We start from the raw sequence: 122513 nt of genomic DNA on the forward strand, positions 1-122513 counted from the left end.
AAATGTGTTAAAGTGTGTAAGTCCCTTGCTGGCTCTTAAGGTTTAACTGTTGTAACAAATCTCTTATTTTCCTTACTGTTTTACTTTGTTTGTTCTATGTTAAATGTTTGTTGTTAAATGTGTTCTACGTTTGTTAAGTTTGTGATATATCCTAGTTCCTTGTATTAAACCCAATTATACGCTTGATTGTCTGTGTTTGTTGGTCATAAAGCAAAGCCTCTTTAATGTGCGATCTAAAGCTATGAGCTGATATTATCAAAGTAAGTTAACGTGCTTTGATTAAGTAAGCTTATACTAAGAATAAACCTTCTGGAGAATTGATCAAGAGTATCGAGCAAAGTGGTTTGCTGGACGAACTGGTTGGTTGCTGATGCGGGTTAATTCCATTAAGGTGTTCTGAAAATTAATACAGCCTGTCTGCATGATGTATATTCCTAATTAATTATAATTTGTTGTGTTTAATTATCTATATATATCTGAAGCAGACTTTTGGGCTATATAACCCCTGTTTTGGGGCAATTTAGAATGTATTGGTATCTGGTTCAAACCGTATGATTAATCATTGATTCCAATCATTAATATTAATTGTACATTCCCCAAACCTGAACCAAGAAACCCTACATAATGGTGCAGAATAATGCGGGTACATTTTAAGCTTTGTTTTGTGAACTAATGAATTGTCAATTTTGTGTATTTTTGTTGTTAATAATGTACGCGAGCGCGCCGAACTGAAAGGCACAAAGCCGATTCTCAGTTCAGCATTTAACAGCGGCTAAATATATGTCAACATTTATTTTTGCCACTGTTGATTGCCACAATAAACTGCAGTCCATAATACTAAATTGTTCTGGTAAAGACGAAGAAATCTCTTTGCTGTGGGACATTTCATTTTAGTTTTATCGAAATCACCTGTCTAGAACGAGTCTCTTCTTTCAACGTGATCTAAAACTGTTATGGGCCAGTTTCCCCAAACAGGTAAAGGCCTTATTTGTGTCATTAAAATTGAACGTGGTTATTTCGGTAGCCTAATAATCGACTACAACGACCACTCCCTAAAAGTTAAAGTCAGCCTAGCTAACTGATGCAAACTTTTTGCAGACCTAATCAGAAAACGCGTCAAGCCAGTATCTGATTGGGAATCGTATACGGGAGTCTTTGAACCTTGATCAAGTGATAAAACAACAGCGAAGAAATCCTGTTGTGTATTTATTTATTGTGTGTTGGCAGCGAAGAAAAATACTGCCACACACACTTGTGTGCAGGAAACTGGCACAAACGAATCCACCGAAATTTAAAACTTCACCTGTGATGGTGCAGACAATCAGGGCATAACACGAGCCCAGATTTGAGTCACACTGAAGTATAGGGTGTAACACCGCTGACTAACACTAGAGGGCAACCTCAAGCGGAACCCTCAGAAACTGCGCACTCCTTTACTTCATCCTGCGTGAGCGCAACACCGCCATCGTGTGGACATTCTCGAAATAGGTCTACTCCCTTCCATTTATTTTCCTTTGGTAGTTATCTGAACAGCCCTTTTCATTGCTTTCTTTGGCTATGGTTTTTTTTGTTTTGTTTTGTTTACTGTTATAAACGTTTTCATTTGTTGAATTTGTTACTACAAGTATTTGGGTTTAGCAAAACTTCCCCGCCTCTCTGACTGAATACACTTGGTTGAATTTTGGTTGAAAAAAAAAATCATTTCTGAACTTAAAATTGAATTAAGTGTCTCAGTACAGCTGCTGATATCCCACTTCGAGGGAGCACGCCCTTTGTGGCATTCCCTGCTAAGTCGGCTTATCTCTCTTTTCCTCCTTTTATTTAATTTTGGAATTGTTTACCATCTATTCCTATTTGTTCTTTCCTTTTTAATTATCTTCCCTTTTTGGTGATTAATACTTGTTATTACTCCTTTGCTCTTACTACTATCAGTTATTAGTCTGTTACTTAACGTCCCTTTACACGCTTATTTAAATCGAGTTTAACAAGTTTAAATTTTATTTAACTTAAGAGTGTCTGTTCATCCTGCCTTGTTTAATTCTGTCTTTTCTTGTGGTTAGATTGTTTTGATAATTAACATCTTTGTCGAAATTCCTTTTTTGTTTATCATTATTTGGTAAAGCCTTTTGCCTGTTATTTCTACACACATAATTACTCAATTTGGTTCAAACAAGGAAGCCTTAATTCACTTTAAGTTTCACTTGCTAAATCCTGTTCTGTATTTGTACGTAGAATTCCCTAGTGCGCTGTGGTGATTTGACTGTCATCTCTGGTTGGTTCCCAGCGAGCTGGTTTATCCGACCGGCGTTACCGACGCTGGCCGTATGTAAGTCTCGGACTCTTCTGTCTCTTTTCATTGGTGCGGCATGCAATGACATCAGCAATTGGGCACTCCAAAGGAAAGTCAACCCCATCAGTCGACACACAGGGCAAGTTTGGAATAATTACCTAAACCAAGGCCTGAAGAGGGGCCACTCTTTTGAGGGTTCTAGGGAAAATCCAATCTTGTTGTGCCGTCTGGCAGTTGACACCTTGGTGTTGCCGGTTGTGTTTAAAATCAAGTTGTTTGAGAGGGCGCACCGTGATAGTAGCAGAGGGCCCGGGGACACTGCGGTCAAGTGTTTGGGACCGTTGGAAAGATTGACTGTGCGCTGGTCCCCAGCAGAGTGACCTCAATTCACCCCAGGCAAACTAAAATAAGGTAAAATCCATCCACAAGTATAGGCCACATAATATTAGATATTTACCCGGTCATTTAAGTGTTTGGCCCATTTCTTTTCTTTCTCTCCCCTAAGCCACACCATCTTCCTAGGGTTTATACCTCGATAGCGCCCCACCCTGTTGGTCCTATCATAGGCCCTAGCAGTGGTGGTAGACTTAGGCCCTTTTTCTACTGCCTATCTATTCCTAACATTATTTTGTTCAGTTTTATTCCATGCCGCCTCTTCTCGCGGTTCAATTGTGTTCTGCTCTTTTCTGCTGTTCTGTTCTGTCATGTTGTGTACTTCTAGTTCACATTAAGACAGAGCCTACAAGAGCCATCAAGGAAAACTGAATAAAGGGACAAACAAGCAGCCCGCATCTTTAATGACCCTTTTGGGCTGCCGCCTTGTCAAATTCTTTATTTAGACCTGCACTGACCCGCAAAATTCGGCCCGTCTAACTGTCTGCACCAGTTAGTCAAAATTACGGCTTATAATAAGCCACATCATTGTAGCTCGCTAACCCTACACATACTTGCATTGGCCTCTTTGTGTGTGCTGTTTTTCTCTCGCCTAGATCAGCTACGCCTCGAGACCAAGGAACAGCACGAGGAAGGGGATGAAACGGACCCAGAGCTACAAAAAGAAGTAGAGAGACTTCAAAATGCCCTGGAAAATCTTCTCCTAGACACAGACCAAAGAGAACAGTCGGAGAGAAAAGCCAGAGAGGAACTCGGCGAAAAGCTGCAACAAGGCGAGTCTCTCCTTGCAAGAGCAGAGATTGAACTAAAAGAAAGAGATGCTAAAGCAAAAGCCTGTGAAAAGCACCTGAACACGGCCCAAGCTGAAATCCATGAACTTATTCAGCACGGAGACCATCTCAAATACGAACTTGACACTGTTCACAGAGAACTGAAACATTCTTATAGACTGCAAAGTGAACAGAAAGGGGAAACGCACACCACAGAGTTTCCCGTGACCAGTCGGCCCAAGTTTTTCAGCCAAGAGCTCAGAGCTGAAAAGGGGGGTGAAAGCCCACTGTCCAAAATGTCACCAGCCAGCCTCCAAGAACCCCCGTCAGCAACAAAAGGGTGGGAGCCCGCCCACAAAATCCTGGTCACCAACCACGGCATGGCTCCCAAAGAACTTGACAAGCTGGCCAGAAACATCCCTACTTTCACCCCAAATCCTGCAGGAGGCCACGATGTGCACGCCTACCTGCAAGACATAGACTTTCACTTGCACACTGTTCCCAACGTGACCACTTGGGACAGATTGTACCTGCTAAGAGTTACGTCTGGTCGCGACGCGCGCAGCTTCCTGGATCGGCAATCAGAGGCTGTCAAATCAGACTACCTACAGCTACGGCAGGCCTTCATCAGAGAATTCTCTGATCCAGAGTCAGAACAAGGACTCATCACCGCTATGGACCTCAAACAGGCCTGACTGGAAACAAAATGGCTTTAAAACTTCGAACAGCAAGCCTATCATACACCAACACCTGTTCCAAGAATGTAATGACATCACAAGAAATCACAACATGATTGTCTACTGGAAGAAGGTGAAAGGACACTCAAGGCAACCAGGCCTTGACAAAGACTTGAATGACCAAACCGATGCCCTTGCCAAGGCTGGCGCACTACACGGTACTCTATGGTCACCTCCAACCCACCCACCCACCTTTAACGTTGCAGTGATAACCCGTAGTAAACGAACTGTCCCTGCAACAGTGCCACCCTCACAGCCTTTAACGCTGGCTCCGCAGATTTCAAACAACGACATAGCGGACATGCAAGCCTCTGACACATCCATACTGACTTTTCTGGAAACTCCTGGGGGTCCAAGTTCAACTACACATCAGTCATCATCCAATCTCATCTGGCCAAGTGGAACGATCGGATCGTACCATGGTCAGTATGTTGAAAAAGTATGTGTCTGCCAATCAGAAAGACTGGGATGTAAAACTCCCACTGGTGCTAATGGCCCTCAGAGCTACCCCGCAGGACTCAACTCGCGTGTCTCCCTTCGAACTAATGACTGCGTGGCAGATGACACTGCCACTGCATCTGCTGTATCAGCCAGGAGACTCCAGCCTCGTCACAGCCTGCACCACTCACCAGTACCTCGACTAGTTACACCCCGGCACCTGAAAGCAACAACAACTTTTGTTGCTTTCGCCCAACAACAACTAAAAGAGCAACTCACCACACAGAGTGCATCCCTGCAGACCATCGGCAAGACCTTGAGAGGAACGGTGGTAATTCTCAACACTCACAGCGTTCTACTGAACCAGACAGTGAACTCCATGAAACAGCTTTTACTGTCTTCCAGAACGACTTTGCTCAAATGCAGCTGGTCACAGCCCTAATAACCACCTGCTACAAAACCCTCATGATTCACCTGCCATCCGTCATTGTGATGATTGTCGTCCGATGATGTCTCCACAGGGACTTCATCCGACGAAAAGGGGGACTGTAGAGTATGAATGGAAAATCATGAACTCATTAATTCTGAATGCAATGCACACATTTTTACTAAGGGTTCTAAAACCCCCACACCCTGTGACTCCCCATCTAAATCACCAGGTAGTGCCAGCAAGTCTGGGAGTTAGAATGCTTCTTGACGTTTTTACAACCCAAAGAGCCTCTCCAGAGACACTCGTGATTAGGGCTGCAACTAACGATTATTTTGATAATCGATTAATCGGACGATTATTTTTTCGATTAATCGATTAATCGGATAAAGTTTTTTAAATTCAATTTGATTTTTTTTTGTAACAAAATAAAACCCTAAATCAGTGTATTTATGTGTAAAAGTGTACTTTAAAAAGTGCAAAAGCCACACATTGAGTTTTACTAATATAATCTTTAATTTGGACATTTTAAACCTTAAAACACAAAAGTTTGTCCAGTTTTTAAACAGTAAAACTTAAATATCCAAAATATAAATAAACAAAACAAAATATTGAGTTGTGCTCATATAAACTATTAAGGAGCAGATTTAGTTGAAATATCAAAATTATAAATAATAAACAAACAAACAAATGTTACTGTTTTATACAGAGGTAGAATGTAGAAGAAGAGGAAAACTGTCACTGTTCAGTGTTGTTCATACTGAACATGTTTCTTATTCACTATTCCAAAACTTTGAATTGGAATGCAAAAATGTCCGCATGTCCACATGCTCCGGGCTGAGGCTGGCTCTCTTTTTGCAAGCTATGTTACCTGCAGCAGAGAACAGACGCTCAGATGGTGTTGAGGTGCTTGGGATACACAAGTAGGATTTAGCTAATTTTGCCAAAGTGGGATATTTATCTTTATTATCTCTCCACCAATCCAAAGGATTTTCTTCCTTGGCTAGGGGCCTCTCAACAAAGTAAGCCATGACTTCATTTCTTATTTGAGTGTTGTGGTCCTCCTCAGCTTTCTCCTCTCTGCTCTCTTCCTCACTGCTGTCTCCAGACTCAAGGAGTGAGTCAATCAAAGATGTTGAAGGTTCAGCTGCGGTTCTTATGGTTGAGGTGGTAATTTGCTGCTGCTGCACCATCTCCCTTCTTGCTGCAAGTGCTTCAGTTTGCAGTTTAGCTTGAACTGTTATAATTTGCTCAGGTGACAGAAATTTCAGTTTTCTGAACCTTGGGTCCAGAGCAGAGGAGAGAATCACAGGATTATCTACCTGATCAAAGAGTGTTTCCTTCCATCTGTTTTGAAGCAGCTCAACTGCTGTGACTTGGAAGGACTTCACTGAAGCTGTATCGTAGGCAGCACCTTCAGTGGACTTCAAGAGCCCTTTCACAAGTGGAGGCAACGAAGAGACTGTTATATATTCCTGCCCACTCATAAAGACAGTGGCACATTCAAACGGCTTAAGAGCAGTGGAAAGCTCTTCAAGCAGACTCCACTGGTCTGGTTTCAAGTCAAGATAGCGTTTGCCTCTGTGAGTGAGGGATGGGTCAGATAGAGTTGCAGTTACAGGCCACCTCTGTTCAATCAGTCTGTTAACCATATAAAATGTACTGTTCCATCTTGTACTTACATCCTGAACAAGCTTATGGTCAGGTGTGCCCATTTGTTTCTGTTTTTCTTTCAGCTTGCTGCAGGCTAGCTCACTTTTTTTTAAATGCTCGACAAGACATCTTGCAGCTCCAAATGCTCTTTGAATGACTGTGTTCTTTAATGCAGCATTAATCACCAACTGCAAGGTGTGGCCAGTGCAGCGTATACTGGTCCACCCATGTTTCTCCTCCAGTAATTTTGCAGCAGCCACAATGTTCGCACCATTGTCATGTACAATGGCACAAATTTTCTCAAAAGGGATTTCAAACTTGACTGCTACTTCTTCCAACCACTCTGCAATGTTGGTTGAGGTATGTCTGTCTTCGAGTGGCATGGTGGTAAGGCAGACAGATGTCATCTTCCAGTCATTCCCAATGTAATGGCATGTAATGCCAAGGTAAGCTTCAGTGGCAACACTTGTCCATATATCAGTAGTTAAAGCCATTCTGCTGTTGGTGGTGTTTATAGCACTCTTAATTTTTTGGAATGCCTCCTGGTACTTCCTCTCCATTAATTTTGTGAAGTGGGTCCTTGAGGGAAGAATGTATCCTGGGTTGAGTATGCTGACCATTTTTTTGAATCCTTCATCTTCCACCATTGCCATTGGCCGCATGTCAGTTACCAACATACTAAGTATGGCATCTGTTACAATGGCTGCTTGTTGAGGAGTGCATGGGGGATTTCTCCTCTGAACAAATTCACTCATGGTGAGCTGTTTCTTTCTGGAAAAAAAAAACAGCATTTGAGTATGCAAGGAGAAACAACTTATGTTTAAATCAACATTTGCATTGTTTTTAATGATAATTGCTGATGGCAAGTTGACAACCATGATTAATGTAAAAAAAAATCAGAATTATATAAAAATTTACACAGACATGTTGTTCAGATGTGAAGATATAAACCAAAAACATCTCAAATATATAATTCATTTAATTTTTATGAATTATAAGAATATATTGATAAATTAAATATAGAAAGACTGAAAACAAGCTTGTGAACGTAGTAGAGCTACGCATTTTTTTCCCCGACAAAGCCTTTTTAATCGGTGATTGATGTAGAATAGAATGACTGCTGCACTTGACAGGGCTAAAACGAGCAGAGAGAGCGGCGGCGTGCTTGAGAGAGAGCCCGGCGCAGCGCCCTCTCACGTCTTCAAACAACACGAAGCTGTCTTGCTCTCTCTCCCTCGCGCATATTAATCAAAATCTATTGACACGATAGTAAAAGGTCGGAAGACCGCAGTTTCACGTGGAGCATTTGGAGATTTTTAGAGATTAGAGACTCTAGGAACAACATCTCAATGAACAAAATCTCAACTAAATTATAAAGGCCTGTCTCAAATACAAGCCGGTGCAGTTCGACGATTTGGGAAAATAAAAGCCCGGGCTATTATTTGAAGTTTTACGGGTATACCATTTTCACATCTTCATATAATGAGGATACAGTTTTTGCTTACCGTGCTGTTTCACCTTCATCCGTGACACCAACGTGTTTCCTCTTCATGTGTTCGTGCATCACTGTGGTACTTCCATGCCACACAAGCTCAGCTTTGCATAACTTGCAGGTAACGATCTTCTTTGCTGCATTTAATGTAAAATGCTCCCATGCCTTAGATGACTTGGGGCGCACACTTTTTTCTGCCGCCGATTGATTTGTACTCTCTGCCATTTCGCGTGTGACTGTTGTCATGAAAGTGACGTCATCAGTAAACGCTCCCTGTGACGTAAGCAGACCAACTAATCGATAATGACATTCGTTGACAATGATTTTCATAATCGATTATTATCGATTTTATCGATTAGTTGTTGCAGCCCTACTCGTGATATCGCCATCTACACACTGAAAATCTATACACTCATACCATTTAAAACCAAGAAATGGCTTAGTTTTAAGGAAATATGTTTTATTCCCATATGCTTGGGTATTTCTGCTATTATATCAAACTAGTTAAGATTGTTTAGTTGTGTAGTTAAACTCTGGGGGCTTATATAGAGGGTCTAAGAATATATATTCACTTTTAAGTGTACCAAATACAAGTTTCTTGGTATCAAATTAAAACTTACGACTCGCCCTAGCTGAATATATATATACGGTTACATTAAAATGTATTCTGCTATGTTTTACCATCTTTTGAGTGATTCAAACCACATCCAGGACCCTGTCATAAATTAGGCAAATGAGTAGCCTTGACAAGACAAAGGGAACCATCTCGCGCCAAAACTGAGGAGCCTCATTGGGTCGTTTCTCCCAAAGGAGGCGTGACCTTCCTACCTTAAAAGTCAGGATTTGGTGTGGAATCACTCTCTCTTTGTCCTCTCTTGTCCTCTTGCTTTCTTACTTACTGCAAGATCTTGTAGATTTACACTCTACAATATCAGGAAGATAAGACCCTTCCTCTCTGTACATGCCACACAACTGCTCGTTCAGTCCCTTGTCATAACTAGACTGGACTACTGTAACGCTCTCATTGCAGGCCTTCCTGCATGTGCTATTAGACCTCTCCAAATGATCCAGAATGCAGCAGCACGTCTGGTCTTTAATGAACCTAAGAGAGCACATGTTACACCACTCTTTGTCTCTCTCCACTGGCTGCCGGTTCATGCCCGTTTTAAATTCAAGGCCCTGATGCTGGCATATAAAACAGTCACTGGGTCTGCTCCAGCATACCTTAAAACATTTATGCAGAGCTACGTTCCCACCAGAAGCCTGCGGTCAGCTAAGGAACGTCGCCTTGTCGTACCAAAACAAAGAGGCACCAAAACACTTTCCCGGACTTTCAGTTTCATCATACCACGGTGGTGGAATGACCTTCCCAACTCAATCCGGGAAGCTAACTCACTCTCTATCTTCAAAAAACGGCTAAAAACACATCTTTTCCAAAGCACTTAACCGGTCAATAAAAAAAATAAAAATAAAATATATATATATATATATATATATATATATATATATATATATATATTTACATTTCTTGTTGCACTTAAATCTGTTTTGTATACTATTATGATGATAGTGAAACTTTGTAATATGGCACTTTTTTTGTACCACTGTCTCCCTAAGATGATTCGCTGATGTTCTTCCTCTTTTGTAAGTCGCTTTGGATAAAAGCGTCTGCCAAATGAATAAATGTAAATGTAAATGTACTTTCTCTTCTGAACCTCTTCAAGTTTTCTTCAACTTCTCTTCAAACTCTCGTCAGACATGTCTTTTGTTTTATTTGGAGTTTATCTCAGTCTTTTCCTTGTCTTCAGACAAAGCTCAACACTCCACGTTTTTGGAGCAGTGCGATATCCTCCGGGTGAAAGGACTCTCTCTCAGTTTCAACCATTACTCCTAAGATGCTTTGAACTTCCCGTGAGCGATCCACGCTCGAGAAGCTCCAAGAGAAATCCTCCATCTCACGGACGTAACGAGGACATTCACGCACACACGCAGTATTGTTCAGCGACACAAAGGTCCATTTTGCAAGTATTATCCCATCTAAATTCAAATGCGTTAAAGTGTGTAAGTCCCTTGCTGGCTCTTAAGGTTTAACTGTTGTAACAAATCTCTTATTTTCCTTACTGTTTTACTTTGTTTGTTCTATGTTAAATGTTTGTTGTTAAATGTGTTCTACGTTTGTTAAGTTTGTGATATATCCTAGTTCCTTGTATTAAACCCAATTATACGCTTGATTGTCTGTGTTTGTTGGTCATAAAGCAAAGCCTCTTTAATGTGCGATCTAAAGCTACGAGCTGATATTATCAAAGTAAGTTAACGTGCTTTGATTAAGTAAGCTTATACTAAGAATATACCTTCTGGAGAATTGATCAAGAGTATCGAGCAAAGTGGTTTGCTGGACGAACTGGTTGGTTGCGGTACGGGTTAATTCCATTAAGGTGTTCTGAAAATTAATACAGCCTGTCTGCATGATGTATATTCCTAATTAATTATAATTTGTTGTGTTTAATTATCTATATATATCTGAAGCAGACTTTTGGGCTATATAACCCCTGTTTTGGGGCAATTTAGAATGTATTGGTGTCTGGTTCAAACCGTATGATTAATCATTGATTACAATCATTAATATTAATTGTACATTCCCCAAACCTGAACCAAGAAACACTACACTGTGTATTGCTCTTTAAGAGAAAATCAGTCTTTTAAACAACTCTCTTAGAGTTTGGGTTTCTGCACTGTCGAAGCGCCCAGGGGCAATTGCACTGCCGTGCAAGAAGGAGAAATCGCCGCTACACTGCGCCATCAGTCCAACAGCATGTAGAGCGTCAGAGGAATACTGGAACTGGTGTGATCTCACGCGAACAGCATGCACAACCATCGGCTCCGAAGAACATTTCTGAATGAACTGTAATATTTGCCTCGCCTTTCTACCCGTATGTCCGGGGGCGGGGTATGCAAATACTGACTGCCAACTTCTCATTGGCCTTTTTTCATAGATCAGAGGTATATTTGGTGCTCAAGAGAGACCCCTAGTGTCGCTTCTCCGACACAACGTGGAGAGAGCGACAGAAGGGGAACTATGTTTTTTTTTTACAGGTTTTTAAGAGAGAGAGAGAGAAAGAGAGGGAGAGAGAGAGAGAGATATTCTGTTTTGTTTTGAGAAACACACAAGGGACCTCTTTCTGTCTGTTCCATCTGCCAACCCACTCCATTGGTGCCCAGGGGACACTGAGGGGAGCTTTGAATCTGGAAGACTTATAATGGGCCTCAATAAAGGGTTTGCCAAAAACGTAGCAAAGGCCTTAAGCTAAAATAAATAAATAAAAGCATCATCCTCCATATCCACAAAGGCATAACCAGTACCCCCATTAATTCCTTTTGTCCACAAATTTCAGTGGCCCAGCAGGTATAGCAATGGAACTTATTAAATACACCTACATTTCCTCAGAGTTTGCTGGCCGTGTCAGAGTAGTGACCACAGAACTAATTACTGAGATTAACATAACATATCCCTGGGGGAGAGGGCAGAAAATTGGGATGCATTCATTTAAATTGCCATTTTAAATCTAAGCATATGTACCGAATTAGCAAATGTACCAATGGGCAACAACAGGAGATACATTCTTCATCTAAAATAAATGTCATATTGTCTGTCTGTATAAGTATAAAATATAAATCAGATTTGTCTGATCAATAGAAAATGCCAAAACCATACACCTGCACACAAACACATTTAAGCGTTGTTGTAATAAAACAGTTGTTGTTAGTAATATGATTATTAAAATAGGGGGATTTAATTAACTGGTCCTATTTCCTTTGCTAATTGCAAAACCCTATAGGGAAGAGGGTGGGAAAGAAAGAGAGAAAACCTATAGCGTATCTACTGATAAAGAGTGATAAAGGCAACCATATAAACTGAGAAAGGCAGCAGCTATTTGCACTAAATGTAAATAGCACCTAAAAGTGCAAATAATGGCAGATGCTATTTAGGGACCCCCATGAGGAATAAAAACATAGATGCCAAATATTTTTATTTTAGTAAAGATAATAGTGACAACGATGATTTAATAATAATGTAAATGTGCCATGGCTTTGCCTACTGTCATTTTTGTATGTTGCATTCTGTGAATGAAAAACTTTTTAACAACTTGTATAACTACAGATTCAAGGAAAACATTATTAGAGGTAAAATGTAAATGTCTCTGTTGTTCCCCTTCTGTCGCTCTCTCCACGTTGCGTCAGAGAAGCGACACTAGGGGTCTCTCTTGAGCGCCGATATTCACCTCTGGACTATGAAAAAAGCCCAATGAGAGTTGGCAACCAGTATTTGCATGTCCCGCCCCCGGACATACGGGTAATTAAGCAGCGCAAATACGGGAGTTCATTCAGAAAATTTCTTCGGAGCCAATGGTCGTGCATGAACTCTGCTGCAAGTTACACACCAAGTTCCTGTTTTAATCCTCTGACGCTCTGCATGCTGTTGAATTTGACGGCGCACAACAGCAGCTTTCTCATTCGTGCACGGCTGTGCATTCTTGCCCCTGGGCGCTTCGACAGCGCAGACAACTCGAAAGAGTTATTCTAAAAGAGTAATTTTCACTCTAAAAGAGCAAAAACACAGCGGCATTGAACGTCCTTCTCAGGATGCGTCTTTTTAAGGACGATTTTCCGCCCCGGTGTAGTTTCTGGATGTGTTTATTCTCCCCACCTCTGACGGCCATAAAAACTGCCTTGCATTCCTGGGTTGCGATCACACGCAGGCAGCGTTTTTATGAATGGTCTATGTTTTCAGTGCGAGAACATAACCATGACAGCATTGCGGTCGTAGGCTTTTTCTGAAAAAAACGCTTCAGCCGCCCCCCGTGCCTTGCCTCCTTCCTACGGGATTGAGGCAGGTGCCGCGGGCAATGAAAACGATCTGGGGAGAATGACGGGCTCCGTTTTCGCCGGGTAAACCCCCTCGAAACCCCCCGCCTCCCCGCACGCTTGCTTGTTTCCATCCGAGCTCGGGATGAGCACTCTCTCCAATGGGTTATGTTTTCAGTTTGAGAACATAACCGCGGCAGCGTTGCGATCTCTGCTTTCTCTTGTAGTGAGAGTGAGCCATTTCAGCCACCCCCCGCGCCTCGCCTCCTTTCTATGGGATTGAGGCAGGCGCCGCGGGCGATGAAAAACGATCTGGGGAGAATAACGGGGTGCTTTTGCCAGGTAAATCCCCTCGAAACCTCCCGCCTCCCCGGCACGCTTGCCTGCTTCCCGCGAGCTCGGGATTAGTGCGGCCCGCTTAACGGCCTACTGTCCGGTCCCTCGAGCTCCCCGACATTGGATGATGACATCACCGCTGCATCGGAGAGCGTAACAGCGGCGTCGGATGCGGATAACTCGCCTGGGCCGCCACCTTTTGGGTCCCCGCCCAGTCTGAGCCTGACGCACGAAAGTCCGCTATGCTTCCCCGGGCTTACTTGATTCCGCGGGCATGTGCGCCGCTCACAGCCGCGCCCCCCCGGATCCCTTCCCGGACGTGCATGCCGAGCTGAGCAAGCCCAGCTTCCTCGCTCCTCCGCTCTTGCTACCCTCGGTGGTTGAACGGTCCCAGACCGCTCCCCCCTGCACGCCATGCCCCCCTCCTGCAAGTCCAGGGCACTCCAAAATCTGCACTTGGGTAGTCCTGTTCTTGATGTGCTGCAGGAACCGCACTCAAACAGGCGATGGCCACTCCGTGGTCCAGAAACGCAACGATGGACAGGCAGTACAGGAGGCAGACAAAGCATGCTTTCTCAAATGCCCCCGTCTCCCAGTTCCGTCCATTCGGCAACGCCACTTGACGACTTCGCCCAGCAGTCCTCAGTGGTGAAGAAACAGACAAAGGCTATTTTCACACATCTTGCCCTGATGCAAACCTGCCGCCAGGGGCCATGCCCTGTCTGCTCGCCGAGGGCGTCCTCCTGCGGCTTTCAAGGAAGAAAGAAAGTGGTGCTCCGCCTCAACTAACAAGTCAGTGGGCCCAGCTCTCAGCCCCAGCGTCGAGCTCCCCGCGGAAGTTGGACGCCCATCGTCTCACGGACCCCCTTGAGGACCCAGAAGGCTCCCAGGCGCCCCTGAGATGACCGACCCAGAGACCGAGACAGTAGCTCCAGAGCTGGCAAGACCGATCTTGGACTTGCGAGTTTTCAATCGGACCTTGTCCAAACTCCCATTCAAAATGCTCACCCAGAAACAAATTATATCTGGCATCCAGCATCTAGATTGGTTCGCAGCGATGGACCTGAAGGACGCGTACTTCCACGTCTCGATTCTCCCTCAACATCGACCCATTCTGCGGTTCGCGTTCGACGGCCAGGCGTATCAGTACAAAGTCCTCCCCTTCGGCCTGTCTCTGTCCCCTCGGGTCTTCACGAAGGTCGCAGAGGCGGCTCTTGCCCCGCTCCGAGGAGCTGGCATACTCATACTCAATTACCTCGACGATTGGCTCATTCTGGCCTCCTCGCGGGAATTACTATGCTCAAGCACCTCGGCCGTTTAGGGTTTCAGGTCAACTGGGAGAACAGCTAGCTCACCCCGGTCCAGAGCATCTCTTTTCTCGGTTTGGAGTTAGACTCAGTCTCAATGACAGCACGTCTCTCCAACAAGCGTGCTCAGTCAGTGCTGAAATGCCTCGCTTCCTTCAACCAGGCACCGTGGTCCCTTTAAAACATTTCCAACAGCTCCTGGGGCATATGGCATCCTCTGCGGCGGCCACGCCGCTGGGGTTGATGCATATGAGACCACTCAGCACTGGCTCCAGACTCAAGTTCCGAGACAAGCATGGCGCCATGGCACGCACAAGGTGCCAGTTACCACTACCTGCCGCCAAGCCTTCAAACCCTGGACAGACCTCTGCTTTCTAAGAGCAGGAGTGCCCTTGCAGCAGGTGTCCCGACGTGTTCTGGTTACGACCGACGTTTCCAAACTGGGTTGGGGCGCCGTTTGCAACGGGCGCGCAGCCGCAGGCCGGTGGAACCGAGGCCCGCTGCGCTGGCACATCAACTGCCTAGAGCTGCTGGCTGTTTTTCTTGCCCTGAAGAGGTTTCTTTCGTTAATTCGCGCCAAGCACGTCCTAGTCAGGACAGATAGCACCATGGTGGTGGCCTACATAAACCGCCAAGGCGGAGTACGCTCCCTCCACATGTCACAGCTTGCCCGTCGTCTCCTCCTTTGGAGCCAGCGGCGACCCATTCGGTTCAGCTGATTTGGGACAGGTTCGGCAAGGCCCGGGTAGACCTGTTTGCCTCCCAGGAAACCTCCCACTGCCCGCTCTGGTATGCCCTCACAGAGGCTCCCCTTGGGACAGATGCTCTGGCGCACAGCTGGCCCACGGGGCTGCGCAAGTACGCTTTTCCCCCAGTGAGCCTTCTTGCACAGGTGCTATGCAAAGTCAGGGAGGACGAGGAGCAAGTAACTCTGGTGGCCCCCTACTGGCCCAACCGGACATGGTTCTCGGATCTCACGCTCCTCACGACAGCCCCTCCCTGGCGAGTTCCCCTGAGGAAGGATCCTCTTTCTCAGGGATGGGGCACGCTCTGGCATCCGCACCCAGACCTCTGGAACCTCCACGTCTGGCCCCTGGACGGGATGCGGAAGATCTAGACGGCCTACCACCGGCCGTCATAGACACTATCAACCAAGCCAGAGCCCCTTCGACCAGGCATCTCTACGCCCTAAAGTGGCGTGTGTTCTCAGACTGGTGTTCTTCCCGAGCCGAAGACCCACAGAAGAGCGCAGTTAGGTCAGTGCTTGTGTTTCTACAGGAGAGGCTGGAGAGGAGGCTGTCCCCATCCACCCTCAAGGTGTATGCATTTACATTTACATTTATGCATTTGGCAGACGCTTTTATCCAAAGTGACTTACAGTGCAATTATTACAGGGACAATCCCCCTGGAACAACCTGGAGTTAAGTGCCTTGCTCAAGGACACAAAGGTGGTGGCCGTGGGGTTAGAACCAGCGACCATCTGATTAACAGCCCTGTGCTTTAGCCACTACGCCACCACCACTATTGCGGCCCACCACGACACGATAGACGGCAAGTCTCTTGGTAAGCACGACTTAGGTTCCAGCGATGGACCTGAAGGACGCGTACTTCCACGTCTCGATTCTCCCTCGACATCGACCCTAAAAGGTCAGGTTCCTAAAAGGTGCCCGGAGGTTGACTCCCTCCCGGCCTAACCTGTTCCCCTCCTGGGATCTCTCGGTTGTCCTCACAGGACTCCAGAGACCCCCTTCGAGCCGCTAGACTCAGTTGGACTCAGGGCCCTCTCTCTAAAGACCGCCCTGCTGATCGCGCTCGCCTCCATCAAGAGGGTCGGGGACCTGCAAGCGTTCTCTGTTAGCGACTCTTGCCTGGAGTTCGGTCCGGCAGTCACTTCGTGATCTTAAGGTCGCGACCGGGCTATGTGCCCAAGGTTCCTACCACATCCTTCAGGGATCGGGTAGTGAACCTGCAAGCGCTGCCTCGGGAGGAGGCAGACCTAGCCCTTTCAATGCGGTGGCCAGTACGTGCTTTACGTATCATCTGGACCACTAGACGCTCTGAGCAGCTCTTCGTCTGCTTTGGGGGACAGCAGAAAGGGAACGCTGTCTCCAAGCAGAGACTCGCCCACTGGGTTGTCGACACCATTTCCTTGGCTTATCACACCCAGGCCGTGCCCCCCCTTGCAGGTCCGAGCTCACTCAACCAGGAGTGTTGCGTCCTCGTGGGCACCGGCTAGGGGCACCGCCTTAGCAGACATCTGTAGAGCAGCGGGCTGGGCAACACCTAACACATTTGCGAGATTCTATAATCTCCAAGTTGAGTCAGTATCGTCACGTGTTTTCTCAGGTCCGAGCCCATAGAACTCGGTAGCACGCTGACGATCTGACCGGGTGAACCGCTTGCGCCTAGCGCCCTTTCCCCCTAACCAAGGGAAAACAGTGCGCCTCTGTTCCCAGGAGATCCCATTTTTTGGGCCCTGGTTGACTCCTCCCTAGCCCTCGCGGGTCCGCAGTTCAGCGGAGGAACTCGCCGTCCCAAACCACTGCGGGTACCGCAAGCTACCCTGTACTGGTATAGGTGCTCCACAGGTAAGGCCTCCTGTTCGGATTCCCCCTGTGTGTAATGGCACGGTACTGTCCCCTCACGAGCTGACTCCCGTGTCTCCCTTTGGCAGTTACAGCTGCCTCAGTCGCCGTGCTGTATGCTTCCCCCCTCTACGAGGCTGGATCTACCACCGCACCAACTTTTCCACATAGGTCCTAAGTATAGGCCATCTGATGTATTTGCCTGATGCAGTTGGTCGTTTTGCACGTAGGTATACCTGCTCGCTCCTTCATCAGCAGTTCACGTACACGGCTCAGCGCATGGCACTTTATAAGTGGACCCATAGTGTCACTTCTCTGACACAACGTGGAGAGAGCGACAGAAGGGGAACGTCTAGGTTACGTATGTAACCTAGACGTTCTAGGTTACGTATGTTACGTCCGATGGAGGGAACGAGACGTTGTGTCTCCCCTGCCACGTCGCTGAGCTGAGCCACTGTTGTAGCCGGACCATTTCAATCTCCTCAGAAACATCCTGAATGAACTCCCTTATTTGCGCCGCTTAAATACCCGTATGTCCGGGGGCGGGACATGCAAATACTGGTTGCCAACTCTCATTGGCCTTTTTTCATAGTCCAGAGGTGAATATCAGCGCTCAAGAGAGACCCCTAGTGTCGCTTCTCTGACACAAAGTCTCGTTCCCGCCATCGGGGAACGGAGGTTACATATGTAACCTAAACGTTTCCAAGTCTTCACTAAATTATTGCATTAATACAGATATGATGTTGCCAGGTTTTGACTGAGAAGCAGATCTGTAATTAAATTTAGGCAGATGCTATTTGCACCCAGGTGCAAACAATGGTTTATGCTATTTACACCCCAGTGCAAATAGTGGCAGATATTATTGCACCCCAACCCTGGTGCAAATAATGCTAGATACAAATTGCACCCTGGTGCAAATAGTGCCATATACATATTTAAATAATAACATACAGTATATGGGCAGCACAGCAGTGTGTTTATTGTTTTTATTTGGAGTCCCACAGACACACTATATTAACCCCTATACCTAACCTTAACCTTACCTTTGAAAAAAAATAACCATGGTTTTACCACAATAATCATGGTTTCACCATGGTACTTTTTGAAAATTTACAGTAATCACAAAATTAACAATGGTTACTATATTACCATCATAACACAATGGTTAATTGCATTAAAACTATGGTTCCCTTTACAAAAGCTTCACTATGATGCTGTGCTTTTGCTAAGCGCTATGGCGAACAATCCTAGTTGTGACCGAGCTGAAATAATGTGTGTAACACATCAATGAACATTGACCGGAATTTATAGCCTCGGCTGATGTAATCATTAGATGTGTTGTGTGTTGCAATTTTAATCAGTATATATGTGTGTGATTAATCTTAAACAAAGTATGCCTGTTAACAAATGATGAATGATGTGTGTAACTAACTAGAAATTATATGTAAAACCAAAAATGCTTAAAGGAAACTACAGCTGCATTTCTGACACAGGAGATGAGGGGAACCTAGAGACAGTAAATACATTGGAAATTCTTTAGGCAGGGGAACCTTGAAACAGTACCTACATTGTAAATTCTTTAGGCAAAAAACTGATAAGAATGAACCAATGGGAGGTAAAACCAGTAATCCCACTGCAGCAAAAACCAACCAACGGAATGAGTGGAACTTATCTCTTAGAATATTGGAGATGACCCGGTGGCAAAAATAAGCCAATGAAAAGAGTAAAAACCTGAGAACAAAGGAACACACCCTGGGTCAGAAATGTAGAAAAGAAGGGAAGACAGGAGAAACTGGGTCTTTTTGAGCGGAGCTTACGGGTGAAGCAGACTAGATCCCCATCTGGCTGAATGATTTTTGTACTTATTCTTTCTTGTTAATAAATACAATTTTTACTTTGAAAACTTGACTTCGTCTCCTCAAAAAAGAACACGACAGAATTTGGTAATGCCGACGTGATGCGGAGCGATTGAAAACGACACCAGGAGGCGGTGGCTGATTGATACCCATACGTGGGCCCATTTAAAAAGGTGACCAGAGCCTGTTAAATCAAAATCTGCATAGTTTAGATAGTATTTTATTTAGTTGTGGGTGTCAACCAATGCCGCCCCTGTAAGTAACTACATTTAAAAAAAATCATTGAGAATACAGTAAATTAATGATCATTACGTTATATCTATAAGAATGCAAATTGTTACATATGAAGGAATAAGTACATGAAATTATTTGTATGAATGCTATGTGTTGTGTGATATGTTTTTGAAGACCTCTGGGAGGCCCAGTTTTACTGGAATAAATTAATAGGGAAATAAGACCTCTGGGAGGCCTGCTCTAAGGAGCAGAATGGTTAGAACCAATTTGTATGAATACAAAGTGTTGTGTGATATGTCTTAGAAGACCTCTGGGAGGCCAGTTTTTACTGCAATAAATGAATAGTGTAAATATAAGACCTGGGAGGCCTGCCTTAAGGGCAGAGTGGTTCATGGAGACAAAGACCTGGGAGGCCTGTTTGGAACAGTGGAGCCAGGACCGGATTACGGGTGGAGTGTCTGACGAGTGCCACTTAGTCCCGGGAGTTTCCGTCTCCTTGAAAGCACTTAGCAATAAAATAGATTAAATTGGTAGGGACATCGTGTTTTGTTTTTGCGGTTGAAGAGTGAGTGAGTGGAACGCTCACTAAGCAGTGTGTTTTAAACTTGGGGTGTCTCTGTCACAATAAATCCCGAGAGCGGTAACCTACCGGTGTAAACAAACTCAAGGGTTGCGACAGATTGAGTCAGTTGCTCGGGTGTACTCCATACAAACTGACCGGCCACAAGTAGTGAAGGGAAATGTGGGAGATTCTAACAGAAGAGTGTGGTTGAGGTAAATAATCCCAATTTATGACTGTCCGCTCACTTGTGAGTAGAAGCTTGGCTGCTTAAAGAGGGATTTAAATTGAAACAAACACACGCTTGAAATCTACGGTTTGACGGGGAGGGAATATACAGGTCACTCAAATAGTGTGGATCTGGGGACACCAGATAGAAGTTACCTTCTGGCTCCCCCCATATTATCTGAGGAAGGGACCATAAATAGCGAGATTTTTCTCACAACTGATACAAAAATTTTTTTTTAAAACCTGCAAACTCACTTAGACTGAGTTCCCCGGCTGAATTATGATTGTATATAAGTTACTAATACCGCAGGAGGAAATCAGGAGACAAAGAAGACTGAAAATGATGTGGGCCATTATCTGATTGATCCTCCTGCGCTCATTATTGCTGGTAATCATTACTGATTTGCCATTTATAATATGGATTAAAATTTCTCTGGAAAAAATTGATTTCAGTCTTATATGATCACTTTATGATTTTCTAGAATGCCATCAATGGGGTTCAATACCCGTGTCTAAATTGTTCTGAGGGTCTACATTTAAATCCAGCAGCTAACCACTGATTTATTGATTTGAAGAGTAAATATTACAAACGTATGGCAAAGTTATAGAGTTACCTATTGGATTGGTTACTCCCCCAAATTTTCCAGAGAGTACCCTCATTAAAAAAATTAAAAAAAATAAAAAGATAGAATGGAAGTTCTTGCACCTGAGAAAGTGTAAGAAATGGAGCCAGACTCATACAATAGGACCAGAGAGAGAAAGAGATTTCCTGCAACCAGGGGGGGAAGAGATGGAGAGATGACCTCGAGAGAAAGAGAGAAGTGGAGGGATGGAGAAAGACGTCCAAATGGAAGGGCATCTTTGGCAGAACAGGGTGAATATGATGACAGAGAATGAAAGGAGGAAAGGGGACACTTTTCCCAGGATGACAAGACTAACCAAAGAGAGAGATGGAAAGGTGCCACTTCCAGATCATGACAGGGCGCGGCATATAGGAAAACTAGTGATCTATAAAGTATAAGAAATGGAGAAAGTAGTAATAATAAATTATTACTTAATAATAAAAAAGGGATTAAAATATATTAATAATAATATAGATTTTGTAAATGTAAAGCTCTGCTTTAACAGAAGGCTAAAATAAAGTTGTATTGATTATATAGAGAATGTCATAAAAGAAAGGTAAAGCTTCTGTTTTATTAAAGATTTGAAGGATCTGTTGTTTGAATGGACAAAAGAAAGTAAGTTTAGAGTAGAGAGTAGTTTTTTGTTTTTAAATGGTGTGGGGTGGGTTGTTTGAAAACTGTTAAGTTTGAAAGCAGTTAATATAATCAATTATTATAAATATCACTTTCTACTGTTGAAGAATAAATTAAATATATAATTGTGAGATTTTAAAATGAAAGAAGAGGAAATAGTGTGAGGGAGTGGAATGTCCCCTCCCCCCACCACATTCTCAGTCTAAGATTGATGAGGTCTAAGATTTTGAAGGAACATCTCCAAGTTGTTTTTTATTTTATTTTTGTTTTGTTTTATTGTATTTGTATATGTTCAATTATGTGCTTTGACAGTAATGTTATAGTGATATGAAGGAGTTCAAACAGCTCTCCTCATCAATGACTAAATATTTTATATATTCAGAGGGCAATCTAAAGTTAAGGGTTTATACTGAAGACAACAGATTAAGTTGAAAATTCATCTGAAAGAATAAATGTAGATTAAAAAACTAGAGACTATTATTGAATTAAGGTAATGTTTTTAAATTAAGCTCCCTAGCTTGACAGGGCTTTGTTCTGATTTTAGTTCCCTCCATGATGGTCTCTTGTGACGTTTGCTAAAGTAGCAGAAATACAACCTGAATGGAAATTAGTGATCTATAATTGAGTTCAATTTTAGCATGTTTTACTTTTAATTTGGAAAATTTTTATAGATTGATGAATTTTTAATAATGATTTTTAAATTTAACCATGTTTTGAATTGTCTCCATATTTAAGCATTTGTAGATGTTCCATCTACAAATCTATATAACGTGTCGGTTCTCTGGTGATACTCCCTGAAAAAGAAAATATCTGTTTACTGATACCAAATTATTACGGATTGAGGACTGAGCAGTATCAAGACCAGTGGAAAGGGCCTCACCACCCTAGAAACATGAGCAAGAAGGTTTGAAAGGGGTTTAAGGAAGTGGGTGAATGCTCTTAGCTTTACTAAAATAACTTATCACAGTGTTAAATACCAAGTATTCTGTCACTGTGTTATCAGGGGATCATTAGAGGATTATTAATAGATTGATTTTGGTGGTAGAGTTTTGAGAACCGTTGCAGACAAAGGAGTGCTTGACTTTTTATAGAAGTATTAAACAAACATGGGAATGTTTGTATGATAATTAATTTAGAATGGAAGATGATTTATTACTTTTACTTATGATTTTATTGAACTCATGTACATTTTAAAAGTAATGAAGAATAGAAAAGAAACATGGTGGTGACTAATGATTAAGATTGCTTGTCTTGTCCGTTTGTAACAATATAAATTGAATTGTTTAAGAAATTGGGTGCAGGGTTGACTAAAACTGGTATAATGATTGAAACAGCAATTTTTGTGAGGGGAATAATATTATATTGTGTGTTACCATTGATGAAATTATAGTTTTTATCAAAGCAATAACTAAGTAGATGACACTGATCAATGTGAATAGTCCAATGCAACAAAGACCAAACTGGAAGGAAATTGATTTCTTCAATGAAGATATGTATGAGGAATGTTATGTCATATATTAGATTTTTTTTTACTGACTTTTATTGATATAATACTCTGAATTACTCTGATGCAGTCTGAAACTATGGAAAACGTCTCGGGTTACATGTGTAACCCTTGTTCCCTGAAAAAAGCGGAACGAGATGCTGCGCTTTTGCTAAGCGCTACGGGGAACAACTCTAACTGTGAACCGAGCTGAATAATGTGTGAAACACGTCAATGAACATTGACCGGAATTTATAGCCTCGGCTGATGTAATCATTAGATGCACCTGCGGCCAGGCTATAAATGGATACGTCACCAGGTGTCGTCAGATACTTCTTTTTGAAGAGCAGTCCTGGGACGTCCCAGTGCGGCAAAGAAGCGCAGCATCTTGTTCCGCTTTTTTCAGGGAACAAGGGTTACACATGTAACCCGAGACGTTCCCTTTACAAAAAGCTTCACTTTGATGCTGCGCTTTTGCTAAGCGCTATGGGGAACGCAATACCCACGCTGCCACACTTGGGGCTGTCCGGACCCCTACGGATGTGCAGTGTACTCACAAAAACACGAGAGGTCTCAGACATGAGCTTGAGATGTCGACTCAAGGGCATAAGAGCCCGGAGTAGCATAAACATCTAAACCATTCAATTTTGATGAATGTGTGCGGAGAGGACCAGCCTGCCACATCACAAACTTGTTCAGGCATGAGCTGAGATGTCGACTCAAGGGCATAAGAGCCCGGAGTAGCAAAGCATCTAACCTATAAAGTTCGATGAATGTGTGCGAAGAGAACCCTATCGCAACACAAACTTGTCATAAAAACTGATGAATGTGAGCAGAGAGGACCAGCCTGCCGCATCACAAACTTGTTTAGGCATGGGCTGAGATGTCGACTCAAGGACATAAGAGTCCGGAGTAGCAAAGCATCTAAACCATAAAATTTGATTAATGTGTACGGAGAGTACCAACCTGCCGCACCACAAACTTGTTCGGTGTCAACTCAAGGGCGTAAGAGCCCAGAGTGGCAAGAACATCCAAACTATAAAAGTTTAATGAATGTGCGCAGAGAGGACCAACCTGCCGCACCACAAACTCGCTGCAGAGGGAGACCTCTAGCCAAGGCTTTAGAGGAGGAGAGCCCTCTGGTAGAGTGCGCCCTAAAACCTACTGGCGAAGCTTGACCGCGTGCCTCGTAGGCCCGGGCAGTAAGGTCCCTCACCCAAAGTGACAACCCGGTCACGGCTTCAAAGTGAAGAACTGCTGCCCTGACTTTACGCCACTAGCAAATGCGGTGGACATAATTCTGAAGGGCACAGACTGGACAAAGTCTGAGTAGTCTTTAGGTGCTTCGGCATTACAAACGGCAGGGAGCAGAAGGCTTAGAGAATGACTGGCCAAGGGTCGAGAAAGGCACCTTGGGCAGGTAGTCAGGGTGAGGGTGCAAAGAATGCTTTTGGTCCTACCTGGGGCAACTCAAAACAGGCCGGCAAAAGAGACAGAGCCTGTAGGTACCCAAGTCTCCTTAGAGACTTAATTGCCATATGAAGAACCATCTTGAGTCAGAAGTCTACCAAACGCTGACTCTAGAGGTTTTAAAAAGGGGGGTCTTACCCTATGAAGAGGTCCTAGAAAGAATGGCCACCCGCCCACCGAGGCATGGCAAACCGAAGTGGAGGCCACATAGAACCTGGCAGTGGTGAGGCAAGTGCCCACTGACAGTTCTTTCTACAGAGACTCCAAAACTGAAGCAAATTGGCTTAGCTTGTTCTGTAATATGAACTTATTAGAAGGAAACGCATGCAGGCACATTAGTGCCATGTATGCGCCACCACGATCAGCCCCCCCGGGGGGGGGGGGGGTTATTGACTCAGGGAGAAGTAGAGGAGACATTGCGCTATCAACATAGGCGAAGAGGTCCTCTTCTGCCCTGTAAAATCTACCCAGATCAGTTCCAAGTGGAGGGAGCCCTAGCACTTGAAATGGTCTCGATAACCTCAGGAGAAAGCCCTGCAGAACCTCAGTTGGTACCCTACAGGGGCCAAGCATGAAAGGTTTCACAGTCCGGGCGGGGATGAATATGTCCCCTGAGCCTGAGAAAGAAGGTCCTCCCTGTTCGGAATCGACCAAGGCGAACCGTAGAGGAGAGATATTAACTCCGAGAACCATATCCTGTTCGGCCAGCGCAGCGCCATAAGTAGGAGGCAAGACCCTTGCTGGTGAACATTGGCCAAGACTCCTGGGAGCAGAGAAACCGGGGAAAGAAACGCATACAGACGCATTCTGGGTCATGTCTGTGTCTTAACGTCCAGACCCAAGGGGGCTGGGTGATTTCAGGGAGAAGTAGAGGAGACATTGCGCTATTCATAGAGGCGAAGAGGTCCTCTTCTGCCCTAAGATCTCACCCAAACTTGTTCCAAGTGGAAAAAGCCCGGCATTTAAAAAGGTCTCGATAACCTCAGGAGAGAGCCCTGTGTCCCTCAGTTGGTACCCTTAGGGGCCAAACATGAAAGATTCCACAATTCGGGGCAGGGATGAAATATTGCCCTGTGCCTGAGATAGAAGATCCTTCTTGTTCGGAATCGCCCAAGGCGAGCTGTTGAGGGAAGAGATTAGCTCCGAGAACCAAGCCCTGTTCGGCCAGCGAACTTTGGGCAGCTACTACCTTAGGGTGGAGTTCTTAACTCCCCCGTTGGTATTTTCTGTCTGGACCGTAAATCTGCTCCCATATCGGGCATCCAGGAATATAACTGACCTGAGTGACAGGAGCTTGCCCTGGGCCCTAAGGAGAACCCAACATGTCAGAAATACAGCTGACAAGAACGTGGGTCTCCTTGATGATTTATGTAAGAGGCTACCGCTGTATTGTCCACCCGCACCAAGACATGGCAGCCTCAGGAGGTTGTATTTCAGGGCCAGAAATACATCCATCAACCCGAGACAGTGACTGTGACAACCGAGCTGACAACCCTCCTATCCCCTTAAGCTGGACGACCACTTAAGGCCGCTACCCGCCCATCAGGGAGGCGTCTGTCGATTAGCAGCCTGCGACAACAAGACGCACCTAGAGTGGGACCCAAGGCAGAAAACCGGGGTCTGAACCACATAGAAAGGAGCGAAGCCTGAGGCGCGTAACCCTATTTAGCCTAGGGGTTTTGGCCCTTGGAAGAATTCCCCTGGCTTTTGGCCACAACAAAAACGGTCTCATGAGCAGAAGGACCAGAGGGATCACCGTGGACGCGTTCGCCCTGAGACCTGGAAATCGTTGATACTGATAACAGTGCAACCTTGACCTAGCCTGACTTTGCTCAGGGTGATCTGAATGGACTCAATACTAGCGGGAGACAGTTGTGCCCGCATTGTGATTGAACTCCATACGATGCCCCGATTAACATTGTTCTGAGTGGGAGAGAGGACACTTTTCTTGGCGTTGAGCCTCAACCCCAGAGAAACAGATGAGCAAAGACGATGTCCCTGTGCTGAACTGCCAGTTCCTGGAACTGCACTAGGATCAGCAAGTCGTCTACATAATTCAGAATGCAGATGCCCCGGAGTCGCAAGGAGCCACCGCTACATCATGCATTGTGAATGTGTGGGTAAAAAGGGCTAGGCTGGGTGAAAGAACCTGACCCTGGAAGGCTTCGCCCCCGGAAGTGAACCTCAGGAACTTTCCATGTTGTGACAGAACTTCTAAATCAGGGGTGTCCAATATGTTGATCGCGATCTACCAGTCGATCGCAAAGGCAATGCTGGTAGATCGCACAAAATTTAAATGTGCTTTCGTTAAATTTTAATTAAAATATATATATATAATGTCTTTCCTTCTTTTAGTTTCTGTCTGACTTGCACTTGGCGAGTAAATTTTGACCAGGCGAGATTTTTGTTTATTCAGTTGCCATGGCAACTAGGTTCAAGACCTTCCAAGGGCTTCTGAGAACAGAGCACAAAATTGCGAAACTAGCAGTGTTTGAGACTAGCTACCAGCAGCTACTGCCCGGATTATAGAGACAGAGCGCAACACGTCATAATTTGAAGACCACGCCCACCGGTTTATAAATAAATATAAAAATGTATTTCTGGGTTATTTAGCTTGTTTGCTGTACACCTTGTCACACAGCAGCTTTTAGACATTGTTTTGTTTTTTGTTATAAATCATAAATGACAAGGAGGCAGCCTCTCGCAATGCAGTCAATGGAGATGGTTCGATTGTCCCCCCGGTGTGGGCGTGGCCTAAATACGCTCTGTCTCTATGCAAAACTGTCTGATTCTATTCAGTGCAAATCATCAGAATAAGGTAAATGCCCTGGCTATTGTAATCTATTGTGCTGTAGGTGTTTTGGGTTTAGTGTTAAAACTGAACGATATCAACATTGAACATTATTACATATATATTTTTTTATTAATTACAAGATTAATTCCATGTAGGGATACATGCAGTAGTCCCAACAAGCATTTAAAACACATGAAACTGTGATTTTTTTTTTTTAGTTGGTAGATCTTATTGAGTTGGCCATTTAAAAGTAGATCATCATGCAAAAAAGTGTGGGCACCCCTGTTCTAAATGAAGTATAGAAGTGCGTCATAAGATCGATGGTGACCAGCCAAACGAGTTGTAGGGCTTGAGACACGACCGTCTTGACAGGCATCATCTTGGACTTGAACACCCACGGGTAGTTCAAGCTTTAAGATCTAAGCCAGACGCCACCTCTCACCCTCCATGGGTAACGGGAAGTATTTAGTTTAATAACCTAACTCTCTCTCTGGAAGGGGAACACATACCATGGCCCCTTTAACCAGGAGATTGAGTTTCTTGTTTTTACAAAAAAAGAAATCCGGTTTACGGTAGTGAGAACATGCCGTTGAAACACGGAAAAGCGGCGAGTGAATTAAATCCTGATGCCCTTATAAGACCCACAGAAAAGAATATATCCGGCAGGAGTTACCACGCTGCCAGGATCTCTGAGATGGGTATTATATTTTAACACTTCCTGTTGAGGGGTTGTTGGGTGTTTCGCATCCTGAATAAAATGCAGGAACAGCGAAAACACCCAATTTTGATGGAAGCCTCTGCAACCTGAAACACCAAGAGGTGGCGGGAATGGAGGGGCTTCGAGGGGGTACCGGGAGGGGTGAAGTGAAGCATGCGCCCTGTCCCGAGGGGAGCTACCCCCTAATCTAGGTGCAAGACCGTCAGGGTTTTCTCTTGGGTCTTGCTTCGGAGGCTGGCGAGGGCGGCGAGACTGTCCCCAATCCCTGGGAGGAGGAACACGACTCGCCACGCTTTGCTTTTGAGCCTCCCTTCAGTCAGGACCGAGGCGGGTCTGCGGCTTGCTCATCAAGAGCAGAACCCACACTCAGGTCGCCCAGGGGGTCAGCCTGGTACGCCTGTAAAACAGCATAGTGTGCAGAGCAGCACCAGCCTGAACTGCTGCTTGATAAGCCCTTCCCACTAAAGTGGAGGGTGTCCTACAAGGCTTTGAGGGGAGAGAGGGCTTCTTAAGTGACGATGCCGAGCCCGGCGAGAGATAGCCCGCAAGCGTCTCTTTGACCGGCGGCATCACTGAATACTGCCATGCCTCAGCACCCACGTATAGTCGAATATAATGACATCGAGGGTATGCTGAACATGGGAAGAAAATATATATATATATATATATATATATATATATATATATATATATATATTATTATTATTTTTTTATTTATTTTTTTTAGGGGTTCTCCATGAGCGAAAAAGCTCTTCATGGAGGTTATCAAAGAAGGGAAGGGACCCATGAGGCATTCCCTTTCTTAGACTGGAAGATAAAATATATCCCCTAATTTGGAGCTTTTGGGGGTCTCTTTGTCGCGTGGCCAGTCCAATCTGGCAACCGCACGAGTAACAACATCGAGCAATTCCTCTGTAGATTTTTTATGGCAGACGGAAAGCTCGGAGGCGGGAAGAGAATCGCGATCCACCTCATGATCCGAAGAAGCGTTGAGATCATGTGTGAAGGACCAGCTGGGTTTGGGGAGAGAGTGAGAGAAAGGGATCAATCCGTCTCTTGCTCCTCAGCCAAATCCATGCAAGAGCCCCACGAACGATTTTTTTTTTTTTCCATGAGTGCTGACTCCCGGAAGCAAGCGAGGCGAGCACGACGCACTCTGCCTGTTCAAGCAAATCGCAGTGCTCGTACCCGCCCTGCTGCAACGCGAGAGCAGCGTGCTCTTACCCCCAAACAAACAGAGCAAAAACTGATGTGTGTCCTCTTCAGCTATAGAGCGAGAAGAGGGGAACACGCACCGTTTGCGGCTTTCAGTCATTCTCTCTTTTTCTAAACAGAAGAGAACAACGTTCACTGCACACTGCCTAACTGATTCTAACTTCTAACAGAGAAAAGAAAGTTTTGACGGGGTTTGTGAAACACACAGAAACAGAATCGCTCTGAAAAAAGAGTTTCTGACGACACCTGGTGACGTATCCATTTATAGCCTGGCCGCAGGTGCATCTAATGATTACATCAGCCGAGGCTATAAATTCCGGTCAATGTTCATTGACGTGTTTCACACATTATTCAGCTCAGTTCACAGCTAGAGTTGTTCCCCGTAGCGCTTAGCAAAAGCGCAGCATCAAAGTGAAGCTTTTTGTAAAGGGAACAGCATAGCTTGCATTTTGTAAGGACGTTCAGTGTTAAGGGAAAATTTATTATATAATGAGTGATGATTGTTAGTTAATATAAAACATGTAACCATAGGAGGAAATTACAGTGTGGTTTATGAATATAAAATGAAATAGTAATGATGTTGCCATCATTGAAGCAAGTTGGGTCAGAATGACCAGCTGAAAGAGAGAAGGTGGAAAACAATTATAGCCTAAAATAACAATGATGTAGAATGAAATATAGTATGAATTAATAAACTTTAAAAACACTGGAAGTACCACTGGAGGGCCAGAGAATAAGAGATTACAAAAGAAAGAAAAGGATCAACAAGCACCTCAGAGCTGAGCAGCAAGAGCAAGACTCTTCTGGTGGTTTAAAACCCCGCTGTCTGATCCTACACACTACCAGATAGCGCTCCAGACTACTGGAAATGTCTGTGAGTTCCTCTGGCACCGTGGGATGTATCATATATTGAGAGAGAGCATATGAGGTTACTAAAAGTATTGATGCTGCAAAAACTACAAAGGGCTTCCCTGGTTGTCTGGTTGTCAGGGTTGCAACAGCGATGATGAAGATGCTCGTGAAGAGCCTGAAACCAACCAAGCTAGGAGAACCAAACTATCTGAGCGCCACCACTGTGATAGCAGTGACAGGCGTGCTGATGGATCTTCAGATTGGGTACAAAGTTAAAAAGGAAAAAACACAAGTGGCACGAAGAACAGTTGCCTTCCTGTGAAGGCTGATTTCTGCAAACTCACTAACCCTTACTGCAGCATAAAGAACACACATATTGTCGCATGGTAAACCCAAGACATTTCAGCAAATGTTGGGTTTTCTAGGACTTACTGGATAGAGCAGGAACCATGTACCAAACTATGTGGAATTAACGCGACTCTGAGGGATATGATGGCTGCTACCCTTTCAAGGACAACAGAAGCTGACGAGGCATTGACCCACACAAAACAGGCATTGGCACAAGCGGCACATCTCAGTACATCAGATTATAAGAACCCATTCTTCCTGGATGTTTCTGAAACAGGAGGGGTGGTGAATGCTGTTTTGTTTCAGAAAAAGGAGGGAGAAAGGAGGGTACTTAATTACCACAGCTCAAAGCTGGACAATGTGGAAAAAGGCCAGGTGGGATGCACAAGTCATTTAGCTGCATTCTGCAAAGCAATAGAAAAAACGGCCCACATCGTTATGTGCCATCCACTCATAGTGAACACCTTGCATGGAGTGGTGGCATACCTAAACTCAGCAGCCTTCATATTTTCAACAGTAAGAAAACTAAAGATTGCTGAAATGTTGAAATAACATCATATTACCTACATCGCAACAGGGGTAAACATATCAACAGGAATGAACTCTGAAGGACAAGAGCCACATGACTGTGAATTCAGGGCAGCAAAAGATCTGAAGATAAGAATGAAACTACACACCTGGAGCTTTACAGCGACAGATGTTGTTATAAGGGAAATCATGGGAATGTGGCCTCCTATGCAGTAGTTAAACAAGAAGGGAAAAATATCACTACAATGGACGCTTAGACTATCTCACAACCGGCCTCAGCTCAGCTGGCCGAAATCACTGCACTCACCAAAGCACTCGAAATAGGTGAGGGCAAAAGAGTAAATATCTACACCGACTCTGCCTTTGGAGCAGTACATGTTGATGGGCCACAATGGATGAGAAGAGGATTCATAACCATGCAAAAGACCCCTGTGAAGCATGCTAAATGGTTAAATCATTACTAAGAGCCGTACTCATGCCAAAAGAGGTGAAAAACGCAGAGGGACCCGAGCAAGAGACCACGGAGCCTCCTATCAAGTCTGGTGACTGGTACGGGTGAAGGTCCACAAGAGAAAGTGGTCTGAACTCAGGTGGACAGGGCCTTGGGAAGTGGTGGAGTGCACCCCCATGCCCTAAAAGTAAGGGGTAAGACAGGAACTGTTTGGCAACACCTGACACATTGTGTACCCTCACAGGCCCCCTCACACACAACTGCGGAGGTTAGAACTGATTTGGCTGAGCTGCATGAAAAAGATAGGTGTCTAGAATCTGCAAAATACTTCAGAAGAAATAGAAGCACACTGCAAAAAATGATTTTCTAGACAAGTATTTTTGTCTTGTATTCCTGTCAAATTATCTAAACTTTCTTAAAACACGATTTATTTACTTGTCAAGCAAAATGGGATAAGATATTAAGTCTTGTTTTAAGATAAATCTGACTAAATTTAGTGAACTTTAGACTCAAAACAAGAAAAAAAATCTGCCAATGGGGTAAGCAAAATAAACTTAATTTAAAGAGAAAACAAGTTTATTTTGCTTATCCCATTGGCAGATTTTTTTTCTTGTTTTGAGTCTAAAGTTCACTAAATTTAGTCAGATTATCATAAAACAAGACTTAATATCTTATCCCATTTTGCTTGACAAGTAAATAAATGGTTTTAGAAAGTTTAGATAATTGACAGAATACAAGACAAAAATACTTGTCTAGAAAATCATTTTTAGTGCTGATAGGGGCGATTCAGAATCCCCATTTACTTTAGTAAATGGGGATTCTGAATCGTCCCCTATCGCTGCTTCTATTTCTTCTGAAGTATTTTGCAGATGGGAGGACAATTTCCCTTATCCGAGGTACCACTCCCTAAGGGAATGAGAGACCAGTGCAGGTTTAAGAGAGAAAAGTGCTGGAACGAGTATCACACCTAACAAGGTTTAATAGAGAAAGAATTGGCACAGAGTATCACACCTGACGAAGCATCAAAGGGACAGTGTTTACACCATGAATGGTGTAAAAGGAGGGAATTGTTGTGTGTTGCAATCTTAATCAGTATATATGTGTGTGTGACTAATCTTAAACAAAGTATGCCTGTTAACAAATGATGAATGATGTGTGTAACTAACTAGAAATGATGTATAACCAAAAATGCTTAAAGGAAACTGCAGCTGCATTTCTGACACAGGAGATGAGGGGAACCTAGAGACAGTTTATACATTGGAAATTCTTTAGGCAGGGGAACCTTGAAACAGTACATACATTGTAAATTCTTTAGGCAAAAAACTGATAAGAATGAACCAATGGGAGGTAAAACCAGTAATCCCACTGCAGCAAAAACCAACCAACGGAATGAGTGGAACTTATCTCTTAGAATATTGGAGATGACCCGGTGGCAAAAATAAGCCAATGAAAAGAGTAAAAACCTGAGAACAAAGGAACACACCCTGGGTCAGAAATGTAGAAAAGAAGGGAAGACAGGAGAAACTGGCTCTTTCTGAGCGGAGCTTACAGGTGAAGCAGACTAGATCCCCAGCTGGCTGAATGATTTTTGTACTTATTCTTTCTTGTTAATAAATAAAATTTTTACTTTGAAAACTTGACTTTGTCTCCTCAAAAAAGAACACAACAGATGCACCTGCAGCCAGGCTATAAATGGATACGTCACCAGGTGTCATCAGTGTAGCGTCTGGAGGAATCAATGGACTAATCATTCTGAATAACAAAGAACCCACTGTTAAAACTCCCCTAATCACTGAAATAGCGCCAACTAGTCTACACGTTTCTTGGTATCAAATTAAACCTTACGACTTGTCCTAGCTGAATATAAATATAAGATTACCTTAGAATTGTATTCTGCTATGTTTTACCATCTTTTGAGTTATTCAAGCCAAAGCCAGACCCGGTCATGCAAATGAGCCTTGACGGGACAAAGGGACCATCTCATGCCCAAAATAAGGGAGACTTTTACGACCTCCAAAGGAATGTGCAGAGATTGCTGATTCTCACTTAATTCTTACTGAGAAGGAGAAATGAACCCTTTTAATCCTATATATTCTATATATATATATATATATATATATATATATATATATATATATATATATATATATATATATATATATATATATCCATGTGATAAATGTATTGACATGTATCTAATGTTCCATCTCATGATTTCCCTTTATGTTGTTTGGTCTATGTTTTCTTGCAAACTCTAATGGGTTAATGTTTCAAACTTTGCATACTATGGTTAACCGAAATCATATGTGTGGCACATTTGGTCTCTATAACTTGGTATTTTGAAGATCGAAATGACTGTGTACATGATATGTCGATAACAACAACATATTAGTATTACAAGAATATGTCCTAGTTTCTTCATTGGCTACCACCCCTCCAGGGTGCACACCAAGGAGCACCCTTAGAACAAAGAGCAATAAACCAAATTCCCGCCTGGAACTTCCACCCTTCTTATTGGTCGAGCCAATGAGAGGTGGGACACGTTTTCTAAGGTTATAATTTGCATCCACACTGGCCCTTCGCTCTCTCTCTCTTATCTCTTACCTCTTCCCCTTGGACTTCTTCTGGATCACTTCAAACCATCTCTCACTTCTCCCCCCCGATCTTCTGCAACTCTCCGGAACACTCGTCAACTATTCAACAGCTACCCTCTAAGACGCTTCGAACTTCTCGGAACAACCCTTCAACTCTCTCTTCAAGTGAGTTTCAACTCCACGCTCTGGAAACACCGAACCGAAATCCTCCGTCTCAAGAACGCCACTAGGACACGACATACACGCAGTCTTGCTCAGCAACGCAAAGATCCAGTGTGCAAGTATTATTTCACCTGAAATTCAAATGCGTTGAAGTGTGTAATTCCATTTGCTGGCTCTTAAGGGTTGATTGTTGTAATAAGTTGGCTATCCTTATAATAATCCATCTATTTTCCTTACTGTTTACTTTGCTTATTTTATGTTTATTCTATGTTAAATGTCTGTTTGTAAGTGTAGTGATATATCATAGTGCCTTGTATTAAAATCAATTATACGCTTGATTGTCCGTGTTTGTTGGTCATAAAACAAAGCCTCTTTAATGTGCGATTTTAAGCTACGAGCTGATATTATCAAAGTAAGTTAACGTGCTTTGATGAGTAAGCTTATAACTAAGAATAAACCTTCTGGAGAATTGATCAAGAGTATTTAGCAAAGTGGTTCGGCGGACGAACTGACTGGTTGCGGTAGCCTACGGGTCAATTCCATTGAGGGTTTATTAAAATTAATATAGCCTGTCTGCAGATAATGTATATTCCTAATTAATTATAATTTGTTGTGTTTAATTATCTATATATATTTGAAGCAGACTCTTGGACTATATAAGCCCTTTTTGGGGTGTTTTTGTATGTATTGGTATCTGGGTCAACCCGTATGATTAATCATTGATTACGATCATTGAAATTAATTGTACATTCACCAAACCTGACCTGGATACCCTACATCAGAAACTCTTTTTTTCAGAGCTATTCTGTTTCTGTGTGTTTTACAAACCCTGTCAAAACTTTCTTTCCTCTGTTAGGAGTTAGAATTGGTTAGGCAGTGTGCAGTGAACCTTTTTCTGTTTTCTCTTCTGTTTAGAAAATATTATATATATATATATATATATATATATATATATATATATATATATATATATATATATATATATATATATATATATTTAAAAAAGAAAAGAAAAAAAGAGAGAATGACTGAAAGCCGCAAACGATGCGTGTTCCCCTGTTCTCGCTCTATAGCTGAAGAGGACACGCATCAGTTTTTGCTCTGTTTCTTTGAGGGAAGAGCACGCTGCTCTCGCGTTGCAGCAGGGCGGGTGCGAGCACTGCGATTTGCTTTAACAGGCAAAGTGCTTCGCGCTCACCTCGCTTGCTTCCGGGAGTCAGCACTCACGAAAAAAAGAAAAGATAGTCCGTGGGGCTCTTGCATGGATTTGGCTGAGGAGCAAGAGACGGGTTGATCCCTTTCTCTCGCTCTCTCCCCAAACCCAACTGGTCCTTCACATGATCTCGAAACGCGTTACGACGCTTCTTCGGATCATGAGGAGGATCACGATTCTCTTCCCGCCTCCGAGCTTTCCGTCCGCGATAAAAAATCTACGGAGGAATTGCTCGATGTTGTTACTCTTGCGGTTGCCAGATTGGACTGGCCATGCGAAAAAGGGACCCCAAACCCTCCAGAAGGGCTTATCAAGCAGCAACACACTATGCTGTTTTACAGGCGTACCAGGCTGACCTCCAGGACGACCTGAGTGTGGGTTCTGCGCTTGATGAGCAAGCCTCAGACCTGCCTCATATGGAGTTCAATCACAATGTGGGCACAACTGTCTCCCGCTAGGATTGAGTCCATTCAGATCACCCTGAGCAAACTCAGGCTAGGTCAAGGTTGCACTGTTATCAGTATCAACGATTTCCAAGTCTCAGGGCGACCGCATCCATGGTGATCCCTCTGGACCTTCTGCTCATGAGACCGTTTTTGTTGTGGCCCAAAGCCAGGGGATTTCTTCCAAGGGCCAAAACCCCTAGGCTAATAAGGGTTACACGCCTCAGGCTTCATTCCCTTTCTATGTGGTTCAGACCCCAGTTTTCTGCCTTGGGTCCCACTCTAGGTACATCTTGTTGTCGCAGGCTGCTAACGACAGACGCCTCCCTGACGGGCGGGGTAGCGGCCTTAAGTGGTCGTCCAGCTTAAGGGGATAGGAGGGTCGTCAGCTCGGTTGTCCCAGTCACTGTCTCGGGTTGACAGCTGTATTTCTGGCCCTGAAATACCTCCTCCTGAGGCTGCCATGTCTTGGTGCAGGTGGAAAATACAGCGGTAGCCTCTTACATAAATAATCAAGGAGACCCACATTCTTGTCAGCTGTATTTCTGATGCGTCGGATTCTCCTTAGGGCCCAGGGCAAGCTCCTGTCACTCAGGTCAGTTATATCCCTGGATGCCCATATTTTGGAGCACAAAATACCAACAGGGGAGTTAAGAACTCCACCCTAAGGTAGAAGTTGCCCAGAGTTCGCAATATTTCATCCCTGCCCCGAATTGTGGAATCTTTCATGTTTGGCCCCTAAGGGTACCAACTGAGGGACACAGGGCTTTCTCCTGAGGTTATCCAGACCTTTTTAAATGCCAGGCTTTTCCACTTGGAACAAGTTTGGGTGAGATCTTAGGGCAGAAGAGGACCTCTTCGCCTCTATGAATAGGGCAGTGTCTCCTCTACTTCTCCCTGAAATCACCCAGCCCCCTTGGGTCTGGACGTTAAGACACAGACATGACCCAGAATGCGTCTGTATGCATTTCTTTCCCCAGTTTCTCTGCTTCCGGGAGTCTTGGCAGTGTTCACTAGCAAGGGTCTTGCCTCCTATTAATGGCTCTGTGCTGGCCGAACAGGATATGTTTCTTGGAGTTAATACCTCTCCTCGACGGCTCGCCTTGGGCGATTCCGAACAGGGAGGACCTTCTCATCCTTGGCCTGAATTGTGAAACCTTTCATGTCTGGCCCCTAAGTGTACCAAATGAGGTTCACAGGGTTTTCTCTTGAGGTTATCGAGACCATTTCAAGTGCTAGGGCTCCCTCCACTTTGAACTGATCTGGATAGATTTTACAGGGCAGAAGAGGACCTCTTCACCTCTGCTGACCTCTTCGCCGCAATGTCTCCTCTACTTCTCCCCGAGTCACCCAGTCCCCCCCCCCTCGGAGAGGGCTGATCGTAGTCACGCATACATAGCACAAATGCGCCTGTATGTGTTTCCTTCTACTAAAGTTCATATTACAGAACCAGCTAACTGCCAGTTTGCTTCAGTTCTGGATTTTCTGTAGAAAGAACTGTCAGCGTGCACTTGCCTTGCCACTGCCAGGTTCTATGTGGCCACTGTGGTTTGCCACGGCTTGGTGGGCGGGGTGCCCTCAAAGAGGCATCCTCATTATTGCCCAGGCCTACGAGGCGCATGGTCAAGCTTCGCCAGTATGTTTTAGGGTGCACTCTACCAGAGGGCTCTCCTCCTCTAAAACCTTGGCTAGAGGTCTCCCAGCAAGTTTGTGATGTGGCAGGTTGTCCTCTCCGCACACATTCATTAGATTTTTATAGTTTGGATGTTCTGCCACTCCGGGCTCTTATGCCCTTGAGTCGACATCTCAAGCTCATGTCTGGACAATTTTGTGATGCGGCAGGCTGGTCCTGTCCGCTCACATTCATCAGTTTTATGACAAGTTTGTGTTGCGATAGGGTTCTCTTAGCACACATTCATCGAACTTTATGGGTTAGATGCTTTGCTACTCTGGACTCTTATGTACTTGAGTCGACATCTCAGCCCATGTCTAAACAAGTTTGTGATGCGGCAGGCTGGTCCTCTCAGAAACGACACATGACATTTTTAAATATTTGGTCCTTATTTGTTTTTCTTATTAAATCATATATTAATACAATAAATACAATAAATCTTCATTCTGTTTGTATTTTGTAATATATACTGTGTGTTAATATAAAGAGTAAACACATTTGTTCAAATAAAGAGTACATTTTAAAATGTATCTGTATGTTTTGTCTCTCTATATGTTATTAGGTTATTTTAATCAAGTAATGACTTGTCAAAAGTAATGTAATACATTCAGCATTAAATAAAATATTGCAGGAGTGAAGGAAGCAGTAAACTCCCAGCTTGTATGTCTTCCCCGTGGTGGATTGTGGGAAATTAACCATCATTGAATGTACTTGAAAAGTGTACTTGAATTTAGAGTGTATTGTGGGTAAGAATGAGTGAACAAATGTAGAGAACGAGTGGCTCACTAAGAATTCAGACACTCCTACAAAATAGCGAAAATTCGAAATAGTCCACTATATAGGGGGCGGTTTCAGACACAGCAAGTGTTCCACGACCGGAGTTGGTGCCCTATGTAGGCTGCGTTCTCTGCATTTAGAGAGTGGCGGTACTGCTGTACAGAACTAATGATCTAAATACTTACAACACTTAAAATTATAACTACACTTTAAAAAAAATCCAATTCTCTTGATTTACTCACCCTCAATCGACCCCAGATGTGTATGAATTTCTTTCATCTGCTGAACTTAAATTAAGAATTTTTTGATTAAGTTCTCAGCTCTGTAGGTCCATACAATGCAAGTGAATGGGTGGCAACAATTTAAAGCTAACAAACAAACATAAGTCATCATAAAAGTAATCCATAAGACTCCAGTGGTTAAATCAATATCTTCAGAAGCGATGTGATAGGTGTGGATGAGAAACAGAGAAACCGATCACTTAAACATTCTTCTCATGTTTTTGGTGATTCACATACTTATCTGCATATCGCCCCTGCTGTCTAGAAAAAAAAACAAATATTGATCTGTTTCTTACCCACACCTATCACATCAATTCTGAAGACATGGATTAAACCACTGAGTTTTATGGATTACTTTTATACTGCCTTTATGTGCTTTTTGGAGCATCAAAACTTTGGCCTACAGAGCTCAAATAATCTTTAAAAAATCTGAATTTGTGTTCTGCAGAAGAAAGGAAGTCATACACATATGGGATGGCATGAGGGTGAGTAAATGATGAGAGAATTTTCATTTTTGGGTGAACTAATCATTTAACGTGATAGCTCAGCCAAAATGTAATATTCTGTCATCATTTCTCTACCCCCTCTCTGGGAACCTGCACCTTATCGTGGTGGAGAGGTTTGTGTGCCCTTATGATCCTGAGGGCTGTGTTGTCTGGAGCCAAGTGCTCCTGGTAGGGTCTCCCAAGGCAAAGTGGTCTCAGGTGAGGGGCCAGACTAAGAATGGTTCACAAAGACTCCATGAAAAAATGGCAAGAGGAGGAGTTACCCTGCCCGGAGGAAGCCCTGGAGCCAGGCCCAGATGGACGGCTCGTCGGCGATCGCCTGGTGGCCAGGCTTGTCACGGAGCCCAGCCGGGCACAGCCCGAAGAAGCGACGAGAAACCCCCTCTACATCCCTTGGGCCCACCACCCATTGGAGAAACCGCAGAAGTCGGGTGCGCTGACATATGGGTGGCAGTGAAGGCCGTGGGCCTCGACGGACCAGACCCAGGCAGCAAAGGCTAGCTCTAGGGACATCACCTCACTGGGGGGGAAGGAGCCAGAACTGGTGAGGGAGGTGGAGCGTTACCAGTTGGATCTGGTAGGGCTTACTTCGACGCACAGTTTTGGCTCTGGATCCGTACTCCTGGATAGGGGATGGACTTTATTCTTCTCTGGAGTTTCCCAGGGTGTGAGGCGACGGGCGGGTGTGGATATACTCACGAGCCCCTGGCTGAGCGCTGCTACGTTGGAATTTACCCCGGTGGACGAGAGGGTCACTTCCCAACTACGCCTACGGGTTGTGGGGGGGAAAACTCTGACTGTTGTCTGTGCATATGCACCGAACAGCAGTTCACAGTATTTGGCCTTCTTGGAGACACTGAATGGAGTCCTGAATAGGGCCCCAGTAGGGGACTCCATAGTGATGCTGGGTGACTTCAACTTGCACGTGGGAAATGACAGGGACACCTGGAAAGGCGTGATTGGGAGGAACGGCCTCCCCGATCTGAACTCAAGTGGATGTTTGTTATTAAACTTCTGTGCTAGTCATGGGTTATCTATAACAAACACCATGTTCGAACATAAGGATGCTCATAAGTGTACGTGGTAACAGAGCACCCTAGTCTGAAGGTCGATGATCGATTTTGTAATCGTGTCGTCGGATCTGAGGCCATATGTTTTGGACACTCGGGTGAAGAGAGGGGCAGAGCTGTCAACCGATCACCATCTGGTGGTGAGTTGGGTCAAGGGGTGGGGAAAGACTCTGGACAGACCTGGGAAGCCCAAGCGAGTAATGCGGGTGAACTGGGAATGTTTGGAGGAGGTCCTTGTCCACGAGATCTTCAACTCACACCTCCAGTGGAGCTTTTCAGGCATCCCTGTAGAGGTCGGGGACATTGAACCGGAGTGGGCAATGTTCAAAGCTTCCATTGCCGAAGCCATGGTGGAGAGCTGTGGCCTCAAGGTTTTAGGTGCCACAAGGGGTGGTAACCCTCGAACACCGTGGTGGACACTGGTGGTCAGGGAAGCCGTCCGACTGAAGAAAGAGGTCTTCTGGGATTTGTTGTCCCGGAGGTCTTCGGAGGCAGTGTGTTGTGAAAGGCGCAATAAAAATTAAATTGACTTGACTTAAAGCCGCTTTTTGTATTGTCTTATCCATGATTAACTCTTCTGCCACAAGAATGTAATGCATTTTAATTATCTGAATATTTTTTTAAATATATATATAATTTTGAAATATTTAAAGATAACTATATAATTATTTCATCATTATATATTGAATTATTGTTATATGAGGGGCTTTCTCGGCTAAATATTTGTATATGCAATTAATCGCGATTAATTAATCGGGACACCATGTAAACACCATGTTTTTGAAATAATTGTACTTTTACTTGAGTACAGTTTTTGGCTACTCTACCCACCTCTGTGGCCATGGATATGTCAAAGTTACTTTAAATCAGAAAATCTCTTTTATAAGCAAACAAAAAGTTTGCTTTTATTTTTGAATACTTATTAAATGTGGAATATTTTACTTTCAAATATATTTTGTCTTGAAACTTCAACTTTTGAGTAAAATTTTTATACAGCACACATACTTCAGTTTAAGTGTAATTTATCTTGTCACGTCCATGAAGTTTTGTGAAAGGAATAAGTGTGGGAATAATGGAGAAAAAATCCTTTTGTTAATGTTTTGTTCAAGTATGTCAGATTACAGAAATATTTTGAAGCAATAAAAATGGGAAAAACTTTATAAATAAGAAGGTCATCATGATATGCCTCACAACCTCAAAGTAATTTCTAAATTTGGCCTGATCTTTTGCTGCAGTTACTGAGTGCTAATTGGAATTATAACTTGCACATCCAGTATTTTAAGCAGTCAGTAAGATGTGTGTAGTGCATTACCACATGCAGTGCTTATAAATAATGAATATAAGACAACAAGGAGATAATGTAGTGTGTGATCTGGGAGCAGTGAAAACAAACAAAAGCATATTTTTTTGTGAACAGAATTTGAAAAACTCTGTGATCCTTAGTATCAAAGTTTTGCTATTTGACTTGTTCTTAACAAAGTGCAAACTTTCTTACAAACATATATAGACAAAGATGGAAAAGAATTAACATGTTGTCCACAAAACTCTTTTATATGTAAAAATCTACAATCACTATTTTACCACCAATAAAAATGGCAACATTTAAAATGTTTACAGAAAAAAACAAATAGATAATAATAACAATGCAATACAAATACAAGTTCAAGTTTCCTTATATTAGTACTTAACCTAAAAATATAACTTATATAGTTTTTGTCATTAAATAAGTCAGTATATGAGGTAATCAGTTCATAAACCTAAATCTAAATAAACATTTTCTGTTTCTCTAAATGAAATGCTGGATATATAATTTTAAAAACACATTTTCAATTAAAGGATATGTTTGTCTCAGTATATGGTAGAAAATCTCCACTGTAAATTGTTCTAGTGTCTGCAAATCCATTATAAAAAGCTTAAGGAAGTGTAATTAAAGTTTCATGAAGAAATTACAGTATACATCTTTTTGGCTTTTTTTTTTTTTTTTTTTTTTTTGCGACCTCCTCACAAGTTTGTTTAGGCCTAAAAGAGCGGTTGGTTATATTTTTCAGAAGGTGCCCAAAATGTCTTGAATTTGTCTTAATTCTCTTGAAGGCTCTTGAGTTTTCTTCTTCATCAAAGACGACAGACTTATGTGTGAACAGACTGCAACTGTTTAAATGACACAATATCTGAAGTATTTTATCCCCTCCGTGTGGTTTTCAAAAGCAGATGTTTTATAAATAAGTGGGAGGAAGGGACAGCGTTGGTCTCAGGCCAATTCTAGCCACTGGCTGTGAAGCTTGTTTTTGGTAATGGCTCATCTTCTACATTGGGGGCACCACAAGGCCTGTCATTGCTGGAGAAAAAAAAAATAATAATTAAAACTTACAACAATAAAATGCTGCTGTATATATATATATATATATATAGTATTTTTTTTTAAGAAATGTACATACATTTAAATTATTAGTTCACCCAAAAATGAAAGTTCTCTCATCATTTACTCTCCCTCATGCCATCCCAGATGTGCAGGACTTTCTTCTTCAGAACACAAATTAAGATTTTTAGAAGAATATATCAGCTCTGAAATGCAGGTGAAAAATTTAAATCTCTAAAAAAACACACATTACCATCATAAAAGTCATCCATAAGACTCATAGTGGATTAATTAATGTCTTATAAATAGATAAATATTTAAAACTTTTTTTTACAAAAAATTCACGAGGGTCGAATACCTCTCACGTAAGTGTGTTGGCAAGTTCACGCAAGAACTGACACTTGAAATACGAAAAAATATGGAAGCGCAGTGTTGTTTACAACAGAGGAGCATAGAGAATCCTACATAGATACCTTATTCGGCTGGTCATACATACCTTATTCCCCATCTTGGAACGGTCAACAAGGAGAGCTATTTGAATCAGTTTGAGTACAAGTGAATGGAGGAGATGCCTCAGACAAAGCTCCTTGCTCAGATCGCTGAATAAACTGCTTTTGTGTGGAAATAGTATCGCGGTCCATAGGAACAGCTGCTTATAAGGGATCAACATATGAATATCTATGCAGAGGAGGCTTAAATCATGAGGCTGTTTGAACTCCACCCTCGTCAATGAGCTGGCCAGGAGCAAACATTTTTAGAAAACAAAAGTTTTTAAATATAGATCTATTCCTTACACACACCTCACATTTAGCTTTAGAAGACATTAATTAATCTACTGAAGTCGTATGGATTACTTTTATGATGTCTTAGTGATTTTTGGAGCTTCAAAAATTTGGCACATTTTCACTTGCATTTTATGGACATACAGAGCTGAGATATTCTTCCAAAAATCTTTGTTTGAGTTCTGCAGAAGAAAGAAAGTCATACACATCTGGGATAGTCTTTTAATCTGGACTGAGGGACATGATGGGGCATTCTCACCCATAAAAATTGTGTCCTGTACCCGGTAAATTCAAGTCATGGTGCAAGTCATATAATGTTTACCAGTGAGGTATCCAGATAGAGGGGAGATTCACTAAGAATGAATTGTGTTTGGTAAAATCGATGTTTGTTTGCAGATGCTATATGCACTGGTTTAGTGCCCTTTTCACTAAAGGAATTATACCGATCTATCATGGGTGTTAAATCTGTGGTGAATGTAATGCATGGTGCATGGCGCAATTCCAATTTTTCGGACTGGTTTTGAGCATTATAAAGCAGAGGATGCATCAGATCACCATGATCATGGCTCTCTCTGCCGAGACTGTACAGCATCACTCCACTACTGTGATCCAGACACCGGAATCACCTCTTTAACATGCAGAAATTGCACTTGACTTAATGGCGCATTTCGATATGTGCCAGGATATAACACTCTTCTCCATCATATGATCATTATTTGATGTGTTCCTGCTACCATTATTTGTAAAGAATTTACACAAACATCTACTTCAAATAAAATGTTGTTTACCGCCTGCTTTCCTCGGGCGGTAATACTGCAATGAAAATTGCGCAATGCAAATAGCACAGAGTTTTGCGAATGAAGCGCAATGTATAATGAGCTTAATTTTCATAGAAAGAAGGCATGTTTGCGCAAAAAAGAATGACAATGATGTCATTTAAATACTTAAGATGCAATGCTATATCAGAACTGATTGGGCCTGCTTAAACTATACGCAAAACTGTTTAGTGATTTCTCCCCAGAATGTCTGAACAGTTTGTTTAGCTGAAAAGAAAGGATTTTGGATCAATCAAAAAATTTTCTTTTCACCATCCAGAATATACTTTTACTAATGGTCTATATAACATCTTTTAACATAAACATTAAAAAAAAGTTATTTTTTTAAAGCAAAACCAGTCACCCAAACACAACCAAACTCATTTTTGAAAAATTATTAAGAAGATCTGTAAATCTGTTGCAATATACACCTCTAAAGCTGTTTCCTCCTGTGGTTGGGCAGGCAGGTGAAGGGGAACCCTGTGGTCTCAGAACAGGAGCAAAGGCACTTTTTTGTTTGGTCGAGGATGGGAAAGAAGAGAAGGACAGGAGGGAGGATGAGGAACTGGAACCTGGAACATTCGGGCTAGATGGCATGACTGAAAAAAAGGGTTGAAATTTGATTTAATTCTCATTTCATTCTATTTTCAAATCTCAAACCGTATTTTTAAATCAAAGACAATCTTTTATTTTTACAATTACAGTGATGAAAAGGAAATTTAACCCTGAAATGCATGGTTGTTTCACCAAACATTATTATACCTTAGGTCTTTATCGACCCAACATGTTTATCTACCACAAATTAATCTAGAGTGCAATATTTTCATAGCATTTTTAAGACAATTAGAAATTAATAGAATAGAATAAATTCTGTTACATTTTGCTTGCAAGACATGATGCAACAAGTGATAGAACAGGATTCATTACTTCCATGCAGACATTTTAAGAGACGCAACTGGCTGTCAAACACACATTACACATAAGCTACACATATGCCCTGTACTTCTCAGACATGTTTTACATTTAAATAGACAAACAACTTGCCCAAAAGCCAATGGCAATAGCCATTTCATGCTCTCCATGTGTTTTACTTGCTATAGTTTACATTTGCATTGCTTTTACGTCATATAAAGATGTCAAATGTAAATCAAATCAGTCACTAAAATGACAGTGGCACCTTGAGTAACAATCACCATGTATATTATGTATGTGTATACGCATATGGAATACTATTAATTCACAATCGTTGCACAGAAGATTGACATGATATAGTAGTCAATTGTATGAATACAGAACTAATTTGTGAGAAATGTTAAGGAATACTAAAGAGGAGGGGGCATAACTCCAAAAAATTAATTAGGTCCCCGGTCACTAAAGACCCAAGATATGCATTTTAGGATCAAGTCAATACTGGGTTAAGGGTTAAGTCAAATCTGATACTCACTACCATATGGAGAGCTGTTTGGGGAGGCACTGTTAAAGCCAGGTGATCCTGGAACACCCAGACTACTCATGGGTACTGCCCCGTAACTTGCACTCATGCCTGCATTAGACCCATAACCTGACTGGTGAGGGGTCGAGGCTGAAGGGTAGCCCCGTGGTGACATGCTGCTGGAGTTACGCGTATAACCTTGGTAAATACAAATTACAAAAAAGTATTACAATGCTATTAATAATCCAGCCAATTTATTCAAAAACAATGGCAAAAAAGTGATCATAGTTGTGGAAGAATATTACTGGTATTTGTTTTTTATATATACAAATATTTGGACATTTGGTGATCAGGAACAACTCCTCATAAACATGCTTCATTGAATGGTGCAAGGACTAACAGTTGTAAATCTTGGGATAATTTAATTAGGGTCCTAACCTTGGCTATTGTTTTGCACAGGTTCCCCAATGCTGATGCCCAGCTGAGTGGGATAGGAGCTGAGGCCCATGACACTGCCATGGACAGGGGAACTCGGCATGGCCTGCAGCTGGCTGTGGGATCGTGGCACGCTGTACAAAGCCTCAGCAATGTCTGCACTCCGTTTCAACAACATGTCCTACACCAAAAAATAAAACACATTTTGATTCAATGCAAAGCACCATAGCAAAACTATACAAATTATGTGACATTACTAATGTTCTAAAATTGTAGCTTGTAAAATGCACAGAATATATACAGATTAATTCAGCTTTCAACCATGCTTTACAAATGAGGCCCAAAAGTCTGAGACCAAATTTAAAAAAAAAAAAAATGTTTATTTGGCTCAACAATTAAAATGTATAAAATAAATAGCTTATACACAGAAATGTACATATTTATAATTTTTTTAGCTTTACTTAATTTGTATTTAATGTGTACAACACACAAAAAAGAATCCATTATAAAGTGAACACAAAGTAAATGAATAATTGTGAGTTCCTTAAACTTTTTTAGCTTAAAAATCCATAAAATTAAGATCTTAAGGACTACTAACTCAAACGATCAAGTACTGAAATGAGGTTGTGGGGAATACCCATAAGCCCTTGCACTTGAATAATTTAAGCATGTTTGTTTGGTCAAAAGGAACTTATTGGGGCATTTAATTAGTTGTTATTAAGAATTCATAGAGAGCTTTGCTCTTTTTAGTATTATTGATGTTGTTTTAATATAATTAGTTGTTTTGTGTAAAGTAACCATTAGGGTGATTATTAGTTTTGCCTTTGGTGAAGTTGGATCCTGTTTGTGTAATGTTTCCTTGCACGTGTGAATGTGCATAGCTGAACTTCTTTGAGGAATCAAGTTTAATGACTGACCTTAGTCATTGTTTTTTTTATAGCTGATTAAACGAAGCAGAAACAATAATAAATGTTCATTTAAAACAGGGTACTATTATTTATTCCTGTAACATACCTTTTTTAGTAAATAAAGTTTAATGAATTGATAAATTTTTTTAACAAATATTTTCTAGTTATGCTGACATAAAATTACCATAAGTTGAATTTACATAAAAAGCAACATAGAACATTGTAAAATCATGCTGGGATAACATGGATCATCAAGTTTTGCACAAACCTGTGGAGTCCATGCTAGCTCGAGTGCCTGCTGTCATTAAAGAAAAAAGGGAACACTAAGAAATTCTGAAATTCATGTTCAATGTTTCATTTAAATTATGCTTATAATCTGAATTGTAATGGAAAAACTTGATTGATTAGAAAAATGCAACACAGAGGAATTTTCACTAGTGGTCTCAAACATTTGGACCCTAATGCTTGGAATGTTTAATTAATATATAGTACTTTAATATATAGTAAATAATTTGTTAAAGTACACATACATGATATTAGTGTTTATCACAAAAATAAAAATAATTGCGTTTCATTAGTTACCTGATTGCTGGGGGTATTTCCATAAAGTGACTCAACAACATCAGCTGCTCTTTTAAGTAACATTTCCTACAATACAGAACACCAACGAGATTAGTGAAATAATGCAATATCCGTGGGTCTATGTTTGAGTGTATATGAGAAAGCAGTTCTGTGCATACAGCAGCAATTAGTAACCAAGCTTAATTCACTGTAAAAAGTAAATAAATAAATAAATAAATAATAAAAAAAAATTATATATATATATATATATATATATAATTTTTTATTATTATTATATATATATATATATATATATATATATAATTATAATTGTATTAATTTTTTTGATATCATAAAATGTATCATTATAATAACTTTCCCATCCTTGAGAAAACACTTGTCCAAATTTTTGTTGTCTGAACTTGTGTAAAGTTATCAAACTTTTCAGCATAAATGAAAAAAGAGAATTATGTGAATCACTTTCTTGTTTTAACCTTTGCTGCTTTTAATTATGCTGTTGTTATTGCTATTTGTTGTCACTTTCTGTTTATTATCATATTTTGATTATTCAGAGCTTATTGTACTATATCTAGTAGTGAAATTACTTGTGAATACTCGCTTTGCATGTGAAGTGTTGAGGTTCATGCAAGTTTGCATGAGGCAACAGATGATGTTCTGACTGTGAATCCTTTGGTTGCATTTTATTTTTTAAAAGGATAGTTCATCTAAATTAATTCTCTCATCTTTTACTAACCCTCATACCATCCCAGATGTGTATGAATTACTTTCTTCTGCAGAACACAAATTAAGATTTGAGAAAAATATCTCAACTCTGTAGGTGCAGAAAATGCAAGTGAATGTTTGCCAAATCTCATAAGGGCGAAAAGGGCATAAAGGCAGCATAAAAGTAATCCATAAAAGTTCATTATTTATGTCCTTTTTTATTATAAATCTCCACCTTTGGGTAAACTATCCCTTTAAGTACAAGGTGAAAAAAACTACAACTATGGTATACAGCAAAAATAATGATAAAATCAAATGAATTTAACTTTTCAGTTTGAACTAAATTAAAATCAAGTTTATTAAACTAAGAAAATGAAGTTTATAAAAAATACATTATGCTAATTTAAGAGTTGTATACATTTAAGTCAACTGTGTCAACTTTCCATCTCAAGTTGACAAACCTTGAAATTTTAAGGCAGCATGGACACTTGTTTTATACTGAAACAACAAGAAGTTTTAGTGTTGGTAGGGCATGTGGCTAGCAAAACAAGGTTGGTGGTTCAAATATGAACATACATACTGATAAAATGTAGGCGATACCTTGAATGCATTGAAAATTGCTGCGGATTAAAATGTCTGTCAAATGCACAAATGAAAATACATTAACCTTCGCCATCTTGTCGGGGTCACCGGGGTGTCGGGGGATAAGCTTTTGAAGTCTCTGGAAGCCATAGTCAATAGTTGGCTCATTTAGTGCTAAAAAGATAATCATAAGTGAGAATACTCATTAAAACAGCAACCTAAATATTGCTATCATGCTTAAATTCCACAGTCTGTATTTACGCAGGAATCCGGTAATGTATTCATGTACTGTATGACCCAATGACCACTCTTGTTATAATTGACAATATCAGTGTCTGTCAGTGTGCAGAAATGGTTAATAGTGAAGTATGAAGTTTCTGCATTGCTTGTGACACCAAATGGAACTGGAAACAATATTGCTTATTTACAACAGGTTTCCGAAACACTCAAACTGCCCCTTTCAACCTGCCTCCAACAGAGAGTCACACCCCAAACTCACACCATTGGTTAAGAAAGAGCCAATCAAACTACTGTAACAGTGCAATGTTTAGAATGCTTGACAGAGCCACAGTGTTTGTGCTCAGGAAGGTTCAGGATGTCCATCTATGAATGGCTTACTTCTAATTGTTTCTGCACATTAAATAAAGATGAGTGTTCATAAGGATGTCTGGTTGTGTATTTACCGGTGTAAATGAAGCGTCCTGGAGCTCCTTTACAGAACTGCTTGGATTTATAAGATAGTGTGACTTCCACGACCCCTGGAATGTGTCGGGGAGGAGTCTGAACCCGGATTGCATGAGGAGTGATTAACTGTGTAAGCAATGACAGAAAAACAAGCACTTTAATTACATTGTAGAAAAACTTTGACACATTATCATTGAGCTTATTCTCCAAAAATGACCAAAGTTTTCCTCATTCCAAATCACTTAAAGAATGCTCCTATATCCTCTTCATATTTACCTCACTCCACACTAGCATGCTCCCGAAGACAACCTGAAGACCATCAAAGAAGTTTTCCCCAATCACAATGACCATAGCCCCTCCTGTAGTCCAGCCTTCACTAGGGCTGATGGCTTTGATACAGGGTGTAGCTGAAGTGTAGAGAGAAGAGAGGAAGAAAATGAATATAGTGTCAATGATCCAAATTATTGTTATTGAAAGTCTTAGAAACTTCCGACAGTATTTTCCCAAAAGTAACCATAGATCACATTTTTTCAACAGTATACAGGCTAAAATAGATTTCGATACCCCTCCCCATTTTTATGATTGCAGGTTAATGACCACTCAACAATGAAACATTAAACAACACATTTTAGCCTTCTACTATTATTTAACAACTAATTCTTATTAAAGTCATTTCTATTACAGAAAACAAGTCAATGCTATTTCTTCTGAATCTCACCATATTCCACACTGGTCTCCATCGTCTCACCAGAATCCATTCTTCGAGCACGACGTCCATGTTTGGAGTTGTTGTGTACGAACATATTATCAGAAATGGCTAATACAGCACCATCCACACTTACTGTGGTGGACAAAACCACCTGTGAGAATGGGGAGCGATTGTCAATTAAATAATGCACTGACTGATTTATTATGTCACAATATGATAAATTATTTATTTGCAATGTCAGTTTGAAAAACTGACTACTGTGTATTTAAAACCCATAGTTTTCTTGGCATTCTTAAACCAGAATGGAAAGCCTTACACATATAAAAACCAAAGAGCAGATGAGAAAATCGTGATTTCAGAATCCACAAAAGTATTTCAATTCATCTCTCTCTATACATTTTAAATAATTCTCCTTATTCTTCATTATAACTAAAACAATGAATAAAGTATTTGAATTCTAGACATGTGACATGTAACAAAATGTCTAGGTTACGGATGTAACCTCCATTCCCTGATGGAGGGAACGAGACGTTGTGTTGAAGAAGCGACACTAGGGGTCTCTCTTTAGCGCCGAATATGCCTCTGATCTATGAAAAAAGGCCAATGGGAATTAGGCAGACAGTATTTGCATACCCCGCCCCGGACATACGGGTATAAAAGCGGAGAAATACGTCGAGTTAATTCAGTGGCTCAGCTCAGCGACGTGGCCGGGAGGACACAACGTCTCGTTCCCTCCATCAGGGAATGGAGGTTACATCTGTAACCTAGACGTTCCCCGTCTGTCGCTCACTTCGATGTTGTGTCGAAGAACTAGGGGTCCAATTCAAATCACTCCATGCGCTGAGCCGTGTACGTTTACTGCTGACACAAGAGCGGGCAGGTATTTTACGTGCAAAGGCGACCAGTTGTGTCAGACTGCACGTACCCTTCCCCAATGCCCCATAAAAAGTCGTCTGAATCCTTTTGGTTACCCTAAGCAGGGGAACAAGGTAACGCTTGCCAACCTGGGAAGGGGTCGAGCCTAGCCGGGCCTCTTTTCTCTCTATGTTTCTCGCATAGAGCCAAACGGCTGGGGCCCTTACACACATCGTGGGAAGGGGGTCTTACCAAGTTTCCTATTCTTTCAGGGGAAAAAGACCCTGCGGAGACCACACCTGCCCAGGGATGGGGAGGTATGGTGGTGAATACATCACATGGGCCATTCAGGTCACATGTGGAAAAATGGCACAGTGGTAGATCCAGCCTCAAGGAGGGGGTGTTGATACAGCACGGCATCCGGAGGGCAGCTGGAACTGCCTAAGGGAGATGCGGATTCACTCGCAAGGGGACCCCACCTTGGAATATACACACAGGAGGAGTCCACGCAGGAGTCCTGACCTGTGGAGCACCTAATCCTGTACAGGGTAGATTTGAGTACCTGCAGTGGATTGGGTCAGCGAATTCCTCCGCCGAATTGCGGACCCACAGGGCTAGGGATGAGTCATCCAGGGATCCGAATATACGGAATCTACTGGGAGAGAAAGCGCACAGTTTTACCTCGACCGAGGGAAAGTGCACTAGGTGCAAGCGATCCACCCGGCCAGTCCGTCAGCGTGTTACCGAGTTCTACCGGCTCGGACCTGAGAAAACATGGGACGATACTGACTCAACCCTGAGATTGTTAAATCTCGCAAAGGTATTAGGTGTTCCTCAACCCGCTGCTCTACATATGTCTGCCAGGGAGGTGCCCCTGACCAGTGCCCATGAGGACACAACACTCCTTGTTGAGTGTGCTCGGACCCGCAAGGGGGGCACAGCCTGGGTGTGATAGGCCAATGAAATGGCGTCCACCACCCAGTGGGAAAGCCTCTGTTTGGAGACAGCGTTCCCTTTCCGCTGTCCACCAAAGCAGACAAAGAGCTGCTCAGAACATCTAAAGCTCTGTGTGGAGTACAAGTAGGTACGCAAAACTCGTACTGGACACAGCAACGAACGGGCTGGGTCTGCCTCCTTCCGGGGAAGCGCTTGCAGGTTCACTACCTGGTCTCTGAAGGGCGTGGTAGGAACCTTGGGCACGTAACCCGGTCGCGGTCTTAGGATTACATGTGTGTCTGCCGGACTAAACTTCAGGCAAGTGTCGCTAACAGAGAATGCTTGCAGGTCCCAGACTCTCTTGATGAAGGCGAGCGCGATCAGCAGAGCAGTCTTTAGAGAGAGGGCCCTGTGTCCAACTGATTCTAGCGGCTTGAAAGGGGTCTCTGAAGGCACGTGAGGACCACTGAGAGATCCCAGGAGGGGAACAGGAACAGGTGTGGAAACAGGAACAGGTGTGTAACTCGCAGCTGACTGCAACACGACCATCAAGCCGTGCATCTTATCACGTGGCTTGTTGAGCGCGTTACCGTGGAGACATAGCACGCATTGAGGCTTCGCACTATTCTCTGCAGCATCAATGCACAACTCACCACAATCCTCACTAAGAGCAAGAATGTCTAGGTTACGTATGTAACCTCCGTTCCCCGATGGAGGGAACGAGACGTTGTGTCAGAGAAGCGACACTAGGGGTCTCTCTTGAGCGCCGATATTCACCTCTGATCTATGAAAAAAGGCCAATGAGAAGTTGGCAGCCGGTATTTGTACTGGACTTTGTACTGATATGCCTGGCCGTCGAACGCGAACCGTAGGAAGGGTCGGTGTCGAGGGCGAATCGAGACGTGAAAGTACGCGTCCTTCAGGTCTACCGCTGCGAACCAATCTAGATGCCGGACACCAGATAGAATTTGTTTCTGGGTGAGCATTTTGAACGGGAGTTTGGACAGGGTCCGATTGAAAACTCGTAGGTCCAAGATCGGTCGTAAGCCGCCGCCTTTCTTGAGTACAACGAAGTAAGGGCTGTAGAAACCCTTCTTCGTTTCGGTTGGAGGGACAGGCTCTATCGCGTCCTTGATTAGAAGGGAGGCGATTTCTTTGCGCAGGGAATGGGCATGTTCGCCGTGTACTGCGGAAAAATTAACGCCCACTAAGGGGGGCAGAGGCCTGGCAAACTGAATTGCTAACCGAGTCGAATGGTCCGGTGTAGCCAGCATGACGGACTGGGCAGTGAAAGCCACGCCTCTAAGCTCCGTGCTGGGGCACCAAGGGGACGAGTATTTTGGACGTACCCGGCGAGGGTTCGCAGCGGTGCGGAACAGGTAATGCAGCGTCGGGAGGCAGTGAAGCGGCCCGAGGCTCCGGTGCTGAGAATAGATTCAAAGCACTTACCTTGCTCCACGCACCCGGCAGGGGGCGGGTTCGTGACTGAGGAGGAGATCTGATGTTGGCGTCCTCTGGACTGGCGGGGACACCGCGTCCAGGAACCGGGACTGTTGAGGCCTGAAAGCAGAGTGCCGTGAGAATGGCATTTGCAGGCCAGGTGACCCAGAGACAAAAAGGAAATAGCTCTATAGAGTGTACAGAATTTAACAAAAAATTCTCCTTCCGGCCCTCCACCGGGGAACGGAGCGGTCTTACCAGCTCCGGAGCTATCGTCTCGGTCTCTGGGTCGGTCATCTCAGGAGCGCCTGGGAGTCTTCCGGGTCCTCGAGGGGGTCCGTGAGACGAGGGGCCTCCAACTTCTGCGGGGAGCTCGACGCTGGGGCTGAGAGCTGGGCCCACTCTCTTCGTTAGTTGAGGCGGAGCACCACTTTCTTTCTTTCTTGAAAGCCGCAGGAGGACGCCCTCGGCGAGCAGACAGGGCATGGCCCCTGGCGGCAGGTTTGCGGCAGGGCAAGATGTGTGAAATAGCTTCCGTCTGTTTCTTCACCACTGAGGACTGCTGGGCGGAGTCTTTACTCTTTTAGAATAACTCTTTCGAGTTGTCTGCGCTGTCGAAGCGCCCAGGGGCAAGAATGCACAGCCGTGCACGAAGGAGAAAGCCGCTGTTATGCGCCGTCAAATTCAACAGCATGCAGAGCATCAGAGGATTAAACAGGAACTTGGTGTGTAACTCGCAGCAGACTGCATGCACGACCATCGGCTCCGAAGAAATTTTCTGAATGAACTCCTGTATTTGCGCCGCCTAAATACCCGTATGTCTGGGGGCGGGACATGCAAATACCGGCTGCCAACTTCTCATTGGCCTTTTTTCATAGATCAGAGGTGAATATCGGCGCTCAAGAGAGACCCCTAGTGTCGCTTCTCTGACACAACGTGGAGAGAGCGACAGAAGGGGAACTACACATTATAGCGACCAGGAGGAGGTTACCCCATGTGACTACCCTCCCTCATAACCGGGCCAATTTGGTTGCTTAGGAGACCTGGCTGGAGTCCCTTAGCACGCCCTGGATTCGAACTCGCAACTCTTGGGGTAATAGTCTGCATCTGTACTTACTGAGCTACTCAGGCCCCCAATATTCAATGTTTTTACATTTTCCGATTAAAAGGAAATTCAGAACGCCAAATAGAATTCTCTCAAATTCAGATCTCAGAAATTCAGATTGTAAACCAACTAGGCCAAAGGGAAAGTTTCCATGCTCCTTCAGTTTTGATAAATTTCACATATCTATTCAGTGACCGTATGCATAACATTTCTCAGAAATACTCTTAAGAATAGTCTTAAGCTCTTCTTAGCAACGAGTAGGACTTGTGTAAGAGTAAAAGCTTTTTATAAAGACAGTAAAAGCAACTTTCAGCAAAGTTTAAGCCTGATTCTTAAATGATAAAGTGTTGTGAAATAAGGACTTCAGTGATGTCAAGCCAATAGTGAGACTGCAAAGGCAATTTGTCCCAGCTGGTATGACAGCATTCATTCGTTCATGATTTAATGGGTTATTTTCTGTTCTTTGATTAATCAAATGAGAAAGTCAAATGTAATTTCCTGTATTTTAAAAGATTATTCCACATCATGCAGAATGTTATCCCCTAAACAATGTGCAAATTGAAGGTTGCAAAAATCTAAATGCAAAATGTTGCGATATAAATATAAACAGAAGAAATATAACAGGACAACTGTTATAAAGTTATATATAGGATTTCAGTTAAATATACATATATACAACATATAAGCTGTGGCTCAGATGGTAGAGCAGGTCGGCCATTAATCGCAGGGTTGGTGGTTCGATTCCCGGCCCACATGACACCACATGGTGTAGTGACCTTGGGCAAGACTAGTGCTAGTGCAAAGATATTCAGCTAATCATAATTGCGGGCCTGGTTAGCTCAGCGAGTATTGACGCTGACTACCACCTCTAGAGTCACAAGTTCGAATCCAGGGTGTGATGAGTGAATCCAGCCAGGTCTCCTAAGCAACCAAATTTGCCCGGTTGCCAAGGAGGGTAGAGTCACATCGGGTAACTCCTCGTGATCGCGATTAGGGGTTCTCGCTCTCAATGGGGCATGTGGTAAATTGTGTGTGGATCATGGAGAGTAGCATGCTGTGAGTCTCCATGGTGTCATGCACGGCGAGCCACATGATAAAATGGGCGGATTGACGGTCTCAGAAGCGGAGGCAACTGAAACTTGTCCTCCACCACCCTGACTGAGATGAGTAACCGCACCACCATATGGACCTACTAAGTAGTGGAAATTGAGCATTCCAAATTGGGAGAAAAGGGATAAAAAATTTGTTTTACTAATAATTGAATCCTGTGTAAATCATTAATCATTGATTTTTATAATTTTTGTAATATTCAGAGTTTATTAATTAGTTGTTGAAACCTTCTGAAAACTCAGGCAAACTTTATGAATCACACTTATTCTTGAGTTCAGGAATAAGAGTAAAATTAATTAATTCTTAGAATTTTGACACACTAAAGACACATATTTTACTGTTAGTGGTTTTATCTGGCCTTAGATGAACAAAATTTAGATTAAAATACTTCAGTCATTGTTCTAGCTCTCTACTTCTTTCCTTTCCGTTTTCTCATGGATTCATCTCCCGATGCTGTCATGTCCTTAGCGCTGTATACTGACTGACTCTCTCTCTCTCTCTCTCTCTCTCCCATCTTTCCAACTCATACTTCCCTTCTTTACTGTATATTATATCTCTTTATCTAAATCTGTGCCCTAACTTAAAGAAAACATGGAGTGAATCTCATGTGCTTCCACTGCTGTATATAAGATAAATTCAGAGCTTTTATGTAAAAAAAAAAAAGACTGCGGTGATAAAAACTATATGCAAGAGAAGACAATACCATATGAATAAGTCTATGAATAAGTAATATAAATAATTTGTAAATATTTGTAATTTCTCTATAATGTCAGAGCACCACACCCATTAATTACAGCAAAAAACCTACAAAAAGAAAAACATACACAGAAAAAGTTACAAATAAATTACATTATAGCATGGAAAAGTGTCATGACAGACATAGGCTATGGTAGTGAAAGACAAGTGAGAGGAAGTGGAACAGGAGAGTCCCCAGTGAGCACTTCCTGGGTCACAGAGTCTGACCTCTCCCATCTGGAGCCCATCACTCAAATCTTGACAACTTCCTGAAGCACCTCGACTGATTTCCTGATGCTCCCTGTTTTTCCCACTCCACTGCTTTCTCTCTGACTAGTCTTTTTCACTGTGTTGTTAGCTAAAAGTAGTGATGCTACTAACTGAACTAAATTTTTCAGTATATACTTTTCATCTCAGCCATTTTCACAAAAGTGCAGCTTTTCAAGTAGCAAGCTACTTCCAACAAGTAGCACTGTAGCGTCATAAAATGTGATATTTGTCACATTATATTGGCAGCAATAGAGCCAAGGGAGTAAACAAACAACTAAACTAAACCATCCTCTCTCTCTCAGGTAGCGAAGGGAAAACGGTAAACAAAACAGGTTAAAATTAAAATAGATCCCCTTATAATTAGATTCCGGAACTTTGATTCATTTAAGTTAGTTGGTTCTTTTGGACAGTTCTGTTGGCCGTTTCTGAGCATATGGGGGCCCTAAGCGAAATCCTACTGGGAGGCCCCCTGCAAACCCCTCCCCCCTCTGGATCATTACATTTTCCCTTCCTACTCGGGCCACAAGCGGGCCCCCTATACCTGGCTTATTGAGCTATAACGGATGCCTGAGTCTTCCTCGCAGCTTTTAGAAAAAGAAAATAAAACTTTGTGGGGACGCCTGGTGGCTCAGGGGTCCTAAGCAGCCACAAATGGGGCTTTTCCACTGCACGGTACAACTCAACATGACTCTGCTAACTTTTTGGGGGTTTTCCACTGTGGATAGTACATGTTACTTTTTTTATTACCACCTCGGTCAAGGTTCCAAGCGAGCCGAGCCGATACTAAATGTGACGTCAAAATCCTGCAGGTCACTGATTGGTCAGGGACAGTGGTGGACAGTAACGAAGTAAATGTAATTCGTTACTGTACTTAAGTAGCTTTTTTGCGTATCTGTACTTTACTGAAGTATTTAAATTTAGGGAGACTTTTACTTTAACTCCACTACATTTCAAAGTCAAATATCTTTTTACTCTACTACATTTTCAAAATCAGTCGTTCCTTTTTATTTATGAGTGGATAAAAACGTAACTGGTCAAACGAGCCACCAATCACAGTACAGCGCGCACACACTTTGTTTTGAACTTGCCTTGGCGGCATCTACTAAGCGCGAACCAGGGGTGCGTTTCCCAAAAGCATCGTTAGCCAACTGTGGTCGCAAGTTCCGTCGTTATCATCATAGTTCAACGAGTCGGTGTTTCCCGAAACCATCGTTCCAACGAACATTCGCAAACAGCATCGCAGAGTTGTGTGGTTGGAACGACAGCTCTTGACCTGTGGTTAGAAGCAGAGTTTCTTGTTATTATAACATGTGGGCTTAATAAATTATTATCTTGAGCCAAATAAGCAAGATGACATTCAGTACAATCAGTATCTTTTATTTAGAAGACATACAAATGTCCTTTATGTCTTTTAGTTTGTCAATAGATTTAAAGCACCGTTTTTGAAGTGTGAACGTGCTCTAGTGCGTAAGAACGAGCCTATGATTGAATCTGGAAATAAAGCAAATAACTGAGAAAAATATGAGATAGTCCTCAGATGACATGTCCGTAATTTATAGCAAAACATCTAGCATTAATTCAATCGCAAACAGATTCATTAAAAGTAGTTTTTACTCCATCACATGTGTGACATCATTAACCAACGTGGTTGAACAACCAATTTGCGGTTTCGGGAAACAGTCGTGACTAGCAAGTTGATTTCTTCAACAGGGCATCGTACTACGGTAGTGGAGCAGCAAGTTACGTCGTTGTACGGGAAACGCACCCCAGAGCCATTAAATATGAGAGTTGCGAACATAGACGGTTACGACAGTGATCTCGTCGTCGCGCGGTCACGTGATTCGTGTAGCTCTCAATAGTTCCAAACAAATTGCGTTGCCAATGATTTTAAGCGGGGCAGAGAGCAGCAGCTATTATTGCAGCAATTATCGGTACGCATAATGTACATTGCTTATTATGTTGACACTAAAATGACTTGTATATAATAGCATTTTTTTTTCTGGGGAGCAGCAGAAACACTGCATTAATACGTTTTTGTGTTTAATTTTGGAGGGAAATTGGCTGCTCCCATAACATAGAATATATATATATATATATATATATATATATATATATATATACACTCACCTAAAGGATTATTAGGAACACCTGTTCAATTTCTCATTAATGCAATTATCTAATCAACCAATCACATGGCAGTTGCTTCAATGAATTTAGGGGTGTGGTCCTGGTCAAGACAATCTCCTGAACTCCAAACTGAATGTCAGAATGGGAAAGAAAGGTGATTTAAGCAATTTTGAGCGTGGCATGGTTGTTGGTGCCAGACGGGCCGGTCTGAGTATTTCACAATCTGCTCAGTTACTGGGATTTTCACGCACAACCATTTCTAGGGTTTACAAAGAATGGTGTGAAAAGGGAAAAACATCCAGTATGCGGCAGTCCTGTGGGAGAAAATGCCTTGTTGATGCTAGAGGTCAGAGGAGAATGGGCCGACTGATTCAAGCTGATAGAAGAGCAACTTTTACAATCGAGGTATGCAGCAAAGCATTTGTGAAGCCACAACACGCACAACCTTGAGGCGGATGGGCTACAACAGCAGAAGACCCCACCGGGTACCACTCATCTCCACTACAAATAGGAAAAAGAGGCTACAATTTGCAAGAGCTCACCAAAATTGGACAGTTGAAGACTGGAAAAATTTTGCCTGGTCTGATGAGTCTCGATTTCTATTGAGACATTCAGATGGTAGAGTCAGAATTTGGCGTAAACAGAATGAGAACATGGATCCATCATGCCTTGTTACCACTGTGCAGGCTGGTGGTGGTGGTGTAATGGTGTGGAGGATGTTTTCTTGGCACACTTTAGGCCCCTTAGTGCCAATTGGGCATTGTTTAAATGCCACAGCCTACCTGAGCATTGTTTCTGACCATGTCCATCCCTTTATGGCCACCATGTACCCATCCTCTGATGGCTACTTCCAGCAGGATAATGCACCATGTTACAAAGCTCAAATCATTTCAAATTGGTTTCTTGAACATGACAATGTACTAAAATGGCCCCCACAGTCACCAGATCTCAACCCAATAGAGCATCTTTGGGATGTGGTGGAATGGGAGCTTCGTGCCCTGGATGTGCATCCCACAAATCTCCATCAACTGCAAGATGCTATCCTATCAATATGGGCCAACATTTCTAAAGAATGCTTTCAGCACCTTGTTGAATCAATGCCACGTATAATTAAGGCAGTTCTGAAGGCGAAAGGGGGTCAAACACAGTATTAGTATGGTGTTCCTAATAATCCTTTAGGTGAGTGTATATATATATATTCTATGTATGTGTGTGTGCTCGTGTGTGTGTGTGTGTGTGTGTGTATATATATATAGATATATTTAATGGCGTTGTGCAGGTTTATGTGAATGTATCATAACATTAGGATGTTAATAATTATGACCATAGACACTCGAGAAAAATATATACAGTAAATACTGTAAATGTATTATACCTTATGGGAACAGTCCCTTCCCTCCAAAATTAAACACACAAAAAATGTATTCAATTCAATTCAAAAAAAAAAAAAAAAATATATATATATATATATATATATATATATATATATATATGTTTACATTTACATTTATGCATTTGGCAGACGCTTTTATCCAAAGTGACTTACAGAGGCCAATTACAGGGACAATCCCCCCGGAGCAACCTGGAGATAAGTGCCTTGCTCAAGGACACAATGGTGGTGGCTATGGGGATCGAACCAGCAACCTTCTGATTACCAGATTACCAGTTATGTGCTTAGACTAATTAATGTCATTTTATTAATAGATTGGTGTGCCAAGAGTGACATTAGTCTTCATGTAGACTGAGTTAAGCGTCTTAAGAGTCTTGTGACAAATTATAATAGGACATTATGGCCATAAAAAATCATAGTACTTGGATACTTAAGTACATTTGAAGGCAAATACTTTTGTACTTTTACTCAAGTGAATGTTTAAAGGCAGCACTTCTACTTTTACTTGAGTAATATTTTACCTTGAGTATCTTTACTTTAACTCAAGTACATGGTATGTGTACTTCTTCCACCACTGGTCAGGGAGAAACACCATTACCAGCATCACTGGATTTCCGACACGCGACATCAACCCGCTAGTTATAAAGTTAGCAACAGCAATAACAGTATAATTTGTTCACGCAACATACGAATTGTGAAAAAAGAAATGGCTATGTGCAAAACCACGCCATGGTCAATAAACAAGGTGCAGACGATCCACTCGTTAGCGATGAGCGAAAGGAAAAAGTCTCTCAGGAAGTGTCTCAGCTTTGATTTATTTTCAATTTAACTTATTTGTTTAACCCTTATAGCAAAAATTTCAACTTTAAGCTATGAGCACTTTGTAGCTTGGGAAGTCTCAAAGTAGCTTCCCCAACATTTTCATGGATATACTGTATCTACCCATACCTGAAATCTCCTCATGTCTCTGGGGTTCCCTGCTGTCTTCAGACAATTTTGATTGCACTTTAGGAAAAACTTCAAGAAAAATCTGTAGGAAACATAAAAGATAACCAATCAGTAAACTACATACAGGTTTCATTCAGTTCATTCAAGGAGAATATTTCTCACAGAAAGCAGGAATTCTATTGAAATGTGTAAGAAATCATAAATTAAAAACCACAGGGAAACCTCAGGGGATTAGAAGACACTTGTGCCCCACAATGCAGTGCTTGAAACTCCCACAGGATGAACAGATCAAGCAGTCTGTTACAATGTGAGACATATTTTGAAATTATCTTTAGTGATCGGATGTGTTGAAAATAGACATAGCATTTTATGGAAGAGTAGATGGAGGGGGAGAGACTTTAAATCCCAGAAGTGAATTGTACCGCAACAATGGCCTGCTACTATGGTAACCCAGCTTTGCTTCAATCCCAAAATCCCCAGTGTAAGAGAGAAAGAAGCACAGATAAAACACAGCAGTAACAAACATTCCAGGAGAGGGAGAATTAACTAAAGGCAGTAATTAGTGTAGCTTGCAAAATTGAAGGTCATTTAAAATCAAGACAGAAAACACACAAATCAGGATTGGGAAAACCAAATGTAATACTTTTTAAAAATATGTGTGTAATAATGTAAACTATTTTTCCACATCCAAGCTTACACTCAAAAAAATATTTTAGCCTATTTTTAAAATATATCCATTTCAATTTAATAACAAATTTCCATCTAATTGATTTGCCTAATCTTTAACCAAATAAAATGTACAAATATTTAAAAATGCAAGTTTTAGTCATTACATTTTCTTCAAGACTATTCAGTTCACTTAGATGGTAATTTGTTATTAAATTGAAATGGATATATTTTAAAAATAGGCTAAAATAACTTTTTGAGTGTAATTTCCAAAGGTCATTATTAATAAACTATTTGTAAGTTGATTCCCTTTAAAAGTGTAAACTGTGTTGCTCTGTGATGCAATTAAAACTTATCTCTGTATATTTGAACATCCCAACCAGCCTAACACAGCAACATTTGAAAGCTGTCAGTATTTGTACAATTTGGTGAAGCTAATGGTTCAGAAATTATACACTTCATCTTGATGAATCAACCATAAAAAGCACAAATCCTTCTCATTGTCTATGATGGTTGCGGCCCTGATTCAAATATACAGAAGACTTTACTGCAGTAAAAAACTTGATGCCTTTAACCTCCGTTACAGACATTACAGCTGATTTTCTTTAAATCTGCTTTGGAATAATGTGTATTGGGAACTAGACAAATAAATAACTACAATAATAAAAATTATTTGACTTAAAATATCTTTTATATTGTTTTTTTTTCTACTTTAGCAACAAATTTAATTGTTCTCTCTTTGCACTGTCATAACTGATTCAAATTAATGATAAATATCCAATCAATGCCAACCATGTTAAAAATGTATGCATTATAAATTCTGAATATCTGCACTGATTATCATTGTCCCATGCCTGCCAAACATGTTGAGTGGTCCAAACTTCATCTGCAACCTGAAACTGAACTTTTGGTCGGATTTTAGGAGTGAATGCACTTAACTGCATAGAAAAGCTATAGGACCTAACCACCAGTGTGTTGTCTGTTTGCACTGGTCTCAGAACAGTTCAAAATGCACCTTATTTTTATCAAAAGCCTCTGAAATAAAAACATTTCAGCTTTTGGATGAACCTAGATAGAGCACGGTGAATATAGGATTTCTTAGGGGGGGGAAATAGCCCTATAGTTCATGTCAGTGGTTATTGTGTTTAACAGTGTGCTGTTTCACGATAAATCGCTCAAAATGGCTTTTTATAAAAAAAATAAACAATTTTATGTTCAAAAAAGGAGTACAAAACCTGTAATAAGTACTAAAAAAGAAGTTGATATAAAGAACTAATGCAAAACTAGAGACTTAAATATTTTGACTCAAACAGGTTTCAGTGTAAAAATGTAAAGATCAATTGGTTTAGATTAAATTAAATTATTGCTGTTTTAAAGGCATAGGGTGGTCACAACGAATATTGATTTAGTTTTATTTTATGTTTACTGAACTTTGTATGAAGTTAAATGATAACTCAAAGATATTCATAGCATTATATATTTTTTTTACATTCTCACTATGCAACATTTTTCACAACTGTCTAAAACTTTTTCACATTGCTGTATGTTACACCAATGTGACTTGTTATTTTTGCAAATAATATCTTCTGCCTCTGGATTTGAGCTTTTAAAACTAAAGACAATCAATATGTTGTTGTTGTTGTTGTTGTTGTTTTTGGCAGCGTTATTATGATTTACCATAAGGGGTCAAGACTCAGTTTTAAAAGGCTGGCTGCTGTGCAAAACATCATTATTCATATACAATATGTATTATTCCAAGACTAAGCGATTAGACGTCACGTAGTCCCTTACCACAGACTCACCCAGGTCTGTGTGTGGCTTCATGCCCATGTAACTGTGTCACTCTTTTCACCTCAACAACATGATCAACTTTTAACCCCTTTATGAAATTGTAACACACAGCTGCAAGCAGGCAAATTAAAGCACATCAGCCAAGCACAAATTAACATGCATTAGTCACTCCCCCACTCACTTGGCATGCAAATCTCTAAGCCTCACTACCTTGCACCTTCTGCCATGCATCCATTCGCTGCATCATAATTAGACTCATTTTGCATAATTAATTAGGACTCCTGGACAACCTTGCATCTTAAGCAAAACACCCCTCCATGTCTGTTGTGTCATAACAGAAGTTTAATAACAAAAAGCATTTCACGTTGTTGTGATATTTAGGCTCAATTGAGGCAGGTCTTTGCAATGTGCAGCTAATGAAAATTTTGTTTAAAAAGCTTTAATTTCAGATGCTTTTTTGTGATGTGCTCATTAAAAACAAAAGGACAACTTCCACATTTTCAACTGGTAAAGTGAATACCAGACTTACTGTAGATCTATTTGGATTTTGCTCCACTGAGATGGCCTGTGCATATATACATGTTGGGGAGTAACTAACAGTGACACTACTAACTAACTGGCTTTTCCAGTAACAAGCTAAATTTTCCCACGAGCAGCACTGTAGCATCACATAATGCTCTCAAACATCATCCTCTTTTTCTTATGGGATATACAAATTATTTAAGTAAATAAGTTATTTTCGAAAGTTCGTGCAAATGAACCACTTATTTCAGAGGGTTCATGAAAGTGAACTAGATAACATAAATTATTGACTAATTTACTTGAGCCACAGCATTAAAGGGACTTTGCCAGAAGTTTTTTTTTATCACCTCACTTAAACTCTGTTATTTAATATACAGAGTTTTCAAGTTAGTACCAGTCCTCGAATCTGATTGGACGAGAGACGTTCCATGAGTCCTGATGGTCTCACACTATCAGCACTCAGACAGCAAAAGACCATTTTTGTGTGTAATATGAGCCATTTGGTGATGTGAAGTGAGCCAGTGTCACTCAGTGTTTACATACAACTACGTGATTGCTCATATTATTACTAAACTACTAAAGCTAGGAAATAGCTTTAAATGGCTTTAAACATACAACTTCAGCATTAAGGCTCATCACAGCTAAGAGACACAACAGACTGATTAATTACACAAACTCAAGGCGCTTACCTCTTACCGGACATAAAAATCTAAATGCTGGAGGAGATTGCTATTTTTAAGTTTTTGAAAGACTCTTGCGCACTGGTTACCGCGAAATAGAGAAGAATACCCCCGCTCAGACAGCTATTTTTCCACTAAGAAAATAGTCTGAATTTCACCAAAATTACATTATTTTCAGAAAGCTGACTAACAGACTTCAGCATCATCAACAGGTCCCATCTTACACTCTCTCTCTCTCTCTCTCTCTCTCTCTCTCTCTCTCTCTCTCTCACACACACACACACACACACACATTTTTAGAAATAGCCCAAGCTGTGATACTAGTTCTAAAGTTACATTTTTTAAATACTAATGAAGGCTTGGATACATAATTTGTTTTGAACCGGCAACGGCAGATTCTGATCTGTTGCGTAAGAAAGTAGTTCTATGCTCAAATGCGTTTTTTATGACTGTACTCTGTTTAACTGTTGTATTTAAGCAATATCACACAGGCAATCATGCTATATGTAGAGCCGTATCGCACTCTTGCTCATGTGATATTGCTTAAATATTCAATATAAATGTATAAGTTCAATTTAATATCACCCTAATTGAATATATAGCAGGTGATATCTTTTTATTTAAAAGAAAATTCAAATTTTAGTAGCTGTAATGCATTAAGCTACTTTTTGTTAGTACATTTTTAACCCTTGTGTTGTGTTCCAGTCATTTTGACTCGGACAAAAATATTTGTATTATTATTACTTAATCCAATTAGAATACACATGAAAAAGGTTTTATTTCGCTGTTACACTTGAAAATGAATGGATTAGACTACAAAATACAGAAATATTAAATTTTCAGTAGAATCCCAATCACTTAGATGAGCACATAAGTGGATGTGTGTTTACACACACAAAGTCCTCTGATATGTGCACACACAAAATGTGTTGAGCACCAATTTGTGCATTGTCTTTTCATGTACACTCTTTGAGGGATATTGTATTTCAAGATCTACTTATCATATTATGTTGTGTTTGGTTTTGTTTGATTTGGGATAATCTGTTGTAAGTTAAAATATGTCTAAGTTATATGTATGTTTCAGGAAGCAATAAGGAAAAATATGACAAAAAGACAATTCTGTTTATTATATTTGTGAGTGTTTGTGGGAATTTCATAAACTTAATACTCACTGCAGTTTGGCCTCTGAGTGAAACAAATTGCTCATTGAGTTCAACTAATGGAGATATTTCCAACATATATTCTAATGATATATAATGACTATCTCATCTTTTTTATGGTTTTACCAACTCTGAATATAATTGTTGTCATAACAAATTTGCCAATGATGAGAAAGAACCCATTAAAAACCATCAGCAAATAAAAAAGCATTATTCAAGAACTGGTAGGATCAGCTATTGCAAAGTCCAAATTCTAAGCTTTAAAATGACACCTATTGTGTTCAGAAAAAGCTAGTAGTTATTAATTTATTATGTAATTATTATTATTATGTTTTTGTTTTCCGCAGGGAGTGAATGAATCCTTCTATCAATAATTGTTTTGTTTTTTTAAATATGTTCAAAAAAGGAGTACAAAACCTGTCATAATTACTAAAATAGAAGTTGATAAAAAGAACTAATGCAATATGATAGATTTATTAACAATCTTATTGGGCCAGTCATTTTTGACTGGGAACACAAAATATGTTAGCACAAAATGAATGTAGCACAAGGGTTAAAACAGCAGCCTGACTGTGGTTTAATTACTTTAAGTTATGAGTAGCTTCAAAGTAGCATCCCACAACATTGATATATACTACCAGTCAAATGTTTAGACACACTTGTCTGAATGTACTCTATATTTCTCATGATCTTAAAAACCTTTTGATTTAAAGGCTCAAAATGTGTGCACCGTTATTTAGTATGTATAATATATATGTATGTCATTAAGTATGTTATTAAACTTACATATTAAGTATGTAACCCATCCCAGGGTTCACCTCATGAAGTTGGTGTTAAGAGAATGCCCAGTGTGCAGTGCTGTAATCTATGCAAGAAGTGTTTCCATTAAGAAGTTGTGCCCAAACTTTTGACTGGTAGTGTCAATAAGTTGTATAACTTAGATGAAACCACCCATTTTCTTTGTAGAATTTAATGCTACAATGTTTTAATACTGAGACAAATCCTCAAAAGGACCAAAGTCAGTATCACAAGAGCTTGTTTCTTAGTTTAACTTCAACAAATTACAATAGTCTACAGATATAGGCAGAAAAATTATTCTATGGGCAACATAATGCTTGATTCTTAGATTCAGGATCACGGGTTTGAAACACACAAACAGAAGATAGGCCCTCAATTTAAAGCGTGGGTCAGTTTCCACACTGCCTCAGTGGGGCGTCTCTGGCCAGGCCTCTAAAGAAGCTTTGTGCGCATCTGCTCCGCTTCTGAACACTAAACACAAACCGCTCAGCAAGGGGCTGCCCTCTCAAGGTGACTACATGCTTAACCCAATGAGTAAAACACACACTCACACACACAAAACCCTTTTGAATGGAACCACATAAGCTCCTTGCATTAAAAACCTACCATATTTGCATCGCAACAAAGGCATGACAACAGTAGAAAAATTTGTGCAACATACAGATTAATTTGACTGAACTGGCTGTATTGTCGAAAAGTAGGATTGTTCTTTACTAAAAATTACACATTTTCCAATAGTACTAGGATTATTTGAGTTCTGTCTAAATGGATTTAAAAATATTAAGAAAATGGATGTATAGATTTCCACATAAACACAAAAAACCTTGTAAATCATAATGCCATGTGTCCACATTTAAATGAAAAATATGAATGGTAAATTCTATATGATTCATCAGGCATAAGTAAAAAAGATTGCATTAGATAGCCTAAATATTAGCATAACCTAAATATTGGAGTTGGATTTGCATCTTACTGTTGGTGTTTTACATCCATCAGAGGAGAATTGAATTCTAAGAACTCTAAACCACTAAATCTTGCTGTACAGCTCTTAGTTCATCTCTATATCTTGTTCATTTTTAATGCAATTATTTTATAATTTTTAATTGTTATTAACTGTTGACCAAAGTAAAAAAATATATAAAGGATGGAATAGAGAAAGAGGCTGTTGATATTTTATATTCAGGGTATCATTCATCAGTATTTCCCCTTGTCCATCACCCCCCATCCAGTTCTACAAAAACAAAACAGTGTCATGACATGGAGGGAGAGGGGGAAAGAAAATTAGGAAACCAGATGTGCAACATCAAAACACTGACAAGCTGAAAGGCTCCAGCAGCAACACATCAACCACCGTACGCCACATGTGTGAGAGCACAGCACTCATGTACACAGATATTCATACATTCTACCACTATATCACAACATCCAATATTCAGCCTAAAATGCTTGACAAAAGACAACATTCTGAATTTGTTTATTAGAGATACAGTATTAAAATCCCATCACTCTCAGACATGACTGATGAAAACAAAAGCCACACTGGATGATAACTATAGTGAAAACCTTTATATTTAAAATGTTTCTATTTTAATACAATGTTTTCATTACATATTATATTATCAACATTATAATTTGAGTGAAAAGTTCAATTAAATAACAAACGGTGCGTACCTCTTTTGCTTTAATGAGAATATGCACTTGAACTGGCATTGTTTCACAAAACATGCCATGTTCTCCCAGCATGATTTTAGAATGTTCCAAACAGCATCTTGCTTTTAATGAAAGCAAATCTGACCATTTTACATAGGAGATAACATGCTCAGTTATAAATGTGCTTATTGGATTAGTGACATCCAGATCGGGCAGAATCTGAACTATTTCTTATTCACTTCACGTCATAACGTTTCTTTGTTTCTCTGTAAAATTTCTCTATACTTAGAGGTCAAACTCACATTTTTAATCCCAGATGTTTTAACAAGATCTCAGACTTTTGGACCCCACTGTAAATTCAGCATTAACTAAATTCCTCATGCTATCTTCCATGGTAGACAGTCATCTGAATATGTTGATGGGGCAATAACTTTCTTGTTTTCTCTAGACAGTACGGTAATGTAGGTAAGAGTTGAGGGGGTAAACTCTGAGGGCTCTCAGAATCCCTTGGCAGACTTGGAGCCAGACTGGTTGTGGGGTTAACAGGGCACGTTCCCAACCTCTGACCCCGCTAACGGGGCGCACATAAAGACTCCAAAAACCAATACCTCCATCGCCACATACCAAACCAAGACATTTCACACTTGCCTCGACAACTAAGAAAAAGAAAAGAAAGCGGCCGATAGCTTTTTCCAGGTCTCTTACCTTTCCTAAAAATATATATATTGTTTTTAAGATTTTTTAATGAGAGTAAATGGTGATTGGCAGGCTATACATTTCAGAGTATGCTTAGATTAAAAATAATAGGACACAGGAATTAAAAGCACAATTTTGCGATTACATTGGCTCTGTTCCAAAACCCTGTGAACTACTTCTATAGGCAGCATAAAAGGAAGGCTAGGTAAGAAAACTCTTTTGCAATTATCCTTCACAAGGAAGGCAATCCATGCATTGGGCCAAGTGAAAAAATCCATCCAACGTGACTGACGAAGCAAGAGAATAAAACATTATTGATAAATAATACATATATATAAAATCTGTAACATTCTACGTGACAAGTCAATTACAAATGCATTATCAATTATTTATATATAGTTATAGCAACATGCAAAAAAAAATTACTTTATCCTTGCTAAATAGTAAGTATTGCACTTAATTTGTATAAATTTATTGAATTTTGTTATAAATCTCTGTACTCTACTGAATTTAGCACTGTACTGTATGTCTAGCACAGATTTATTAAATCAAAGCAGAACACAAAAAATGAAGTGTCTGCTTAAGCCTTCATCGCTGTGGTAAAATAAAGACTGGGCTACCTGCATGAACAACAGAGTGGCAGACATGAGAAGAGTAGGAAGAGATATCTGCTTAATTAGCCAGTAATGATAGGATATGACAAACAACATCTGTTTCCAAATTGAGGGTGAGGGAAGAGAGAGAGAATGGAAAATGCCAGCACTCACTGAATGTCAAACAGAAAAGCTTGATGTCCGTTTTGGGAAGAAAGTGGGCACAAAAAAGTTCAACATACTGTGTAGAAAGGAAAAACAAAAGACTTTGGTAATGTACATACTGAAGCTAAATAGAAACAGTCACTCCTATTCTGGTAACACCTTACATTAATAGCCTCTGTGTTAAGGATCTATAAAGGGGATAATTAATGACTAGTAATTAATTTACAAATGCATAACAAATAATTTATATGCATTTATAACAACATGCATAAGAAGGGGGACTTTCATGCAATACTTTCCAAATAATCAGCCATTTACCTGACATAATTATCTGTGAATATGTACTTTAATGTAAAGTTGACAAGTAATAAAGAGTTGCCAAAATTAGAAACTTACATAAAGTTCAGTGTGGTTTAATGATCATCAAGCTTTTGTATACTCTATGATTATGCCTCAAATGCTGTTAATTGAGCTTAATTTGCATTAAACCTGGAATATTCCTTTAAATACACATTCCATTAATTACACCTTTATAACTGCTTTATAACCACTTAGCGTGTACAGAACCTAAATATTTCTGAAGTGCAGTCAATCACTTTAGGACAGTGACACCTCACCTTAAGGGCAATGCTTGAGAAATCACAGAAATAGAAGTTATTGTCTTGACTCATTCACAAATTGTATTTCTGTCTGCCTCTCTTCACTGTAGTTGCTCCAACCAGCCCTGTGGTTTAGGGGTAACCTGTACATTTCATTCAAAGGGGTTATGCTGTTAAAAAGCAGAAGCTGAAGAGCTTGAACAAGATGGTGCCTCTGTTGAAATATTTATCTTTTTCCATGCTAATGAAAATTATAGATTATAATAAAAGAAAAACAGCATGAGGGAAAATGTGAAGATCTAGGCAGTAATATGATGTCCATGGCTAATCCATAGCAAATGTGCACATATGCAGACAGGGGTAAAGGATGAGGAAGGAACTGTGCTGGAGGGGAAAGGTAGCAAGAAAGAGGAGTAGAGAGACTGACGGGGCTCACAGCAGGCCTGCTGAGAGGCTGTCAATGGCCCCATCAACCCTGGCCTGAGTCCTGACAGATTCATTACACACACACACACAAACACACACACGCACACACACACACGCATGCACGCACGCATGCACAGACTTGTTTTTTTTTTTTTTTAAGTAAAGATAAACACACTTGTCAAGCAAAACATTTCACCAAATAGGATTTAAATGATACAACAATATATATACTGGCCACACTCTGGTTGTCAAATATTAGTGGAACATGTCCATAGTTAATGTGAACTAGACTTATGGATACTCTGCCAGGACACCTGTATGAGCTTCATACATCCATTAAAAGTACTCTTGGGGCCAGTAGGTTAAAAGAAATCGCAAAATTGGCTCAGCATTCTGAGAAAAGCATTAGAATATTTTTTTGCCGATACCACTTGGTTTGAATTTTTTATGTAATACAATGAAATTCTTGCATTGTAAATGTGGCTTAAATGTCCATATCAGTAGTGTAGTGGAGAGAATTCACAAGCATATGCTGTATGACCAACAATCTTTCTAAGGATTTTTCTTAAGTCTATATAAAATGAGTAATGATTCATAAAGTCTGCCAGAACAACTGGGGCGAGCTAGTTTTTGACCTAGCATTTTCCAAACTGCTGAGGTCATGCCCTTTTGTTGTGGATTTCAAATTATAAAAAGTATTAAATTCTTTCACAGCACACAGAGCGCTGACCTGAATGCACAGGCAAGAAAGGAAATAGTTGAAAAAAACAATCAGAACATAATTTCAGCCAGCACAAGATATTTTAATTATATCCAATTTTCTGTTTCCAACAGAAACTACATGCAACGACCATGTGCTATGTCTTATACAATTTTCATGAGAGTACTAATTATAAGCGCTATTTTCATGCTAGCACAAAGTGCAAGTGGGCATGGGTGTGAGTGTTTGCGCAGTCTGTGGGTTTATTTTATTGAAGTTTATTGTATTGAATATTTTCCTGAGAAATAGGTCATTGCTATTTTTTTTTTTTTTTACGTTTCAAAAGCAGGTTTGTTTTCAGTGCAAAGTCCAAACTCTGCATTGCGTTTCTGCATTGGCAGTTTGCAGATTCCACCAGCAGGTGGTAATATAGTTAATATGTCCAAACTTTGAAAATATAGTTGAACATCAAATTTTGTCCCTAACAATTGCTGTTTTTTGAAACAACACTTTATGAGATTGGTGTTTAACTTTATAGAAGTCATGGTTTACTATGTTTATTATATTTACAATTGTATTTATGATCAACTTTGTATTGGTATTTTTCCACCTGCTGTCATAGAGTGATTAATTATTAATAATATGAATGTGCTGTATTTGTATATATTGCTGGTGCTAGATGTACTAGATGGACAAAATAATTCAATGCAGACACTGCAATAACCGTAGAAGAACCTCCAAATTAAATTGCGCTTGACTTAGCCAATTAACAGACTGCATGACAAATCCACTTGCACTTAGACTTAAATGCATGCTTGCACAAAATACCAAAACTACCAAAACAAGGAGATCTTCTGGACCATCTCCAGATTGAGCCAAGCAGACACACATACAAACAAACAAACAAACAGAGGAGCCAGGCTAGCACGGGGTGACATCATTAACTCATTAGTGGAATTTAAGACAGTCAAGCACCAATGCCTTCACACACACAGGCACATATACACATGGCTGCATAACTGAACTAAAGTGCTGTGGATCTAGTGAAGTTCAAATAAAGGTTTCTATCTAGTATGTGTCTTCACAAGTAATGAATAATTATATAGTGAAAATGAATGATTAAATGCAAATATACAGTATGCTGCTTGTTTTAAACAAACACATTGATGACTGTTTTCTGAGCTGTTTATTAAGCGATCTTTTATGTGGGACTATAAAGTGATGTTTAAAAAAAAAACACACAAAGCAAAATAAATAAAGCTTTTGTCTACATGTGCTTCTGTGATGAAAAAAGCTCTCATGATACTCTCATACAATGATGCCCAGTGACAAGGTAGCACCCAAAATTATGCTTTTAAATTCAATAAGTGAAACCACATCTATCATAGGATCTAATTGAAGGGCAGTATCAATGAGCGTGTTTACATGCAAAATCTTACACTGAATATGCTTAATAAGCCGACAACTTGTATTGTCATGCAAATGCCCTAAACGGTTTTCCTTCATCAGAGTAAGGTCATAAGCGACAAGAACTGAACGACACAGGTAGATTTTTCACCATTACACCGATTTACCTTTACCGTCGCACTTACAGGTTTATTTAATGTGTACAAATGTTGTATATATGCCTGTTGATTTCAAGTCTTATGTCAACGCATCTTGCATTGTTGAATATTATGAATAAGCTGATTTTTGATAGTTATCAATATATTGGTGTGCATTTTGACATGCTCATTGTGACTCTAATGCTTCTACAGACACATTTATTTAGAACTTTACATTACATTTATTCATTTAGAAGACATTCTTTCTCAAAGCAATTAACAAATGAGAAAAAAAATCTATTCATCATAGAATCAGAGTTGGGTAGTAACATGCTACATTTGAGAGATTATTGAATGGGACTTTTACGAAAGTGCGCACGCTGAGCTGCTGTCACAGACTATCACTCAATCACCGCTGCAGCATCAAACTCTTCAAAGTGAAACACTTTCTTCACACTGCACAGTGAAAAAAAAAGAATAGTTTCATCATGCAATGCCTTCATTTAACACCAAGACAAGCTGATATTTCAAAATTAAAATCATAGCTCCAACTTAAGGCAGCACGCTGAGGTAAGATTTGGCTCTAATCCTAACGTGGGCTTTTCTGTGTAATGTGATGGTCATTTTCAGGGTGATAATGTAACTTGGCTCTTATGACACCAGTTTTTAAGTGTACATTTTTAATCAGTGCAACAATTTATCAGTGTGCTTTCTCCCGCGTCCCGCATGTCATGAGAGTATTTACACATTTACCCCGCACCCTTGTGGGGGTGCTGGAAACTATCGCAGCTACTTCAGGGGGATTAACTGTATAAATCTATGTAAACATCCAAGTTAAGGGTAAATCACTGCCATTTGCGTGATTGACAACTGGAGCACGAACAGACAGGATTTCTGTGCATGCACAGCGAGGTGCATGGGGCGTGCGCATGTGAGACATGGGGGCACGAGGCAATCGTATGGCGAAAGAGTGGCTGTGTTCACAATCGTTCACTTATTCACTATTTCCTAAAAAGTGTAAGGCAGTTAGTGCACAATATCTCAGCAGTGAGTGAACGAAATGAGTGAGTGAATTCGGACACTGGCGTATACACCATGTGTCGGAGCTCTGGGGCTGTCGTAGGAACAACGTCACATATAAAACTTTAAAATACTTGGGCCTTGTTGTTATTCTTATTAAATAAAAATTAATACAATAAATCTTTATTCTTAGTCATTAAGTCCTTTTTTATATATAATGTGTGTTAATATAAAGAGTAAATACGTTTTATCAAATAAAGAGCACATTTTAAAATGTATCTGTATGTTTTGTCTCTCTATATGTTATTGTTATTTTAAGTAATGATTTGTTAAAATGTTATTTACTACATTCAGCATGAAATAAAACATTGCAGGAGTGAAGGAAGCAGTGAACTCCCAGCTCATACATCTTCCTTGTGGTGGTTTAACCATTAATTGATATTAGAGTGCATTGTCAGTCATAATAAGTGTAGGGAATGAGTGGCTCACTCTGAATTCAGACACTCCTAAAAAAATGGCAGACACCCAAAATATTGCAAATATTGGATAGGGGGACACAGCGAGTGTTCCACGACTGGGGTTGGTGCCCTACGCACTATATGCATTTAGAGAGCGGAGGTACTGCTGTACTAAAAACTATAATTACACTGAAATAAGAATCCATGCAGGACTTTAAAAGCTATGAAATAGCAAAAGAATGCATTAATAAAGCATGATCTTGCTTTGGTTTATATTTCAGCATTTTATGTCCTTGTGGGACATTTTCACAGTAATAATTATTAGAAATGTCTCTAAACCTCTCTTATTGACAAATTCATCCAGATCTGACAAGAGACCTTAAAGGGATTGTTCACCAAAAATGATAATTCTCATTATTTACTCACCCTCATGCCACCCCAGATGTGTATGACTTTCTTTCATCTGCTGAACTTAAATGAAAATAGAAGAATTTCTCAGCTCTGTAGGTCCATACAATGCAAGTGAATGGGTGGCAACATTTTAAGATGAACAAAATCACATAAATCCGCATAAAAGTAATCCATAAGAATCCAGTGGTTAAATCAATATCTTCAGAAGTGATGTGATAGGTGTGGATGAGAAACAGAGAAACAGATCACTTTCATATTCTTCTTGTGTTTTTGGTAATTCACATACAGTACTTCTCTACATATCGCCCCTGCTTTCTAGTACAAAATTACAAATATTAATCTTTTTTTAACGCATCAACATTTTTGCCTACAGAGCTCAAATATTGTTTTAAACATCTTAATTTGTGTTCTGCAGAAGAAAGGAAGTCCTCCATATCTGGGATGGCATGAGGGTGAATTTTCATTTTTGGATAAACTATCTCTTTAAAGTGATAGCTCAGCCATAATTTAATATTCTGTCATAATTTTCCTACCCTTATGTTGTTCCAAACCAGTGTGACGCTTTGTATTATGTGGAACACAAAATATGTTTGACAGAATGTTAGGGACTGATAGTCTTGGTAACCATTCACATTCAAAATATGGAGAGAAAAAACACATTCACTGAAAGTAAATAGTGACTCTCCTTATTGTGTTGCATGGAAGAAAGAAGGTCATATGGGGTTGTAACAACTTGATGGTGACTGATGCCAGAATTTCCATTAATAATCATTATTATTCTGTACTACATGTTCAATGTGTATTATGTAATGGAATATAGGGGGATATAGGGTATTATGTAATGGAATATATGTCTATTATATAATTTGTGAAAGTAATGATTTACTCACTACTTGAGTACTCTTTTAATTGGATACTTTCTTACTATTACTCAAGTAATTATTTATGTTAGTACTTTTACTTCTACTTGAGTAATTTTTTTAAGTAATTGTACTTTTGCTTGAGTATATTTTTGGCTACTCTACCCACCTCTGCATAGAATTTTGTATAATCATAAAGGAGCAAATACAATTAGAAAAAGACCAAATTTCAACCAGAAGATTATAAAATCAGAGCAGAAATGTGACTGCAGAACAGTAGATAATATATAGAAAAGTAGCTGTATTTCATGCACTCTAAATTTCCTGTTGTCCATTATCTTCTACTCCATCAGTTTAATGGTTTTGGACTCCCCTGGGTTTGATTAGTGAAGTGAGATGGGACAGATGCTACTTTTCCTGTCACTGTGGAAATGTTATAGATCAGAGCACTCATAACAGTACAGAACAGAGCTAGTGATGCGAATTAAACTCTTCCTCAGACCTAAAAATACAGTCCCAAACTTATTAGTACCCTTTAATAAGTGGAAGTCCTTTAATTGCTACACTGACACTTAAATTTGAGATGTAATTGTAACCTGTGTCCCACAGATTTGCTTCACTAAAGCCTAAAGTATACTTAGATTTTTACGCGAATACTCAGCGTCTGTGTACAGTCGAACAAGAGCATTTCCAATTTACTCCATTTAACAGTGCGCTCATTCACATGCAGTTGCTGCATGTGCGCTATGACTGCAATGAGATGCCGGACAATTTCTCTTCAGGAGTTTAGACCCATAAAGATATCTTTATATTCCTTCAGACTCGAGGTATACAATTGCAGGTATCTCCTGACCTCCCACACACACGCTCTTGACATGCATATCTACTGTTGTTGATTTTACCTTCGTCTCCTGTTATTTACCGGCAATTACGTCTTCTTCTAGCATTTCTGTGTGACAGCAAAGGCTCAAATGTGAGTATTGCCAACTTTGTGGATCCACTAATTCGTGCAATATTTCCAAGCGCATGCGTTCGAACAAGTGTGGTTAGTAAAATCGGCTGCATGCATTAAGTGCTCAAGCACTCTGCTGATGTCAAGATTTGTGACACGCGTCCTGTACCTCTGAACGAAGTATTCTTTTGGCTTAATTATTAGCATTTTTAAATTTAACAAACCTGAGACCTGCATTTTTATTCAACCTCATACCTCTAAATGTACTGCAAAATATTAGTAGCCAGCTAGTGCGTCTGTTCTATCGATATAACCATATCCCAAAGTGTATGTAGCATTATGTATTATGGTTTACATGCACAAATCAATTTCCAGGAGCAGTTTTAGGGTCAGTGGATATTCGAGGCTTGGCCCAGATCACTGTAGATACACATACTTTGATGAAATATTGGTATATAATAGACTTTAACATAAAAGTGTAAATGTTCCATCTGTGAGGTGTTATTTATTTACATTTACATTTATGCATTTGGCAGACGCTTTTATCCAAAGCGACTTACAGAGCCCTTATTACAGGGACAATCCCCCCGGAGCAACCTAGAGTTAAGTGCCTAGCTCAAGGACACAATGGTGGTGGCTGTGGGGATTGAACCGACAACCTTCTGCTTAACAATTTTGTGCTTTAGCCCACTACGCCACCGCCACTTCATTTATATAAAGTAAATCTTAAAATATTACTGGAACTATAACTGAAAGTTCTCACTAACTTTTGTCTCGGCTTACGATAATGTTACAGATAAAAATGTACATGCTTTTGACGCTGTACTTTAAAATGTGATTAAAATCAATTTTGTACCTTTCGGCTTTCCATAGTTCAACATAGTGTTATTTCCACAAGCATATTATCTGTTTTTATGGTTATGTCGGCTACTATATCTAAATATTGGGTACTTATTTTATATAGAGGGACCAAGTCAACACAGTTTCAAATTTCTCTCCAATCAGGTATTTTGACAGTTCACACACAGCCACAGACACGAATTTCATCTCCTTGAATGCGTGCAAATACGCAGTGAGTGCTGGATAGCATCCACCAGTAAGACTGAAATTGAGTAAAACTATATTACCTAAGCTGTAAAAAGGCTGATATCCTTCACTTTAAATATTACTTGATATTAAACAAATGTATATTTAATTATTGACTTGATATCGAAGTACCGGCTCTTTTGAAATCATTTAGGGTTTTACTAAAAACATTCAGGGCATAAGCCGCAGTTTTATTCTTCATGTACAGATGAAACTATTGACTACATTGTATCATATTGATTATTTTGTTTGCTTTAACCACTTGCTTGGTTCCTTCTAAGTGTTATTAATTAAAGAAATATTGCAAGGAATTGATAATGTCTCGGTTACTAACGTAACCTCCGTTCCCTGATGGAGGGAACGAGACGTTGTGTCGCTGAGTTGACACTAGGGGTCCCTCCTGCGGAGCAGGGCCATCTCTGATTTTGAGAAAAGGCCAATGAGAATTGGCGTGTGGAATTTGCATGCCACTTCCCCGGACATACGGGTATAAAAGGAGTGACGCTGCAAATACACATCAGGTATCGCACTGAGGAGCCAAGCCAAAGACCCGGCGCTTTCAGTGGATGGTTCAGTATTGTGGCAAGCGGGAACACAATGTCTCGTTCCCTCCATCAGGGAACGGAGGTTACGTCAGTAACCGAGACGTTCCCCGCCTGTCACTCAGTCGACGTTGTGTCGCTGAGTTGACACTAGGGGTCCCATGGAAAACGCCACAGAGCTGAACCGAGTTACGCAGACAAGCGGTGCGAGATGGGCAAACCTCTGTGTGCCTCGTAGCCAGCGCAGCAAGCCGTCGCATAACTACCCCCAACACACTGGCAGGCATGAAGCGGTCCCCTGTACCTAGGTGGAACAGCTAACTGCTCAGAAGTATAAGGACTGGCTGGCCCAGCCGGGGCCTTCTCTCTATTTTTCTCCCCTGTAAAAGGAACGAAATCGTTCGGCTGGGGGCCAAATATAAATGGTCCAAACTGGGGTGTGTCCCTCCAAAGAGGAGGACACCGCAGAGACCACACCCGGCCCCGAGAGGGGGGGGGGGGGGGTTTAGGTGGAATACACACACGGTCTTACCGGCTAGCAGCAGAAGCACATCGTGTGGAACGGCGTCGTGGTAGACCCTACCCAAAGGTGGGGAGGGGTTACTACAAACACGGCGACCCAGGGCAGAGGGCCCTCTGTCCAAGGAAGACGCAGTTTGCCGGTAGGGAAACCATTTTGTGGGATATACATCACACATGGTTGCCGAAGGGGCAACCAGCACATGTGGAGCACTTACCTCATGGGGGCCTAGTGACGCCCATACTGGGGCGGCAGCCAGCCTCTCCGAAGACTCGACGGCCGCTAGTCTAGGGAGGAAGAACGTCCAGGGTTCACACTTCCTGCGAACGCAACTGGGAAAAAGAGCGCACGTCTTCACCTCAAGGGAGGGGAAAGGCACTATGCACAAGCGATACACCCGGCCAGTTGACCTGAACTTACCTGTTTGTGTCACCTGATAACACACGGGACGAAACTGGCTCAACCCTGAGGTTATAGAACCTCGCAAAGGTGTTAGGTGTTGCCCAACCCGTGGCTCTACATATGTCTGCTAGAGAGGCACCATGGAACAACGCCCATGAAGCCGCAACGCCCCTGGTATAATGGGCTTGTAGGCCAGCAGGGGTGGCATGTGCTGGGCGTGGTATGCCATCGTGATGGCATTGACGACCCAGTGGGCTATCCTCTGTTTGGAGACAGCGCTTCCCTTCCGCTGTCCGCCAAAGCAAACAAAGAGCTGCTCGGAGCTTCTAAAGCTCTGCGTGCGGTCCAAGTAGATGTGAAGAGCACGCACCGGACACAGCAACGTAAAGGTTGGGTCTGCCTCCTCCAGGGGCAGCGCTTGCAGGTTCACCACTTGATCCCTAAACGGGGTCGTGGTAACCTTGGGCACATAGCCCAGTCGGGGTCTCAGGATGACGTGAGATAAGCCGGACCGAACTCTAGGCACAGTTCGCTAACAGAGAACGCCTGCAGGTCCTCTACCCTCTTGATGGAGGTGAGTGCCGTCAGGATGGCGGTCTTCAGAGAGAGCGCCTTTAGCTCTGCTGACTCAAGGGGCTCTAAGGGAGCTCCCCGAAGGCCCCGAAGGACCACGGAGAGGTCCCACGAGGGAACGGGCGCTGCCTGGGGGGGTTTCACCTCCTCGCACCTCTCAGGAACCTGATGATCAAATCATGCTTCCCTAAATACTTACCTTCCACTGCATCGTGATGTGCCGATATAGCGGCTACATACACCTTCAAGGTGGAGGGGGACAGCCGTCCCTCCAACCTTTCCTGCAGAAAGGAAAGCACTGATCCAATTGTGCATCTCTGGGGGTCTTCACCACGGGAAGAACACCACTGAGCAAACAGACGCCACTTCAGGCCGTAAAGACGCCTCGTTGAGGGGGCTCTCGCCTGAGTGATCGTGTCTACCACCGCGGGTGGTAGGCCACCTAAGTCTGCCGCGTCCCGTCCAAGGGCCAGACATGGAGATTCCAGAGGTCTGGTCGGGGGTGCCAGAGAAGGTCCTTCCTCAGGGGAATTCGCCAGGGGGGGGAACGTACCTTGTCAGCCTCTCGCGACTCGACCAGGTTGAGCCATAGGTGGCGCTCCTGGACCACCAATGTGGACATCACCTGCCCGTGACCTTCGTTGCCCGGAGGGCGAAGTCGGTCGCTGGACGCAGCTCCTGCATTAGACCCAGGTCAGGACTACCCTCATGTAGTTCTCTAAGCATGAACCATCCACGAACGCTGACTCTGCGTGGGTAGCACCCAGACACAAGAGGCAGCGATCGTGGCCATCAGATGGGGAGAGAGAACGACCGCAACCAGGAAACACTCACAAACGGAAAGACATCTTGAAAAAGACGCTTCACCGTTTGTGCCACTCTTTTAGAGAAATATACTCTTTGAATGTTTTTATATATATATATATATATATATATATATATATATATATATATATGCGGTATATGAGAATATAAATATATATATAAACGAAGTTATTCACTCCGTAAACTCTTTTATCAGCTGCTGAAGCGCCCAGGGGTGTATGCTCAGCACAACGTAGTATGCGAGGGGGAGGACCGCTGGAAAGCGCCGTAAAGCCAACAGCTTGCAGAGATGAATGAAACAGCAGAGGAATTCAGCTCTATGACTGCTCTCTCGGCTCCGAAGAAGATATCTGATGTGTATTTGCAGCGTCACTCCTTTTATACCTGTATGTCCGGGGGAGTGGCATGCAAATTCCACACGCCAATTCTCATTGGCCTTTTCTCAAAATCAGAGATGGCCGTGCTCTGCAGGAGCGACCCCTAGTGTCAACTCAGCGACACAACGTCGACTGAGTGACAGACGGGGAACCCAATCTAACCCTCTTCTGCTTGTTTTCAATGGGTTTTTTTCAACCTCCACTACGCATCTATTTATTGAACCTAGTGTGGTAGTGATTTGCTAACCCTCAAGATGTTAGCCACACAGCTGTATGTTCAATACTGGAGAAATTTGGATATTTCATGCCCCAGAGAAACCTTTAACATGTGATTTACTAAACGTCCATACAGAATAAGTGCTTCTACTTTGCCATACTTTTCTTTGCTGTGTGCTTTGTATAACACTACGATGAAGTGAATAGAACTGACACTGATACATACACAGCTCATGGTCTGTGTATGCAAAGCCAAATGCGCATTAACATATCACCCCTTTTACTAATTTGCATGGAAGAATCGAAGTAACAGCTTGCATCTATAGGATCAAGGTGTATAGCCAAACCAGCTGGCGTGTTATTAATCAGTCATTGATTGTTAAATTGACTAAGTTTGTCCATCAATCAATTTAACACTTACACATGGCAACCACACAATAAGACCCTCTGAAAAAAAAGAATGTGTAAAGCAGTGCAGTTGTATAAAGTAACTTATCTAAAAACTAGTGAAGGTTTCAAAATATGATAAAAATTTGAATTTAATAAAACACAGGCACAGATATTGATAGAAATCAAAACTTGAAAAAAATAAAACAAGTATTCTGACTCTAATTCAAGTCATAAAAATCCCCTGATCTTTGTGAGGATGACTGGAGGATTCTCAGAACTCTGCATGCATGTGGACAGTTGCTTTTTGCATGTCTTTTTGCAGCCTTGACTGAAGCTTACATGTACATGTAAGTATATGGATTCAAAAGTCAGTACAGACACTGGGTGAAATAATCAGTAGTATTTTAGAATAAATAGAAAACTATCCTGGCTATCATGGCCCTTTTATGTAGAATCAGCTCTATCTACTGTACACTGATCTGCATTATTGAGCCTGGCAGGCCAAAGAGGACTTTTGGGGAACATAATGTGACATAAGCTTTCTTGAGGATCATCTGAGAGCTATTCTCTCCCCTTTCACTAATAACAGGATTAGTTTGGAGGGTGGGGGGAGACAGACTGAGCAGCAGGTCCAAACAGATAAAAAAAAAGGGGGGGTAGGTGGCAGAGAAAAGAAAGACAAAAAGAGTAAACTGAGTGAAGGTTATTAAACTGCTAAATATTCAGAATATTGTTAATTAGCATCTTTGTCTTGTTTTTCAAGAAAAAGACATAAACTTATTTTAGGATGAAATACATTTACCAGAGAAGCAAAACTTAATGTGAGATTAACTTGTTTTCAAATGTATCACATATTTCAAAGTATTTAGTTTGGTTCCATTTGTAGATTTGTTTTTCACTTGTTTTAAGCCTCATTAAATATAACAAAAGAAAACATGCCAATGAAATGAGGAAAAAATGCACTGACATGTAAGATATATTCTTAGAAAAGAAGTCTTCATATTGTACATTGTTTTTAAGGAGGCTAGCATATTTTTCTGGAAGACATGACAAATGCACTGATTAAGAAAATGTTTTGTTGTTGTTGTTTATTATTAGTATTTATTTATTTTTTCAAATAAGAGAATTGAAAATGTATCTCTATTTTTGCATTGCACAGTACAGTTTGAGTTTCAAATGTTTGATTTCACCAATGATTTCAAAATTGTACACAATACCATATCTGAGTTTGACATCACCCTAAAGATCAAACCACTTCCAGCACACTGTTTACTGTCACAAAATATAAATATACCCTAATGTTTCACTAATGAGGCTATATAAAACCCAAAACATCTGTCGATGCCAAAAATGGCTGTCTAAAACCTTAATTTTCCGAAACATCTGGGTAAGTCTGGCCTTGTTTGGAGAATTGAAGAGATAGAAGGAAGAGGGTGAGACAGACAGAGAGAGAGAGAGAGAGAGAGAGAGAGAGAGAGAGAGAGAGAGAGAGAGAGAGAGAGAGTCATTTAGTAAAGAATAAAAACAGCTGTGGTGCTGAGGAATTCTGGGAAAATCTGAAAGACAACAACCAGTTTTTATGAAAGTCTGACCAAATCCTCTGAGACGCTCTGTAGCTTGAACAGTGTAGAGGAGGATATATACGCTGCATCCAAAATCGCATACTGCATTTACTGTCAGTAAAAAAATTATTTCTTTAGGTATGCAGGTGAGTAGTATGTATACATTCGTGACCCGAATATATATCATTATACTACCGTGAAAATAATCTAATCTGGTTTTGTTAAACAAGCACAATTTTAGCAAAAGGAAACTTTTCTTGGTATATACAGCACTTAAAGTTGAACAGAACCGTTTGACTCACAGTTCTCTTTTTAATTCAGCTTTTTGAATATGACATCTCAGCTCCTAAGGTGTTATGGGATAGTGCAGTGAACAGCGGATGTGCACTTCGCAACAATTTTTTAATGACTATTGAGGATTCAGATACCTTACTCCATTGGCATACTGTTTTTGGCATACTAGTAGAGAAGCATGCATATTCAAACACAGCAATAGATTTGTATATATAATATCTACAGTATATATTTGAAAGATATCTTGAAAGAATCAGATTGAGACAGAGAATGAATAAGAATGCATGAGAAAGTAAAAGAAGTAGCCTGTGTAGCGTACATAGAGTGAGTTGTAGTTTAAATTGTAAGGAGTACCCTATCTCGACAGGAGGCAAATAATAAAGTAGCACATTTTCCCATCTCAAAACCCACATCACAGACACTGACTGGAAACAAACATTAAATTGGGGTTAAAAAGTCCACCAAAACCATCATTTGTAAAAAAAATATATATATATATTTAAATTAAAAGAAAAGTAAATGATGAGAGTATTTTAATTTTTGGGTGAACTATCCCTTAAATAAAAACATTATCTGCATTAGAAGCATTTTCACTAGTAGTCTAGTGGTGGACTTTTTGACCCCAACGTAAATTGACCAAACTGTTTTCTTCTCAAACAGACACACAAAATATCTGTTTATCTGTTTATATATGTTTCTATATTTATTATTTATATTTTACTGACAGTTGAGATAAGGCTCATACTCGCAAACCCTCTCATTGTAAGTATTTCTCAGGTTTTCTTTCCCTTTAGCAAAACAATTGTGGTTTTAATGGCTTGAAACATTCAAAATATAGAAATCTCGGCAAGAAACTTTTTGTTACTTCTTTTATGTGACGTCCACACTACCTACATTTACATGTTTTCAATCGAAAACGTATTACAGGGGATATGGTCCTTGTTTGATAAACTGGACTTACCTGTCAATGATGACAGGGTCAGATGGCGTCTCATTGCGGTTACCACAGCTTTTTTTCTCACAACAGCGACTGTGTATGAAAAGGAGAACAAAATGAAAGAGTTAAGACTTGTTCTGAAAGGCAGCATAAAACCACTACTACTGAGATAATTAAGGCAGGCCAGCAATCTGTCATATTGATTGTGAATGATCAAGCTCATTCTAAAACATTCACACACGACTCTACACAGAGCAGACAACCCACACACACCATCAGCGGACCTCCTGTCTGTGCAAAGACCACCCCCCACTTCCCCCCACCTCTTGTACCGTGCCACCAGCATAACAAAAAAGCCCCCCACCCCTGGCCATCTGCCTATATGCTTTCTCCTTTCCCCCACCCCACAAACCCCCCCTGTCAGACAAAGTCACTCCCCAGCTGTGTCGCCTGCCTTCTGCACCCCCTTCCCCATCAGCTCTGTTATTAACCAGCTGTGAGCGCCCACTCGGGCATCTGCTGGCTACACAATGGGGGCAGAGCCCATTCTGACTCCCCCTCTGCCCTCCCTGATGCTGTCCTCAAGCCTGAGGTCACCACACACCCCCTGTCCTTTCTGTCTCCTGTGACACTTCCTGTCGCTTTTTCTCTTAACCCACCTGTTATGTATGCTCTTGGACATTAACTTGTTCTCGTCCTGCTCAGAAATTTTTTTGCTTATGATACTTAGCATTGTTTGTGAGTCATTGTTACAAGTTTAGAGAGAGGCTCGCTCTAGAAAGATATTTTAGGTTACGGTTAGGGAATTTCTTCTCTGGGGGAAGAAATTAAACCCAATCTCATGACAATTCATAATAATAACAGTACAGAATGGCGAAATCATAAGAAATCGATTGAGTTGCCAAATACAAAAACAGACTTTTACCATAAAATAAAATAAACAAACCAACAAACAATTTTGTTATGATATTTCCTAAGTTTAACCCCTAGCCCGAAAATAAATCTAACAATAAAGTCTGACCCCTCACCACATCCCTAAACATAAACATGATTTAACAGGAAAATCTTTGTTGTACACCATGGATGAAAGAGAATCATCAGTTTTAAAGGGGTAGTTCACCCAAAAATGAAAATTCTCTCATTATTTACTCACCCTCATGCCATCTCAGATATGCATGACTTTCTTTAATCTGCTGAGCACAAACTGAGTTTTGTAGAGGAATATCTCAGCTTTGTAGGTCCACACAATACAAGTGAATGGGTGCCAAAATGTATAAGCTCCAAAATCCATATTAGGGCAACTTAAAAGTACACCAGATGATTTATGGTTTAATCCATATTTTCTGAAGCGATATGATAGGTGTGGGTGAGAAAAAGATTAATATTTAAGTCCTTTCCCCTTAACTTTCCCTTTCTCCTTCTTTTGTTTTTGGTGATTTGCATTGTCCATACATATCGCCCCCTACTGGTCAGCAAGGAGAATTTATGATAAAACAATTCTTAAATATGTATCTGTTTCTCGCCCACACCTATCATATCATGTATGAATACATGGATTAAACCACTGGAGTTGTATGGATTACTTTTATTCTCCCTTTATGTGGATTTGAAGCTTCAAAATGTTGGCACCCATTCACTTGCATTGTATGGATCTACAAAGCTGAGATATTTTTCTACAAAACTTTGTTTGTGCTCAGCAGATTACAGAAAGTTATACACATCTGGAATGGCATGAGGGTGAGTAAATCATGAGAGAATTAAAATTTTTGGATGAACTATCCGTTTAAAAAGCATTCTTACAATTTTTCCAAATTTAACCCCTAACCGAAAACTACATCTAAACCATGATTTTAATAGAAAAATACATTTTGTGAATACATCGGGGATTGGAATGACGCAAGCAAAATTTCACTGATGTGAAATTCTGTTTGTTGAATTGTTGGTCCAAAAGTCATACCTTATTGTATGAGCCAAGCCGTACGATCTTACAATTTTGCCATCTTGTAAAAATATTACAAGTTGTCATGAGTACGATGTTGGTGAAAATAATAAATGTCAAACATTGTAGAATTTTCAATCATCACATTGATCATCACATTGATGATAAAATTGTGTTTTTTTGTGTGTTTTTTAGGCTATGTTGTTGCTATACAGAAGCATAGTTGACAAATGTGTATTTGCATGGTACAAAAGTACCAAAGAGTTGCATTGCCTCCCACAGGATGCTCACAGAACAAAGTTCTGGCCATGAACGGCCAACAACTCTGAAAAGTTTGTTCAAGCATTTTTACAGCTTTGAGAAATACGGACACTGTCACCTTCGATTAAAACAAGATACAGCATTGCCACTAGTAGTCCTGTCATCACTAACATTAATAATCTTTTAGGAAGGTGGAGTAGTGATCTAGAAGTGTTTAGTCTACAGCTTGTTCTAGAGCAGGGGTGGGGAACCCTGCTCCTGGAGGGCCACTGTCCTGCAGAGTTTAGCTCCAACCCTAATCAAACACCACCTGCCCTTTAATTTTTCAAGTAATCAAGACCATGATAAGTGTCCTCAGGTTTGTCTGATTAGGGTTGGAGCTAAACTCTGCAGGATGGTCAGTCTCTCTCAGGCTGATTGGGGACCGGGCGTGCGTTGTTCCAGACCGGCCCCGCCCTCCTCCGCTCTACTCTAATACTCTGTTTAGCTTGGACCCTGTGCAGAACAAATATGGATTTGTTTGTGTTTTTTACTCACCTGCACATGACCTCATGAGTTAGCAGAACACGGCACATTTCTGGATTCTTGTTTTGTCCTTCATATGATATGGGCTAAACCATGGAGAAAATCATTTAAAAGGAGTCGTCCACACATTATAGAGCAAAACTTATAATGTATGTGGCTAGTTGCCCATTAGCCTCAGAAACATAATGTGGAGCTTTACCTGTTTAGTGACAGAATCAATGAGTCTTGCATAAAGGTTCTGTTCTGTGCGAACACCTGGAAACAGGAACAACACAGACTTTGTTAATAGCTCTCTCTAAGCTAAATGAAAACAAAAATTATGAGATGAATGAAAACAGTATGTCAGATAAATATGGAACCACATTGGGTTAAATAGCAGAGGTGAGATGTGTCAGTAGTGTTACAACAGTAACAGTTATGTCTTTGCTGAAAAACATAAAATGTTCATTTAAAGTATTAAATAATCACATGATCAATGCTTGTTTGAGAGCATCCTTATGTTCTAATGGACATATAAATATGCATAGACATACAGGTATGAAGTTGGATAAATTTAGTGAGCATACCATTACTATAAAGGAGTTGGAGTTTGTAGTGAGTGCCATTGTTGGTCTTTTCTCCGGTCTGCTCCTTTGAAAAATGACAAAATCATATACAAGAAAAATAAAGAATTTGATTATACAAAATTATCAAAACTGCATACAAAATTCAAAACAGGAAGACTTAATGACTGAGTAATGACAGGTAACAACTAATAAAACTCTGAAACTGTTTTAGAGTCTGTGAACTAGTGGTAATAATATTAAAATGATTGTACTCTGACCTATATTTTACTTTAGTGCCTCCCTATTAGATGCCAACATCTTAGATGGCAGGAAACATTTTTGTAATTTTTTTACCACTCAGTAATATCCAATCAATGTGAAACATGATAAGAATATACCTTGTCCTGCTCCACAAAGTCAACAAACGCGGTCCTCTCCACCTCCACAGGCTGCCCATTGCGATCAAAGAGTGCCAGCACGAAATGGAAGAAGTTGGACTTTCTGAGGTTGGAGGGAGGCTGCTTTTCAAAGTGAGCTCTGGATAAGGTCACTCCACTGTGGATGAGGGGTTTTGAGGAACAAACAGCAGCCGGTTTATATTTTTTACACCTTACTTTTGCAATCCACATACTATTGACCACCCACCCAACATACACTCACAATTCTTAAGTTACATCCCTGTGAAGTGAAAACTCTTCCAGTGTCACAGCTCCAGATTTGTTAGTTGTTAGTGGTCTCGTTTGCGTCCAAAACGCTCGATTTTGAACCATATTAGCCTACTGTATAATTCAGTGATGCACGACGTCACATGCTCATCAGTTTGCGTTAATAATGTAGAGATGGAAACCTAAAGCAATACAAATATAAAGTTGTGAGATTAAACGTTTGTTTTATTTGCGACCAAGCTATCAGAAAATATGACGTCATTTAGGTGTTGGATTATGTATTATTATTAGGCTATTCTTGTTGTTGTTGTTCTTATAATTATTATTATAATATGGAATTCGTTATTTATTTTTCTTGGTCGGGTTTTCAAAAAAAATACAAAATTGAAAACTTTGAGTGCATGTAGGCTATACTTATGAAGCAACCATGATGACCTTGATATTAATGTTAAGATATTCTTGTTTACTTTACTGACGTGTTTTGTAAACTAAAATACAAATAATGTAATGTATGAAACATACAGGCATGAATCTCTATGGCGTTGACCTTATTTCACAAAATTTGGTGCTCTCATTCAATTTTGAAAATGGTACAATTACAGGATTATGAGGCTAAATCTTTTATAAGTCGAGTCAAGTCATTTTTATTTATAAGATTCGTTTGTTGATTTAATATTTCGAAATGTTTTAAGATTTTGACAGCTCAAAATCAAAAGCAAAACGATAACTTGTTGATTGACTGCTAATAATTCAAAAAGAAGGTATAGCTCAATACTATCATCAGGCTTCAGAACAAACTGATCTAAACAACAATATCCAAATGCAATAGTAAGTTTTAATTCGTTTATATAACGATTATTAACCTACTAGTATGCAGTCTAATAAAAAAAAGTTTTAAAAGAAATCTCAAGTTTAAGGGTTATCAATTGTGCTTTTAGGGCAAGCACGGAATCATTGTTCAACAACGAAAGGTAACATCAGAAAACATATTTGGGTGAACAGGAAATTAAAGCGAATGAGAACGTCCACAAGAATTGCCGTTCAAGTGACGCGCTCAAGCGTCTTAAGATATCATTATTAATGAGTAAATCACCGTGAGACAACTCGGGTTTTGTTGTATTGTCTTGTTTTGTTTTGGCTCTTTCAGTCGGCTCGTGTCACCCCCAGCTACTTGAGCACTGAAGGCGAGTTGATCCTGATCCTGGGCTATTTATCTTGTCATTTTATACTTGCAAGGCCATCAAGGAGATTGTTTTTTTTTTTTTTTTTTTTTTTTGGTGAAAGAGGATGCTTAAAAATGTGCTTTTGAAATTAGTTTAATAGTGCTTGGAAATCGCGCTATTGGAATCGAATTTGCAATATATACAGCAACGAATATTTTGCTAATAGCCTTCTGTTATAAGCCTACTGCTCTATTAGGATTTGTTATTTGTGATTTATGGAAATCATTAAAGGCAAAAAAATGTCATGCATTCTTCATGTGATGAGCCTTTATATGTGATGGCTTCAGCTAAATGAAAGAAGTCAGTTACCTCTGTGCCGCTATGTTTGCATCAATAACACCGACATTCCGCACCCAGGAACGGATAGGATCCATTTCCTCTTCAAAAGTTTGCACTTTCGCGCCAGAGATGTTTCTTGCCAGGTGATCTTGACTCCCAAACATTTAAAACAAAATCGGAATGACAATACAACCTCCGGTGCACAACTGAACAAGGACTACAACAAAAAATACGATTCCCGATTCCTAAAGATATTTCGATATTTAGAATTCCAATATTCTCCGAAACAGTTCGTGATGTCCTCTTTCTTTTTATAAGTTGTCAGGAAACCTGCTGCGTATATTTGTCCTTTTTCGAGACCCATGCATTGTTGAAGCCAAAGTGAAGTACTTTCTCCGTTAAAGACGATCACCTGTACGGGTCCCAAATAATGTCTTTATCTGCAAATATACTGTCTGCTACACTGCTAAATATAAATCAACAAAATGCTCAAAACTCGATTCTGAGTGCTCTGCCTATTACCTCCTGGAAATGATGAGGATGCAGCGAATGGGAATTGCAGGCGTTTAAAACCATGAGAACGTGATGATGCAGCCAGAGTCTATTGGGACCTGGACTGAATGGGTTGCCCTGCCAGATCCCGAGAAAGAGGAGGGGCAACTCCGTATTTGGAGAACAACTGCAGTCATATTATGACGTTGAATTCTGATTTTAGACTTTGGGTGAAAACCGTTTATTGGGAAATATTCATGAGAACATCTTTAAGTAAACAACTTCAATGAGGACATGTCTATGAGTTTTTTTTAACGATAACGAGGCATTTTTGAGGCATACGGATGAAAATAAAATAACTGGCTAATTAGATGTCAAGTATAGCAATTACATAGTAGGCTACAGGTTGATGAATTATGGAAATACGTATTTTACATAATTTACATACAGTCTGCATAGTTTACCAGAAATCGGCCTATATAGGCCTACGACAGAATCTTCATGTATCTTTTTTGGGCCTTGTTAATGTGCTTTCTTTCAAATATATAAAACTCTAAAATGAAATGCTTTCAACATTGAATAGCTAGGATTGCATGTTTTGTTTTTTTACAAACTATTTTGTACTGTTCTTATAAACGCATCCATTACAAAGAAAACGAATCGTAAATGAGCTTGAAGGACATCTGTGGGCAGAAAAGCAGCAGACGGGCAAAACAAAGAGATTTTTCGAAACTTTTTTTTAACCATTTCCTCACTCGCTCGGCGCTCGAGCGCTTCTATAAGAAGAAACCTTTCCATCTTTTCTTGCTACTGGATGGGGCCATTGTCTGTGCGTGAAGCTCAAATAACTAAACAATGAGTGAAAGCCCCCCCGTACACACTACCACCACCCGGCTTATAACCAACCATCTGCCAGCACGCCTCGAAGTCAGCTGTTCACCCTATTATGTGACTTGTTGCGGAATCCATGTATTCTGTAACGTGTTTATTGTTTTCTACTGTATTTGCATGCACTACTAAAATACATTTTGTCAACAACGCATTATTGCGTTGTTTTTTTTATTTTATTTTTTTATTTTCTAATTCACTACTTAAAAGCTATATTTTAAAAAAATTATTTGCGTTTTCATGGACATGAAACTCTACCATGTAGGCCTGCCCGCATTGAAGAGGAGCTAAAATCACAGCCCTAATATCCGTCAAAACTTGAAAGGGAGACGTTCTAGCCTTATAATAAAAAATACAGGCCTACATAGCGTCGGTAATATGAATTCATGATGATGTTTCTATTTACAAAGTTAAGATCTTTCCAGAGACTATGTTTTGCAGGCAGGTTTTTTGGCTGAGCATTACTGTGCGCATTTTTTGTTTCGTGAAATACCTAGCCTACAATAGGACAGCAAAATTTGCTGTTTTAATTTCAGAATCAGCTTTATTGCCAGGTATGCTTACACAAAGAATTTGTCTAGGTGACATGGAGCTTCCAGTGCACAACAATACAATACAGCAGCAAGTTAATAATAAAATATAATTTAAAAAAAATAATAAAAATAGAATAAAATAAAAATGGAATAGCCTATTTTAATTATAGAATTTGAATATATCTTTATTATTTGGTCTAGTAAATAGAATATTTGGCGGAAAGTTTAAGGCAAATAAGTAGCCTACTACAGTGTTTTATAGGCTACGTAATGATTTCTGAGAGAACATTTGAATACCTAAAGCATAGTATGCAGCCTTTTTGTTCCATAAAAAGGAAAACATTTTAGTGACGGTAGCCTAAATTTATTTGAGCCCTTTTGTATCCTTTGAACGCGTTTCTACAATGTAGCATAATAATTATTAAAAGTATATTTTTTAGGTTAGACGTATTAGAAGTATTTCACATGCATAAATATTACATAATCGTCACAAAAATTTATTCTCTTCAATTTACAAAATAAAAAAAACAAACAAATGATAATTAAGCAATAATAAATGTAATTTCTATTGGGGTTTTTTCTCCTCAAAGCATAGGTTAGTATGCTTTGACATTTTGCTAGTGAAATTTTGCTGATATAGCACAATTTTACATTTTGCATCCTACATTATATTGCTTTGATGAACATTTTATGAGGCATTTTATTTTTTGAAAAGAGCAAGAAATGTGTTCATTTACACACACGAAGCATTTTATTAAATCTTTTTCTGTAAGCCTTTTGACAAAAGTGTAAATTGTTGACAAACCTAATACGCTGATCGTTGATCACATTAAAATAGTTGTGAAAAGTTTCAGATTATATACAAGTATATCATAGTCCTATATATCGCCAGTTAACCTATAAGTTACAGGAACAGTTACAGGAGGGAAATCAATATCGTACATGACCACCACATGTGGCAAAAAGTTTGTGATGGGGGTTGGATGGTATAATAATTATTTTGAATAAGTAAATTTGATTATCACAATAAATTCCAGAAAACTGCATGTAGGTTGTTACTTTACAGCACTTGACATACTTTACATATTCTATGGATAAGTTCGAGATTTCTAAGCTATGTGAAGATGGGAGTTAGGCTAGACGTTGAAAAAAAATGTGTTACAACACTTCCCGGTAAATTGTATTCATGTTGGTTATTGGCACTTTTTTCTTTCTTTTCTTCATCTTTTTTTTTTTTTTTTTTTTTTTGGAGGGGAAATATCCAGGTTACACAATAAGGATTAAGGTGGTCCATGTTCCAGTGCAATTAACGTACAATTTGTTTTAGTTTGAAAATTCAATTGAATTTTTCTTGTAACAATAACTTTTTGTGGCCCCTCAAGGACACGAGGTTATCCCTTAAATGCATGGGAATTTTCCCAAACACTTTTGGGAAATATTTGAGTCTTTAGAGACTTTATTTGTCACAAATGGATAGTGTATATTTTTTTTAATATTTCAAGAAAATTAGATAAATATATATATATATATTGATGCTTTCATTTTCATGAATCAAAGAGATAATGCAACAATTCAGGTAAAGTCTCAGGATTCATGACTTTCACAATGAAATCTCATGAGATGCAACTGGCTGTCAAACACATATTGAGATACACATATGCTAAAGATAAGTTAAACAAATGTTTTTTCTCAGGCACTTTTGAGTTTAAATATATGCACAACTTATATTAGTGCACACAAATGACAAAAGTCATATCAATGTGGAAAAAAGAATATCAATGTGATATATTTTTTTACTTGTATGAATATAGTACTAATTTCTCTTATAATAAACAAAGAAATAGATTTTCTGTGATAGTAAACTTACATAGCTATGAAATAATCATAGAAATAATAATCATAGAAATAATTTATGGAAGTGCACAAAAAAGGAAAAAGATGACACTCTATCATACCTAGGGTCACTAATAGCTATACACATTTGGTGCTTATTTACCATTATTAAAAAAATAACAAATAAATAAATAAATATTGGAATTTTTGCATTTTTCTGTGTTACACTATTTATAAGAGAAATATTCAGGAACACTAAAGTGGTATGGGCACAACTCAAAATATTCATGAGGTACAGAGGGTGGAATGAGGTCCCGGATCACTAAAGACCTGAGGTATGTGTTTAAGGGTTATCAAATACTTGACAAACACTCTTTAATATCTTTTCAAAATATGAATTCTAAAGAGCACTTTTTACACATTACGTTTTTGTTAGGCTGTAGTAAAAAGTGTAAATAACTCCATGATTCACTGATGATTAGACCCAAGTGCAGGGCTTTAATGAAATAACAGAACACATCAAAACATGTTCATAAATACAGTTTTAAAACAGTGCTATTTTTACAGTGTATTATTGGCAGCAATTGTTAATCCAGAAAGGCACTGTTTGTTTACAGCTGTTACTGTATTGTACAATAAGTGTTGTACTTAATGAAACCGTAGCATACTGTATTTGCACAACTCTCTTTCAAACACTAATTGCATTTATGTGTTACAGCAGTATTTAAGGGATAGTTCAACCAAAAATGAAAATTCTCTCATCATTTCCTCATCTGAAAGTAAAAGTTAAAGTGGACATTTAAACTCTTTGTATTATTTGACTAAAAGCTGTCATTTGTTCGTAAAAGGTTTTAGGCTTTACAGCATTATGTCATCCTGGCAACAAAGTTTTAGACTTGGATATAACTTTACACAGAAAAGGTTAGTATGTGATTTCTTCACATGAAAATACCTTTGAAACAGTGATTATTTTAAAGGAATGTTCTGGGTTCAATACATGTTAAGCTCAATCAGCAGCATTTGTGGCCAAATGTTGATGATTACAAAAATGTATTTAGACTTGTCCCTCATTTAAAAAACAAAAAGCAAAAATCTGTTACAGTGAGGCACTTACAATGGAAGTGAACGGGGGCCAAGTTTTGAATGCTAAAATACTTGTTCAAAAGTATAGCCACAAGACAAAGGATATGCGTGTAAACATGATTTTAGTTATAATGTAATGTCAACAAACCCTAAAATTACTGTAAAAAATTATGATTTAAACAACTTTAAAGCTAAAATATTATAAATTATATAAAGTTTTAACAGAATTAATGTAAGTGCTTTTATATATTTTAAGCTTCATATTTCTGTCTTTAAACCCACCAAAAATTTGCCCCATTCACTTCCGTTGTAAGTGCCTCACTCTAATCTCCATTTTTGCTTTTTTTTTTTTAAAGAAAATGAGAGACAAGATTAAATAACTTTTTGTGGTGTTCAACATTATGCCACAAATACAGTCCATTGAGCTTAAAATGCATTTAACCCAGAATATTCCTTTAATAAAAGTTATTAGAAGAAATGGTGATGCTACACAAAGGTAAACACTCAACTGTCCCAACTTTTTTTGGAATGTGTTGCAATCATCTGATTTAAAATTATATATATATATAGTTGAAGTCAGAAGTTTACATACACCTTAGCCAAATACATTTAAACTCAGTTTTTCACAATTCCTGACATTTAATCGAAGAAAACATTCCCTGTCTTAGGTCAGTTAGGATCACTACTTTACTATTATTCTGACATTTCACATTCTAAAAATAGATAGAATGATTTATAGCTTTTATTTCTTTCATCACATTCTCAGTGGGTCAGACATTTACATACACTTTGTTCAGTGGCGGGCTGTGCATTTTAAGTCTAAGCCTTCTGTGTGATTCATGCCATTAAGAAAACACAGTTTCACAATGAATAAGACATCCAATGCTTTTTGGCATCATACATTATGTCGCAGCTAACTAGTAATACCAATTGACATTTTAAAAACACGTCCACGCATGAAAGCCAGAACTTGAAAGGACATTTAATAATCAAGAAAGCCTAATTTTAACTGCAGCATGAATATTTTGTGACCCGTCTGTTTTGTCTCCCTAACAGACATTATAAAAATCATAATTTTTCATATGAATCTACCAAGGAAGTCAAAAATACCTGGAAAAACCTATCTAATAATAATTGCAATTTAAATTTTGCTTGCAATAAATTTCGTTTCGTCAGGGTAAACGCGTTATGCTGCGTTCCATTCAATTTGGATGAGGAATATTCCTACTTGATAACTCTGACCATAAATGCATTTCATTCCCCGATATTAGGAACTGCAACATTTCCGTTAGCTTAGCAGAGGTTTGACTCTCGTAAGAGATGTCTCCTAGCAACCCAACTGATAAACAATGCTGCAGTGCTAGCATTTGTGCTTCAAGTGTACGATTATCAAAAGAGATTATAATGTTTTATACACCTGTTGAGAATTTCTGCACAAGCCTACAAGCTGTAATTCTGACTTCAAGATGCATTCCATTGCACTTTTCCTAATAGGAAGTTGTAAAATCCGACTTTGCGAGTTGAAAGGAACGCAGCACTACTTTTCAAACATGATCTGACACTGAATGTCAAGCAGCCTAATTTACACTTATAAAACTCCTGATGTTGCTATAACAATGCAAAAAGCACTTACCAATTTACTTGAAGTGAAAATCAGTCCTCTTTTCCTGTTTAATAAATTTAGCAATCACACAGTCATGCAGAACATCTCCTGTTTTTAAATCCATAAGGATCTCTTTCTCAGTGGTGATGAGAGCCAACTCGTCAGACAGCTTGATCTTACACTATTCACTCTTGTATTACGTACATCACTTAAAACATGATTGTCACTCAAGGCCAGCTAGAAGGCCTCGACTGGGACATATACTAAAGACCACACCCACCAAGAACAAATAAATCAATCTGACTGGCTGAAGAATCTGACAATCTGACTTTAGATGCTCATTCATTTGCACTGTTGAGGGATTCTGTGAAAATTCTGAAGGCCTGAGGGGGTGGAGCTCAGACTCAGGTGCTGCTTCGGAGATGCGATTTGTGAAACAGTCAGGGCCGGACTGGCCATCGAGAGAACCGTGACTTTTACCGGTGGGCCGGCAGCGAAACGGAGCCGAATGGGCCGCGATAAACTGAAATGGGCTGACGTGTTATGCAGAAGGGAGCAGTGATGTGCAGAAAAGGACAGCAACACCCCCCCCCTTAACTTCCTGGCTGATGTCTTGAGATGTTGCTTCAATATATCTACAATATTTTCCTTCCTCATGATGCCATCTTTTTTGTGAAGTGCACCAGTCCCTCCTGCAGCAAAGCACCCCCACAACATTATGCTGCCACTACCATGCTTTACAGTTGGGATGGTGTTCTTCAGCTTGCAAGCCTCACCTCTTTTCCTCCAAACATAATGATGGTCTTTATGGCTTAAAAGTTTAATTTTCCCATGATGTCAAGCAAAGAGCCACTGAGTTTGAAGGTATGCCTTAAAATTAGGGCTGTCGATTTCACGCGTTAATTAAGTGCGATTAATTTTACCAAAAAAAATGCATTTAAAAAATTTACGCAATTAATCGCATGCCCACGGACCATAATAAGGAAGATTCCTGAGAAATGCAAGCTTGTAGTACCACCTGTTTACTCCAGAGGGCAGTAAGTGAAATTTCAGCTCTATGAGCAACACGCAGTTTATACAGCAAAGAAAAAACTTCAGTAGGCAGAAGAACACAAAAATTTGTTATGTTCTTGCGTTCAAAACACTCGAAGGAGCGCAAATGTGATCTTAGGGATCTCAAGATGTGTTTAAAGATTGAGTATTAAACTATATTTATCTTGACACAGTGACCTAAACATTTTGTTTATGACGCAACTGGGACATATCCTAAAGACCACACCCACCAAGAACAAATAAATCAATCTGATTGGCTGCACACGTCTGACATAGATGTAAATTGGCGGGCCCTTAAACAAGCCCTCATAATAAATCTCCACAAATTCACTTGTAATGGATTGCTGTGAACTGTATGCCAATGACTGGCTTATGTTAAATAATATGGTAGTAAACAATACATTGTATTCTAAAGCTGCTTTTTGTATGGCTTTATCAATGATTAACTCTTCTGCTACAGAAAAGCATTTTTAATTATCTGAAAAAAAAAAGATATATATATATATATATATATATATATATATATATATATATATATAATTTTTAAATATTTAAATATAACTATGTATAATTATATATTGATATAAATATGTATAATCATTATATATTGAGTTATTGTTATATGAGGGGCTTTCTCATCAAATATTTGTATATGCGATTAAACGCGATTAATTAATCAGGACACCATGTAATTAATTCGATTAACAAATGTAATCGATTGACAGCCCTACTTAAAATACATCCACAGGCACACCTTCAATTCAGTACACCTCTTATCAGAAGCTAATTGGCTAATTTTCTAAAGGCTTGCCATCATTTTCTGGAATTTTCCAAGCCTCTAAAAGGCACAGTTAACTTAGTATATGTAAACTTCTGACCATCTGGAATTGTGATATAGTCAATTAAAAGTGAAAATGTCTGTAAAAAATTGTTGGAAAAATGACTCATTTCATGCAGAAAGTCGATGTCCTAAATTACTTGTCAAAACTATAGTTTGCTAAAATTAAATCTGTGGAGTTGCTAAAAAATTTGTTTGAATGAATTCAGCCTAAGTGTATGTAAACTTCTGACTTCAACTGTGTGTGTGTGTGTGTGTGTGTGTGTGTGTGTATATATATATATATATATATATATATATATATATATATATATATATATATATATATATTCACAAGGTAAAACATAAAATAATGTGTTGTTGTAGTGCTTCACAGGGTGAATCGAATTTACAAATCACTCCTTTTTGTTTTTAATAGAATTTTCCATACTGTCCCAACTTTTTTGGAATTGAGTTGTAAAAGGTACTCCAAAAAGGTACCTCTATGTTCTTTGAAACATTGGGTGTTTCATTATAGAGAGACATCCAAGCAGTATCTACTTATGAGCTAATTTGTTGAATTAGATGTGTTAAACGGAGACATAAATGTCCAGTGCGGGGTGATCCATGAAGAACCAGCATTGAGAACCACTGCTTTTTAACAGACACTACTTAAAGATTGGCAACTGAAAATTGCTAAACCACATGAGAAGCAAGTTCTTAAAAACAGAAAGAACCAGGGCAGGGCTCAATTGACCCTTCGCTAAGCTCCGCCCCCTTGGCTAATGTTGTTGCTCAGACAAGCTTAGCAACACGTCCCATATTAATTAATGAATGATTGTCATGGACGTCACGAATTTTGTCAAAATATGCTGATAAACCGAAGGATTATACTTACATTGGCTGGAATGAAGAGAAACATTGCAAAGCATATTTATCTTCCTTGTAAATGAAATTGCTAACTTTTAATTGTTGAAGAGCGAGTAAAAGTCTTCAACATGACAAATTTACTGCAATATTTAAAGGCATCAATGCAGTTATCAAAAATGAATTTGAAATAATTTATCAACAATCATTTTTTTTATATTTTAATTTTTACTTTTAACACACACACACACACACACACAGCTATAGATTAAAATGGCATTCTTCTTCCTTTTTTTTTGTAAAAACAATGGAAACCCCTGAAATGAATCAAAATCAGTAAATGACAGGTTAACCGAACTATGCAAAGTCTGTATGTTTCAGCATAAAAAAAAAAAACACAGTAATGAGATTTTTTATTTTTCCGACCTACAAAGCTGATATATTCTTCTAATTTATTTTTGTTATGCAGAAGATAGAAAGACATACACATCTGGGATGGCATGAGGGTGAGTAAATGATGAGAGAATTTTCATTTCTGGGTGAACTAGCCTATCACTTTAATAAACATGGTGCAGACAGCTATTTGAGCATATAAGTTCTGTTTCAGGTTTTGTTATTTGATGGTTCTGAACGGCTATTTCAGCCATTTAAATATTTTTTTATTATAATTAACTTGCATTTGGACAAGAAATGTGAATGAAGTTCTACATAGGTCCATTTCTATCGGAGCAGGGCTTGTTGCACTACCAAGTGTATCCAGTGGGGGGAGATTTATCACCCCTGTTGCTCTCCAGGGAAAAAGGTGGAATGCGCACATCAAAGTGAGACCCGTCAGTCCTCTCGATGCGGAATGTTCCCCTGCAAAAACAGTTGCAGATTCTTAGGTGTACTGTGTATATTATAACTATTTGACACACATAGTCTTGTTACACTCTTTGTCTGGTAAAGCCATGAAACTCAAAATTCTCATTATTTCAATAGGCATCTATCTTGGTCTATCTCGCGGTATCATAAAAAAATGGAAAAGGACCTATGAAAAAAGTTTCGCTAATTTTTGGCAGGTTGGTACGGAAGCGTATTGCATTCACTTGAGAAAAAAAAAATCTACTCTGTTTTTCTGAATTAACGAGTTAATTATCTCAGAATTACGAGATAATTTTTCATGGAAAAAAGTTTTTGCTCTGTTTTTCTGAATTAATGAGATCCCTCAAAATCCTGCCAGGAGCTCTATTTTAGCTGGATTGCATGGAAGTAAACATGTCCTGCCTTTCAAGTTTAATCCGGTTTTATTTTACTTTGGGTCTGAGACATTGGGAGATACTACGGAGCCCCCGAAGTGACCTGTGCAAAAAAAAAAATCTAAGAAACTTTCGCGTGCGCACGCGTTACAGTTTCCGGTGTGTGTATAGCTCTTTTACGATTGCGTCATTGCCATCATTCATTTACTCAAAGATACTGAGAGCATGGATGCGCATGAATTTATAGAGATATATTTTAAACTTGGCCTTCAATACAAAGACATTACTGTCTATGACATTTGTAATACTGTCATGGCTGAGACACGCTTTGATCTTCCAAAGGACACTAATCAAGCAATAGACTTGTACTTGCATTTAAAATTAGAACCGGAATTCTATAACTACTAGAATGGCCATAGTGGTCATTCTGACCGTTCATACTAGACTGTACCAAAATGTCATGTCATATTTACATTCGAAACTTCTATTGAGGTTTTAGAATGAAGCTTCTAATGTCTGTCGTCATATTTTATGGCGTCATCACCCTAAAAATGTATTGAATAAAATAGAATAATATGGATTAAATGGAGCGCCAAGCGAACGCAGATAGTCCTACATAATTTGATCTTTTTTTGTAATATATAATAGTGCTAGACTATATAAATACATAGGCCTATATACACTCACCTAAAGGATTATTAGGAACACCATACTAATACTGTGTTTGACCCCCTTTCGCCTTCAGAACTGCCTTAATTCTACATGGCATTGATTCAACAAGGTGCTGAAAGCATTCTTTAGAAATGTTGGCCCATATTGATAGGATAGCATCTTGCAGTTGATGGAGATTTGTGGGATGCACATCCAGGGCACGAAGCTCCCGTTCCACCACATCCCAAAGATGCTCTATTGGGTTGAGATCTGGTGACTGTGGGGGCCATTTTAGTACAGTGAACTCATTGTCATGTTCAAGAAACCAATTTGAAATGATTCAAGCTTTGTGACATGGTGCATTATCCTGCTGGAAGTAGCCATCACATGATGGGTACGTGGTTGCCATAAAGGGATGGACATGGACATCAGAAACAATGCTCAGGTAGGCCATGGCATTTAAACGATGCCCAATTGGCACTAAGGGGCCTAAAGTGTGCCAAGAAAACATCCCCCACACCATTACACCACCACCACCAGCCTGCACAGTGGTAACAAGGCATGATGGATCAGTGTTCTCATTCTGTTTACGCCAAATTCTGACTCTACCATCTGAATGTTTCAACAGAAATCGAGACTCATCAGACCAGGCAACATTTTTCCAGTCTTCAACTGTCCAATTTTGGTGAGCTCTTGCAAATTGTAGCCTCTTTTTCCTATTTGTAGTGGAGATGAGTGGTACCCGGTGGGGTCTTCTGCTGTTGTAGCCCATCTGCCTCAAGGTTGTGCGTGTTGTGGCTTCACAAATGCTTTGCTGCATACCTCGGTTGTAACGAGTGATTATTTCAGGCAAAGTTGCTCTTCTATCAGCTTGAATCAGTCGGTCCATTCTCCTCTGACCAAAAGCATCAACAAGGCATTTTCGCCCACAGGACTGCCGCATACTGGATGTTTTTCCCTTTTCACATCATTCTTTGTAAACCCTAGAAATGGTTGTGCGTGAAAATCCCAGTAACTGAGCAGATTGTGAAATACTCAGACCGGCCCGTCTGGCACCAACAACCATGCCACGCTCAAAATTGCTTAAATCACCTTTCTTTCCCATTCGGACATTCAGTTTGGAGTTCAGGAGATTGTCTTGACCAGGACCACACCCCTAAATGCATTTAAGCAACTGCCATGTGATTGGTTGTTTAGATAATTGCATTAATGAGAAATTGAACAGGTGTTCCTAATAATCCTTTAGGTGACTGTATATTATATATTAGCTGCTAGACTGCCCCGGAAGGTGCGTGCCTCGCTTTGTGTACAGCAAGTTTTTTCCACCACAGTGAAAAGGGTTTTGAAAGTCTAAACGCCAACAAACATGGATTGAGGCGGAATATTTCGTTAGATAAAAACATGTTGTGAATTTTGGAAATTATTACATCTATCTTTTTTCAAAACATGTTGACTTTTGGACTTTACAATGCTCTGGAGTTATTGGAAATTGGAAACAATCCTATGCAGCCACCACTGGAATCAAAATCCATGAATAAATGAATCTGTTATATTAATAATAAACACCAGGACACGAAATTTAAATTCTAATGAATGTGAAAATGTATTAGTTCATCGACAACCACAGAACTTGCTATTGTAGCTAATTACAGATACAAATTTGATTATTTATATTAATCAATATAATTCATCCATGCTCTCAGTATGAGTAAATGAATGATGGCAATGACGCAATCGGAAAAGAGCTATACACACACCGGAAACTGTAACGCGTGCGCACGCGATAGTTTCTCGTGCGCACGCGAAAGTATCTCGTGCGCACGCCATAATATCTCGTGCGCACGCGCAAGTATCTCGTGTGCACGCGAAAGTCTCTTAGATTTTTTTTTTTTTGCACAAGTCACTTCGGGGGCTCGGTAGTATCTCCCAATGTCTCAGACCCAAAGTAAAATAAAACCGGATTAAACTTGAAAGGCGGGACATGCTTACTTCCATGCAATCCAGCTAAAATAGAGCTCATTCAATGATAGCCATGTATTCTGAGGAAATAAATGTTTTATTTTTTTTAACATAACACATTTTTCAGATGTTTTCTACCCTAAAAAAAATTACAAATAAATCTACACTGAAATTGAGAAGTTTTTTGATGCCAAATGTGGATAACAAAAAATGGTCTCACTCCATTTTCTCTGAATCTGAGATGTATAGAGTGCAACAGTCGGGTTCCAAAATAAAATAAAAAAAAAATCCCATTCATTTTCTGCATAGGAATTAATTTAACTATAACTTCTAAACCTTTAAAAGACAATACTACCATAAGCTCGGAGGTTGTTAATCAATGGTACTGTATATGCTTCTGCTGAAACCATCAGTCAGAACTTTTACTTTTTTTTTAAATTGTGTTTAATAGCAGAATTCCTGCAAGGACTGAACTTTTTTCTTAAGTAATACATTTTGAAAATAAAGTAGATCTTTTCTATTTGACTATTCGGTGAAGATGTGTTACATGAAATCAATATTAAAACCAGATTGTGATACTTTAAAATGTGTAAATGAACAAGTAGTGTTCTAGGTAGCATACAATTTCCTTCAAAAACAATGTCTACTTGATAATTAATTTGATGAGTCAATTTCAGTGACTACAGGGACTCAATTTATGTTAAAATGTTTATTTCTTTAAATAGCGCTTTTTAAACAGAAGATCCTTTCTCACAAAGCTGAATCACTTTCACACTGCTCCAGATTTCACAATAAGAGAGACCACACACACACACACACACACACACACACACACACAAGTGAATATACAAAGGCTGAATTATACAATTTAGGTTAATTGCATTTAATCTCATAACCTGTCTGGGAAAAAAACAAACAAAAAAAAAACACTTTATATAAATTGTCTCAACTTTACATTGGGACAGTGATAAATGGGTTGTTACAGTATTACAGCACAGAACAGAGGACACTACTGTGAGGCATATGCATCTATTATCATTTAAAGTGCACTGTAAAGAAGTGCATGGCAATCAGAAAATATTAAACAAAATAACATTTAACCAACATTCTAATAACTGGATTTGGATAAATGACGAAATGGCTCTTTAACATGGCAAGTTGACAGTGATTGAAACCTGAAAGAGAAAGCAGCACTGAATTTGACATTTAAATAATAGCAGCAAATCAGAGGAGGGAATCAGGAGGGAGAAGATGACTTTATATGGGTTATTCTCAGGAAACTGTGCCATTTGTGAATTAAATCTTAAGGATTTTGTTTTTCATACATGGGCCATTTCATTTGAAAAGCTTAATGCTGAACTTAAGAAATTCTATTTTCCACCTTAAACCCACATCAACGTCACAGCATTACAGGGTCAAACAGTAAGTGAGACAAAGGAAAATAATTTATTTCCTCAGAAAATGCAATATAACAAATTAAAATAATCCCTTACATAATAAAATCATTTTTAATTCTCTACAACAAGATGAACTGGGACATGCAAATTAGCTGATTTTCCAGTGATTTTTCCCACAAATTTCATCAGTAGGAAGCAGGGACATAAATTAGGACAAAGTATTTTTTATTAATAAAATCTGATGCAATTTTATGTCTATATTAATATTATCACATAAAATAAGATGATGTTGATCTCAAAACTGAGAATTTAAATTAAATGTATAGTTCAACCAAAAATGAGAAGTCTCCTCTCATTTAATCACCCTTATGCAGTTTCAAACTTGTATGTCTGCTGGAGTTCACAAACAAAGATATGTGAAGGGTGTGTATTTTCCCACACAACAATGGGGACCAAAACATTCAAGCTCCAAAAAGCACATAAAGGCAGCATAAAAATAATCCATATGACTCGAGTGGTTCATGTCTTCAGAAGCATATTAATCTCCTTTTCCACTATATATCTTGACATCTGCAGTCTCTTTGACACGTTCATGGGTGAAGCTCACTCACACATCCTCGTGCTTTACACATACGCTTGCTGAACACATGCTATGCCATATGCAGGGCTGGACTGGCAATCTGGCATACTGGGCATTTTCCCAGTGGGCCAACACACTTTGGGGCCGATCAGGGGCGGACTGGCCAGCGGGAGAACCGAGCTCCCGGGCCGATTTCTCTTCCCAGTCCAGACCTGGCCATATTAGTTATATCCGAGGGAGTGAGCTTCACTCATGAACGCAGCAAAGAGGCTGCAGATTTATAGTTGTAAATATATTTTGGAGCTTTAAGCTTTGACTTGAACTGGATGAAAAATTATTGCATTATTGCAATTATTGCATATCTTTGTTTGTGCTGCGCAGAAGAAAGAAAGTCATACGAGTTTTAGACAGCATAAGGATGAGTAAATGAGAGAATTATCATTTTGGGTAAACTATTCCTTAAATTAATGTATTAAATTAAAGTTTTCGACACAAAGATGACGTGTGTAACTATACTATGATATTTTTAAATGGTTAGAAAAAGAAATATGCGTTTGGATACAAATGCCACCTTTTCCTGAGAATAAATGTATTTGATGGGATGAAAAAATGCTTGTTAGAAGAGGTGTTGACACTAATGCTGTGTTTTTATTTTCTTCTTCAATAAAATAAGTAAAATAATACAAACCATACGTTTATAATTGGCGGGTCCAGAGTTCTACAACTTTAACATACATTTGGAGTAGAGAGAGAGAAAGTGAAGACCAAAAAAGACCCTGATCATACAAAATATACTATGTCTGAATTATATCCTCATCTATCCAACACTATTCGCATTCCTAGCAGTCATTAATACAGATCAGCAGCCCTTCTCTTAAATACTTTAGAAACATAAGTGTGATGAGGAATTAAAAATGAGGTGATCAGAGATAACATGATGCTGATGTGCAAGGTGAGCAGAGAATGGGGTTAGACAGAACTGAGCTCTTAAGCAAGGGAAGAAAAAGGGCCAGGCAGGAAGTTGTTGGGAGAATCGTCTTTCTTGCTCTCAAGAGAGAAGGGAGGGATACGCACATCAAAGAAGGTACCATTGGACCGCTCAAGCCGGTAGGAGCCCCTGCAGGGGTCAGAGACACAAGGAGAGGCACTGTAAATGCCGGTATATACTTATGTGTTGAGGCTATCCTGAAGGCTCCGCCCAACGTGGTGGATTACATTTATAGTTCTGCGTTTGGTGTGTCTGGGCCGTTTTGCGAACACATGGCAAAAATGCTATTATATTGAGAGAAAATGTCTTAATTTATGAAATAACTTCACATTTCATAAATTAGCAAAGAGAATGCTATTCGAGGATTCAAATGTATTTGTTAAAATGTTGTAGCATTACAAGAAATAGTTCAAAGTATGTAGTATTAGGTACATATTTATTACATGTTGCCTACAATACAAAGAGTCAATTAATCAGGCATATACTGTATGTTTGCTTTTGAGTCGCTTAAATAATAATAAAAAAAAAATCGTGGCATATCTTGAAATTATCAAATTAAACATCATGCACTCCTCGGGTCATTTTTTTTTACACATTTTCATTTCGTTTCTTTAATAAAAATGGTATCCTTTATCCGAGTGCTACAAGACTTGGAGACTTTTCCTCCACTTACTATATGAAAACATAAAATAATCTGGACTTGATTTATATCTCTAAGTGGTCATAAAAAAGCGACACAAAATTGACACGCTATAGGACATGGGAAATACTAAAATACTGATTTTTTTTTAATTTTTATTTTATTATTTGTCCAATAAAAATCAATAAATCAGACACAATGCTGAACACAACTACATATAAATGAAGGGGTGAGACTATAAAACATCCACAATGCAGAAAACGTATACACGCACATACAGGTTTGTTTGACTATATTAGTGATCTCTCATTGACTTCCCTTGATTTCATATCAGGCCAATTATATTTTCTTTTTCCCAAACAATAAAGCTAAACCGAACCATCACAAAAACATTTGCACATCGCTATATTTGAAGGCCAACATAATTTGCACACACAAAAACAGAATTTTTATTCCCACCCAAAAATTGGCATTTTCAACATGGTATAATAAATTATCTGTAGGTTATTTTGAGCTGAAATTTCACAGTGTCCTTTAAGTCGAAAGGCCGCAGTTGAAGACCAGCCTTGAACTAAACCTGACACGTGACATTACGGAGTCATAGAAGTGGCATGAAATGAGGTTGGTTCAGAAAATGTACTTTTGCTTCTGCATTTTAAAACACAAATATTTTGGCTTAGGCACTGATAAGGTGAGTGTTGGTGTCGTAGTGGGCTAAAGCACATAACTGTTAATCAGAAGGTTGCTGGTTCGATCCCCGTGGCCACCACAATTGTGTCCTTGAACAAGGCACTTAACTCCAGGTTGCTCCGGGGGGATTGTCCCTGAAATAAGGGCTCTGTAAGTCGCTTTGCATAAAAGCATCTGCCAAATGCATAAATGTAATGTAATAAGGTAAGGATGTCTTTTTTTACAATCTCATATATATTTTATAACACTAATGGTTAGGTTTATATGTTGATTTGGTAAGAATGTCTTTATTAATGTCTCATTTATATTTTAAAACACTTTTGGTTAGGTTCAGGCAATTGTTTTAAGTTAGGGAGGTATGTTTTACAAACATCTAAAATTCACCTTTAAACCTTGTCTGAATATGACACCTTTTTACTCGCTTTTGTGCCCCCAGCTGGACATTTCACTGGAAACCTGGAGCCAAACGTGTAATACATGTTTTGTTGCAAAAATGTTGTCATGCTCATCATGTAAACTGTATGAGATCATGCTGGAAATATGATATAAAAATGAAAAGCAAATGCTCAGAAAAAAAGATATAATGCAACAAGATCACTCATCAGTGAACATGATGCATAGATCTTACAATAATATTAGAGAAAATGCTATGCTACCTCATATCAGTAACCAGTCTCTGGTTACAAAGTAGACCAGTCTTAGTCGGTATGTGTTGACGCACAAATGGTTATATTTTATAAGGGATGCACTTCAGGCTTTGGTGTAGGCTGAGCCATAACCGCCATAGATATGCGTAGCCTACAGTGTAGGTTCACTGCAGGCCCATGCTATGGACAATCACTAACATATTGGCATATGCACAGCAGGCTCCGAAATTAAACAGTGCTGGGGGAAAATGCCATCAAAAGTGACATAAATGCCCCACATATTAAAATATGGGTGCAAAAACAGTAAATTCCTCTGTTTGCATCTGTATCTTTTATATAATATTTTAGATATGATTTATTTTTTATTCTAGCCCATTTATTTGTAGGTTTAGTGCCTCTGCAAACACTGCAGTGACGTTTGGCCATCAGATGTTTGTGTCCACGGTCTCTGAGGGAAAACTAGCATCAGCTTTGAAAACACTGAATGTGAAGAAAACACTCCCAAGTAGGGCTGTCAATAGAGCTGAGAAATGAAATTAGACATTTTCACTTGAATAATACCAAGTATTACCAAAGTTATATATTATAATTTTTAATCGATACAAGACATCAGAGATCATCAAATTTTAACTTTGACATTAAAAGTCCAAGTCCACAAAAGGGCGTAAAAGAAACCACATGAAAACCAAACAACACCGTGCTATATTGTTTCATCTTATATTTGGTTGAACTCGGTTGTGAAGTGGCAGTTACGGCTCAGGTTGACATTTACACCTCACCGCAGCAATGGCAATAGTGGCCATTCAAAAAGGATATTAGATGGATAGCGGTTTCAAAACACATTTTTTTAGGAGCTGTTTAGACTGAACACATTTAAGGGCCAAAAAGCTAGACACAGCGACATGCAGACTGAAAAAAAAATTATAATTGTCTAAAGCACACACACAGAAACAACCAAAACCAGCATACAATTATCAGTGCTCTACTGCCAAATCAGCCAAGTGACACCCATGAATCCGTTTTTGATAATTGTATGTACTGTGTGTGCATGTTTGAACTCACCACATATGTCCACTAGGGGCCTGCAAAGAGACATGACTACTATACTGGAACGCTGGCTGTTCTTTAGATAACACTGGCTCCTGTCACACATGCAAACAAAAGACACAATTCATTATAACCAATGAATACTGTTGTCTGTGGCTAATTTAATTCAGAACTCCTTTTAAAAACAATAAAAAAAAAAACCTGAATATACAAAACCCAGTCAAATTAACAGTATCAATATTTCTGTTAATGTTGTGGATTTTCTTTCACACTGCCATTACAGGTTTTTCAAATTAAGAGTGTAAAAGTAGGGGTCAATAAGTAGTCTTTTCTCCAAAAAGAATTTTGAACAGTAACGAATAAACAGTAGTTTATAAAAAGCATACAATGATCTCAGAGATAAAGTGATGATATATGCTTCTATAGAAGCCACAATTCAGTGCGGGAAAGCTGGGTTCCTGTTTAAATGTACTGTATAAGCGGTGTACACTTTTCTCCCATATATGTGCAGCTCGTCAGAAAGCAGCTTCCCCTTAGCAACGTAATCCCTGCAACACTTCTGTAAACAACAAATATGGCATCCGAGAAAGACTTTGCTAGCGGAGGGACATTCCATCATTTAAACTGGTGTGTATAAATGAGTATAGTTTACTGAGCACGTGAATATGCTTGTTTTTCCTCAACAAAAACATGACTTGACACATAATTTAAACAACTATTATATGTCGAGTGTTTATGTGCATTACCTGTACATTACCTGCGTCAGTCTACTTTAGCGGGTTTTTTTTCTTCGCTTTGCGTGAGCTTAAATGCTTTCATTCTGTACTTTTTTGTTTTCACGCATTGATTATTTAAATGTTTTCAACAAAAAACAACACATAATATAAGCTTGTTTTGGAAATAATTATAAGCTTGTTAAATGGCGAAGCATCATTTATGACTAAATAAATATATTTTACAATATCTCTCATTAATTACCTTCATTTAAATAATAGATTATTCGAGTATTCGTTTTTTATGAGCTTAAATATTTGAATACCAAATTATTGATGAATGCCCATCCCTAGTGAAGAACTACACTACCCATAATCCTAAAGAGAAATCTACCAATCAGTGAAGTTGCTGTTTCTGGAGATGGAAATCATTGGAGAACTTAGCAGTGATCACCCACTCTAATAAAGTATTGCAGATGACGTAATCAAGTCGTTCTGCATACAGTCTCAAACTATATACATATTTGTATAGATCAGAATATTTTGCAATAAACAATCAATGACTAAAAATGTATAGTTTTACATTGAATCTAAATGATAGTACAATCATGTCATTGCAATACTTTATGGAATACATACAGTTATTCATTCCCTCATAAAATAAAAAATAAAAAAATTGTTGTTCTTTAAGAGCTGGTCAATTTGGTTCATGTCTTTTCCAATTTTCCACTGCACTTTACGGTTTGACTCGCCACAACTCTACTCGCTTTACTTTTCTGAGCTTGCATTTCCATTGCAATTTAGTGCCACCTCAACGTGGGTGGGATTTAGGGTTTCACGGTATACCACGTTTTGAAAATTGATGGTTATCATACCATGCACATGCCATGGTAACTTCTTGATTTATTGATAACCTCGCAAACAGCTAAAGACTTCTCATCTGCACTTTTGCGAGTGTAACAAGCTTGCGCTAATGATCTGCTCTTCTCTCTGGCGCGCGCGTTCAACAACTGGGCTTCCCTCGATATTGCGGAGCGCAGACATCAAAACTGTGACCAATTTCAATTCTAGTGAGACTTTTCTAGTTTAGAGTTTTACAGAGATTGTCAATTCAAACCTCTCAAACAGTAGCAGCCCTGACATGCCAAACAGCACTGAGGAGGAAAAGAGCAACACTATGCTATGCGCCAAAAAAAAAAATAATAATTACACACCATCACCTTTACAAATTTGTTATATTTTGACAAAATGTTATAGTTTCATATGAAATAAAAGGTAGAATCTATTAGACCTCATTTTATATCAACAGTGGCAGTTGTAGTTAAAGTTTCCAGATGTGTTTCAGCTAGTATTTATTTTTCATAAACGCATTCATTTATTATTATTATTTAAGACTAGCACACTGACCTAACCATGGTAATGAGGAGCCTTTCCTTCCCTGTAATATGTGTATAAATATGTAATAATAGGTAAAAAAAGGGATAATAATGGGTGTCATATAAGTAAATATGTTCTTAAATTTTTAAAAGGGGGAGAGAAAACTTCCTGTAGATTTTGACATCAACAACCAAAATAATGTCACTTGATGCATGTCCTTGTACTGGAAAACCAGGAACAAAACTATACAACATAAAAGGAAATGCAACCCAGGATACATTAAATACAGGCTATGATTATTCTATGGCAGGTCGACACTTTTTTGATTTCCAATGTTTCCTGAAGCAAAACCAGTTGATAAGCACTGAGCTAAAGGTACAGACAGGAGCTGTCTGACTGTGCCATCACGGATCTACAGTACATGTTAACTGTTAATAATCATAGGACATTACTTTAAAAGCTCACACAGCTGATGTTATTTTTCATTTAGTAGTTAATTTAACATGCTATGCTAACATGTAAACTAACATGCTTTAGTTACATAACATGTTATAGCTACATGCTATTTTATCATGTTTATAATTCTGTTTATTATAATTCTGTTAGCTTTCTTATTTTTTCTATTTATTATATTTTCAAAAGGGAGACTTTTTTTTTTTTTTTTACACATACTTCAATAAAATTAATGGTTTCAAGTTTCAATTATAATAAAGTGTTTGTTCAAAAATAAATAGATAAATAAAATAACCCTTCTGTTTTCACTGATAATAGTAATTGTGTAATACCATATACCGTGAAACCGTGATATTTTCTGAGACTGTTAGCATACCGTGAAAATCTCATACCGTTGGAACCCTAGTGGGATTATAGGCTGATCATCATAGTTGCACCACCTCTACGGCCGTGACATCATCTTAAACACGACACAAACTGACCAAAACAATAACACAACCGCTAGCTGTTAGCTACTAGCTCATTGTGCTACATAAAGCAGTTGCTGCATGGTGATTTTACACAAGTGTAACATAAGTTGAATTGGCCTGGTTGTTTTAGAAACAAGCTTCCAGTAGCTGGTCAACTAAATAAAGTGAAGCTTTCAAGCAAAATATAGAGTTACACAACATAACAAACATACCATCCTCCATCGTTGATCAACTTCCACTTTCCTTGATAGTTCTGTAGTCCCTTTTAAGTTTTTTTTTAACTTTTCCTTCACTGTTGGTAGGTCCGGTGGTAGCCGTGTGCAGCCAACAGCTGATAGACTTCTTGAAAGACTTTATCGTTTCGCTCATCGCTAACGAGTGGACCGTCTGCACCTCATTTATTGACCAAGGCGGGGTTTTGCGCACAGCCATTTCTTTTTTCACAATTCGAAAGTCACGTGAACAAATCATACTGTTATCGCTGTTTCTAACTTTAAAACTAGCGGGTTGATGTCGCATGTTGGAAATTCGGTGACGCTGGTAGTGACGATTCTCCCTGACCAATCAGTGATCTGCAGGATTTTGAAGTCACATTTAGTATCGGCTCAGCTCGCTTGGAACCTCGACCGAGGTGGTACTAAAAAGGTCCTATCCACAGTGGAAAACCCCAAAAAAGCAAGCAGAGTCAAGTTGAGTCGAGTCGTACCGTGCAGTGGAAAAGCCCCATTAGAACCATTTACTGAAGAATGTTAACATGTGATTGATTTAATTTGTGTGTTTGTGTGCGTGTCACTGACCCGTCCTACGACTCCTCTGCCCCTGACGGTCTCTAAAGTGCCAGACAAACTGAAGATCCTCCAGTGTCTTTCTCTCAGCTGCACCACCTCATTCCCCAGATTCTCCAGACGAATACAGTACCGCCACTGACATATAAAAAACAAATTAAAGGGATAGTTCACCCAAAATGGAAAAGTCTCATAATTTCCTCACCCTCATGCCATCCCAGATGTATATAAACTGCAGAACACAAACAAAGATTTTTAGAAGAATAAATCAGCTCTGTTCGTCCTCACAAAGCAAGTGAATGTTAGAACTTTGAAGGTCCAAATAAAAGCAGCATAAAAGTAATACAACCATACAACTCCAGTGGTTTAATCAGCCTTTTGAATCGATCCAGCTGGTTTTGAGTGAGAACAGATCAAAATGTAACTCCTTTTAAACAACAAATCTTGTCACCTGTCTCCTTGGCATTTATCATTTTAAGCTTGATTAAGCATCTATCTCTCTGGGATGGCATAAGGGCGAGGTCATTTAACAATGTCATACACTCACTCTTAAACATTATGGGTGGAAGAATGCTGAAAGCTTTAGGAAACTACATACATTCATATTTAACAAAAGAAAAAGGATATCAGTAGATGATATGGATCCAAATAACAACCTGTACAGTATTTTTTAATGGGAAAATGAAAGCCAGTGTTTGAATCATAACATTTTGCATGTTTGATAAACACGAATTCCATTCACAACTGTGCCTAAACCATCAAATTTGCATTCACATCTCAAATTGACTCGGAAGGTGTAACAGTATGCAGATATAACAGTAGCATCTGAGTTTAGTCACTTACCCAGTAAACATGAGAATTCTGTGCTTCCTGAAAAAAAAAAAAAAAAAGGGGAAGAATGTGAATAAATAACTGTATGCCATCAGCTAAAAAGTGTCATTAACTTTAAATTCTTTGTTTGAGGTCTTGAAGTTTATATGACATTTCAAAAGCTTAGACTGAACATTTTACTGCATAATACATGCCAAAACGATTCAGAATGATTGCAAAAATTTTAATTCTAGTGTGGAAAAACTGCATGAAATGTCCCATTAAATCGAAAAAAAAAAGCAAGTTTATCTTCGTAAACTAAAACTGAAACGAACATTATTGATTAAAAACATTTTCCCAAACTGAAATAAAATAAATATTTCAAAATAAATTTAAAACTATACTAACAGCAGTTATTAAAAAATTATAAAATAAAAACAAATTATACAAATTCTCAAAAATAAATAATCGTTTTCGTAATCAAATAGCTCTCATCACAAGGTGGAAAAATCTGATCTGTGTGTGTTTGAGATATTAATCTTCTGCAGAGCCACAGAGTCATAAACATACATATATTGGGCTGTTTAGGTGAACACCTGCAGATGGTGTTGTGGCATGTAATGCACATGATGTTAGCTGATACTGAAAGACTGATATATGAAGACATCTCAGACATGAATTATGGCTGGTAGTTTTTCTTTAAAAACAAGTATAAAAAAAAAAAAAAAAAAATCACAATCTTCTTTAGATTAAGTTACTGTTTACAAACAAACACTTCCGGGTTCTTTGGGTAGCCCAGAAAAAAGCTGCTGTCTAAGGGTGCTTCGCACAAATTGTGCTGAAACTGTCCAAGTTCTTCTGAGATTAGCTCTTCTTCAAATTTCCACCTGATTGTTGCATCAGGAAAAAGTCAGGATTTTACATCATGTCTGCTCTATTAGAAAACTGACACACAGCAGCTGTTTTTTATTAAATTTTTATCAAAGAAATCATGCAAACTCCTATCGCAAACAGCTGTTTTTAATTTCCAAAGTGCTGTCGCTGTGACAGATATGAGGTCAAATATGATCCAACGATGATCTTATATGACCAGATGTAACAGGAGGAACAGATCCTGTCTCCGCCACAGCAGTGCATGGACTACTGTTTGTGAAAGGATAAATTAATAAAAATAATGTCATACAGTGAAAATTATGTCTTTGCATTTATTTTGAACACAGTAAATAATAAATTACGTTTTGATATGGAATAGGATCATATTGAAGTAAAATATATATTGTATGTGGGTTAATAATAGTTAAGACACATTGCATGTCTGATGGTAGTTTTCATTTCCAAGTACAAAAATTCTTAGGCTTTAGATGAGTGTTAAATACGAGGATGTGTGTTCATCAAACTGTTACATGCCCAACATAATCACACAGGCAAATTGAACCAAGTTTAAACTTGTTTTGCCGATAATTCAGAAAAGAACCCACTGTAAACATAGATATTACTTTATAATAACTTTTATTAACATTACATTCTATAAAGCTTAAAAGATTATTAAAACTGCAGCGCTGCCTATTTCCACCATTGAAATCTGCAGCTCGAAAGAAAATGGAAGCACGTTTTCCTGCGCTGTGATAGAGTAATTTCATCTACAAATATTTTCAGGTCCTACTATGGCAAAGGGTGGTATACTGGGGTAACAGGTGCAATACTATGGCAAAGGCACTAGCGCGTTAGCCCATGTAAACATTAAAACCTTTGTCATGGCGGGGGCTCCCCGGCCTGAGTGAACAAGGGAGGAATGTGGCAAGGCAGAGGGCGGAGCCGGGTCATGATTCCGCACACCCGGGCCCTAATTAATCTGATGAAGCTCAAGAGGGATTAAGGTGACTGGAGAAGCAGTGCGACACAGTGTAAGTTACGGGCAGCTGCCTGACATCTGTGTGTGTGTATTTGTCTTTTGGTTATGTTTATTATTAAAATATCATTTATATTATCAAGCCGGTTCTCGCCGCCTCCTTTCCTTTCCAATAATTTAATGCAAATATCTTACTTTAAATCATCATCGAGTGTTTTAACAGATTCTTTTATTGATTTCATGTGGATTTTATTCATAGAATGAAGCAGAAAGCATAATATTTCTAGAATTTGAGTTCAGTGCCTGATCCAGAACAGTTCAATAAACCTAAACATATACCAGCGATCACATGTAAAATTCTAACAAACCATACATTTTCGTAGTCATCTATATATTCATGACATCTTTCATCAGACTAAACATAATTATTTTGATTTACACAGTTAATATACGAATGAGGAAGCCTTTTCATTTGGTCTCTGATGTGATAAACTTTTTTCTTCATATTTGGATAATTTCTGCGCTGCAGCGGCTTCTGGCTTTGTGGTTGAATGGATAACATACTATACTGTTGTATACAACCACGGATTTCAAGATTATACGAGACGCATCATTTTGTATGCAGTAAATGTAAACATATATAATCAAGGTAACGGAGCGCCTGCCGTCGGTACAGTGAGCATCAGATTTCATGTTTAACATGAATTTGAGTTGATTTGAAATTTTCATACATTAACTTTTATACTTTTGATTTGCTTTTGTTTGGTTCTTTGGGACTTTTTTGAATTTCAAACCATTATGTTATTGTTATTATGCACAAGTATACCATGGCTAAGAAAACTGTGCAAATATTCAACTGTTTTGTTTGGCTTTAAGTGTATTGTGTAAGTTTGCCAAGTTTAAATTGAAATGTATTGCTTTGGTCTGCACTCTGGAAGTGTTCCGTTTACTCTCAAAACTATAATTACTAAAACTGAAACCAAAATATATAAAAATGAAAAATAAATGTGTTAAAAAATAAAACTAAATCATTCATGAAACTAAAACTAAAATATATTAAAAATTTGTAAACAATATAAAATAAAAACTGATTTGAAAATGAAAAACTATAATAACCTTAGTACATGGCACAAAATTAACAGGTTTTTACAAAAGCACTTTTTTAAAAAGCAAACTTTTTTTTTTTACAGCGTACATGATTCTGCAGTCCACAAAAAATAGTCCTGATAATGAATCGCTTAGTCACATACCCGCATACCCATGTAAAATGGGATGACTGTGACTCGAATGCTTTCCGTGGTCTCGCGGTGAACATCAGACAGCTCCAGCCATGGGTGGTTTTTTTCCTGCCATGCATGAAGTGTGTCTCTGGATATAAATGGTGGCACTGAGGACAGATTATGCAAGATTACACAAACTAATTGGTCATACTGCAGAAAAACAGAATGTTTGTTTCAGGGAGATAACTTAAAAAAAGACTCATACCTTTGGATGGGTTGAACATGAGGAATCTCTCAAAAAGTTCGTGTTGAATGGGCACCTGGTCTGTTGAGTTATAGGGTAAAATGTCTTCATGGCTCACATAGTCCAGACCTGCAAAACCATTCAGCTAAGAATAAATGACCATTTTTGATTGATCCATATACTTATAAATTAATCATTCTGGCCCAGAAAGAAACACAGAAGAACATTCAAATTTTTTTTTTTTACCTGGAATAGCATAGAGGGCCCTGCTTTCATCATGGTTGGCCAGAAATGTGACAGCCTCTGTTTGTGATCTCTGAGACTGCCAAAAAACTAAATTTGAATACTTTCATGTTCTCTTTCAAAAAGCAACTTTCATGTTAACTTTCCTTTTACCTTAGAACACAAAAGAACATTTTGAAGAATCTCTGAGCTGCTCTTTTAGGCTACATACAATGGCATACATTGACAGGAACAAAAAAGCACAATAAATGTAGCATAAAAGTAGTCCATACAACTTGTGCACTATATTCCAAGTCTTCTGAAGTCAGGGCCAAGAATAGACTGTTCATGCATGTACTTACAATATGTGGACAGTCTCTGGTGTCTATGAGGACCTGATAGTAAGTGTGGGTTTTGCCTTTCACCTCCTTTGACCCTTGAGCTCCTGTAGGCTCAGATTTACTGCAAGGGAGAAGAAAGATATCTGTCAAAAGTGTATTTCTGCATTCATACTGTACTGCATATCTTAGTTTGGACATACACATTATTTTCATTGATCTTTCCCTGACAAAAAAAAAAGCTGAAAAGTTTTATTTAGAATATGAGTAGGTTCTGCACCATCCAGTTTCTAAATCAGCATTAGCAGAGATGTGTAAACAGGAAATGAACTCACATTTCTGCAGCTGGGGGGTTGACATCTCTGTCATAGAGTCGAGCATGCCAGGGGAAAAGAACTATACCTCTGTAGCCAAAGACACTGTGCAAGAATAACTGAGACAAACATAAATGCAAAATGTAATAATTAAAATTAAATAAAAACTTAAATAAAGAATTAAAATCTCTTTAAGCTCTTCAGTATCATTCCCTGTGTGCGCTTCTTATTAATGAGCACAGACTCTGTTATTGATCCCAATTTTCCGTTATTAAATGCGCATGCATTTGCAATCTGTGATTGACGTATATTAAGTATTTGTACTCATTTAATGTAATGCAAGATACGTGAGTGAATCAAATGACATCCAAACCATCTACTTCAGGAACTTCTGTTGTGAATCATGTTTTTTCACGACTTTTACCTCAAGAGGAAATTTTACTTTCTGTAGTTTACAGATAGCATTTCGTCTGACAAAGTTCACAATCGTGTGAATTTCCATTGAGATGACTTGCCCATGGAATTTTGCAGTGTGAAAGTAAATGTCCCAGATGTGTTTAACTTTCTTTCTTCTGCAGAACACAAACAAAGATTTTTAAAAGAATATCTCAGCTCTTTAGGTCCTTTCAATTCAAGTAAATGATGGTCAGAACTTTGAAGGTCCAAAAAATATTAAAAAAGGCAGCATAAATGTAATCCATATAACTCCAGTGGTTTAATCCATGTCTTCAGAAGCAATATGATTTGTGTGGGTGAGAAACAGACCAATATTTAAGTCATTTTTAATTAGTAATCTCCAATTTCACATTGTTCTTCTGTTTTTGGCGATTCACATTCTTCATGCATATCGCCACCTTCTGGGCAGGGAGGTATAGTAGGTATAGAGTTTATAGTAAAAAAAAAGGACTTAAATATTGATCTGTTTCTCACGCACGCCTATTACATCACTTCAAAAGTCATGGATTTAACTACGGGAGTCTTATGGATTACTTTTATACTGCCTTTATGTCCTTTTTGGAGATTCAAAGTTCTGGCCACCATTCACTTTCATTGAATGGACCAACAGAGCTGAGATATTTTCCTAAAAGTCTTTGTGTTAAGCAGAGAAAGAAAGTCACACATCTGTCATGGCTTGAGGGTGAGTAAATGATGAGAGAATTTTCATTTTTGGGTGAATTATCCCTTCAAGGGTCAGCAACAAGGACCTGTTCTCCAAGAGTGTGTATATAAAACTGTGCTTTAAATACATTGATACTATTTTATAGAGTTGTTTAATCTAAAGCAGTTGATATAGATACATCTTATTAATTTTGGAAAATACAATTGTCATTCAAATCAGAAGAAACCTAGGGGACCCCATATTGTAACTATACATTGTTTCATTGAAACATTTTAATCCTTATTTCTTAGTTTTACATCTTCAATTTAGTGTAATATGGTCCATTTTAAAATCACCCAAGTGCTGTTACACATTGTTTACATCTTTTCACTTTAAATGAAAAGGGTGTGTTTGGGGTAACATACTCCTCACCTGCCCAGTCTCATATTTGCCATGGTGTTTTGGTGCTTCAAATACTCCAACTGTTTCCAGCACCTTGCCCTCAGGCCTGTTACTGATCAAAATAAGTAAAGTACACAAAAAGGACAAACATGTCAAATACATGTAGAAGAGAGAAAGGCAAACACTAATCATAAATCATATTATAATTATTATTGATATATCGCACTTAGAATAAACACTTAGCATCTCCAGTTAGATTGTAAGGACAGCAAAGCAAAAGCAAAAAAAAAGGCATAAAATCACATTAAAGGAATATTCCGGTTCAATACAAGTTAACCTCAATCAACAGCATTTGAGGCATAATATTAATTACCACAAATGTTTATTTTGACTTGCCTCTCCCTTTCTTTAAAAGAGCAAAAATCTGGGTTACAGTGAAGCACTTACAATGGAAGTGAATGGGGGCCAATTCATAAACATTAAAACACACACTGATTAAAAAAAAAGAGCCACAAGATGTAAATCAATATGTGTTAACATGATTTTATTGTGATAAAATCACTTACTAATCTCTTCTGTGTAAAGTTGCCAGCCAATTATATAACTTTGTTGCCATGACAATGTAATGTCGACAAACCATAAATGACTGTAAAAATTACGATTTAAACAACTTTAATGTTAAAATAACAAAACTGTTTTAACAGAAGAATTAATGTAAGAGCACTTATAAAATTATAATCTTCACATTTCTGCCAGTAAACCCTCCAAAAATGTACCCCATTCACTTCCATTGTATGTGCCTCACTGAAACTTTTTATTTTTATTTTATTTTTAGATGAGGGACGAGTTGAAGCTATTTTTTGTGGTAATCAACATTATGCCACATGATCTTGATCTTGACTTGATCTAAATGCTGATGACTGAACTTAACTTGTTTTAAACCGGGACTATTCCTTTAATTTGTTTTAAATATTATTTTAGATTTTAATCACACTAAACATGGGAGATAATTATTCCACATTCCACACACTTATATTTTCGCCTGACGTCATCATGTCTTTTATTTATCAATCCTCCCCTCCAACCACCTGCGAGGTCGAGACCACTTTACCAGATTTATTAAATTCCCAACTGATAAAATGCAGTCCCGTCCTACATAGTTGTTAAAAATATGTTGGATGCTGGGCACTCAATTTTCACTAACACTTCCGGCAATCAGAAACACTATTCAATTTGCTACAAAGAAAAAAAAAATTTTTTATAGACTTCCAGCCATGAGGTGGTGTAACACATCTCTATGGCCACGTCTAATTGACTTGAAAAGCAAAGACTAACTGGCTTGTTACAATGACATGTAATATTCTAGTCCAGATTCATATATAGCTAACATATTTTACTTGCATATAGCCTACAGTAAACAAATCACGTGAATATGATGAATTAATCTTCTTTTAGCTCTTTATGTTAATCTGCCGCTCTTGGAGGACAGCCTCGATAGCTTGATAGGCTAAAAAGAACCACAGCATGTTCATACCGGGAGGACATGGACCGTCTCTGTTGAGGAGTATTGAGAAGACCACATCTAAGACACTGCAAGCGACATCTGTTAGCACAATGTCCACTATTAAAATTTACAGTTAATGTCCGTAAAGTGTGCGCCTGACTGTATTTACTAAAGGTGCAAAATAACCCCTGTCTTAGGACGCAGGCTGCCATTTTTATTTATAAAAGTGGCGAGTGCGCATGTTGAAGCAATGCAAGTTAAAGTTGGCTGTACTGCCATCTTGTGCTGTAATGACACTTTTTCATGTAGCCATTTAATCACATCTGCTCTTTTGAATGAACTATAAATATATCATTACATTGGTTCCCTGGTGATAATTTGTGGCCGGTTAGAAAAAGTTAGATCTTTTTTTTCTTCTTTTTTTTATATCAGTATTTAATAGAAATTTGTTTTAATATCAGCAGTCTGTCACCCTGTTGATCTTGACTGGTTGGTTACTCAGGGTTGAGCCTGTACCTGCTGCATAGGAGACCTCCTGGAGAAAAAAGGCTGCTGCTTGAAAACATACACCGATCAGCCACAACAGTAATACCACCTGCCTAATATCGTGTGTCCCCCTCGTTCTGCCAAAACAGCTCTGACCCGTCAAGCCATGGACTCCATACGAATGTTTTGACTGTAGCCCCTAATGTAATTTTAAATGTATGCAACATACGTTTAGGTGCAGCTCATCAAGAACAACAAAAATATTACTGTATGAATATCCAATAATCTTCATGACGCAGGTCTTTGAAGAACGTAGGATACTCGCAATAATATTGCTATATTTTGTTTGAAGCTCACGTGGCGTGACACCCTCCGCCTAGAGACAGGCAGCTTGTGTCACTCCAGAGGAAAAATGAAACGTCAAGAAAAAAAAGCAACGCAAACTTTTGGACTTTATTGAAAATAAGTGTAATGGTGAGGATTTACTGATGTTACCTACATGTTTAGCTTAATGTTTTTAAACTTGTGGGCTGGTCAAGGACGTCCAAATATAGGGTGACCATACGTCCTCTTGTCTTTTTCCCAGACATGTCCTTTTTTTCGGACCTTAAAAAGTGTCCGGCCGGGACTTCTAAATTTGCGAACATTTACGGGATTCGGCTTTAGTTGCATTATGATGTGCATCTGGTCTAATACTTCATTGTGGATGCGCGCACGGATATTTGCATTGCTTTAACCTCTCTTTGTAAGTCACGCCTTCTCGCACACCAATTGGACGATTATAAGAGGCTGGCAGCAACTATTGGCCAAATTCCTGCCTGTCAATCTCTCCGTGATCTTGCGAAGCGCTGTTGTGTTCGGCATCAAACAGTTGCTTGACACTGACATTAGCAGCAAATGACAGCTGAGTGGAAACAATGCCCAAACGAAAGTGCAAATTACTGAAGATTTGCACAAATAATGCCCATGCTTTCGTCCAGGTCGAGATCCGTGGGAAGCATAATGTATGACTGGCACTTATGTGTCAGTTGCTAATAAAGATGCAAGTTATTTAGAAGCACACATTATCACTGCGATGCATAAAGGGTCAGTAAAAGGTGAAAGTTCACTACTTTTTGTGACCAGGTAAAATTGTTATCACATTGCTTCATTTTCCATAGCCATTCAAAATAATAGTAATAGTAAATTAAGGTACACTCATGGCATCAAATATTTAATTTTAGTACATGGACATTCAAAAGAATGTTGGAAATATATATATATATATATATATATATATATATATATGTTATGCTAATAGAGTGTCTTTTTCACTGTATTAAAGTTTGCATTCATAGTAGCACTGTTTTGAACCCTATTATAAATGGTCTGCATGGGGTGTGCTAGTCCACATATGCTAACCAGCAACTGACTGACTTAGATGTTCATATTGGAGTAAACTAATGTTACACCAAAATAAATTGTT

The 122513-nt window shown here is 39.5% G+C and overlaps 3 protein-coding genes across 4 annotated transcripts in view; all 3 read right to left on the reverse strand.

Moving 5' to 3' along the window:
* Window positions 1-8425, reverse strand: part of LOC127641676 (E3 SUMO-protein ligase ZBED1-like) — a 27582-nt gene extending 19157 nt beyond the window's left edge. The window contains exons 1-2 of the mRNA XM_052124611.1: window positions 8214-8425; window positions 5927-7479 (exon numbers count right to left, since the gene is read on the reverse strand). Coding sequence (XP_051980571.1) covers window positions 5927-7479; window positions 8214-8425 — 1765 coding nt within the window. The remainder of the gene's footprint in view (window positions 1-5926; window positions 7480-8213) is intronic.
* Window positions 8426-41848: 33423 nt separating this feature from the next.
* Window positions 41849-90270, reverse strand: LOC127639638 (transcription factor COE2-like). Of its 2 annotated transcripts, XM_052121769.1 has the most exons (17): window positions 89787-90270; window positions 87988-88144; window positions 87611-87674; window positions 87244-87299; window positions 87057-87130; window positions 84344-84412; window positions 60905-60986; window positions 49998-50139; window positions 49556-49686; window positions 49279-49405; window positions 48681-48769; window positions 47312-47377; window positions 46998-47027; window positions 45825-46002; window positions 45399-45584; window positions 44386-44553; window positions 41849-42336 (listed from the first exon to the last, which is right to left on the reverse strand). In XM_052121769.1, the coding sequence occupies exons 1-17, from the start codon at window positions 89918-89920 to the stop codon at window positions 42305-42307; spliced, it is 1785 nt and encodes a 594-aa protein (XP_051977729.1). In that variant the 5' UTR covers window positions 89921-90270; the 3' UTR covers window positions 41849-42304. The 2 variants fall into 2 exon arrangements, with proteins under 2 accessions (XP_051977729.1, XP_051977733.1); XM_052121773.1 differs by lacking the exon at window positions 46998-47027.
* A 13232-nt stretch (window positions 90271-103502) lies between these two features.
* Window positions 103503-120774, reverse strand: LOC127640248 (polymerase delta-interacting protein 2-like). The gene is made up of 11 exons (XM_052122706.1): window positions 120593-120774; window positions 119089-119170; window positions 117579-117676; window positions 117268-117367; window positions 116930-117005; window positions 116705-116812; window positions 116470-116606; window positions 113404-113430; window positions 112573-112698; window positions 108778-108857; window positions 103503-105867 (listed from the first exon to the last, which is right to left on the reverse strand). Exons 1-11 carry the CDS (start codon window positions 120772-120774, stop codon window positions 105738-105740), a joined length of 1146 nt encoding a protein of 381 aa, XP_051978666.1. The 3' UTR covers window positions 103503-105737.
* Between the last annotated feature and the right edge of the window lie 1739 nt (window positions 120775-122513).

The sequence above is a fragment of the Xyrauchen texanus genome, chromosome 4 (genome assembly GCF_025860055.1).
Source record: "Xyrauchen texanus isolate HMW12.3.18 chromosome 4, RBS_HiC_50CHRs, whole genome shotgun sequence".
Lineage (NCBI taxonomy): Eukaryota > Metazoa > Chordata > Actinopteri > Cypriniformes > Catostomidae > Xyrauchen > Xyrauchen texanus.

Bases quoted from the DNA above. Each gene is read 5' to 3' on its own strand.
- LOC127639638 (XM_052121769.1), bottom strand. From the start codon at position 89,920: ATGTTTGGGAGTCAAGATCACCTGGCAAGAAACATCTCTGGCGCGAAA. The intron at 87,131-87,243 runs GTAAAGCTCCAC...TCCATGGTTTAG, and splicing joins TTGATTCTGTCACTAAACAG to CCCATATCATATGAAGGACA. The intron at 45,585-45,824 runs GTTAGGACCCTA...GTATTTACCAAG, and splicing joins TGTGCAAAACAATAGCCAAG to GTTATACGCGTAACTCCAGC.
- LOC127640248 (XM_052122706.1), bottom strand. From the start codon at position 120,774: ATGGCAGCCTGCGTCCTAAGACAGGGGTTATTTTGCACCTTTAGTAAA. The intron at 117,677-119,088 runs GTGAGGAGTATG...TGTTTGTCTCAG, and splicing joins GCAAATATGAGACTGGGCAG to TTATTCTTGCACAGTGTCTT. The intron at 116,607-116,704 runs GTATGAGTCTTT...ATCTGTCCTCAG, and splicing joins CATGTTCAACCCATCCAAAG to TGCCACCATTTATATCCAGA.